The sequence below is a fragment of the Oreochromis aureus genome, linkage group 19 (assembly GCF_013358895.1).
Source record: "Oreochromis aureus strain Israel breed Guangdong linkage group 19, ZZ_aureus, whole genome shotgun sequence".
NCBI classification, from domain to species: Eukaryota; Metazoa; Chordata; class Actinopteri; order Cichliformes; family Cichlidae; genus Oreochromis; species Oreochromis aureus.
Genome location: NC_052960.1, coordinates 10,028,807 through 10,172,148, shown reverse-complemented (window position 1 = coordinate 10,172,148; position 143,342 = coordinate 10,028,807). Strand labels below are relative to the sequence as shown.

General features: G+C 40.3%; 7 protein-coding genes across 12 annotated transcripts in view; 4 read left to right on the top strand and 3 right to left on the bottom strand.

Moving 5' to 3' along the window:
• Positions 1–3,416: 3,416 nt before the first annotated feature.
• On the bottom strand, positions 3,417–10,026 carry tmx1 (thioredoxin-related transmembrane protein 1). Its single transcript, XM_031737023.2, has 8 exons — positions 9,784–10,026; positions 9,335–9,450; positions 9,022–9,067; positions 7,531–7,659; positions 7,123–7,168; positions 5,798–5,899; positions 5,603–5,669; positions 3,417–5,510 (listed from the first exon to the last, which is right to left on the bottom strand). Exons 1-8 carry the CDS (start codon positions 9,945–9,947, stop codon positions 5,278–5,280), a joined length of 903 nt encoding a protein of 300 aa, XP_031592883.1. The 5' UTR covers positions 9,948–10,026; the 3' UTR covers positions 3,417–5,277.
• Positions 10,027–33,275: 23,249 nt separating this feature from the next.
• On the top strand, positions 33,276–81,088 carry trim9 (tripartite motif containing 9). Its single transcript, XM_031737112.2, has 10 exons — positions 33,276–34,249; positions 52,514–52,609; positions 53,500–53,622; positions 65,123–65,233; positions 66,385–66,538; positions 66,636–66,781; positions 69,737–69,875; positions 74,284–74,587; positions 75,943–76,105; positions 76,783–81,088. The coding sequence occupies exons 1-10, from the start codon at positions 33,416–33,418 to the stop codon at positions 76,858–76,860; spliced, it is 2,148 nt and encodes a 715-aa protein (XP_031592972.1). The 5' UTR covers positions 33,276–33,415; the 3' UTR covers positions 76,861–81,088.
• Positions 81,089–82,358: 1,270 nt separating this feature from the next.
• Positions 82,359–94,953, top strand: pygl (phosphorylase, glycogen, liver). The gene is made up of 20 exons (XM_031736958.2): positions 82,359–82,601; positions 83,048–83,149; positions 83,267–83,345; positions 83,706–83,809; positions 85,674–85,805; positions 86,147–86,258; positions 86,586–86,668; positions 86,765–86,902; positions 87,325–87,417; positions 87,657–87,803; positions 87,916–88,079; positions 89,321–89,435; positions 89,616–89,717; positions 91,361–91,508; positions 92,559–92,617; positions 92,701–92,842; positions 92,926–93,133; positions 93,219–93,353; positions 93,464–93,530; positions 94,336–94,953. The coding sequence occupies exons 1-20, from the start codon at positions 82,359–82,361 to the stop codon at positions 94,522–94,524; spliced, it is 2,562 nt and encodes an 853-aa protein (XP_031592818.1). The 3' UTR covers positions 94,525–94,953.
• LOC116318051 (lysophosphatidylserine lipase ABHD12) lies at positions 94,618–100,514 on the bottom strand. The gene is made up of 13 exons (XM_031736959.2): positions 100,468–100,514; positions 99,996–100,214; positions 98,658–98,760; positions 98,315–98,434; positions 98,096–98,126; positions 97,951–97,996; positions 97,112–97,241; positions 96,969–97,006; positions 96,469–96,548; positions 95,650–95,732; positions 95,467–95,545; positions 95,241–95,374; positions 94,618–95,127 (listed from the first exon to the last, which is right to left on the bottom strand). The coding sequence occupies exons 2-13, from the start codon at positions 100,096–100,098 to the stop codon at positions 95,100–95,102; spliced, it is 975 nt and encodes a 324-aa protein (XP_031592819.1). The 5' UTR covers positions 100,099–100,214; positions 100,468–100,514; the 3' UTR covers positions 94,618–95,099.
• Positions 100,515–104,927: 4,413 nt separating this feature from the next.
• nin (ninein (GSK3B interacting protein)) lies at positions 104,928–128,948 on the top strand. Of its 3 annotated transcripts, XM_031737003.2 has the most exons (28): positions 104,929–105,201; positions 107,824–108,036; positions 109,452–109,545; positions 110,183–110,355; positions 112,248–112,293; positions 112,399–112,574; positions 113,743–113,889; positions 114,052–114,219; positions 114,367–114,503; positions 114,725–114,865; positions 115,352–115,526; positions 115,674–115,784; positions 115,950–116,039; positions 116,131–116,266; positions 117,144–117,265; positions 117,512–118,632; positions 121,541–121,639; positions 121,741–121,810; positions 121,935–122,102; positions 122,190–122,306; positions 122,591–122,704; positions 122,902–123,048; positions 123,135–123,314; positions 123,424–123,558; positions 123,646–123,747; positions 123,840–123,932; positions 126,718–126,831; positions 127,634–128,948. In XM_031737003.2, exons 2-28 carry the CDS (start codon positions 107,845–107,847, stop codon positions 127,838–127,840), a joined length of 4,575 nt encoding a protein of 1,524 aa, XP_031592863.2. In that variant the 5' UTR covers positions 104,929–105,201; positions 107,824–107,844; the 3' UTR covers positions 127,841–128,948. The 3 variants fall into 3 exon arrangements, with proteins under 3 accessions (XP_039459421.1, XP_031592863.2, XP_031592864.2); XM_039603487.1 differs by lacking the exon at positions 122,190–122,306 and having other exon boundaries at positions 104,928–105,201; XM_031737004.2 differs by lacking the exons at positions 126,718–126,831; positions 127,634–128,948 and adding an exon at positions 125,429–126,571 and having other exon boundaries at positions 104,930–105,201.
• A 660-nt stretch (positions 128,949–129,608) lies between these two features.
• sav1 (salvador family WW domain containing protein 1) lies at positions 129,609–137,420 on the top strand. The gene is made up of 5 exons (XM_031737013.2): positions 129,609–129,958; positions 130,654–131,145; positions 134,739–135,009; positions 135,123–135,278; positions 135,951–137,420. The coding sequence occupies exons 1-5, from the start codon at positions 129,865–129,867 to the stop codon at positions 136,162–136,164; spliced, it is 1,227 nt and encodes a 408-aa protein (XP_031592873.1). The 5' UTR covers positions 129,609–129,864; the 3' UTR covers positions 136,165–137,420.
• Positions 136,959–143,342, bottom strand: part of atl1 (atlastin GTPase 1) — an 18,510-nt gene continuing 12,126 nt past the window's right edge. For all 4 annotated transcript variants that reach the window (XM_039603384.1, XM_039603385.1, XM_031737059.2 and 1 more), the window contains one exon: positions 136,959–139,551. In XM_039603384.1, coding sequence (XP_039459318.1) covers positions 139,438–139,551 — 114 coding nt within the window. In that variant the 3' untranslated portion in view covers positions 136,959–139,437. The remainder of the gene's footprint in view (positions 139,552–143,342) is intronic.

Genomic DNA, 143,342 nt, shown 5'->3' with positions numbered 1-143,342 from the left:
TCACATTAAAAAAGAGGCTTGAAACCCTGATTCTCTTTGGGAACCTCAAAATAGTCGACCTTGTGTCTGCAGAGGCATCAGTGGGTGTGCTTTATTAAAAAAAGGGGGAGGGAGAAGAAATTGTAATATCCATAAATGCCTCATGTAGCTCCACTTAGGAAAATATTAAGATATGAAAGAATTCAAATTATGAAGAGGAAGACCATGGAGAAGGTTTATGCATGTAGTGAAGGAGGGTTGGTGTGACAGAAGAGGATGCTAGAAGAGGATGATCCACTAGACTGACTGAAACTGCCATCTTACTTTGTTTTCTGGTGGAGACAAAAAGTAAAAGAGGTTCAAATCAACCACAAAGAGATCCAAAACGAGCATAATAAGACAGAAACCAACTACAAAAAGACATAAAAATGAAGGCTTCTTTGAAAGAGGCCTTTCATATGACTAGAGCCAGGGGCAAGTTGTTTCTTAACTGCTATAATATGATGGTTAACATGGTAATAAAGGCTTAATTAAACCTTACATATTATCTATTAGTAATATCAAAGCATTATAACACATGACACTTTAGTGCATATTACTGGATTTAAGAAGCTAAAAACTTCTTTCACCTAAGACCTATAGCTGAAAGCCTTACTGAGAGTTTCTCTAATGAGCTCTAAATAAACCAGCAATTTTAATGTCTATTGGCAATTTTCATCTGCACTGATGATTCACACCCACCACAATGGCAACACAGCAGAGTGAACTCCTTGGCATACACTTCCCCCCTTTGTTTCTCCAATGTAGAGAAGTCAGTGTTTCACCAAAGTCTGCAGGATTCTCTTAACAGGGATCATCAAGGTCTGGAGAACTAATAAACTAATAAAGTGAAAGAGCCTTTGTAGAAATGTCACAGTACAACATAGTGTACAGAATCCAGCTCTCCTGCTGCAGACATGGCACTTAAGAAGAACACTGCTGGTAAAGTTAAAGCAAGGACAATAGAAAACCATATGGACCAAAGCAAGTTAAATGAACAAGAACAGAAACTACTAAACTGCCATCTGCCTTTGCTTTAGGATGCAGAACAGTACGCAGCCTAAACCCCGTTCAGCTTAAAGGGAATCTGTGTATGTGCCCGATAAATCAAACCCAGTATGGCAGCTTCAGTTGAGTGTGCATTCAGCTTTTATCAAGCATATGCTCTGTGTTCTCCATGTGCAGGATGACCCTGCTGCACTGAAGCGCCCGAGGGGGCGTGTAGCAGGCTGGTACAGTACATCAGGGGAATCCCATCAAACACCTTTCGTCTTTCGCTCTCCTTCCAAGAAACATACTACTGCTAAACAGAGCGTGTGCACAAGGGTACTCAAGCTGAAATCACAGCTCTGATTAGAAATACAATACAGAAGTTGTCACTCAAGAAAGGAAATGGGAAGCCTCAGGAGAATAAATTAGGAAAAATGTCAGCTGCAGCTTTTGCATTCAGAATACCACACTTTAACATTCCTGTCACTATTTCCTGAGGTGTACATTTGTCTGACATAATCCTTGCTAGTAGCTCCTGAGGTTAATATTGGCTTTGAAAACAACTCAAAATGTGTGTGAGAGTGTCACCTGCTGGCAGACTTTGGCACTTATTATAAAATATGTTCATTTAAAGTATTTAGATTTAGATTTTAAGATGTTTAAACTGGAGTTCATTTTCACTCATTTATTACATTTATTTGACAGTTACTTGTTACCTTCTAATCTGGGTTTAAGCTGTGATCACTTTTTCATGTATACAAGAATATAGTATATTTTAGTGAGGTTAGGTGAGTTGGTGATTCTAAATTGGCCATAGGTGAGAGAGTGAGTGTGACGGTTGTCTGTCTCTCTGTGTTAGCCCTGCATCAGATTAGTCACGTATCCACGGTGTTCCCGCCCTTCATGCTATGATAGCTGGGATCGTGTCCAGACCACACATGGACCCCTGATAAGGATAACCAGAAGAGGGTGGATGGATGGAGCACATGTGGCAGGCCTTTGGTTTTCATGTCTCTTAAATCAACTTGTTTTGTGATCCTTTATGGGGAGAAACTGCTGCACAACACTAAGAAGAAGATGAAACTCTCTCCAGAGTGAGTACAGTAATCAAATTCAGCTACACACTGATGCATTTCCTTAAACAATGATACGTCATCTACATTTATAGCACGTTTCAAACTTTTCCTCATTCAGCCTTTTACACCATGTACTGTATTTAAGTGGATGTAGCCAATTTAGAGTCAGTTTAGAAGAAAACCACCCAACATCCAGGCACAGTTATTGAACTTCCTTTAATTTTAATGGTCACCAGAACAAACCAGAATGCATACAAAACTGCATACAGTTTAAAAAAAACAACAACAACTTAAAAAGCTTAAAGATTTTTACTTACCCCTTGAGTTTTTCTAAAGATGTTAATTCAGGATTATTTGAGTACTGTGTCTGTCTGACTGTATCACTGCTCCTAATCATTATTCTGACTACACACCAGAAGCTGCCATGCTAAGCACTAGTCAGCCAGTCACATGGCAGAAACTCATTTAGTGCAATTAGGAGTGTAGATATGGTTGAGATGACCTGTTCAAACCAAGCGTCAAAGTGGGAAAGAAAGGTGTTTTAGGTGACTATGGGAATGGGTGTGTGAGACAAGCTGAGAATTTCAGAAACTGCTGATCCTGAGATTTTTCCACACAACCATCTCAAGTTTACAGACAATGATCTGAGAAAGAGAAAATATCCACAGAGTGGCAGTTGGCTGGGAAAATACTTTATTGTTGTTGTTGTTGTTGTTGCTAGAGTGCAGAGAATAGTCAGATTGCTTTGAGCTGATAGAAAAGCAAGGCTCCATCCTGCTGCTGCTGGTGGTGTAATGGTGTAGGAGATATCTTCTTGACATACTTTGAGCCCCTTAGCACCAACTGAGAATCACTGTTAAACACTGAAGCCTACCTCAAGCTTGTTGCTTACCATCTACATACTGATAGTAAGACCTCCTGATGGCTGCTCCCAGCAGGACAGCACACCATGTCTCAAAGCTCAAATCATCTCAAACTGGTTTCATGACTGTGACAGTTAATCTAGTAGAGACCTCTGGGATGTGGTGGAACAGGAGATTTCAATCATGGATGTCCAGCTGACAAATCTGCACCAAGTCTGTGACACCATGAAGTTAACGTCCAGCACCTCGCTGAATCTGAAGTTCAGAGGCAAAAGGGGTCCGATCTGGTAATAACACAGTAATAAAGCATCCAGTGAGTCTTAATAACCCAAGTAACTCTTTACCAAATTATTTGATTTCTTCAAATACTGTCAAATCTACCACTTGACAATTTTCCCGTTTCCTTTTGCATCTTTGTCAAACTGTATATATTTTACAGAATAATATCACACAAAAGCAAAACGACGGCTAAAAGTTAAATGGTTTTTAGAGTTAACCCTTTATTTAAAGAAACAATCAAGCATCACAGGTGACTCACTGTAAAGTGAGAATGCTACAAGTCATATGTACAACCAGTTTCATCCATCACCTAAATGATCAATTGGCTTTTTAAGGAATAAAAATCAGCATAGAAAAAAAAAATCTTAATAAATGCAAGTCATTACAAGCCCCTTCAGAACAAAAAACGTGTAACAAAACACTGGTCGTATACTGGGTCTGTTGTTTGGTTAAAAGGAGGAAAAGTATACAGGAGTTAATGTTCTTTGAGTGTCATCGTTCATAAAGTGTTAACGAGACATCAGTGCACCATGTGTGTCACTCATGCATATAAAAGAAGCTCAGGTGTTTGACATTTTTACAAGTGATGTTGGTGGGGAAAAAAAAGAAAACACGTCAGTTTTATTATTGCTCCACAAAGCGGAGCAGCATTAGTACAGATATGCCACACATCGCTCTGGATACAGGAATTTACCAAGTCTTCACATTGTTCGTCTTCTTAATCGCACCTACACGGTGCTGTAGACCTGGCATCACAAAGGGTTTTGTTTTTTTTTTAGATCAAATATATTTTCATACTTAAAGAATCACAAGTAAAAATATTAGAAACAGATAATAAATCAGACATAACATTAATAGCTTTAGGATAACTTATGGGGAAACTAAAGAATCTACTGAAAAACATTCTCCACGTCTTTAATTTAAACTCAATAACGCATCTGTGCAGGATGGCCTAGTTCTTTGCTAAACAACAGAAACGCAGCCAAGTCAAAGTGAAAGAGTGATGTGATCGTCGCTCTTTCTTTAGCATAGATGCTATTCGAAGGGTTCCTGCCCCACATGTACCTGTCTCAAGAGGATGTCTGTAATACAGGCTGTGTTAACTGCTTAAACTAGTATTCTAAATAGGGTCACAAATACAAATGTAGCCACATTTGTATTTGGTATACTTAAAATATTTGCCACAAAGCTTGTGGCTGAGTTTAAATTAACTTCACATGAATAAAAGAGAGAAAACAAGCATCACTGTTTGCCCCCCTCCATTCCAAGTCTAAACCATAGCTGTAACAGTACTGCTAATACAAACGTAAAGATTCCTGCAGTTGCTTCAATTTAAAAGCCTCCATTTGGTAAGAAGGAGGCTTTTATAGTGAAGCAGCCCCAGAAAAGTCAACGTGAGAAAATATCAAATCACTCTTTTTTTTTTAAATTCTGCAACAAGCAAACTGAAATCTTTATAATAAAAACTAACATTTTAGACGTCCTTTGCCACGTTCTCGCCATCAGACACAGAAAGTGGAAAGGTGTGTGAACATTAGCGTTCAAGTTGCAGATTAAATCAAATTAAATGACGTTATCTCTCCCCATAGATAACCTACAACCCTGTTATAATAATTCAGAGATTAAAAATATAACACACACATTTATTTAAAAAACAATGCATAGCATAAACATCGTTGCAAAACTCCAGCCGCACTGCACGTCATACCTAAACCTCAGCCAGACCGTTTGTTTCCACAAGTAGAAACGGGTGTCTGAAGTGCTGCTTTTCTTTTTCCAGGTGGAGTCTGCTGCTTAGGCTTAGAGAGAGAGCAGAGGCGAAAGTCAAAAGCTCTCCTTTAAAAAAAAATGGGGGAGGGAGAAGAAGAAAAGTGAGGCATTTTTAGGGTCTTGGGGGTGAGGAACAGGACCAGCGGGAAGATATTGGACTCTGCTCTAAAACAAACAAACAAACAAACAAACAAAAAAACAAACACTGCTGCTCAGGAACTTGGCTCCTTCAACTCTACTGTCTCCACGGTACTCGTGTCAAGAGGAGGCTCTCTCTCTCTCTAAGTGTCCTCCTCCTCTTCCTCGCCCCGGTTGCCCACCACCCGCTTCCTCAGGGCGTCGTCAGGGAAAGCCTGCCCCCTGGGTTCAGGGCGGCCCTCGGGAGATCCTCTCCGCTTTCTCCAGACCTCGTCGTGGTCCTCTTCTTCCTCCTCTTCGTCATCTTCCTCGCCGTCAGCCTCAGTGGCATCCTCTTGTTGCTGGATTAATCTTGCCTGATCTATAGTCTGTTTCTCTGCACAGCAGCATTTAGAGCAACAGTTAGTATCTTACTGTATATAACATAAATGTGAATTAGTATTTAGTCTAATCTATTACAAAACTCACTCGGGTAGTAATCGGGAGAAGAAAATCTTCTTGAGGGGAAGACGAAATCTGCAATGAACACCAGTAACTGCAACAGACAAGACAGGATTAATCGTTAAACCACTGGGAATGTGTGCATTTGTGATGAACGATGTAAGAGCTTCAAAACAGAATCATTTCGGTTTCATAATAACGAAGCACGGCAAAATTACTCACCAGACCCAACGCCAGGCCAGAAAACAGAGTGGCCAAGCCAAAGATAACATATGATCCCCACACGGGAATCCCCAGCTTCTCCGTCATGTAGTTATGACAACGCTGGAAATCACAAGAGACGAGATATTTCAACCCACATCAACAAAGCAGGCTGGTTATTCTTTAGATCCTTTTATAACCCATGCTTTTGTTTATATGTAGCTAAAATTCATGTCATCAATAGAAGGGTCCAGTGAACCTCTGGCGCCACCTTCAGGCCACACGCTGAACTGATTATACTGGTACAGCAGGGTAGAGCGCCAGCAACCACTACAATAGAGATTTGAAAGTTGAATCTATTGTTTTTATAGCTTATATATACACAATTTAGTTCTTGTTTTAACAGCTGCAGTTCTGTGCAAAAGTCTTAAACCTCCCCTAATTTCTTTATACCGTATTTGAAAAATGGGAAAAGGGTGCAGAGATTTATTGAACATAGATGGAAATACAGAATAAGAGACAAAAAGTGAGATTCTTATAAGCTTAAGAGTTAATTTTTGGTATGACCACAGCCTTAACGCTTTTAGGCAAGCCTTTTCTATCATTTCTCTTCTTTGACTGCCTTTTGTTCAATATGCAGCCAAATGCAGTCAATGTCAAAAGAAAAACTTTGTAAGACCTTCAGACAGTCTGGAGGACGATTGCTCAAGACTGTTAAAAAATATTCACAAGAAAGTGTGACTCCTTGGAAACAAATGTAAAGAAATGAGGGGTAGCTCAAGACTATTGCACAGTTTTGCATCACAGCTGAACTGAATTAGATTCGGGAATATTAATCAACAGCTAAACAGTAAGATATCACGACACTTAAACTGTCATTTAAAAAGAAGCTGCCAACGGAAATACTCAAAATATATTTGAAACATCAAGTATGTGGTAGAGTTTATTTGTGTCCTGGTGTGTTTATCAATGTGTAAAGCCATTCTTAAGCCATCTGTCATAACTGTCATAACCCCATGCAACTGATGTGTGTCTTAACTCTGCATCCCAATTCAATTAAGCAAAGCAAGGCTTCCCTCAAAATTTCCTGTCTCCACCTATTTGAGTAATGTTTGATTACTCAATTCTCTGTGAGGTCCACTGTAAATATCAACACCACTTACATTTGTTTTTCATTCAGTGTGCCAGCTCTGAAACTCCGTAAAACTGGATTAGAAGTTTACACTTCGCACATGAAAGCAAGTCTAATTTCAACATGTAATTTCACTTTAGGCGTGACATGCACACAAAACAAATGCTTAATATGCATAATAACCTACAGCACTGAGAGAGAAATCCTCACTTACCCGGATAAACATGGAGAGCTTGAACAAAGCAGACATCGAATTCATTCTGTCAACAGAGGAGGGGAGGACAGCGTGTAATTTAACACTGTTTCAATCTCTCACATCACTACAAAGCCAAAAGACAAAAATAACAGGAGCGGCACAGGAGGGTGTGCATTTGTGTCTCACTTCAAAGCATCATGAAGAAAAGAGTAAACACTTCAAGTTATTTCCTGCTTTTTCAAAGGAGTAATGTACAACAGTGACTCATTATTATTAAACTGATCAATAAATGGAGAATGAATCATTTCCCATCACAAATTCTACCTAGAACCTAGAACATAAAGGAAAACTAATTTAACTAATAACCCGGGCTGATAAATCTCTAGCATTAATAGCATAGTGACTTAGCTGAAGATACAAACTCACAAAAAGGAAGACGGTCCAAACCAAGAGGAAACCGGCTCGACTGCTTTCCATTTCTGGTCATGAATGAAGCTGAGGAAGTCATCTTTAGTGCGAGCTCCCTGGTACTTGCGGAAGACGCCGTCCTTAGAGCTGAAACACACACAGATTCACACAGATAGGGACCATCTTATCGACTGATATACTATCAAAAAATGTGTGCATTTAGCAGCTTATAGTGGCTCTGAGCCTGAGAGCTGAAGTCGAGTGACAAGCTGCAGGATAAAGTAGTGAAGTTTGTGATAAAGACAAGATAAAGATTTGAATTTTCTCCACTAAACAAATGAAAAATGATTCTTGGGAAATATTTTACTGCATCAAGGGAAAGTTAATTCATTTGTGCTTCTATGTTTTCATGTCATGATTTCTGCGTTCTTCTGAACCACAGGTCCAATTATATGCCACTGCCAATGTATGAAGAGATAATGTGGCACTTTATATGATGAATTTACTGTTGAGCCTTCCTTCCAAACAAACAAACAAATGCATAGGTGCTGCTGACCTGTTCGCTGGCCGAAGCTGCAGATTTTGTAACTGTTAGAGCTGCAACTGCAATCAGTAATGCCATGGATAGCCATCAGGAGCTGAACTGTAACTCCTTTTTTGTGCTCCTAATATAATAAACCCTGAATTTGAACTGGCAGTGCTTCAGAAGGATAAATTTAGATCTGTTGCTAATAGAGCACAGGAATTCAAGAGCTCAGCCAGCACAAACTTGCCAATTCACTACAAACAAACATACACACACACACCCTGTATATAGCTAGTATTGCACACATAAACTGAGGTGACACAGCCAGAACAGCTAAAGCAGAGCCACTGTTATAATCTGTTTTAGTCAGCCAAATAAACAGTGCAGAGACACAGGTCAATCTTTCAATATGAATCACTGTGAGCTACAGGAAAATAGACAGTAGTTCAGGGGCACCAAAGTAGCCTTAGGTTATTTTTTTTCCACTTAAAATTTGGGTCTGTTGCAATCTGAAAACTTTACCTTCAACTCTGGCAGTTTAGGCTAGGTAATTTTGAAAACTATCTGTGGCATTTTGACTGTACTTCATTGTTACTGGAAACATGAAGGAAATGTGGAGAAAAAGACAGCAGGTTAGACTTGATCACAGGCTCAGAATTTACTAGTTGTTCCTCATACAAGACTAAAGATAATATTAAGACTGAGAAAGGACGGCACATTTCCATCCGAGTCACCAAGACTGTGGAATCGTTTCCTACTGCAGCTACTTTTAGCCGATTCTTTGAACTCTATGACAAAGCAGTTAAAACGTTTTTGTTCCTATCCTATAAATCCTATTTCTGCTACTGTACTTAAGAGTCCCAATGCAAAGTTTTCTGCCGTCCACAGACCAAACCATGATAAAACAAGAGCTTCTTACACAGCTGGGTTAACACATTTAAAAGAGGAAGTAAATAAAACCACAAAAATAACCAAGAACTTACTGGTAAATAGTAGGAAGTGAAGTGATGATGAATCGCCCGCTCAAACCTTAGAAAGGGAGGAGACAAGTACACTAAGTGACAGACATGTTGAAGTAATCTTCAGCTACAGACCAACATTAGTATTAACAACTTACAAAAGGCTGGAAAAACAATGACTGATTGACTGACTCACTGCAGAGTTGCCATATCACTGCCAAATCTGTAACATCATCTTTTCCAACACAGAGAGGTTTTCCTGAACTGCCCTGAAGCTTTGTTTCATGTGTACAAGTCATTGTGTAGTTGGTAAATGGGAGAGGTCATTCAAACCCACCTGGCTGCTCTGTCACATCCACTTTTGCTATGTTGACCCCCATGTCCTCTCCCCAGTCCGCAAACTCCTTCCACGCTGGTTGGAGCTGCTGGCACGCTGGACACCAAGGTGCGTAGCTGATGGAGATAAAGTTTCACAAAGAAAGACGCAAATCAGGAGCACAATCATCACTTTTACCGTGCAGATAACCACTAATCTACGAGCTATTATGAGTCTGTTCTTTAGCAAAGTGAACCCCATGCAACTGATGTAAGCTGGTTAGCTAAAAATAGCAGCTGTTAGCAGAGCTGAACAATTTTAATTTATTCTGACTACATGTCGGAATAAAAGATAACAATTAAATGAAACTAATGACCCGCGCCTGGAGACGGCTGGACTCGTGTTTGTAGGAGTTTAAAAATAAATCTAGCTGACTAGTTGTTAGCACCGGACGTTAGCAAGATACTGACAATTCAATCATCCATTCCCCAGTCAGGATCTCCTCCCAGTTAGCATCCGTTACTTCTTTGAGACTGTCCGGCTTGGCCAATACTGGCGACGATATAAAGCATATTCCCAGCAGTGAAAAGTATATCCATGACTTGTGCTTCGTTTGCAGAATTAAAGAAAACATGTTTGAGCCTCTGTTGCTCTTGGGTGCTACTGCTGCGGCTAGCTAGCAAACATGCCGTGCCTAACTTCCGCTGTGCGCCTAAACGTCACCGGTCAGCTGACGACTCAAATTATTTTAAATTAATTTTATAGCTAGAACCATAATTTTTGTTTTTATTATTTATTACTTTTTTAATCATTTCAATATTTATTTTATATCCTTATCCTTAAGGCAAAGGTTAAAATATCAATACTAAATCAATATACTTTCAGATATATTTGACGCTGGGATAGGCTCCAGCGCCCCCCGCGACCCTGAAAAGGAGAAGCGGAAGCGAATGGATGGATGGATGGATGGATATATTTATTTATAAATGTTTTACATATATATTTGTTTATATATTTGAAAATACATTTAATCTCATCAATTTAGACCTAGAACAGTTAGTAATGAACACATTTAATGCCTGTTAGCTGCAGGTTTTAATGTATTTATTTCTGTATTTTGTTTTATTTCATGAATCCTCCTGGCTTAACTTAGCAAATACACTGGATTTTCTTTTATTATTCCTTTTGTGTTTTAAAAAAGTAGAAGCATTAAAGGGAAGCAGAAATTTGCTTATTTACCTTATATTTTTTCTCGTTACCCATGATCTTATTCTACTACCTCCAGCTGCTTGCTTTTGGGGTTGGCACAGCACATCACAGTCCATCTCACCAGCATCCTCTTCTGTCACACCATTCCTCTGGATGTCCTCCTACGTCCATTTACTTGTCTTCTGCGGTCATCCTCTTTTACTCCTGCCAGCACCTCTCTTCTCCACCACTCTGTTACTTCTCCACCTTCATTCCTTTCACTCCTTTCCATCTTTACTGTTACACCTGTCTCCTTGTCTTTCACATTCATGTATTCTATGTTGTCTCTGCTGACTTTTATTCCTCTCCAGGCTCTTTTACCCTTGCTTCCTACTCTCACTATAGATCACGTCTCTGAACGTCATAGTCCAAGGAGACTTCTGCCTAACTTCATCTGTCAGGCTGTCCATTACCACTCCATACAAGAAGGGCCTCAGAGCGGATCCCTGATGTAATCCCACCCCCTTCTTGAACCAGTCTGTCACTCCTCTTGCACATCTCCACACTGTCCTGCTGTTCTCATAAATGCACCAGCCCTCACATGCTTTTCCGCCACTGCTGACTTCCTCATGCAGTATCACAGTTCCTCTTTTGGCATAATGAAGCTCCTGACCTTATAATTCTGCATCAACACTCTCAAAGCAAACATTGCATAATCTCTCCTTTAAAATATTCGTGTTTTTTTGTTAAGTAAATGCCAACTACCAGCAGGTGGTGCTACTGTTTTGTTTTGTTTTTTTAAAGGGAAAAAAGAAAGAAACTGCAGCTCTTAGTAATGTGTGTTTGGACTTAGTGGATCTAAGTATTACCTAATGATTAAATCCATCCTACTGCCAGACTGGTCGAAAGCACTGCACTAAGTACTAATATCTCAGTACTGACTATTGCTAAAGCAATTTGGTACAAATTACATCACAAGGGGCTTTAAAAAAAATGAAAACAAGATATATGACTGTTTCCCCAGACAAAGCTGATTTGACCTGAAGATAAAAGACACCTTCCTGCCTTCAAATTCATAAATGTCTTATTGAAGCCTTTTAGAGAATTCACGTCAAGAGATTAGGCTCTACATTCAAAACATTCTTGTGTTTAGCTATTTCGTTTAGTGGGTTGTGAGCCAAATACTATTTTATGCTTTGAAATGCTCCAGAAAAGACAGCTTGTGCTTTGCAACCACATAAAGCAAATGTTTCCCACCTATAAACCAGTGTGTGTGCGTCTGAGCCAGTCCTCTTTCCCTTCATGAGAGGATGTCACTCAGAGTAAACCCCAGAATGAGAGCACTTATTATTGTTGGGAACCTGCAGGCAAATTGAAACAGCTTCTAGTCATCACTGCACCTCACGCTCTAAAAATACCCTCCAGATGACATCCTTTTGTGCCCCTACTATTGTCCCCTTTCTCCAGCCATCGGCGCTGCTCCACTTACAAGGTTTAGGATTTCTAAGTCTGCAACAGTATTTAGTTTGGTTCACACTCATGTTTAGGTGAATAGCATTTTGAGTCATTATTTTTTTTATTAGATAAACAAACAATCCAAAAAATGTTGGTTACATTGCAAAGTCGAGCTCTGAGATTTCTTCTGTGTCTCGAGCAACAACAGCACCAGTAATTTTCCTGGATCATGGATTTATTAAGAACACTGAATGCCAGGCAACCTTGCTGCCAGCCTGTCCCATTGGTCATTTACCAGATTACGAGAACTATACATATTTTCGCAGAACACTACAATTATATTGCATCAAATATAATGTTTTTGGAGTTAATGCCTCCATTTGATGATAGGTGAAGCCTGATGGAGCCTGGTTTTTAGCACTGTTTATTTTAGTTAGGCAAAATGACTCCAGGTCAGCCATGGCTGCTTTTCCATAGTGCAAAGTTATGCTGTGTTTCCTTATCTGGAGAGTAAACTTCAATTTTATGCTATCCATCTGTTGCTCCTGAGCAATTATTTCTGCAGAATTTATATTGAAACTCAATCCCATAGAGTCTCTCATTAATCCTCTTCTTTAATGTCGTTTTGTTTCCTGTTACCTTCTCTGTCCTTCAGCGTGATTGAAAGGGAGGGTACGCTCAAACACTACCTGATTTGAAAGCTAACAGCTGCAGTAATATATACAGACTACATGCCGATAATCATGTTGGTTAAATTTAAACGTTTGTAAAACTTGAAAACTTTCACAAAACATTTTACAAAACTTTGTACATGAGGTAAAATGTGAAATGTAAAAAGGCCAGTAAATTGCAGCACTTTGGCACCCTTTCTGCAGCATCCACAAGTGTAGATATTTGTCTTTCTGGCAGCCATAATTTTCTCCTTTTTGCCTTTTACCTGTATGCTCCTGCAGCTCTACTTCTGTGTGGATGTAAAGGGCAACGGTGCTTCGTTGTATGTGCAACTGTGCTGTCATGAAGCTCTCAGACTGTCCACGTGACAGCTAATGGATTCCAGTAATTTCAAGAGTGAGAAGTGGCACAGTGTGGGAGTAAGGAGGAAGAACATCCTCTCAAACCAGCTACGCAACACACATGTGGGACAAGTTTCTTTGGGTTTTCTGTGTTGTTCTCAAATTCCATATTCAACTTTGCTTGTTCCACTTAAATATTGTAATTAAATGTTTCAGTTATCTCTAAAGACAAGCTGACTGGTGATGTGTCCTCGTATTGTTTAGTTTTTTCAGCACTCTTCTTTACAGTTAAGCATCAAGTTTTTCATCTACGTCGCCCACAACTGTGGAGGTATTTTCATTGCATTCAGTGAAAATACCTTTGCTTTTTCTAAGTATTTGTAGCTGCTAACACAACACTCATAAATGCATTAACGTTAGGATTGCTTTGTGTGTATTACAGCGTAGGAAGGTCTGGTTAATACAACTTTTTTTTGTTTGGTTCAGTCATTCAGCCTGAAAAGATATTCTTTTTACCAGTTTTCTTTGATAAACGCAAAGATATCGAGTTAATCTAATAGATATTTTTCTCTCATTCCCGCAATCCTGGGTTGTATAAGCGGAAGAATGAATGAAGGAATGATGGATGGATGGTTATTTATTTCTCTGATTTTTGGAGGAGCCCAAAAAAGAATTTAAAAAAATGATGTTAATGGATTTTTATTCTGTCATTTGTACAACTTCAGATCAGACTGGGAGAATTTCAGACAGTGAAAATGCCTTTAGTCTGCATATTGGTATTTTATTTTGAAAATTGGCCAGATGCTTAGGTTGCATGGTGGTGCAGTAGTTTGCTCTGTCCTTTCACAGTAAGAGGTGGGTTTGAATACACTGGCTGGCTGGAGGATATGCCCTGTGGTGTCTCTCCCACAGTGCATAAGGACATCTCTTTCTTCATTTGTTAAGGGAAAAAAGCTATCTGAGAACTACCTGGTCCTCGTAATTGCCCTCCCACCCCTATCCTCTGTATTAGTATATCTGTTCCTGTAACCCTTCTCCAAGGTGTTCTGTCAGCAAAATCGGAGACAAGGTATTTCCCAGCTGATAGATGAATAGCACAAGACATACTTGCGAGTAGCAAAGCCCACTTTGGCAATTACATCTCAATACCAGCTGGTCCAACATTCCCTTCAACATCTGGAGCCACTGGAGCGCTCCTAATCACTTGTGAGAATTTATATTTTGCCCAGTGTCCTCTCATAAATCTTACTCACTGTCACAGCGAGCTGTGATTCACTCTCCAGGGATTCACTACCACTACCTCAGGCAGCATGACAGCCGTTTACTGAACTGAATTTGATACTGATTATTTAACTTGGTAAGGTAAATCCGAAAGATGCTTATTGCATTTTCATTTTCTGCCATCATTAAAGCAAAGCCAAAACCCCTCCGTCCAAATGTGAACATCTTTTTATAAAATGACACAGTAAAGCCTTCAAATTGTCTTAAAATCACAGTAAAGTCAAAGCTTACATTTTAAATTTTGTTTTATGGCTTTTAGAAACTTCTGTCAGTGAGTGATCAGCTTAATTCGTGTGCCATCAGTGAGTCATGTGTAAAAAGCGAGCTGAGGTGAGATAAAGTAGATTTTTTTTATTACTTTCTACCAATTTTTCTTCCTTTTACATTACACTTTTATGAGTTTTCTTCCTCAGTGTAAAATCCAAACTACAGTAATTGCCTTTGTAACTGAAATAGCACCTCCTGCTCCTCTCACAAGAGCTATAAATCACTTTTCATATCACTCTTCATACCCAAACCACACTAAAAACAGCATAATATCTTTTCTCATTTGCAAACCTCAGTACACAGTCTCTGCAGCCTTCAGGTCAGCAGCCTACAGAAGTGCCAAAGTGTCAAGCTACTGAACTCTCCAGCCAGTGATTAATGAGTTCCATTCCTCCTCAGGTGCCACTAGATTGTCATTTGTTTTCTTCTCTGTGTTCCCTGCAGCTCAATGCTGAATTTAACCTGCGTTCCACATTTGGATGTGTTGCACACTGCATGATAAATGATTTGTTTTTCTGATGGTTTGCATTAATTACACTCCTCAGATAAGCTCTTCAAATTGCAATACTAATTAGCACACAGTTCTCTGAAACCAGCTAAAGGTCATTAACTTTGGAAGAACTTGGTGCATTTTATGCTTTTAAAAATTGCTATTGGAACCCAATTCTGAAAAGTAAAAAGCTGTTCCTAAAAGAAGAACCACGCAAAATAGTGAACGCACCAGAGCGCAACGTGACATCTTGTAAACTAAATTTATGAAACACTGCCAGCCAACCAGGTAGAGACAAGGATGAAGAAACAAAATATTGTTTTACCCACACAAAAACTTGATTTTTACCACAGCCTGTCTACTTTTTAAATTTCAGTCCCTTTATAGACTTAGTTTCATCTCAGTTTATCTCCTCTCTTTGTATTGTGTTTTAGATGCCTGTTTCAGTCCAATATGTCTATTTTTCATGGTAATTTTATTAGTAAATCAGTGAAGGTGTGTGCGTGTGTGTAGAGTGGGGGCCTTTATGTACTGGCTATGCGTGTCCTAGCCCAGTGAGCCTCTGCAGTATGATTCCCTCAATCCCTGCAGTTCTCTGGGGTTTATAGTCTGCAAAGTGGCCATGTCGCAGTGTGGCGTGCAGGGAAATGAAAGGGAGGGGTGATGCATTGAGTGACAAAGGAGGAGGTGCTCTTAAAACTGGATCAGTCGGACACTGGGTCACTGGGCTGGGGAGTACCACTGATTCTACTGAGCTCAGCTTACGTCCCAACGTCCTGACTCACCGCTGACCAGCGCTTTAATCTCGACTGACACTTTATTATTTCTACTGAGGCTGTGAAGAGCATAAATTATTGCTTCAAATGTAATTGAATGTGTCATGGCCTCAAGATTAAGTAACTCGGGGTTTCTCCAGAGTGAAATCATTTTTATTTTATTATGTCTGACCTGCCACCAGAAAGCGTAAATCATGTGCTGAGTTTCAGTTTGTATGTAACTGTTAATGCCAGATAAACTTGTATATTTCCCAGAAGGATACGTTATATATTTAGCGTAGTCCTGAAAATATTTTACAGGAAAACGAGGTCAGAGATGTTAAAATGAGAGAGACTTTATCTGCTGCTCCGTTTGTGTTGCTGTGTTTGGCTGTGTGTAGATTGAAAATAATTGTGCAAGTTTTGCAGTTTATGTTCATTTAATGATAAACAAAGTGCATTCTCCATGTTCTCTTTGGTTATTACAAAGCAGTGGGGACAGGTTCATTGGGATTTCGCGTGCAGTAGATTAGTTTAGGAGCATTCGTGGGTAATGGCGTGCAAATTGGGATGCCTCTTTATGAGGCTATGTAAATGTGTCAGGCAGCAGCAAGGGAAAGCCAGCTCCTCTGGTTCCTCTAATTGGATTTGCACGTGTGGTGGAAGGCCTGGATTCATTTGGAACAAAAGCCTTTATTCTGCTCGTCCTACACAGTCCATCCCATTGTTCTACATTTTCAATTACCTGAGTACAACGCTGGAAAAGATGCAAGGTTGCTTTTAGGAATCAGCTCACAAAACAGAACAAGTTAATTTTAATATTAAAGAGGATTCCACCACTTTTCTTCAATTTAAAATTAATGATTAACAGTCTGTTTTTGAAAGCACTACAGACTGGCGTGAGCTATTAAGAGAGGAAACTACTAGCAGCAGCTCTTCAAGTCCGTTTCTGACATTTCTGACAGCTGTTTGTGGTTCTTTTTAGTCATAATGCCTTAAATATGGTCTGATATTAGCTTTATTGACCAGGGAATGGAAACTATCTGCTATTCTTTTCAGCTTTTGTAAGATACAGTCTCGATCAAAGGTTTAAGACCACTTGATAAATGGCAAAAAATCATATTTTGCATGGTTGGATCTTAACAAGGTTCCAAGTAGAGCTTCAACATGCAACAAGAAGAAATGGGAGTGAGACAAAACATTTTTTGAGCATGCAATTTATTGAAAACAGTGCTTAAACTGAAACAGGCTATTTTACAGCAAATTTAGGACCACATCCCTTTAAAAGTCCAAATCTGTGCAAAAATGTGGATTCATTGTCATTTTCTGTCAGGTATTCACACTGTCATGATGTTCTGTTGGCAAAGGCAAAAAAACTTTCCCTTTTTGAACGTGGTCGGGTTGTTGAACTGCATAAGCAGGGTCTCTCACAGCATGCCATCACTGCTGAGCTGGAACGTAGTAAAACAGCCATTTGGAATTTCTTAAATGATCCTGAGGGTTATGGAACAAAAAAGTAGAAGTGGAAGACCCAAAAAGCTGTCCATCAAGACACTGGACGATCCTCGACTCAGTTTAAAGCAGTTACTGGTGACGACTGCAGCGCCATAACCATCAGACAGCATTTGAGACTGAAGGGCTTCAAAAACAAAAGAATCTTCAAAGGTCGTCTCGTCTCCTTGATCACCACAGGACTGACCGTTTGGACTTTCCAAGACAACATCAAACATGGGACATTGAGAGGTGGAAGAAAGTTTTATTCTCTGAAGAGAAAAAATTTAACCTTGATGGTCCTGATGGTTTCCGACATTGCTGACATGACAAGAAGATCCCACCTGAGATGTTTTCTATGCGCCACAGTAGAAGGAGTGCCATAATGGTCTGGGGTGCTTTTTCCTTCAGCGGAACAATGGAGCTTCAGGTGGTATGTCCAGATGTTGCCCTCATGACTGAGGGCTCTCATCTGTGTGGTAACGACTGGGTTTTTCAACAGGACAACACTACAGTACACAATGCCCGCAGGACAAGGGACGTCTTCCAGGAGAATAACATCACTCTTTTGGACCATCCTGCGTCTTCCCCTGATCCAAATCCAACTGAGAACCTTTGGGGATGGATGGCAAGGGAAGTTTAGTAAATGGACAACAGTTCCAGACAGTAGATGCCCTTCGTGTGGCCGTCTTCACCACTTGGAGAGATGTTCCCACTCATCTTGTGGAAACGCTTGCATCAAGCATGTTGAAACGAATATTTGAAGTGATCAACAATAATGGTGGAGCTACTCATTACTGAGTTTATGTTTGGAACTTCAATTTCTGTTTTGGGGGGTTTTACGAGTTTTTTGGAGGCGTGGTCATAAACTTTTGATCAGCTGTAAAACAGCCTGTTCAGTGTTGTTTTCAATAAATTGCATGTTATGGTCAGATGTCATTGTTTAAATCATTTTATTCATTTTACCCTGCTTTGTGTTTTCTTTTAAAGGTGCATATCTTGTTTAGATCACCTAATAGATGAAACCAGTCAGTGCATCCCTATGCAGTCAAATATATGACTACAGTTACAGATTTGCATTTATTTGGCTCTGTACTACATTAACTTTAGATTTTCTGGTTGCACTTCAGGCAATAAATTGCATTTTGAATGTGTTGTACTCCTCCTGCTTTCCCTACTTTCTCTCTTAATATCAACATAAAAGGCTGTTTTTACCTGAATAGTCTAATCCCCTGAGGTGACAGAACACCGTGTAAACCTCACAATGTTCCCAAACAATCAGTCTGTATTTTAGGCGGTGATTACAATGAAAACTCTTTTCTCACTGTTTTATTTTTGTGATTTTGCATCAGCCAAATTGAACCCAACCCCCCTGCCTCTGGAGCTCTGAGGAAGCCATTAACACCCGCACATATTCTCATTAATGTTGGCACACTGCAGATCTGAAGGTGAAGGCAAGATGCGTTGAACATGTGTGTGATAAAAGCAGTGAAACAAATGGCACACTGTGATTTCCTATTTGCTGGTAATGGTGAGAGCAGGCAAACTCAGCCTCTTAAAAAGTAGGTTTGAAAAATGACGTTTTTGTGTTGCACTCTTTTATGTGCGGATCTGAATTTTCCGGCTTGAAAATGAATATGTGGAAGATATCTTCCTGATAACACAGTTACTCATTCTTCATTTGATGATAAGTCAAAAATAAGCAATGGCAGAAAGCTTTTCTCCCCTTTAAAATATTATTTTCTTAAACAGGAAGTATTAAGACACTGTAATAAATATAATTTTTTTCCATGTCAGACATCCAGCAACAAAAAACAATCCCCATTCCCAGATACTGGAGTTCTGGGCAGAATATAGGACAGGTAAAAGCTTGAATGCAGAGCAGTTGGATACCACCTGGGTATTAGCTGACAGGGCAGATCAGACTGATGCTCTTCAGACTGAGAAAATGCAGGAAAAGGCGATTCTCAGATGTAGAGGGTTTGTGCATGGCATCATGCACACATTGTTGGAGAGCTGTGAACCATATAGCTGGTGATACAACTACCAGTCATTAGGGGAAGTGTGTGTTACCCAACAGGTTGGTGAGTGGGTCCTGGAAGTTGCTGCCTATTACTAAATGGAGTGTGTGGCAAAAAGAGTGGTGCACTGAAAACCTCCTTGTGATTGTAAACAGATTGCCATGGTTGCCTAAACAGTAGTTTGCATTGAAGATGCTGACTTTCAAAAACTTGCAATTACTAGCCAAGTGGTATTAAAAGAGAACCAATGCACTCAAAGGCAAAGCGCAACTTTTACTTTGAAGCCAAAGGATCTCAGATTCCGGTTTGTGTCAAACTTTTCACAGTTTCATCACCACTTGGAGAGTAGTTGGCATCTTCCATGTAAACTACAGACAACTGTGGCAATTTGCTGGAGACCAAAGCAATCCAGAGGAAGTTTTCACCACCTTTTTTCCCTCAGAACCAGTGGTTAACAGATGGACATGAACCAGCCTGTAGCCCGGTGTGAATGGCCTTAAACTGTCACCGCTATTTTCGCACACCCAAAGTGGTGTTAGGTGATAGGACAACATCACATAGTTAGCAGACAAGTGACTGCAAAACCTCAGTTGGTCAGCTAGAAGATCGAGCTGGGAACTGGCAGGTGGTCTGCTGTCAGTCAGTTACAGGAGTGCTCATTTCTGTGTCAAGATGAATCCAAGAAACGTTTAAACAAGATGTAAACAGGCAATAAAAAAACAAGATGTTAATGGGAAGGCTAAAGCCAAAAACAGGAGCGAACCGATGCAGACAAAGTAACTATGTAATCACTGAGATGAGAATAAGAAAAAGACAGCAACTCAAACCAACTCGTGTTTTTAAAAAAAGAAGAAAAAAAACCTTCACATTATTTGTGATAAAAAATTAATTTCACCACCCGCAGCAATAACCTGAGATTCAAAACTTTCTCCATTTTCTCTCAGATCCACATCAAGGTGATGACTGACTTCAGACCGGAAGAATAACAGACGGCTGGACACTTGATCAGATTCTTTAAAACTATGGAAACTGTACTGGTTAACATCCTGCACATGAATCCTGATCAACTGATAAAAATGGTCTTTCACAAACAGTACTCCCTCTGAATCCAAAGACCCCAGTGGTCCCACAATAGTTTGATGACTGTGAAAATAACACAAAGCCTTTGTGAATACTGGTTCTCCACCCAGCTGAACCAACAAGAGATATATCTACAGCATTATTAACTGTAACTCAATTTGGCCTGGTGAGACTTGCTGTATTTCAAACTGCCCCAAATCTCTCTTCTCCATACTGTTTTTTTCATCTATTTTATTTAATAATCCGTTTCAATATTTAATAAGCAGATCCACTTTACTGTGTTCTACTGCAATTCATTGTAATCTGGTGTGGCTAACTCAAATTCTGTCAAAGAAGGCCGACATTATGTTATTTATACTCCATTCAGGCCTGTGCTGCTAATATACCACCAGTCTTTTTTCATGTTTATCCATAAACAGAAAGAGGCAGTTATATAAGTTGGATTTACTTGTTTCTGAAAAAGCTCAGTACCCTTGTAAGTACAGTCATTCATGACTCAGTGACAGATGATGCTCTTGCAGGCCTCTACTGGCGTCTGAGAGGGAGGCTGGGTTGTCGGAAGCAGTGGGTGGACAGGGCAGGCAAGCGCGAGGAAACGAAGCAAGCGGTGGGAGGCGCACAATGGCGTATCATTCACCGACGGACACCCACACAGACACACACTCATGGAAACACGTATAAAATGTATTTATGTAACAGGCTTCCTGCCTAGAGCAAAGTACACGAGTAGATCCTCTTCCAAAATAAAAATAGACACATCTTTTGAAACAGATGCCTCTTAAAGACGTGACGTAAAACATTTCCGTCGCCATACTTCTTATTATATGTTACATCGCGTCACGATGCCAAATGCATTGTGCATAACGCTTGGCATGTATTTAAAGTAACTCACCTGTCGCTGAAGACGTCTCCTGAAAGATGCAGTTTGCGGTGGGTGCAGGGATTGAGAGCACTTCCTCTGCCTGCAAAATCCCCCCTGAATGTATTTCAGCCACTTTGTGTTGGCTTTGTTTAGGACAATTACACAGTTGTTTGTCTCCATAGAACTTTCAGTTTTCAATTTTAACCCTTTCAATAGAGCAAGCCAGCTTCCAAATTAATTGCGTGATCATATTAAAAGATTCTGAAATAATAACAAGCTTGCAGTGCTTCCCATTTCTCTTCCCTGTACAACATACAGAGAAGAGAACTGAAAGCAGTCAAAGACCAACTATAGAGCATGCTATATATACCATAACAGAGAAGGGTCTGTGTAATGGAAATAATCTAAAGTGAGCTATAACAGCTGTGGCCTTAACATGGTTGTGCTATAAGGCCGTTAATTCAATGTTCATTAACAAGGTCTTAGCAGAAAATGGGTTAAGAAGATTCCCATGCTTTGAGCAGCTGTCTCATGAGCTTCTGATGATCTTTTTGGACATTTGCAAATGTAAAAAAATGGAGGTCCTTGAGCCAAACTGGGGAATTTCCATCGAAGCAATAACCTTTAACATAATGATCCTTCAGAATACCAAAAATGAACAGCAAAAGCAGTCTTAAAGATGCATTCAAACAAGTAAAGTTATTTTAGTTTATGTGTTGTCTTTTTAAATGAATCAAAATGCGTTAACTTTTTTATATGAACACATTTCACATGGCAGTAACCCAGCGAACAAAGGAAAGTAGACTACTACCTAAGTTTAAACCAAGCATCAGAATGGAGAAGAAAGACAACTGAATGCCTGAAACTGATGATATACTGGGATTTTCCCACACAATCACTTCTAGGGTTTATGGAGAAAAAGAATGGTCTAAAAGAAAAACCCCGGTCTTGACGCCATTACGACATCTTACAAGTTAAAGTAGGGTCATTCAATTTTCCACGCAGCTTCACCAGTGTAGCTTACCCAGGACAAATTCACAATCCTCAAATGATACAACAACAATCTCCAGCTCTGGTTTAGCCAACGCTAACATGAGGCGGCTGCAGTCTGTCAAAATGTTTTTTTTCTTTTTCTGTTGCAATCTGTTGTAATCGTTCTCCACTGAGACAAGGTGAATAGTTTTTGCTGAACTAGTCTGCTTTTTGATGCTGTCAGTAAGAACAAAAAGCTGAAATACATAAAATATTATTCACACAACTAGCTATCCTTATTTGTGATGCGACACACACACATCTGTTCATACATATACCAATATTTAATCTCAAGAAGATCAGACCTGTAAAGATATTGCATAATAATCTACAGTCGAGGTAAAAAGAAAGTACACTTTTCAGTTCTAACATTTCACATATCAAGACACAATATAAAAAACAATCAGGCCCTGAGGTAACTATAACCTCAGATGAATTACAAAACATCACATATTACACTGTATCATTATTTATTCAGCAGAAATTAAGCAAAAATACAAAAACGTGTGTGAAAAACAAAGTACACCCTTTAAGCTGAGTATGCCGATCTCAAGCATTGAGGTGTATTAACACAGTACAAGTGAGATAAGACATCAGCAATGATCTTTGAAAAGCTCTTGTTGCTCATCAATCTGGGAAGGCCATTTCCAAAAAATGTGAAGCCCATGCAGTGAGAACGCGAAGGTCGGACCATGCAATGCTCAGAAAAAACGCAAAAAACCCAAGAGCTACATCTAAGACTCTACGGGCCTCAGTTAGTATGTTGAAAGTTAGGGCTTACCAGATTTTAATAAGGACCTGACCATTTTTTATCATGTTATGAAATATAAAACTTAGAAGTCACAGAAGGTGTAATTTCTTTTTACCATATCCCTACATGAAGGTCCTTTCTTGAATAAATTTACAGAAGTAAATTCTAAAAATCATCTTTTCTTATTTAATGAATCACCATTTACAAAAATAACTGTAATTTCATCGACATGTCTGAGGCTATATATGTTTAACGAGTCTTCTGTTGTCGCATGCATGTACCACGTAAAAGCACAATGAAAAGACAGACATCCAGTTGACATGTTTTTGTAACTACAAAATAAAAGCATGTCTTTTTGAAGCAGCATGACTTCAAACAGCTTGTTGACATTTCAAAATAACATTGAATTTCCATTCATTATTTAACACTGGCATCACCACACTAGAAACAGCAACGCATTTTACTTTAAAAATGGAGTAATTAATGACTTCAGTGAAGTGCCATGCAGTGGGCTAAACTGGACCCTCGTGGGAGACTGTCTCTGTGCCCCGGTCAGTACGTTTGACGTTTTGTTTTTAGTGTTTTCTTTCAGTACAGTATGAGAGAAGAGCGACTGTGTAAGAACTATTTTGATGCTGATGGGTTGTCATTTGTACTCTATTAAGAAGGAGCTTTCTTACAGCTGCCTCTGGCCCATTTACAGCTGCTATTTTTGAACACACTGCCCCCCAAAGGCTGGGAATAGCACTCTGTACTCGATCTGTTTAGCACAATAACAACTGTCTGGAGACAATGGAATTATTTTTCATATTGAAGAATAATACTGCATTAATGGATTTTGACAAAACTGAACTGTGTGTTACAGAGAAGAATACATTAAAACAGGTTTTAAAGCATTAAGAAAATGGCATGCCACCTAATAAATAAGCACTGAATATACAGCTGATGTTTGTGCCAATAAACAAAATGATTTATGTTTCTCACAGAAAGAGTCAATCATGACCCCCCCCACCTTCCAGGAGTGTTGCTGTTACTGAGATGATGGAGGCATCAGCGAGAGTCCCAGTAGATCAATGGTCACCACACCAATCTCTCCAGTCCGCATCTATTGTGCCTGTGGGAGGTCAGCTGACAGTGGGGGGAAAAGAGACACTTGCAGGGATGTGGACGGCTGTAATTCAAAGAACAAGAGAAGGAAACAAAGAAACGAGGAAAAGGGTGGCTAGACTGAGAGAAAAAAAGTTACACAGTGTATTTATCTGTATTAGTTTGTGTTTTTTATACATATATATATATGTATTTTATTTGAACATTTTTTCGACACACGAATAAGAAAAAGTACAAGACAATAGTTGGGAAAATGTTAAGCAAAGAAATCTATTTGCTGTGGTGATTGGCCTAATATTTTGGGTCTAATGGGCAGTAGACATTTAGGTGGAGACTACATACAATGCAAATTCTTCACACAATAGCTGCAGGTTAACATCAAGTGAACCACTTTCACAGCTTCTGTCCGTTTCTCTCTTTTACCAGAACGTCTTTCATCCATGAATTAGTTCTGCTATATTCAAACAAAATCTCCATTAATTATACAAGTAGCTGCAATAAAACCTTTGACCAATATTCATGAATCACATCAGGGTTTTCATCCTTTCCCCCCCCCCCCACACAACTCTCAGCAGAGTTCCCATGTTTTTTCACTCTCCATCAAACTTTAACTGGGTCACAATATATTTTGGCCATCTCTGATTTTTGCATATTATGTGAAAGTAGAATATAGAACCCTCACCTGTTTTTACTGAATCAGAGGTAAACAAAGGAGTCCTCAAGAAAGCTATATAGCCTGCAGTAATGAGAGCTGGTGCCATTAGAGGGGTCCCTGCTGGATCCTCGGTGGGGGTTGGGAAATGGAGTAAATGTATGGATTGTGGCCTGTGAGGCACATTTCGTCTATGTTGTTGTTGGGGGTGCTGAAACAAAGGAAACGATAACCGAAGACACCACAAGTATTCATTTTGTTGACCCTTCTGTCTTAATGACAGCTTTTAGTCGAGGAGGAAAGAGGTCCAGCAGGTCCAGCATCTCTCTGAACTACACAGCTTTATTATTTACTTTTTTATTCCTTATTCCATGACAGCTCAGAAACATTTTTCTCTTGATTTGACTGACTTCATGTTTAAAGACAGGGAAGAGATCAATATTTCCCTTTCTGTGCTCAGCTCCTCTGGTTTCTTTGGGTTAGGAGAACATCATGTGAGTCCCCGTGCAACAGGAGAGCTGGGTTTAGAAGCAAATCTCCAACCCACTTAGATTTCTTAAAAAATCATTACGCTATTAATTGCAGCACAAATTCCCTGTGGAGCCCGGACAGTTTGCACGGGAGAGGTGCAAAGTGATGGTGCACGTGGAGGCCCCACATCTCTTCAGACAGCCCACACATGCAGTGAAATTGCTCTCCATTAGCGATGCAGTGCACTCTCAATTGCTTGTTTTTGTGGAAATTCACAGTAGCATCAACCTCGGCCTCTCTCACAGGAAGACTGTGTGCAGAAATACAGAGGGGGGAAAAATTCAGCATTTCAGCTGTAGTTACAGCTGCTCCAGCCTGTGTATTTATACCGAGAGCATGGCACAGACCGGCAAAGAGCCAAACCAAATCAGCAGCTAAGAAACACATCATTATAACATTCCTGTTGTCTCATTTATGGCAAACAAAAGCAAACACAGCATTCAAACTTTAAAAGAGTACCTCAAAATTTCTCTTTTCACAGAGTCACCTAAAAGAAATCCACTTTTACTGATCAAATATTACTTGTTTGTTTTGCATTTTGCTTGAAGTGAGTGAGGTCAAACAAAAATGCATGACTCTGCTCTCAAAGCAAAATGTAAAAATCCCCAAAAACATTTTTAGTTCAACCTTTCTTCCAAACTAAGACATATAATATGTCATGGTTTTGCCATGCTCCTTCTTTCTCTCTTCCTCTTTTCACTTTCTTTTCTTTCTCAGGTGGGAGTTGAACCAGGCTCTGGTTTTACCCCTGCCTTCCTTTGGCAGGGTTTCTCCTGCCTCCTGTTCCATCCGGCACACCTGTCTGCATCTACTTGTTACCCTGAGATTGAAAAGGCCAGCTCAAACCTCCACTCTTTGCCAGATCGTTGTTACCTTTGTGGTGGAAGTCAAGGTCTCCAGAAACTTGACTTTACCTTCTCATCGGCTCACTGAGTTCTCCTGCATGTGTGTTTTGGACGGATCAAGACCTGAACATGTAAGGCAAGAAATCTCCAAGTTAAATTAAAATGAAATATTAAGCTTCCTGCCAACTATGTCTGTCACTGTCACCTGGAAACTTCATCTGCCTCCCCCACCTGCAAGTTTACAAGGAAAATGCAATCCTCCAGTGTCCTCCAGCTCGATCTCATGCAATACTTAACAGATTGAAACTTACCTAAATTCTGATTTAATTGTTGCTTGTGCAAATGAAGAGCTAAAATTTGCATTATTCTCCTGGGTCTTGTATTTGAGTCTATTCCTTCTTGTGAATATGACATAATAAGGTGTAATATGTCTGAATGAAGGTAAGTTGGTTGGACAGAACTACCATCTGATCTCTCATGTGATGACTTTGCCCTATGCCCACAGGTGATGTTTTGAAACCTGTTTTGTACTCAGTTGTATGCACAAAGCATCTGGTTTGTTAAGGTGGATTATCTTTGTTGCAATCCATATCCTCTCTGCCATTGCTTCTTCTGTCTTGCTCAGTATCACAATAGTCTTCAGTCACTCTCCAACCCTTCCCTCATCTTTAAGGAAAGGTCGGACTAAAAGTACACTTTAATAATTGCACAAAAGCATCTCAAATATCTGTTTACTTCATGAATCTTTCCCTGAAGGCTTAATTTACAAATACTGCATCAGGAAAATGCATTTATCAGGTCACTGTGAAGGGCACAGATGGTTCTGAATCCATAAACATGAGCTCATTTGAGCTTTGGGAAGGTGCTGCATTGTGCGGAGATGTCAAGCACAGTGATGGTGGGCTTTGGTCACCCAGTGTGTCCTTTCTCCTGCAGAGAATCCTAATAGCAGATGGTAAAATATACAAACTATTGCATAAGGAAACAGTTGGTGAAGGTCGCCATGGGCGGCAGTTGGTCACTGAAGGTTACATAAAAGAGTGACTTGCATACCTTTCAAATTCACTCAAGCAGCTCAATAAGTTTAGGGATAAGTAGAGAGATCTAGGGATATTAATGGTGCTGATGGAGTGTTAGTAAAACAATTAAATGTCAGTGAATATTAATTTCCTGATATCTGCTGACAAATTAAAGAAAGAGAAGGATAAAGTGTCTTATTGTTGGGTCACTATGTGCTGCCTGAACAGCTTCATGCACCGTGGCATCGATTCTACTGCATATTCTGATGTTGGTAGTATATAGAGTGGTCGAACTCATAAGTACAAAATTTCCCATATGTGTTCAAGTGATTCGATGTTTGACGAGTGGGAAGAGCTTAGCATATGAGTCACAGCTTTTTCATACTCATCAAACCATTCAGTGACACTTAGTGGATTGTCATTGTGAAAGAAACGGCTCTGACACAGCTGCTGGCATCTCACAAATACACACAAAGTGTGCTTTAGTGGCTCTTGATGCAACATTAACGCTCACGTGGATGCTCCTAAAGAACCTTTTGGATTTTCATTTAATTGCACTGGGTATGCATGTTTTCAGTTGGTTAATGCTGTGACTGTTTTCCTAAACCTCACTTGTGTTTGGTGCCTAAACATAACCAGATAGCTTTTCACCACTTTCACTGTGTGCAAGGTGTTCCAGGCACCTAAGAAAAACGATTCCTTGTGCATAGCTTTTGAAATATGAGCAGAATTGGATTAAATTGCACACTTTTGACACCCAACCCCACTGAGACTTTATCTTTGGACTTTATCCTCTACACCTCTTACCAGTTGTTCCTTCTGCCCCTGATACTTTACTCAGTTTAATCACATTCCTTCTTCCTGATGTTACTTTTAACCATCTACAGTATAACATGCTCTCTTCTGTTTCATGTGAACCACCACCATGTCTGGTTGGTAAGCCACCAGCTGCTTGTCTGTCTGGGACTTGTAGGCATTCAGATTTGCTGTTCTCAAAATACCTTCAGTGGTGTGTACCATCTGGACCTGGGAACAAATTTGGTTGTGCGTCTCTGTGCACTCTCTCCCAGATTGCATCTCACACTGTGCTACTACACTCACTGACTACTTTATGAGGTACAGCAAATATCTAACCAGCCAATCATGTAATAGCAACTCCTGTAGCCATGATCCAGACAGTCTACTGAAGTTCAAAGTGAGCAACAGAATGAGGAAGAAAGGTGATTTAAATGAGTCTGAATACAGTGTGGTTGTAAGTTCCAGACAGGCTGATCTGAGTATTTCAGAAACAGCTGATCTACTGGGATTTTCCTGCATGCAACCATAATATATCGGATAATAATCAGAAAAATATGCAGGTAAGAGGTGAACATCCAGACTGCTTAAAGCTGATAGGAAGGCAACTGTAACTCATATTGAAGCAGATGACCACATCTGGCCTGATCTTCTGCTGCCACTCCTGCAATTACATGAGTTCAACAAAGCTTTACAATAGAAGGCTTGGAAAAACATTATCTGGTCTAATGAGTCTTGATTTCTGACCCAACATTCAGATAGTTGGGTAAGAATTTGGTCTAAACAACATGAAAGCATGTATATTTCCTGTCTTGAATCAGTGCTTCAGACTGCTGGTGATGGTGTAATGGTGTGGGAGGATATTTTCTTGGCACATTTTAGGCTTCTTGGCACCAGCTGAGAATCATTTAAATGCCACAGCCTACCCTCACTATTGTGATACGGTCTGGGGGCTTTTTGCAGTGTTAGTTTTGCTCTGTTTTGCAGGAGTTTCCTGTTGGATGCAGGGGGTTGCTGGACACCTGGCCATTGTTTTGCAGAGCTTTTTAAAGTCACACCTTTTGAGACTTTGGCCACATCTCTACTCCCTCTACTACTCTGCTCCTCTCCTGTGATAATGCCAAACACTCGCCAACTTAGCCTGTCACTGTCATTATTACGTTTAATAAATCTTTGATAGTCATCATTCAGCTGGTGGTGTGACTCTAATCTTTGCTACAGTCTATAAGCCAGTCATAGCATATTGTTCCTAACCACGTCCACCCCTTTATGACCACAGTATCCTTAACTTCTGATAGCTGCTTCCAGCAGGATAACGCACCATGTCATAAAACTCAAACCAAACTAGAACACAAATCACTCATATTACATCTGCAGTCACCAGATCTCCAGTAGAGCACCTTTGGGATGGATAAATAGAAGATTTGCAACATGAGCGTGCAGCCAACAAATCTGCAGCAACTGGGCGATGCTATCATGTCAATGTGGACCAAATTTCCTTTTCCACAGTCTGCAACTCGGGTCCTGTTGACGGTGATATTCTCCTGCCTCCGTCCTAACAGAGCAGAGGCTGTTTAAGGAGCACATCTGTGCCACTGTTTTAAAATAAATTTTTTATAACTACATATTTGACACCTATTCTAATGAATAGGAATTCTAATCTATTGTACATGGACAGCTGGAAGTTTAAATCTGACTCTTTAAATTTAGCTCAAAACAAAAGGAACTTTGAAGGTGGTTTATAAAGACTCTTTGCGGTGTTGCACAATTTTGGATTCAGTGTAACCATTCATTTTTTTGAATTACAGTACCTTCAATCTTCCAGAAGTTATCAAACCACAATTTCTCTTATGCCAGAGGTCAAGAACAAAAGCACGCGAACCCCTTCCAGTCATATCTTCACAATATCACCACTTCGTCCCATAGAGATTGCTATCTAGGCTGAGCTGTGTACCATAAAGATCCTTCAGTCTGTGCGCTTCTTTACACAGATGGCAGGATGCCTCTGGGGCTGCAAAGGGAGTCTGTGGAGAAACGAGGTAATAGACTCAGAGTAACGCACAAAGGAGACTTCATCCCTTATCGATGGCAGTGCAGACTCCGAGCAGGATGACTGAACTCTGAGCTGAATAGTTTCAACCGACAAAAGGGGCTTTTTATCTCTGTTAATGATCCAGGCATTGAAGGTGAAACGATGAACTGTTGCATTAATGTGCTTTCCAAGAGCATTCAAAAGAGAGCAAAGTTTGGACCCACCTCTTCATGGCATATTAGAGCTAAAGGAAACCAAATTATACACTAACACCTGGATATATGCAGTAAACAAAACAATATGTATGCTTTTTCCGACACATAAACAGATATTTATACAGAAACAGTGTGTGGTGACAATGTGTGGCCCTCACACATACCTTGCCATGCATATGAATATATTTAGAGCCAGTCAAGCCTTTGACATCATTTAATATTATACAACATACATGCAGCAAATCACTTCATCAGAACCTCTGCGTGACTCAACAAAAGTGATGAATATGCATTTGTCTTTTGTATGTCTCGCTGGAATGTGTTTGATCAGCTCCCTGAAGACGGAGCATCTGTTCAGTGCAGCAGTTGCCATTATTGTGTTATTAATGTAGCAATATCTTGTTAACAACACATGCCTCCTCCCACTGTAAGCACTGAATGATGGCTTCCACTGTAAAGCTGCCGTTGCTGGGAAGGTAGGAAACCTGCTTATAAATGTAGCTGTCCAGTTAAAAAAAACACATTACTGTCACATCAGTATAAAATAAATGCTGCTGCAGAATGTTCCCATGCTGGTGAAGTAGTTTCTGAAGTAATGTGCTCCATCTTTCATATGGCAATCAAAGAAATCCAAGTGCACGGGTTCTCCCTGTTTCCCTTCCATAAGAATGGCATCTTGGCTGTCATTCTTCCACTGAGAGCATTCCGGATGTGCCTTCAGTAAACATTTATGAAGGGCCAGATGCATCTCTCAGATCCTGTGTCAGGATTTTTTTTCTTATATTTATCCTTATTATTTTTCAGATATTGTTCGTCGCTGGAAGAAATGCACAATACTGTATGTTTAATAAAGCAATTCAAGTTATGAATAAACTTGGGCTGCCTTTTGTTTTGAAGACAGTTTTAAAAACCCACTGATATGAACTGTAAAGAAAGGTGATTTCAAAGCATTCATTGAAGGTTTATTGGAAATTAGATTTAATTTCTGTTCACTGGAAATCCTGGGCCTGCTGTTTGGGATATTGCTGGGTATTTAAAGAATCAGCAATAAGAGTAATAGGAATTCAAATCTGCAGTTGTTATCTTTAAGCAAAACTCTTCAAAAAAAAAAACCCAAACAATTCTGATCAGCTCATGATTGATAATTAATAATTGTTTTATAATTAGAATTATATTTTCTCATAACTTCACCTTGTGTGTGTGTGTGTGTGTGTGTGTGTGTGTGTGTGTGTGTGTGTGTGTGTGTGTGTGTGTGTGTGTTGGGGGGGGTTTATGGTTTCTTGGTACTGTTGTCTTTTCTCTCCCATGTTGGTACACATGAGGTCACTAAAAACATCAGAATGATCACAGACACAGGAGCATTCTGGGACGTGATCCATGAAAAGTAAAAAGAAATCTGTGAAGATTTCCCGGTGAGAGCTGCCTGGCCTGTGTGTCCTGGCAGAAGGAGAGTGTTGGCAATGAAGAACACAGAAAAAGAAAGAAAGACGAAATAAAGATTTACTCAAACAGGAAGCTGCACTGTAGCCCCCAACTAAGGAGATTACACAGAGAACAATGCCATAAGGCCAGAGGAGACAGCGAGCACAGATCCAAAAATAGCTAATGGACTTGTTACAGACATTTGGTTGAAGTCAACACTGTATTTGGTTTAATCCAGGGATGTATTTGCAGGGATAAACTCACCATTTGTTGTATATTTTCACGAATCTGAGAAGATAATGGGCAGAAACATTGACAGCACAGGAAGCTCTGGCAGAAATTAAACAACTCTTTGATAGTGTTGCAAAAGAGACATTCAAGAACTCCGTTTTCCATTTTCCAGGTGATGCACTGAAAATGCAACCGTGTATGTGATTATGTGGTTGTTCACACTCAAGTTTGACATATTTATCTGGAACTATGACAAACTGATTATGTTTAACAAAAACTTCCTAATTAATGCCATTTCTATTCCCAAACATTCTTAGAAAATATGCTAATATAATCACACTAAGTGGCCTCATGTCGCCCTCTGGGCCTCTTAGAAAAAGTATTCTTTTAAATGGGATTATTCCAATTCATTTCCCTATCAACAGCTTCACTGAAGACTAGCCGCTCACGTTGCCATGGATGTCTCAAAAATGACTGAGGTATTTGGCCAGAGAAATAAAGAGGCTCTGGATACTCAAGGAAAAAAAAACACTTTGGAGTGCAGTGGAGAGCTGCTGCTTTATCTTATCTCACAAGGTGTCAGTTTCCATGTTTTCGCTCAGCTTCAGCAGTGATCTTTGCTCCCTGTGCGGCTGAAAGGAGCTTTTCAAACAGCAAGTTTGCAAGTTTATGTTGTGCAGCAGCTACAGAGAGCTAAATACAGAAAATTAGCAATGATATAAAGGTCAAATATTCTCTGGTTCTAATGTTATATCATACTCCCAAACTGTGTTATATCACTGCAATTTAGCTTTTGTTTCTTTCTATAACCACTGGTTGGACAAATGTTTTTTACAGATGTCACATGTTACCCCAGAGCTGGTGATAAGCATTTTTGACTGTTTTTGTACAAAATAAAATAATCTATTAACCAAAGCTGTAATAATCCCGCATTGTAACCACCATCATCGTTTTACTCAAATACCTTTTGCTGATGAGGACCTGCATGTTTCCATTCTGTATTAAGTAAATACTCTGAATACTTTGAAAGCACATTTGGAGACAAGACTAATCGGCTTATGTGAACTTTTTCTAAGACAATACAAGATATTTTCTTTGGTTTGGTTCTCAAATTAAAGCATATGAAGGAGCAATGTTGAGTTCAAATAGTTTTTAGTAATCATTTTATTCTATTGATTTCCTTTTAAGGCTCTAAACAATTACCCCGTGCATTCACTGATGTCCACACACATTAGTGTCTGCTGTGTATATCGCTCTAAAGCTCGTTAACGGACCTTCACGCCGACAGTTCATTTGTCCAATGGTTGTTTGGAATTCATTGGTTGTCCAATAGCAATCCAGCCTGAGCTGACGTTGTGTGCTTATTGGCGAGTAGTGTTAGTCTGCCTCCTTTTCGTTGATGCCTTTCATTTGGTCAAGGTTGCACTTGCAGTTATAACAGCAGGACGCGACTGGAGCTTCGTTTACGCGCAAACAGAGAGCACCCCGATCAGCCGAGGCTCTGCCGAAACTTCTCCCGTTTCTATTTGCACACCCCGGAGGAATCTCGCACCTCTCAGAAGCAACCATGGATGAAATGGAGGAAGAGTTAAAATGCCCTGTTTGCGGCTCATTTTACCGGGAGCCCATCATACTGCCGTGCTCCCATAACATTTGCTTAGCCTGTGCTCGGAATATTCTTGTGCAGACCCCCGACGCTGAGTCTCCACAGAGCAGCCGAGCCTCCGGGTCCGGGGTCTCCGATTATGATTATCTGGATTTGGATAAAATGAGTTTGTATAGTGAGGCGGACAGTGGCTACGGTTCCTACGGGGGCTTCGTGAGCGCTCCGACCACCCCTTGCCAAAAATCACCGAACGGGGTTCGGGTTTTCCCCCCGACTGTCCCTCAGCCGCAGCAGCAGCACCTTCTACCGCACCACGGCTCCTTAACTCCGATCCCTCGTAACTCTTGCATCACCTGTCCGCAGTGTCACCGCAGCCTCATCCTGGACGACAGGGGACTCCGCGGGTTCCCCAAGAACAGGGTGCTGGAGGGGGTGGTGGACAGGTATCAGCAGAGCAAAGCGGCCGCTCTCAAGTGTCAGCTCTGCGAGAAGAGTCCAAAGGAGGCCACCGTGATGTGCGAGCAGTGCGACGTCTTCTACTGCGACCCGTGCCGCCTGCGCTGCCATCCTCCCCGCGGTCCACTCGCCAAGCATCGCCTGGTGCCGCCGGCGCAGGGGCGGATAAGTCGCCGCGCCAGTCCCCGCAAAATTTCCACTTGCACAGAGCACGAACTGGAGAATCTCAGCATGTACTGTGTACAGTGCAAGATGCCTGTATGTTATCAGTGTTTGGAGGAAGGGAAACATGGCACGCATGAGGTCAAAGCTTTAGGCGCAATGTGGAAACTGCACAAGGTACGTGCGTAAAAATTATCTGGGTGCAAAGATTTGTCTTCGCCCCTTAGAAGTGCGTCTGTTTCCGTCTTTATTTGTGTTTTTGGCCGCTCTGTGCAATGATTCAACATCCTCTGAGCTGAGCAACAAGTCTGTGTTCGAAATAATTTGCGCTGTCGTGTCAGCTCTGCTTAGCATCCGGTAGAGAGCTACAGAGCTGTGGGGTGTTCGTTCTGCCGCTTTGGATTTAAATGAGTGTTCAACAATAGTAAGAGGATGCATTTTATAGCCTGATACACGGTCCACCTTCATGTGATGCTGCCTTTATCCAAACACTGCCAAACAAACCTGAAAGGCAGTGGTTCATTTTAAATTTTACCTCATAAGTGGACAACTAGAAACTGCTGTTTTCCATTTGCATGACAATGTAAATGATGACCATCTGTCTCAAGAGATGCCAACATCAAATTCCTTCAGTGCTTTGACAGCTCACAGGCTCCCTGGAGATCATTAGGCATGGCAAACGCTGAAGCTATGCTTTATTAAGAGTGGGGAGTGAAGCACAGATGCAGGCCTGTGGTGTGAATTGAGAAGCTATTTTGGAAGCTGAGTTGTTGTGGGCAGGAGAGGCAGAGCTGAGATTATCTACGCCTCTGCACCAGCAACCCTCACCTCCACACTCCAGCCTTCAATGAAGAAGGGAAGAATGTGGAGCTAGATATAACTCACACATGCACCCACACACACACACACACACACACACACACACAGGGAGCATGATGTGTAGCGGTGGTGTCTCCTGGTTTCCATGATAAAACCAAAAAAAACAATGAATGTATTGAGTGCTGCTGCACAAGCAACACAAGCACATCATTATCTCCCCGTCCTCTTCATTTATACTCAGCAGTCTGGTTTTATACGTCTCCAGAACAGCAATTTAAAAGCACCCCACTCCGATCATCCCTTGTAGGGAGATAGTGTGTCACTTCAGATGCGATAGACAACTGTAAAATTGCTGGGAATATCAGATGGGGTCGAACATTTCACTCATATCAAATTTCCATTACATGAAAAGTTGCCAATCTGTTCTGCGTAATCATGCTTGGATGTAAAATGGGAAAAAGAGTATTTTTAGAAACTAATCAGTGGTACCAGGCATTTTAGTGCCAATATTCAGCTGGTGGCGCTTTTTTTTTTTTTTGACTGTATCTCACGGCACCTGGTTATTTCTGATCTATCATCTGAAGCTGCCCACGGAGCTGTGACAGATGGCTCAAAGCTCAGAGTTGGCAGAGTTGAACATGGTCATCTTTGGGAGCTTCAGGGTATTCCTCACAATGTTCACTGGAGAAAAAGCTTTTTCACATCTTGATAAATATTTACTGCAAAATGACAAGAATACAAACAAATATTCTATGTAACGATTAAAAATCTCAACCTATTTTAGCTTATTTGCTGATTTTTTTATTTTTTTTTTCCCAAGTATGAAGCAGAGACTGACCAAAACTGGATTTCTGGGGCTAATGCCAAAATGCAGACATAGATTTATCAAACAGTATTGATTGAGTTACATTGCAAAGGGAAAATGATGGATTTGTGCCTTTTTAGGGGTAATTTTTCTTCTTCAGTTACACAAATATTAGAGATGGATCATCTCATAAAGCTTCACATTTAACACACAGTCCTAGCTCTGTGTATTTCCTCCACCCGAGCATCTTTAAAACAGCATGATTGAATCTGGGCCCCTATGGAATCAAATTTTCACTCTCCTTACTGGGCAAGTAGCAGGCTTCACATTTTTCAGCATTATCCCAAAAAGCCTACCTCTGGAAAGACGGGTTAATAAAAATGAACCAAAACAGCACAGTTGCAAACTTCAAGAAAACTATTTGAGCTTCAAGGTTTTTGCTGTAGCCATAGAAAAACCAACCAGTATTCAAAAAGCATGTCCTGCTCACCCATATACTTACACAGCCTTAGAAATGCCCATAAACATCTTGCTTTCCCCTTCATGCTTAAACTGATCAAAGCTTTTGGTTGTTTGATCTGTGCGCTTTTGTGACTGAGCCGCCGCATTTTTCATCTTTGCTGTCTAATGCTGATGCACAAAGTACCACACTAAGGATCTTGATCTCGAATCCACACCTGCAGCATTTACACTTCAGAGCTGGAAATGTGGTGATATCATTTAATAGGATCTGTTCTGTTTTTCAGTTGCATTTTTTGTCTTTTTGAGGGGAAAAACTGTGATTTCTCCATCTTTCTGCAGCATTTCTCTCCTTGCTGTAAACGACTTTAACCACCTGCTGCCATAACAGCCAAATCCCTCTTCCTGAAGTACAAAGCAGCAAAGGTCTCTAAGATACTGGACCCCACGAGGAATCCACCCCACATGCTTTGCACTTCTCCCCTCCTTCTTCTGCTGCATTCTAAAAATGAATGCTGCTTCAGATCATTACTTGCGCTCTACATGTTCCTTTTCTGCATTTGTTCAAACGCATTCTTGGCTCCTCTTCTAGTCTCATAGGCAATAAAACACCCTGATTTATCTCCAAGCTCTCCTTTTGGTCACTCTAAACCACAATGGTCGTCAAGAATGAGCAGAAATGAAAGAGTGACGCGTCCGGCATACGTCTGCCTCTTCAGATTTGTATTGGAAGGTTTTATGTGGTGGCAGGACATTAGTGTTGATCTCTATGAATCACATTAAAAAGAGTAAAGGGGTATCATCAGTGTGTTAAATTGCTACACAGTGAGTGGTCCTCAACTCTTCACGGATGTCATAACAGGTCACTGAATGCAATCCAAGTCACAGTCTGCCACCTCATTATGTTTAGTGGCAATTAAAGGTGATTAATCAAACTGAATGTACTGCGTGTGTGTGTCTGTGTGTGTGTGTGTGTGTGTGCAGAAAATAGGTAACAGATTGCAGCAGATTCTTTTTCCTGCTACAAGAAGGGAGATAAATCAGGAGGTTTGAACCCAGACTCTGAGGGTTTGCACATGTGCTATCTTTTATCTTTACTCCTGTTAAGAAAAAAAGGTCTAACAGAAAGTGACACTAAGTTAACCCAAACTGATGCTCTACAAGCTCTCATTCAAGGTGGCCCCAAAAGCAAGCTAATGAGGACAGACAGAACAGGTCACGTGGCCGGGAAACATTTTAAAGTCTTGTTTCAGCCTTGAAGCTGATGTAATTTCTTGTAATTTCTTGGTAGAAGAAGAAGCTACCTGGAGCTTCTGTTAAACTCAGTGGGAGAGAAGGAAAAGCCTTAAAAATTCACATACAAGAAGCAGGTTATTTGTCCTTTCCCCCTTAACCGCTGTCTTCTGTCAGACTGTCGGGACAGCCACATAAAGAGAAGCAGAAAAACTGTCCATTACTGTATTTAATTAGTAATGAGAACAATGTGTCATGTGTTAATTATTGCACAAATGTTTCTAGTCAAAGGTGTTCTGCATGATGGCTTTGCTCAAAATACGCTTACTGGACACTTTATTAGTTACAGCCTGCTAGTTCTGGGATGCACTTTCTTTCACCTTCAGAACTGCCTTAGCAAAGTGCTGGAAAAATTCCCCCGAGATTCTGGTTCATATCGACATGATAGCATCACATTGTTGCTGCAGATCTGCTGGTTGTTCATCTCCTGTCCCACCAAATCCCAAAGCTGCTCTGCTGGACTGAGATTTAGTGACTATCGAGTCCAGTTGAGTACCACTCGCGGCAGATGGCCCCGCCCCTCCCTGAGCCGGGTTCTGCTGGAGGTTTCTTCCTGTTAAAAGGGAGTTTTTCCTTCCCACTGTTGCCAAAGTGCTTGCTCATAGAGGGTCATATGATTGTTGGGTTTTTCTCTGTGTATTATTGTAGCGCCTTGAGGCAACTGTTGTTGTGATTTGGCGCTATATAAATAAAATTGAATTGAATTGAACTCATTGTCATGTTGAAGAAGCCAGTTTGAGATTATTTGAGCTTTATGGCATGACGTGTTATCCAGTTTAAACCACCAGCAGCCTAAAATGTTGATTAAAAGCAGGATGGCTCCATTTTTATGTTGTTTAAACCAGTCTACCATCCACATGTTGCAGCAGAAATCAAGACTCATAACACCAGGCAAGATTTTTCCAATATTATGTTTTCCAGCTTTGGTGAGACGTGCGAATTGTTGCCTAATTCTCCTGTTCTTGGCTGACAGAAGTGGTCTTCTGCTGCTGTAGCCATCTGTTTCAAAGTTGGATGCACTGCGAATTCAAATAACAAGCGGTTATTTGAATTGCTGTTTCCTTCCTACCAGCTCAAGGCAGCCAACATTCTCCTCTGACCTCTGGCATCAACAAGGCATTTTTGCCTCTCACTGGTCCATTCGGCCCATTCTCTGTAAACCCTGGAGATGATTACGATGATTACCCATTCTGATGCTCGGTTTGAACTTCAACAGGTCATCTTGACCATGTCTGCATACCTAAATCCATTGAGTTGCATTTTGCTGCTTTGAGCTGCCGTGTGATTGGTTGATTAGAAATTTATGTTATGCTAAGCAGTTGAACAGGTGTACCTAATAAAGTGTCTAGTTAGTGTAAGTGCATAAGAACATTGTTCAGCAATAGTCCAACGCCGTGCAGTGATACAGCTCACACTACCCTTAAATATGTCCTTTTTATAAGTAGGGATGGGTATCGAAACCCGGTTCTTGTTGAGAACCGGTTCCCATTGTTTCAATTCCTTGGAATTGTTTGCCATTTTTGCAAACGATTCCCTTATCGATTCCAGTCGCCCCGAAAGAGGTCACCACGTTGCAGAGCGTCATTTACCTGGCAGGGCGCCTAAGCGGCTCAAACGCTCAAAAGTTTGGTTATACTTTACGAGAACGGATGACAACAGGGCAACTTGCAATACTTGCAAAGTAGATATTTCATTTAAAGGAGGAAACACTACGAATATGCAAAAGCATTTGCTCACAAAACACGCGATGACCTTAAATGAATGTCGTGTTTTTAATTCCGCTCTGGACTCATGAATCTCAACCCAGCAGCAGCGGTAACGTTTGCACGTCCTCTCCCGTTAATACGGCAGGTAAATAATCAACTAACAGTGCATATTATGTTAGCGCGATCTGCCTTATTACAAAACCTACCATTACTGTGCGCTGCATTTAGGTGACCATGATGAGACAGACAGAGTCTGGCTGGCAGTTCTCGCTGCATTCTACCGGTAGCATCTCCTTTCAGGCCAGGATAGACGAATGTCACCGAGCAGTGACTAAGTTTGTGGTCAAAGGCTTGCACCCATTTGCCACAGCAGATGCCCCCGATTTTCGGTAAGTGAATGTGTTTAATTGTAGGCAGGGACATTACTGGATATTCTTGTGTAATTGCCACAGAATAATTTATGTTATACTTTGTTATTGCTACAGAAGAATATTTATTTTATTATTTTACATTTACAATTTTTTTTCCTGGGGACCCTGTGACACCCCATTGAAGAGCCATAGGCTGGATCTCTTAAGATCTCACTGTTGGGTTTGTAAGGCCATGTTACAACTAAATTTCTATCTTGTTCAAAGAGAAGATATAAAACAAAGTTCTAAGCTAATCGACCTTAGTGTTCTCCTTTTTTAAAAATAAGAATCGATAAGAGAATCGATAAAGAATCGAATCATTAAACAGAATCGAAAATGGAATCGGAATCGTGAAAATCTTATCAATACCCATCCCTATTTATAAGCAATGTTCCCTCTAATTTTTCACGTGTCTGAGCGAACACACAAACTCCCTGAGCGGTCCCTTGGACCACTGTGAGCGACATCAGACATGTGCACTGTGGTCGCGCCGGCATCTAATCCATCCAAGTTACATAGTTTATTAAAATAATCAAATTATAGCATTTACATTTATGTTAGACTACTTTTAATTAACTGCTTTAGCCCACTTACAATGAAAATGTAAAAAAAATCTAGTCATTGACCTGTGTAGTATGTTAACACTATTGGAAGTAAAAATAACTTGAACTCCAATTTTGAAAACACAACTTTCTTTCTTTTTTAAAAAAGCTCTGACTTGTATTATGAGTCTGAGTCTGTGGTCTGGGAGAGAGTCCTGTAACTCTCTGTCTGCAAAATACAGTATATAATGACCAATGTTGGGCAATTAATTATATAGTTACTTCTTCAAAAAAGTAACTCAGTTTGGCAAACAACAAAGTTTTTTGCAGCTATTTTTTTTTTAAATGCAGCCAAGGCATTTTTAAATAAACATTTCAAAATGTTTACAGAACAATCAGCTGTTCTGCATCAAAGCTGATGCCACACAAATTATTTGTGCCACTCCAAAAAATAATTTCTGTCCCCTATGAGATAAAGGAGAACAACAGCCTGATACCTGCCCACAACAGGAGATGTATCACTCCTGTAACACCTGTAACATTCAGCAGCCGCCTCATTGTTCTGACACACACAACAAAACTATTGACTACACTACACACTAACTACACAAGATTTGCGCTAAACATCGCAAATCTCTCACATATCAAAGCACCGCCGTCACTCCTAAAACTTCCCCCCGTTTCTTAACAACTAGATGCCACGTTGCCATATCATTTTTTGATTGGTCGACATGGTACTTTTTTGGACGAATAGGAAAGGGAGAGGGGGGTGGAGTTTGTTTTTGCTCACAGGCGGAGAGTGCTTTCGAGCCTTTTTTCTTTTAAAACGCCGTTTTTACCGTTTATTCCTGCAGTAAATATAAACAACGATAGTATTCAGGAAGAAAACCAAACATTGCATATTTTTTATCACAACTCTGGTTTTACGTGGCCCATCAACACAATTTAAAAACTGGTATAAAGTCCACACTTTTTCCGTCAATTGTTCCGTCTGTCCTGCTCACATCTCCAATGGTTGTACACGTTGTCATTAACGTGGCTTCACTCCACATCAGCCACGCCGCTTTGCCAGCTAAAAGACCGGTGTCGGCACATAAGGACGCTGTCATAGCCTGTCAACGACGTCGATTGGCTGCGTATATACGAATGTAAATCGCATTATTGGCTGGACTATGGGATAAGGTGGCATCGTTCTAATACAATATGGGAGCAGCCAGTCACTTACTGACTAACACTGCAAAACAGAATTGTTAAAGTATTAATTTTAATTTCAATTCAGGTTAATTTTTTTTGTGCGCAACACAGATTTTCTGTGCGCAGAGACCGTGCGCAATTGCGCACGTGCGCAGCTTAGAGGGAACATTGTTTATAAGTGACTCTGTGCAGATAAAAGACACGGTTGCTCAATTGTTTAAGAAAGCACTAATAAATGAGATGAGCAGAGGGCAAAGTCAGGCCTGAGGTTTTTCAAGAATGAATTTTCACAGTGGGCGTAAGCTTCAGTGTCTTAAAGCCGTTTAGGTTGATGCTGCTCCATTAAAGGCGCTGATATTTACCCCTCAAGCTGCCATGTAAAGAGATTATCTGTGTAAATGTTAATGAAAGAGGGAGATAAGAAAGCAGCAAAATGAGAGCGACAGAATGACCCCAAACACCCCAAAGAGAAGAAGTGAACCAGAGAATGAGCAGGAAGGAGAGGCAGAGCAGCGCTGAAGGTCTCATCAGTGAGGTAAATGAGTCGGGTTTGCACAGAAAACACTGACATATTTTCATATAACTTCTCCGGGTGAGAACACAGACTGTCTGAATATTTTAGCTTGCTCCAGGCATGGAACTGGAGAGAGATAAATGCCTAGAAAATCCACAGTGCCATTTCTCCTTTGTGACCCAACTGGGAAAGGAAGAAAAAAAGAGTTATTCTTTTCAGCTCAAGCAGTCAAATGTTTTAAACGGCATAATTTATTTTGCTCTGCTACATCTGGCTGCTCTGAAACAGTCAGCCCACATTATTAAATAAGGACACCAAAAAAGTGAGCTCAAACTGAGACGTGGGCAGCACAAGTTAAATCGTGCACTGACCTTGTTTTTGTCAGCGTAACTCCCGGATTTATCATCAGCATCATCAACGTCATTGTCCTGACCATAAAGTGGCAAACCTTGAAGTGGCACTGATGTAATTATCATCAATCTGTTCTCAGAGTCTTGTCTAATTAGCTTCAAGTATGGACATAGCCGAACGATTAATTTAATAGGAAGAGTTGCACGGTCCCATTACGAAACAGTGTTCAGGCTTTTCAGTGACATCTGTAGGTTGTTTTTGCTTAAAGGAATGAAATACACATGATGAACTGACCAGGGCCTTCTACCTGGCACAAAATGTTGCTGTGGCTGTGGCTCAGGTGGTAGAGCAGTTCATCTACAAATACTTAGGCGAAATACTCAACCAAATACCCAAATTGGCCCCGATGCATCCATCAGAGTTTGAGTGAGTGTTTAGGCATAAAGCACTTTGGCATAAATAAAAAGATCTGCATGAATGTGTGCGTGACTGAGTGAAAAGTACTCAACTTGAGTATAAAGGTGCAAGTACTAGTTTATCTATCTAATAGAGACTGTCATAGGCATCTTTGTATGCTCAAGACGACAATTCAAAATGCATTAAAAATAAACAATACCAATATTTAGGCATACCCAAGTGGTTGAAGGATTCGTGCATTCGTTTTGCGGATGATGTGGTCCTGTTGGCTTCATCAGGTGGTGGCTTCCCTCTCGCACTGGAGCAGTTCGCAACTGAATGTGAAGTGGCATGTATGAGAATTAGCAGCTCCGAGGCCATGGTCCTCAGCTGGATCAGTGTGGAGTGCCCACTCGCGTCAGAGATGAGTTGCTGTCCCAAGTTGAGAAGTTTAAGTATCTTGGGATCATGGTCACAAGAAATGGAAGGCAGTAACGGGACATCGACAGATGAGTTGGAACCATGGCTGCAGTGATGTGGACGCTGTACCGGTCTGTCATGTTGAAGAGAGAGCTGATCGTGAAAGCGAAGCTCTCGATTTATTGGTTGATCCACGTCTCTACCCTTACCTGCTACGAGCTGTGTGTAGTGACCGAGAGACCGAGATCTCGGATACAAGCTGTGGAAGTGAGTAGGGTGGCTGGGCTCTCCCTTAGATAGGGTGAGAAGTTCGGCCATCCACATGAAAAAGCGTCTTCTGAGGTGGTTTATGCATCTGATTAAGATACTTCGTGGGCGCCTCCTGGGTGAGGTATTCCAGGTATGTCGTACAGCAGGGGTGGGGGAACTGCAGGCCTCAAGGGCCGGTGTCCTGCAGATTTTAGACGTGTCCTTGATCCAAAACAGCTGAGTTAAATGGCTAAATTACCTCCTCAACATGTTGCAGTTCTCCAGAGGCCTGGTAATGAACTAATCATTTGATTCAGGTGTATTGACCCAGGGTGATATCAAAAACTTGCAGGACACCGGCCCTTGAGGCCTGGAGTTCCCCACCCCTGTCTAACAAGAAGGAGGCCCAGGGGTAGACCCAGGACAAGCTGGAGAGATTAAATCTCTTGGCTGCCCAGGAATGCCTTGGTGTTCCCTCAGATAAGCTGGAGGAGGTGGCTAGAGAGAGGAAGGTCTGGGCTTCTCTGCTTAGGCCACTGCCCATAATTCTGCTGCTGCTGGTTAGTTAATGAGCATATATTCCTACTTGTTTAAAACTACTTGGTGGTCCCTCCACTTCCCCTGTGTAGCCAAGCTCACCAGCAATCTGATCATAAAGATTATACCATCCAAGTACTTAGAATGTACACTTGCCACACGTGCACTTGTCAGTAAAGAAATAAATGAATTCCAATCATCAGGTACTTTCTGCCTGATTTTATCCCTTTGACATTTTCAGTTAGACCAGCAGGTAAGCCTCTTGATCATCTGCAGCAGACGCCGGCCTCACTGATAAGAATAGATCACTTCTGCCCCATTTCCTGCGGTGCTGTCCCAAGGGTCCTTCACACAAAGACTCAGTTTGTCACATGGAGAAACTGTGGCAACTTTCAAATCCCCTCCTATAATTATTTTAGTTTTATCTGTCTTTTCGTGTGTGTGTGTGGATAGTTAACGGCTCCTTGTGCATTATTGATGACTTAAGCGATGAATAATGCACCAGCCACTTAGGTTCTCCCTGCAGAAGACAGTGTCGTACGGGATCTTGTTAAACACAGAGGAGACACACAATCTGTGCCGACTCTTAACTCTTCCAACATGTCAGGGCTTAATTTTTTAACAACAAAAGGTTCCCATGATACAAAATATCATCAAGTCGCCGGCTGAATATTGCAAACTGAGTTCTCCAAGGATTGCCTCAGCTCATGTAAACAACCACAACCTTTCATGTTAAAGTCTCCGGTTGCTGTCTCTGTAGAGAAAAGCACAATCAGTAATCAAGCTGTGTAAAATTGCATTAATTTTCACGTTCTTTCATCTGGAAGCTGTGGGGAAAAATGTATTATTTAATTTTGTTTGCTTGTTTTGTGTCTTTGTCATCCAGAAGTTGACCTTCTGTCAGCTTATGTCTGTTTACAGCATGTAGCCAAAATGACTGTGTATTACACGCGGGATTAAGTGTGCATAAAGAGAGTACTTAAAGAAAGTACTTAACACTGAGAGCGGAGCATTTCACAGAGAGGTATCGCCACAATTTTTGAAAGTAGGTTATGGGAACTCAAAATGCTATCTTTGCAGTGACAGGGATGGAAAGTTTTGTGCCTATGTGTGTTTTTAATTAGCACGGAGTTGAGTGCTTTTACTTTTCTACTTCTACAACTTTAAGAGCTTCGCAGTGACATTATACCTTCCTCCTACTGTCCTTGCACTTCCCACTTCCTAGTGGGTGCTTTAATCCAAAATGGCTCTGATGCCTTTCTGACATTCGCGCTTTCCTGTGACAGATTGGCTAGTTCACTCGGCCGCGGAGAGAAAATGAAACATGCAGAATGGCCCCGGAGCTGGTAGTGAATTATTCATGCTATGCACGTGTTCCCACTTGGCTTAATTACTAAGATGATTAGTACTTCCAAATAGCAGGGACATCCTAAGCCCCCCCACCCCACTAACTCAACAACCCCTCGAAGCTCATCCCAAAACATTCCACCATCCTCTTCTCCAGTCTAACGTTGCATGATGCTTTTATTTCCACTATCCCTGAACAAGATGTATTTTATCCCCAGGGCAAGCTTGAAGTTGCATTGCATTAATGTAAGTAGAGGATTCAGCTGAAACTTTTAGAAAGCCCTATTCTCTCTGAGGGTATCAGCCAGAACTAATATCACAGTAGCATGAATCATGCCATGACAGTGAAATATATTCTCTTTTAAAAGCAATGAAAATGCAAATGCAGGAAGATGAGATGTAAATGTCATGCATTTTAAGTTATCGCTAAATGTTCTCATCAATCATCTTAGAAATGATGAAAATCTCATCAAGCTGCATGCAAACCAAAAACACAAGAATAAAAACTGTAACAAATGGATGAAGTAAAATATCTCCTTGGGATATCATCAGCAAGTCTTGCTATACCATACAAGTATTGAAGCACCTACACATTAATCCATAGACATTAATATTGAGTTGGCCCTACATTTGCAAATATAAGTTTCCAAAATTCTAGGAAATATTTCTACACATATCTGTAGAAATTATTTGTCTGTTCATCAAGAAGAGCATTTGTGAGGTCAGATATTGGTGTTGAATGAGAGTGCCTGGCTCGCAGTCTCTGCTCTAATTCATCCCAAAGGTGTTGGATGGGGTTGAGGTCGGGGCTCTGTGCCAGTCGGTCAATTTCCTCCACACCAATCTCATCCAACCATACCTTTATGGACTTTGATTTGTGCACTAGGGTATGGTCATCCTGGAAAAGAAAAAGGCCTTGCCAAAAATGTTCCCACAAAGTTGGAAGCCTAGATTTGCTCAAAATATCTTGGTACAGTAAGCTGAAACATTAAAATTTCCCTTTACTGGAATTAAGAAGCCCAGGCCAACTTTAGAAAAACAACCTGTACAATGCAGTCAGGCAGCATTCTGGTTTTTACCAAACCTACACTAATTCATCAGGTTTCCCCAGCTCCTGAGTACAGTAGCAGTGTGCTTTACACCACTCTATCTAATAGTAAGGCTTGCATGCAGCTGCTCAGCCATCATAACCCATCCTATCATAATATCCCGGCACACAGGTTTTGTGCTGATGTTAATGCCAGATGAGGTTTGGAGCGCTGTAGTTATTGACTCAGCAGAGTGTTGGCAACTTTAGGTGGTCTCCTGCTTCATGAATGAATTGGTGCGGTCCCTAAATGCTTCCACTTTGCAATATTACCTGTTACAGCTGATTGAGGAACATTTAGGAGGGAAGAAATTTCACAGCATCATTTTACAGTATCACACTTGAATTTAGTGAGAATAGTTATTCTTCCACAAATTCTTGTAAAGGTAGCCTGCCTGGCTGTCTTCTTGATTTTATGAGACTGAAAACACCTGAATTCAAAGATGAAGAGGTGTGGCTCAACTAAGACCTGAGTGTTTCTCAGCTAACCTCAGTATGTGTAGCTGACTGACTTAGTACTTACAAACCAAACCTAAACACATGAGATATCAATGGAAAGCCCAGGATATCCTCTATTTATTACATCAGGACTTAGTAGGGTTGCTCAAATACGTCAAAAGATTTAAAGCAAAAACAAATGTCCATTACAGAGGTCATAAATGAATAGGCTGGTTCTCAGGAGGATATAAAGAAAAACATTTCAAATATACTGGAAATAAATGTCAGCATGTTATTTAATCCATTGTTTGATCCATAAATTCATAAACAGTTTTGTAGCTTCCATGTTGTTTCCATCTTCTCATTCTCCTCTATATGCAATATTGGGAAAATGGCTTCCCAGCTTCTGTAGTTGAATCATATGAAGAGCACTTGGATGAAAAAATAATCAAAGCAAATTATATATTTGCCTTAGAGATGTGGTCTCAGTCTTTTTTTTTCCTGCCATGAATAGTTTAGCTGTTACTTAAAAATAAGTCATTAAATGTAAAAAATCTGCGACAGAACTTGAGGTGTGAACGACAAGTTTTCCTCCTACTTGACCTCAGTCTCTTTCTTGATTTGTTGTTAAAGTCTGTCTTCCCATATGCCGACCTGCCGGTCTTGGCACCGTGGACACCGCAGAGCAGGAAGTCGCCGTGAGCTGTGCAAAAATAAACCAGCCTCCACTTTCGTGGCACTTTTTGACCTGGTTTTGAGGACTGAGCTCTGCAGGCTCTCAAACAGACACTGCAGAAAAACGCCCCCGGACAATCGAGTGCTTTTCATTTCATCTGCTCTGTCACCAAACGCAAGCTGACTGTTAACTAGGCGAGGCTCGAGCTCTCACAGTATCCATCACTGTATCAGAGAGCAAAATGAGAGAACTGAGAGTGAAAAGCAGCTCCCAGTTTAGGACAGATGAAAGGGCAGGTGTGAAGGACCGGCTGATCAGTGATGAAGTCACCAGAGTGAGATTGGCAGGATCTTAAAATGATGGTGGCAGCTTAGCGATCCAGAGTGCAGCTGATTGATTTCAGAAACCCAAAAGGGTTGTCCTAAAAAGTGAGTGAGTGAAAAAAAAGAAAGTTTTTCTTTTCTTTTGTGGATTTGAATTCAAATCAGAAGATGTCTTCCTTATCTAAGGGAATGTTTTGACATTTGGTAAATTCTTCTATTTCTGTCATTGCCAAGAGTTTGATTGGTAACGCTGTCATATCTGAGCAGTAGCTATAAAGCTGGAGCCAGGAAAGCTTTGCATAAAGATGACTGAAAACATGGAAATCTGCCCACCAGCACATCTAAAGCTCATTAAATCCTGTTTGTTTATTCTGTACACAAAACAAAGTTTAAAAAAAAAAAAAAAAACTTCTGAAAGGAAGACACTTAGCTCAATCTAGAAACAACCTGGAAGATAAAACTGAAAAAACTGGTAAATTTACTACAGTTGTGAAGAAACACTCTGTTGCGTCAGGAGCCATTCGTTATACTGGATAACAGTTGCTAGGGAAAAATGTGTATTCCCCAACTTGCTGGCGAGTGATTCATGGAGGTTGCTGGCTGTTACTATGTGAAGTCACACGCACAAAGTAACAAAAAGGGTGCTTCACCAAAATCTCTAAATGATCTTGTTAGTCAGTGGCTAATCCAGTAGTAATAAAACTTGGAAAAAATGAAACGTTAATCAAAAATAGAGATCGTTTGCCTCCAAAGTAAAAGTTGTGCCTCAGTGATGCATTTTTTGCCTAGCAACAGGTGGTTTCCAGGTAGACCCTGACATGCTGTAGTTTAGCAATCATTTTCCCTGACACTGCGATCACCCACAGCTCATAGCTGTTCAGGGAATACTCATTTTTCTATCACTGACTGGTCTCTCTGAGGCTAAACTGTAATCATGATTGTCACATGTCTAACATGACAAACAAGTTGTAGACAAGTCGGTATGTTTCATTCAAATTAAGGGCAATATTCTAGTGACTAAAGCTATCACAAGGTTGAGGAATACGCACTTCTCACTAGTGACCAGTGGTTGCCAGGGGACCACTGACCAGTTTCAAGGCCCATGCTGATGGGGCCCTCACCAATCGATTTCCCAACAATTGCCAACCAACGACTCGTCCACAGGTTAGAAAATACACATTCCTCCCGCTTGACCAGTGCCTGCCAGATGGTTTCGGGCCTTTTTCGTTTGACCTTACATTGTCACGCGTCCAAAATAGCAGTTAAGTCGTGGCTAGTGGTCACATGATCTGAAGTGTGTGAGTGGAGTCAATGGAAGCCAAAGAGCTCAGGTTATTTTATAACAGTAAGTAGAATAGAATAGAATAGCCCTGTCATTGTAAATGTACAAGGAAATTATGAAATTCATTAAATTTTACAATAGCAAGAATTCAAATATCTTAAATTCTACCTATAGTCCATTTTTTATCATATATTTATTATCTTTTACTTAAATTTGTAGCATAGTAGCTTGCATGAGTTTTTCTTGGTTTATGTAGTTTATGTCCATCCATCCGCTTCCGTTTATCCTTTTCAGGGTCGCGGGGGGTGCTGGAGCCTATCCCAGCTGTCATAGGGCGAGAGGCGGGGTACACCCTGGACAGGTCGCCAGTCTGTCGCAGGGCTAACAGATAGAGACGCAGACAACCATTTGCGCTCACATTCACTCGCACATTCACACCTATGGGCAGTTTGGATTAATCAATCCCCACAAGCTGCATGTCTTTGGACGGTGGGAGGAAGCCGGAGTACCTGGAAGGAACCCACGCAAACACGGGGAGAACATGCAAACTCCACACAGAAAGACCCCGGCCTGATAGATGAATTGAACTCAGGACCTTCTTGCTGTGTGGCAACAGTGTTAGCCACCGTGCCACCGTGCTGCCCTATGTAGTTTATGTTTTTTTAGTAATTTGTGTGAATTTGCTGCTACTACAATACAATTTTCCTTTGGGGGTTAATAAAGTAAATGATCTCTCTTCTTCTATGCTTAAATGTTGGTAATCAGTAATTTTAGGCATTTAGAGAGCCAAATTGCTGGATTCATTGTTTCATAATATTCAAAATATGCTGCAGTTATGCTATTGCACTGTAAAAGGATTACCTTTTAGTTGATAAGACAGGATTAGCAATTTAAAGACTTCATTTTTTCCTTTTGAGACTTTCTGATTTTACAAGTATTTGCCAAATTTTTAGACTAATGTTTGATAAGTACATACTTATAAGAGGTCAAACAGGTCGTCAGAATTCATAGAAATCTGCTGTTACTTTATTCTTATATGAAAGAAAACTTACACTTCAAGTCTTCTCTTTCATTTCTTTTCTTTGCAGTGTTGAAGTATGCAGCCCTAAATAACACAGAGGACATTTTTTGAAATCCCACACAATTGCAGAAAGTTTACATTTGGATCTTTGCTCAGCTGTTACCAGGTCTTACAGTCCCCCAGTGCAGTAGACTCATGTTAACGGCAGCTGTCATGGTTTCCCAAACACCAAGGTCGAAGGTCAGCTGTCGGCCCCCGCAGACTGATTCCCACTCGTCCGGCCAACGTCAGATTCCACGAGCTGGGCTGACAAAGAGGAGCAGACTGCGCGTGATGAGTTGTTTTCACAGCGTTTTCTACTGTATCAGCTAGTCGCTGGTTTTATTGCTGTCTTCCTGCGTTGAAGTGGAGTTTTTCTTTCTGCTTAGATAAGGCCCAGTGCCCTCGTTTACTCCCAGAAGACAATACACCCACCAGCTTGACGGTTGTTCACTCAAGCGAATGAGGTTCCCACAGGGTTAGGCCAAGTCCTCTCTCCCTGTCACCTCCATGTTCACACAGCCTTTGCTTCACATACATGAATAATCTCAAAAGCGTTTCTGTGTCAGCGCACACGCACAACAATGGCATTTCCCGTCATATGTGCTCCACACACCAGAGTTCCAGCTATAACATTAACAGTGCAAAAGTTAAATGCTTATAAATGTACATATCATCTCAGTTTTAAGCTGCAAATTACATTTTGTGTGATTATTAGGCTGTCAGTGCATTTTGTCTCAGGGGTGAAAGCTCTGACACTTTAAAATGTCAGATTCTCAGCAGCTATCAAAAGCAGCTTTGTCTGTAAGTCGGCCCATGTTGAGTGCCTTTGAGTTAATCATTTTAAAAAAAAGAAAGAAACCCATTCGTTTCAGTGTAAACCCGAGATATTTCACATTTTTCTTTTCATCTTCATTTCATTTGTTAGCATACAACCATTCCACAAGACTTCCTTCAACATGATGTCTACAGGTGATCGTGATCCTGATTTGCTGCAGTCTTTGAGGAGCAAAGATAAGCAGATGAGCTCCAGTTTCTCAAGAAATGCTCGAGAAAATTGTAGAAATATTTAAAAATGGTGTTCCTCAAAGAAATATTTGAAGGAGGAATTTCAGTGCATAAAGAGGAATGGTGGAAGCCTACGCTGAACACTCGTGACCCCAGTCCCTCAGACATCACTGTCATCCATCAACAGCTGATATAACAATATGAGCAAAGGATTTCTGTGGGAAACGTTTATAAAGAACTACAATCACAGTTACACTCACATATGCCACTTTAAATTTTACTGCGTGTTGATCTGTGACGATGAAAACATGTTCTGGCCACACAAATCAGAATCCCAGATCTTTTTTTAGAAGACATGGAAACCGTGTGCTCTGAACCAAAGACAAAAACGCCATCCAGACTTTTGTCAGCAACAAGTCCAACAACATCTATGCACTTTTCAACAAAACAAAATAAAACCACGTTATAAAGGCCCACCTGCAGTCCTGACCCATCCCAAGTAGGAAATATGTGGAGAATTTTTAAATGAAAAATGCAACAAAGATGTGTTTGCAGGAAGAAAGGTACAAAATAACACCTGAAACATTTTGTCGCTTGGTATCCTCAGTGCTAAAAACTGTTTATTGCTTTACTATTCAAATGTTTTTTTGGAATTTGTTGCAAGCCTGAACTGCAGGAATGAAATAAGGTCGATCATATTGTCTGCAATCAAATAAAAGCCAAAGTAAATATGTCAGCGTTTTTTAAAATCAGCATCGTGCATGTCATCCCAACTTTTTCTGATCTGGGGTTGTAGCACATGATGAACTGTCAGGGCTGGAATCTGCATCCAAAATAACTCATGCTGGGCTGCCTCCATGTGTCTTTCCTGTCAGTGTTAAAGGTCTCACGGAATAGTTTTGGGGCCTTAGTTGTTGTGTAAAACAGGATGTCGGGGTTGGAAATATTTAGGTGGGGTTTGAATTGAAAGGTTAAGACAACAAAATCCACTGTTAGCCCCTAATCAGCAAGGATGAAGGACTACAAAAAGGATGGTTGCGTGACGGAGCAGCTGATAGTCCACGAGGCATATTAATTACATGGTTATCTTCAGTTTCCATTAATCTAATTTAATGCAAAAATTGTGTGGGGAAAGGCCCAGATGAATCTTCAAAAGGCCGACCAAGGTGACAAAATCACGTGTGTTTTTTCCAAAAACCCAAAGATGCAATTTGTTTTCAAATGAAATGAAGAAAGCTGCAAATAAACAAAATTGTTACTGAATCTTTTGACCCAGTAAGTGATTAATGGAATAAAAGCTAGAGGTACATGTTCTGTATCACTATGAACTGGCCCAAAATGAGGTTTATATTTCATTAGATCGTTGTAGTCTTTGTGTATGACCCTGGAGTTTTTAAATACTATTATGGCTCTGATTGTTATTTAGATTCAGTTCCTTCTTTAGATTCTGAGGATTCAGCATTTCATCTGTTATTTGAATGTACTGCAAGTCCATGTAATTATACTTTATTGTCTTATTCCAAAGGGTCAACTGTCCCAGGCCCTCAACGGCCTGTCAGATCGAGCCACTGAGGCCAAAGAGTTCCTGGTTCAGCTAAAAAATATGGTCCAGCACATCCAGGTATCCGCACACACACACGCGCACACACGTGTGTTTTGGGGTTTTTTTGCATGCACCCATACTCTGCATGAATATTTTCTTCTACCAAGCTGTAATCCCCCTCTGTGATCCCAGACTGTCCACTGACTGCCGTGAGCAGCAGACACAAAAAGGCTTATTGTATTCATTTGAATTTCACATTTTCTAATCTTTGGCTTGAACTGTGCACAGGGCCAGATGGAAAGATACTATCTTAATAAAACTGTAAAAGATGCTTGTGTCAAAATTGAGCTCAGGATACAAAACAAAGGTGGTTATAAAGATTAACATTTACAGAAACACATGATTATATTAGCATTAATGGGAATTCCCCTTTATTCACATTCATCTACATTATTTTCTTCCATCTAACACATTTACCAGGTCTAAATTTAGATGCTCATGTGGAGACAAAGCTTTGGTCAGCTTATGAGGGCGATTAGAGGAGGAAGGTGGGATTAAAACCCCTCGTGGATAATCGTCACGCAGTGTGAAATGGTGAGGGTGAGGTAAAAGAGTAGAGAGGAGGTGACGAGCAACCAAAAAAACTTATAATGTGTGAAAAAGTGACAGCATGACGCATAATTGTCAAGTTTATTACTCTGCTGATGCATGAATCATGATGATTTTACTCACGCTCCTCGTCTGAGGAGGAGCTATCTCAGCAAACTATCCATCCCATCATTAAACTCTATAAGTTTTGTCATTCCTGTATTTCACTGTTACTCCTGCTATTAAAGTGATGCACACGGCCTTAGAAGTATCTTCCATCTGTTTCTTTTGTTGTTGTTTTGTTTCCAGCTGCAGATTCCTGCATATTTTCTGTCTTCAGATGCTTTGCTTTTCCAGCTTCTTGTAAATTTTTCCCGCAGGAGAACGGCGTGGAGTTTGAGGCTTGCTTGGTGGCGCAGTGCGACGCCCTCATCGACGCGTTGAACCGGCGCAAGGCCCAGCTGCTGTCTCAAGTAAACAAAGAGCACGAACACAAGCTGAAGGTGAGTGAGCATGACAAGATCTGTTCCTGGAAATCACTTGTATGCATCAGAAGGCTGGATGTGTTAAATGGATAATGAGGCGTTAACCCTAATGGGGTATTGATTTATGAGCCACACAAGTGCAAACCGAAACAAAGTTATCTTAAAAATATCCTTGTTTTTCTGTAGAAGTTGCCAGGTTGGGACTTTAAATTTGATCTGCTTCATAGTGGTTGTTTGCTGCTGTATAATCTTGCAGTGTAGGTTTGACAAAATGAGGGCGGTGATTGTGACTGATGGATGAGCTGGCGCTGCGAGTGAAGTTTCATATTGTAGTGGATAAAATACAAAGTCGTGAGGAAAATCTCTTTGCTTTTAAAGAATCTGAAGTTATGTATTTTTCCAGTTGCATTTTTTAGGTTTTGCAGTATCTTAACGATTTTGATAAAGATTAATGAGAAGTCGTACACCATGCCACCGATTTCAGATGCATAAAGAGCTGCATTTTTCTTTAAGCCATCTGCAACACATTGAACGGGGGACATAAGTGAGATGAGAGGATGGAGAGATACATTTGTGCTGTACAGCATCCAATTTCACGCTCGGTTGCTCTGTAGAATTGAGGTTTCACACGTGTAGGTGGTTTGAGGAACATGGCTTGTGCATGGCAACATGTGGGCATACAGGACCAACAACAGACATTTTTTATTTATTTTTTTTAGTCCTGCTTATATGTATATATATATATATTTAAATATATATATATGTTTTAGATGTAAACTTCATGGAAATTACTTTTCCACAGGAGGCACTGTGGCTTTCAGTTACATTCACCAACTCGCAACCTTGATGTGACATTCTTGCCTCCTGTAATCTCCTGAAACTGTAAATAAAAAATGCCACAATAAACACCACATAGTCATACTCTTCTAAGGATCTGCAATAGAAGAGAATAGGGACACTAAACTCTCACCACTGGCTAAACTACGCTAAATTAAAGCACTCTTCTAGTGCTGTTCCTTTTACAGGAGCCTACCCTGCCAGCATTTTGATTGGTTAACTTGTGTAACAACAGTAATTATGTAACTTGCTACCTTTTTATGCTCTCTTTTACCTTTAACTGATGCTCAGCAACTCAGCTATTACAAGTGCCGTCGCTGCTGCAGTATTTTCTTGCCTATAGGAGGCATGATTTTAGTTTTAACGGCAAAGACTTTGCAGTGGTGTGCGGCACGATGCACATGAAAAATCAACTGTGTCCTCTCAGTGGATGAATTTTCAAAGACGGATGGATCTTAAGGGACACTGGACAGATTCACACCTCCAACACAGAGGAATTTTAATGCATGTCAGTGCTGATTTGATCCCGCCTGTCAGCTCGGTGTCTGCATGTGTCGTACGCTGAATCTTAATGTTGGAGAAACACATTTCCCCAACGCAGATGTGAGATTTTTCTTGTGCTTTCCGCGCTGATCTCACATGTGAATGTGCTTCTCGCTTACTCGGGGGTATCTCTTCAATCATAGGAGTTTCCCACAGAGTCAGTGATGCAAGAAAACGAAGTTTCGTGCGTTCTCTTATTTCCTATTGTCCCCTGGAGGGCAGCGTAGCTCACTCGTGTAGATACGAGGCACAGCTAAAAGAGGAGAGAAAGGATCATTTGCGATGAAGCTTGTTTTCTTGAGGTCATCTCCAGGAACTGTGTTAACTCTGGCATGAACATTCATCCTGCAGCTGTGGCTGAATGAGACACAATTCTGTCCTGCTCTTGGTGATGCTGAGGTTTTCGGTGTCTGTGCTTATAAATGCTGATAGCTGCATAAAACATAGTCTCCAGTTGAGCAACTAGTGATATAGCCTGAATAATACAGCTTATTTATGCACACGAGGTTCACAATAAAAGCTGTAAAAAGACCAGAAAACATTAAATCAATTGAATCTGATTTTAAAACGAGGCTGCTGCAGATCACTTGGCATCTCCAGCAGAGCTTCCTGCTGCTCTCCTCTGGTCCTGGCTCCTGACAAGGAAGCCTGGTCGCCATGGTGACTGAGGCACGTTGAGCTTGTTGTTTGAAGCTGTGGAGGCGAGAAGTAGTCCTTCATAGCATGAGTCAGGTTCATTTATTCCAGAACATCAGGAGGACTGACCCATGTGTTTGTGTAGAGAAGCAGCAGAGGCAGAAGGTTTGTCACGTGGAGTGGATACAAAAGGCCCCCCAGATAGGTCTCCTTTAAGCAGACAGTCTGTAAAGATTATCTTTCTAAATGCTGATTCAAACCATCTGTGCACAGCTAAAACACGACATGCTAAATGCCGTGTTGATGTCTCGTAAAAGAATTATTAAATTGGATGAATTATAATCAAAAAATAAGATGAGTCGCCTTTGAAAACCTGCAATCTGTTATAGGTGTCCAACAGCCTAATATAATTTCCTGTTTGACTCATTCACCCTCGGGTTCCTAGACGCAAAACCGGACATGAGCAGGGGAGGCTGCAGCCCTCTCTGTAGCCTGAAGGATTGTGTTGCAGGCTTTGGCTAAAAACCGCATGCTTAATCTTTTAACCTCAAAAGTTTTTCTGACAGATTTTTTGCCCTCCAGGAAGCAATTTTTCTCAGTTTCTGTCAGATGGAAAATCACATGGCCTTTAAACTGGCATAATTGGTAATCTATCACCGTAAGCATTTTATAGTCTTCTTTCTTTTCGTTCTTTCTTTTGCTGTAAATAGTAGGGACTGAGTGTCCAGCAGTTCTGATGTGTGGTTTTCTTGAGTCGACTGCAGAACAAAGTTTTTGTGGATTCTTAAACTACCAGAAAAACATGCATGTAATGTCAGTGTGTAAAAAAGCTCCTGTTCTGCATCAGACTCTGAAACCTCAGAGGCTCAAATTTCCAACAAGCACTTTAATGCACTAACAAGAAAAGTCCTAAAAAAGTGACTTCACATTTTCAGTAATACTTGATTCCTTACAGATCTGTTCATAGCTCACATCTTTTCATTAGATATGAAAACATCGTGGTTTTGAGAAAGGCTCTCAGACTGTATATAAAAGATGGATGATGTCACCTGTTGGTTTGTTGAATCCTGTTTTGAAGCCTCCATTTTAGCATTTGATTGCGTCTATCTTAAAGTTTTGGAGAAATAGTGTCAAAATTTAAACCAAATTGTTGATTCTTAAGTTAGCACGCTTGGCAAAGCCTCGGGCCTAGAGTCCTGCCCACGGAATAATGTGTACTACCTGACTAGTTGCAAGTAGTTGAAGGTTGCTTGCAGTCACTAGCACAAAACTGGTCCCAGAGATGTATGTGACACAGAGAAAGAGTCTGCTTGCCATCAGAGTAAAAGCTGCACCTTTAAAAATGTGATGGTTGCAGTGGTACAGCACAGCTTTTACTTTGAAGGCAAACTTTCTCTGCTTTCTGTTTCCATTGCACTTTTTCAAGTTTCACTACTGCTCTGAGAGTAGATTGCAAGTGTTTGCACAAAAGTTAGCGTCTTCCATGCAACCTACATGCGACCACAGCAGTCTGCTGGTGACCAAAGTAATCAAAAAGATTTTTTGGGTGCAGCACCCTCTTTGTGAACAATTTTACCCAGCAACGAGAGGTTGCCTCTAGGTCTGTGTGGCTAAAGCCTTAGCAAGGTGCGTGAATTGCAGACACAGATACACGCTAATTAGTAATTTACTAATAAAATGATGGAATTCATGAACCAGTGGGAACTCTATACTTCTGGGATGATTCATTAGGCTGCTGGAGGAACTGCAGAACTGGCATTTCCAAGGTGGCTTTGGTTTTCAGCCTTGGATGTTTGTTTCCAAGTCTTTTCTGTCAGTGCGCCCCAGGGTGGCTGTGGCTACAACGTAGCTTGCCATCACCAGTGTGTGAATGTGTGCGTGAATGGGTGGATGACTGGAGGTGTAAAGCGCTTTGGGGTCCTTAGGGACTAGTAAGGCGCTATACAAATACAGGCCATTTACCATTTTTACCATTTTCATGGAAAACAAGCCTTGCAACATCAGAGTAACAACACGGGTCACCTCAGTCTTTTGTGTATATTATCGTCTATATTGATCACTTTTCAACAGCGCCACTTGCTATACTGAGCTAAATGTCTCTTGGCTTTATCGTCAGATATAGTGCATGGGCATGCATCTTTTAACTCCTGGTATGAAAGCCTGGTTTTTCTCAAGATGTCAAACTATTCCTTTGATATAGCTGATGCTTTTAACTGCATACATCTCAGCAAAAATGTTGAATGTAATTAAATTCACTGCGATGGATTTTTTTCTGTAAAGCACATTTCATTTGACGGAAACATAAAAAAAGAAAACATCAGCACGGTCCTCTAATATAATGTGAAGATTGTATTAAATATGATCAAAACGGGGCCCACTTCTTATGCTCTCAGTCTCTTTCACTGGATTCTTCAAGGAACAGATTCAGCAGATGAAGGCTGATTAGAGCAACACAAAGTGAATCAGAAACGAAGTCAGTCTGCATCTTCTCCTGCTTCATGCAAAGTTTGTCACTGGTTGTTAGGTCCCCTGGTCACCCAGCTCGGGTTGGTTAATGAGTACAGCGGCTCTGAGGCTATTTTTATTTCCACTTGCTTTCCCCCTTGTTGAACCGCCTGTGTTACTCCAGGGGAACCCTCCTTCTCGGGGTCCTTCTCACTTTTAACTAGGCATGGGAGGTATTTTGGACCGAATGGATGCTTAGAGATGTGGTAGGAAGTATAAAGAAAAGCGGAGGCAGATTTCAAATGATTCATTTTCTTATAGTGAATGACAGTTTTCATTGCAGCGAGATAGGCAGCAGAGCCTGTTATTCAAGGTTATTCAGTGTGGGAGGATTACTTGTTAATGTTGAGACTGCTAATATTGTATAAGGGTCTTACTCGCCACTACAGTTGTATCTTTTCTGTCAGATCCTGACAATCAATAGAGAACTAATCAAGACAAGAAACTCTAGAGCTAAAGGCTATTTATGTTCAAGATATATGACCGCTTTTTCTATTAAGAGTTTAATTCAGAGATTCCCAACAAGGGCTGTATCTCAAGGGGTACTTCTGCAGTAGACGGGGGGGGGAATGGAAAGATTAGCACAACTAATCTACAACAAAAGCCAGAATTACCATTTAAGAATTGATTGGAACTGAATAAGTTTGAGTAAAAAGTAATGGCTAGGCAGTAGAAAAAGACACTCAGAAGGATTATAATTATAATTATATCAGTGTAAGTAATGAAAAAAATGGTTGTGATAGCTCATTAAAAGTATGGCTGAACAACTGAAATTGTAAGCTATGAACAACCTATTGAAACCATTTGCTAGTATGGACAAATTAATGGAATCAGGGTTAGTGTAAAAGAAGAACAAGCCCTTCAACAGACTGGGGAGATGTCCAGGGTGCGTCTCCCCCCTGGCTTTATGGCAGCTGGAAGAGGCTCCAGCCACCCCACAACCGTAAACCGGATAAGCAAAAGAAAACAGATGGATAATAGATAAACATTTTAAATAGCTAGTTAATATGTATAAAAGGTTGTAGTGGTCGCGGGGACACAGAAACTAGAAAAGGCGAGTACAACAGGCAAGCCAACTCAGACTGCAAGGAAGAAAGTGCTATTCATACACAGAGACGGCTAATTAGGAAGGAGACACAGGAGAATATAATCAAGACAAAGAGACAGGAAGTAAAACTCATATTAATGCTGAAGAGACATAGCCTATCAGAGTAAAACAGGAAATAACGGAGTCAATAAACACACACTGAACATGACATGAGGAACACCGCGGAAACTAGGAAAAATAAACCAAATCACAACAGAAAAACTCAAATAACTAAGTCTATTAATACTAAATGAAAACTAAAAGACTCAAGTACAGTTATATACAGTAAATGAAGCATCCAAGAGCATAGAGACACAAAGAAATCGATCATAGACTAAAGTATGATTTAAAGAAAAAAAAACTCAAACATGAGCCAAAACTAAAAAGAAAAGAACTGTGAACCCTAACAGAACCAACAAAACACAAAGAACTCCAGAAACCTCAAAAACCCTGAGGTATGACTAAAGCTTAGATACAACAACATGCTACAGACCCTCAGCCAGTAATAACTGAGAACATCGAACCATAATGAAAACACAGAAAAACGAATTCCAGACTCACAACCCTTGGTCTGAGATCCAAGACCATGACAGTTACAGCTCTATAAAAGTGATGAAAATAGTCGTATATTCAAGCTACAACTATGAAACTTAGGCAGTAGTTTTGCTTGAAAATTGTTGAAGGTAGTTGCTTATTATTATTCTTCTGATTGACTGATTGGTTTTCCCGGGTAAACATGTTTGGGTTTTTGTCTGTCGTGTGGACTTCTGCAAAAAGAAGAGAAAATAACTGAGATCAGTCGGTAAAGAAAATGCATTTCAAATCTGTTATTTTGACCTATGAATGTATGCATGGGTCGCTTACTGCTGTATTTGCTCTCCGTCCTTCAGTTCTAATAGTAAACGCTAACAGATTCTCACTGACAGCTGATTTTCAGTGGATGTGGCACTTGTCACTTCCTCTGATTGTCACTGCACTGTGCAGCATATCCTCACACACACACACCTTAATGTTTAATGCTTCTAATAACAAACTATTTTTGTGTGTTTCTTTTATATTTGACTCTCATTTAATGATTGTCATACACCCCTTTTGTCAGTCTACAGATATTATCCTGTGTCCTGGAAGGGGACAGTTTCAAAGACTGCAGCCACACAGACACAGACACAAGTGCTGCAGTGGCCTAATAACTACAGCAGATACAAATAGAAAATGGTAGAAGAAGCTTTACCTCCTCAGCAGCTAACAACAGAGAGAAACAGTAGCTGCTGAAGTAACTACAGAACAGTTATTGCATCTTAAGGCATCTGTGGTTTAGCGGGTAGAGCAGTCATACGCCACCCGGAAGGTTAGAGGTTTGTTCCCCAGCTCCTTGGGCAAGATACTGAACCCATAGTTTCCCGCGATGCATCCATCAAAATGTGAGTGTGTGGTTGTTAGGTTAAAAAAGCAGTTGTATGAATAGGTGAATGAGGTTTGTAGTTTACAATGAAAAATCAAGTAGGCTCCAGTGCATTTGCCATGAAAATGTATCTTTAGTGTGTTTTTATGAGGTATTATTTGTGACTGCAAAATGGGCTCATTTATTTAATAAGCACCTGTTCCACTGCAAACACGTTTCTCAGTGTTTCCTACCATGAAGAAATCAAACGTGCTATCAAAAACTGCTGTTTGTTTTAGCTCTGTCACTGTCTTACATTTTCATCATCCCTCGGTTTCCTGTTGTTTTACCATCACTGTGGAGCTTCTGTGACAAAGTGCTTGATCACCCTACCAGCCACATGAGAGGACACAGTTTGTTTCCGCTGTGCAGAGACTGTGGCCCACTTAACGCAGCAGACTCTGCCTTCCTCTACTGCTGTCCTGCACTGTGTTTTCTGGCTCTCAATCCACCATCTCTCACTCTCTTTTTCTGTCTCTCAATTAATTTCTCTCATCAAGATGCTAAATTTGCTCCACTGCCGTCCCACCACAAGCTGCTGCAGCCCCTTCATTCTCGGTTAAATTCAGACGAATGAATCTTCCCTGCGCTGATTATCCGGAGATCATCTGGCAGAGCACTATTGCCGGCGGCAGTTTTTATATCTTATTGGGAAGCTGATTTAAAGCAGATTTCAGGGAGGATGACTAGAATGCTGAGAGAAGCTGTTAGGGAGCATCGAATCTGAGAGAGGAAAGAGGAGGATGACAATAAGGACAGGATGCAATGAAAGCTGGCAGCACTTCTTTTGCACCTTCAAGACAGATATTCTTTATACACTGTACTCTGAATTTAAAACATTTCACGTGCAGACGAGGGACGGCGTAGCGATTGTTAAGCAGGCAGCGACAGCAGTAAGAAGCCTTTTCCTGGAGCTCTGCCAGGCCACTGCGGGGCTGTGGATGTTCCAGCTTGCCACAGCAGGGATGGCTTGGCCTTCAGCCACAGAAATGTAAACCGAACTGTCAGAGGTGAAATGAAATCTTCTCTCACCGGAGAGAGAAAAGTTGATTCATTTCAGAGAGTTGTTTGAAAATGATTCAGTGTGTCCTAGTAAATATTAATTCACCAGGCAAGCGGTCGAGCCTGCTTTTTGTTGTCGTTTGTATGAAAGTCAGAGGTGGAGCCGAATTTTTAAATCTGGTTCATTTAAGTTCACGCCGCCTCAGTAGGAATGGACCAAGGCTTTGTAAGTGTTCGCTGATTTCTGAAGCCCAGCAAAAGGATGAAACACTGCAGATGTTTTGGCAGTTTTACTAGAATCTGTAATGTCACCTGAACAGGGTTGGCCGATCTGAAACTTGCTATATAAACTGCCTAGGGTACCAGGATTATCAATATAAAGCTTTTAGGAATTATTATCTTCTGTGATGCTGTTTGTAAAATTGCTAAATTAATTTCAGTGCAGTGCAGTCCATATCTGTAAATAAGTGTTCATCAAACAGTGATGCCAAAAGTGCCTGTAATTGATTACTTTGTCTTAATGAATATGTAGCGTCCAGAGAAGAACAATAAATACACCTTTTTATTATTATGAACAGCCTTTTTTGACATTTCACTGGCAAAAAGAGTTACATACTGTGATGTAATGGAGATCAAAAGAATAACAGGACAAATTAACATACATGTCTGTGTTTTCATGTATGAGCCAAAAATATTATCCACATGGAAGACAAACTTTATTAAAGACATTATAGTCCATTTTAATAAAAATATAAATGACCAATTATTTCAGCATTTATAAAAGCAGGAGAAAAAACTTGTATCTTGAGCACGATCCTATATGTGTCGTTATAGCCCAACTGAGACGTTTTGATGTCATTTTAACATAATTTATGGACTGGCATATTTGCTTGTCACATGTTAAAGATTCCTGATGAAATGGCCCAAATATTTCACTTTAGTCAGTGCATTCAAAAATTACATTTTCCAAAGAAAATGGGAAAATTTTGCTTCCGATTCTTTTTAGTGATCGAAGTGATCGTTGCTACACTCTTTTCAGAGTTGAATTTCATATCATACTGCAAACCATAGTTTGAGCAGACCCTAAGCAGCTGCTGCAAGCCGGCTCTATAAGGAAACAAAGCAACTAAATCATCAGCATACAAATTATTAATAAAGCTCTCCCCCATCATGCATCCTGTATTCTGCTTGTTTAGTGTTTTAGAAAGATCATCCATATAAAGTTGAAGAGGAAAGGTTGTAGTTCCCCACTGGACGTGCATAGTTTGATATGAATACTAATATTGCAAGATCCTTATCAGTTATGAGGGGACTTAGTTAAGTTAGTAAATAGTTATCTATGATTAACATGGTCAAAACCTTTGGTGCATCGAAGAAGCACATAAATGCACCATGTATACACAGCATATATGCACAAATTAGTGCTTTGATTATTGATTATTTTTTAAAGCAAATTAATTGTCAGTAGTTGTTTTATATTCTCAAAGCCTATCACCAAAGTTTCTTTGTAATATTTTTGACAGTATGCTACCCAGAGAATTTAGCTGTAGTTTTCTAAGGTGGATATTTGACCAGTTTTGTCTTTGACTACAGGCACCAATAGAACAGTTAACATGGAGTCAGGTAGGCTGCCACGCAATAACTATCCAGAAAAGCGAGTATGTGAGTAAAACTGAGATTTTTCTGCAAACTCCTATTCCATCAGGACCACATTTGTTTTTGTTCACTGCTGCTGCAAATTTATGCACAAGACTCATGTGTTTCTGTTTCAGCGAAGGAGGGTTAGAAAGTTTGAACCTTTAAATCCACCCCTTTTGGCTACATCTTCTCATGGTGGCTTTGATTGCACAATCTCTAAATGCTTCATGACATTACTGGGCTTCTGAGACTGTTGCATCAGATGTGTTTCATGTGCGTTCACAATAAGACCCAAATCCGGCACACCAGGGACACAGGTGGGAGGTTGCAAAATATAACCAACTTAAATGAGCTCTCGAAATTAAAGAATAAAGAGTTGAAGTCGCTGCAGGGGAGAAAATATGCAACAAAAATCCAGACTGGAAGATAAATGAACGCAGTGAAGTGCCAAGCCTACAGGAGGTGTGCAAGGTCAGGCAGGAATATGTATAAAGAGAGAGGGAAAGGCACAAGAAGAAATACACAAAGGTAACTGAAAACCTGTGCAAACAATCAGGCAATCAAAAAGCCTAAGACAGGAGGAAATGTAGCACATAGATATTCATTAATATACACTAAAGAACCAAAAGAATAACAGAACCATAAAAATTATTTCCATGTGTCTCAATTCTCAGTTAAAATTTGAAAATTAAAAAAAAAAGAATTAGCATGCCATGTTTGGGATTTACTCTTCACTGTTTGCCTCCATGATGGCATTCAGAGGGCATCCCTTAAGTCATCTCTCATGCTCTGAATGGATTATCATCCTAAAATGGTGCAGTGTTTAAAACAACCACATGTTTACAGTTGGCTTCTTCTGAAATGGTTCCTTAAATAATCACAGTAAAATAAAAACTGATTATATCAGTAAGAGGCAATTTAATTCACATATAATCAGGTGTAATTCTATTGCAGTCACTGTGCACCTATGGTACAGTACTTGCGTATCGGCGTGCACTGACTGCAGTCATCAGTAAATCATCTTCATGCACACTGTTGGTCGGCGAACGGCTTCAGGAAGGATTTTCCTCTCCATTCAGCCTTGGAGCTGTGGCGGTGAAGTTTCTGTTTCCTAGCAACCCCCTGTCCAGCACTTGTGTTTATTTCACACTGTTGCAAAGAAGCTGCGGACATCAGTCTCGGTAAGAAAGAGGGAATCTCTAGACGACATTTTACTCTGGAAGGGTTTCTGTTCCTGTCCCCTCGATTAGGATTAATGAAGCTAATCCAAATTATATTTTTTGTTAAATCAAACGACTAATACAGGGCAGAAAATCTGAAAACTCTGAATGCATCTCAGAGCCGTGTCATCACTCATAAATACATTTTAGGGCGACTTTTTCCTCATCCCTGTCTCTGATGTAACTAGCGATGACTGTTCAGGCTGCCTGGGTGTGAAAACACAGTCACTTTCCTTCCGTTAACGTCAGTTACAGGATCATTTGCTAGTGTCCCGTCAGCGTCATCTTCCTCCCTCAATCTGTGTCTCAAGAGAAAAAGAGTTACTCAATCAATAACTCTGACGATCCTGCTCCTAATCACGTTATTGGTATTCCTCGTGGTCGTCTCATTCAGCTTCACCTCCAACCGTTCATCCGACAGCTCTGTTTAATCTTTTGTCCGAACTTTTTGGCTTTTTCTACCCTCTTTCCTTATTTTCTTTAAGGCATCCTTACGTGCATCCTTCTTTTCATTACTTGTCTTTCTTCTAGGGATGACAATTAGCTTGTGATTATGAACTGTAAGTGTATTTATCCATGTTTACTCTTCTATTCCCCCTGTTTTTCCAGGTGGTGCGGGATCAAATCTCCCACTGTACAGTGAAGTTGCGTCAGACCACAGGCCTGATGGAGTACTGTTTGGAGGTCATCAAGGAAAATGACCCCAGTGGTTTCCTGCAGGTAAGATGACCACAAGACATCCTTTTTATTTTTACAAGCTACAGCTGAAACTTTTATTTACCAGGTTTCAAGCAATGAAGTAGAACTGGATGAAAAATGTCTTAAAACAAGGTGCTACAACAGCTGACATCAAAAAGTAACTTCTCCGGCTATTACTGGAATTAAACTGTTGGAAAACTGATCCATCCAGTGAAAATATTCCTGTTTTTTAGGGGAACAATTTTGCCTTATTAAAATCAAACCTTGCTTGACATCTCTTTAAAGGCAAAAAAAACTTTGTTTCTTTCTAACACTGCTTCTGACTGAAGTTTTTGTTCTGATGAGGTGATGAGCAAATGCTGTGTCACACTTGATGACTGTATGTGGCATCCAGTCAAGCATTGCGCGTTCGGTGACCTTTTTAAATTGATATCTTAATTATTCAGCAAGTAACTTTAACACCATTCAAAATTCTTCATTCTTCATTCTTCATTAGATCAGGATTGACAAACCCATCGTGGGCCACGTATTTGATCTTAAGTGGGCCGAACCAGAGAAACTCTCCTTTCTGTCAGTGTAAAGACATTTAACTACACATTTAATCCGACATTCGAAATGCTGATGATAAAGAAAATGAAATAAAAGAAAGAATAGACTTTTCTGTCACTTAGATGTTTATGTATTATTTAATTATTTTAATGTAGTATTAATAGCAAAGGCATAGGTCTTTATCAGGAGGAAAACCTGTAAACCTTTTCATCTATGCCTTCCTTCGTATGTTCCAAAGCCAGATTGGGGGCCAAATTAGAGCCTTTGCCAGGTCGATTCTGGCCCCGGGGCCTTATGTTTGACACCCCTGAATTAGAAGATATATGGGAGAAAACATAGTTTACCTAATATAACTTTTGAATTCACATAATAACCCACGTTTTTTTTTTCTTTAAATTTTAATGAGAAACTATCCAAGTTTGAAAACATTTTTTGGAATACAACTGGAAACCTTTTAGACACTTGATGGAAAAGAAAAATCCCATTATTGCATGTATGGATCATTGCATCTTTATCTGCATTTCTTCACTTGAACGGAGGCTGAAATGTTCTGGCATACTTATTATTAATTATTAACAGGGAGAGGTTTAGCGGTAGATTAATCTGTACTGTGTGTCTCACAGATCTCTGATGCTTTGATTCGGAGAGTCCACATGACAGAGAGTCAGTGGGGAAAAGGGACCCTAACCCCCAGGATGACCAGTGACTTTGACCTCACTCTGGACAGTGGACCTCTCCTGCAAACAATCCACCAGCTGGACTTTGTACAGATGAAAGGTACACAGACAGAGAGCCTGATACTTCTTTAAGAACCACTGTTTGTCTCTTCATACCTCTGTGGGCTGTAATCTGGCCTCGTTTTTCCCCTTCTTAGTCCCAGCTGCTCCCATGCTCCAGCTGGAGGAATGCTGCACTCAGAACAACAGCGCCACATTGTCATGGAAACAGCCACCACTCTCCACCATCGCCGTGGACGGATACATCCTAGAGCTGGACGATGGAAACGGGGGGCCATTCAGGGTAGGTTTCCTTTTGCAGGTACTCTTTTGTCCCTGCAGGCTGGACTTTATCTGTCTATTTCAATAGACGACAACAGTATTTTTCTTTAAATGAGAACTTTTGTGATATTTACATTTAGATCCCAAAACAAAAAGTGAAAAACAAGACCAGCTAGAGTAATAAATCACCTTTACGTGACACGCTTTCCTTCTGTCTGGGCAAAGACTCCATCATTTGATACCAGGGAGGACACCAGCTCAGCCAGGGGAATGTGGCAGCAGTGTTTTGTAGCTGAAATCACTCAAGTTAATGTGTGACAGTCATACAGAGCACGTCACGTGACGCAGCGTAACAAGGCGCCGAATGACACGGCGTCAGGAGGAAGCAATTGTACCACCGCTAGGATGATCCTGTAGGAAGCGTGATCCGGCATCAAAGCAGTCGTCATACTCTCACAGAGGTTTAGCATGTAATCCATCCTATAAGATACTCCCCAGGCTTCTATTCACTGAGGCCCCTGCTTTGTTACGACAGCAACTTATACCTCCTGAGCCATTCCCTGGGTACAATGGCAAAGCGTATCCGTGTCTGAATTCTAAACCTCCGAATAGTAGGCCTGTTGATTCTCGCAACAATCAATCTGGGAGCCTTCCTAAAAGTGATATTAACATACAGGATGCAGCGCCAAGGCAGGCACTTTATTAGTACTCGCGGAGTTGGAAACAAATGAGTCATGTTACTTGGTTTGCGGAATAAATGTGGTTTTATTTCAACATAGCCCTGAGGCTCACACTTTTAAAAACTTTGTAAGCAGCCAAGAAAGCAATGTTTAATTAAAAAAAGAAGAAGAAGAGAGAGGGGAAAACAAAATCTTCTTCTTTAGTAGTATGAGTCTCCATTTAAAGAGAGCAAATTAAGAGAGATAATCTCTATATATACAATCCCCAATATGTAACCTAGGGAAAAAATGTGCGCTGCTTAATTTTAAAAAAACAAAACAAACAAATTCCTCGATATAAGTCGGTAAAAATTTCCAACTTCAGTATTTCTTCCACCGAACTAGTTTGAGCAGTATATTTGTTTCTAAAAGCGGACTTGTCATTAGAGGTGGGTAACGTAGCCTCGAAACTATATCACGATATTCCAAGCAAATTATATTTCTGATGATAGATGATGAAGTTACTGGTCATGAACCAGCTCGAGGTTCAGACAGTTAATGGTATTTAACAGAATCAAAATATATTTACTTAAATGAAACAAAAATATGCAGTGACTAAATTTTAAAAAGGAAGAGAATTTAACCCAGAACATCAGCGAAACAAACCACAAATGTTAAATATTAAGACAAACGCAGAAAGAGGTGATAAAGCAGTCAGAGTGGGGAGGGGTAATGATGGGCCGCTCTCACTTGCAGACATGTCTGGGCTTGTGTTGTTGATATATCTTTGATGTTGTGACAGGACGCCGATACCATTTAAAAGTTTATACCGGTGTTGACGTGAACTGTGTGATATGGCACAGCCGTTATCTTTACTATTCAGCTTTTGGATAACGAGAGCAGACCAAATGTTTACCACAGTTCTTTTTTTTCTTGGCCCTGTATGATGTCAGTGGGAGCATGTTTCCTAATATGGCTATCCTGGGCACAACACTCTAGCTGTGAGCAGAGAAGCCCCACCCACTTTCAAACCCTCTGTTTCAGACAGAGGCTGATGCCCAGATATAACATCGATAATGACTTTTTAAACTGTGAATCATGCAGAGCTGAGACATATGGAGTCGGAAATGAGTGTAATAGGTCTCCTTTAATAAAAAGAACACAAGCCAATAAAAAGCAGCCTGCAAATCCCCGAAGGCCAACCACACACACACACACACACACACACACATAAACATCTCATCTTCGATATTCTAATCTGCACTTTCTGTCAGCATCCTCTCATTACTCCAAAAAAAGAAGCACTGCATGTCCATTATATTCATTATAGCAGCTGGTGCAGCATAATTAAAGTATTTCGCACACCCCCGGCAGCAGTAACTAGAGCTTTTAACTCAAAAAATATTGGACTTTTTCATCCCTGCCGTGCTGAGATCCCTTGCAGATTCTGACTGTGAAGCTGTTGCTTTGCTCAGTGGTTTGTAAGGAGACTGAAAATGGATAGCAGCTATTTCTTAACGTATCCGGTTTTGTTTTGTTTCTCAAACTTATGAAAAGCAGACACTTACGTCCTAAATGCAGACTGTAAGCTAAAAGCAGCTGGTCGTAGTCGTTCACCCTTCGAGTTCTTTCGTGTTCTGTAATTGTCTGTTTGTTAATTACAAGTGTGGAGTAACATGGTGATCATTCGCATCCAATCTGCCAACCGATTCACAAACTGTATCTGCTAACTGCTAATTGGTAGAGAGCCATTGCCAAATTGTATTACAGCCTGGAGACTTTTTGTGTTAGCGTGTGATCGTCAACACAAACGCACCAAGACGAGAGTCGTGGCGAATGTTTTGCAGCGTCTGTGATGATTTGGTTTTGGGTTTTGTGTGTGTGTGTGTGTGTGTGTGTGTGTGTGTGTGTGTGTGTGTGTGTGTGTGTGTGTGTGTGTGTGTGTTTTTAAATATTAATTTGCCATATGGTCTGTGCGTCTCTATAATATAAACTAAAATCCTTGTATGCCGTACCTGCATCTGATGCAGCACTATGCCAAAAAATTCTGAGGGAAGTTTTCTCTTCCTCCTCTATTCTCTGATTCACTGAGTCACACCTACGCAGCTCCACGCTGAGCCTGGCGAGTTGTGTCCCCATGTCTATTTATACTCAAGTGTGGGCTGCCGTGCCCACGTTCAGTTGTACAAGCGCGCATTCTCTCTTATTACCCTCTCCACCAAATTCAAATGGGACACTCCTCCAGAAGAAATGGACTCTCTTTGGTGTCATAGTTACGCACTTGCCAGCATAACAGGAAGCACTGTGTGTCTTTACAGGAAGTGTACGTGGGGACGGAGACCATCTGCACAGTGGATGGGCTCCACTTCAACAGCACGTACAAGTCCAGGGTGAAGGCCTTCAATGCCAGCGGAGTGGGCCAGTACAGCAAGACACTGATCATGCAGACCTCTGAGAGTACGTTGAGCCTCATCTCCTTCTTCCTCTTGTTTTCACTGTAAATCTAAATCACTGTGAATCTAGAAAGAGCAAAGACTCAAGTATGAATTGGTGTTTTGTTTTTTTTAAGAGTGCTACCTCACTGACAGTTTTGAGCAAAAGGGGAATCAAAATTCAGCCATCGTTTATTTTATATTTGCTACTGAGCAAGCAAACTTTCAGAACACTGTGCTTTTTAAAATAGAGCTACACGTTGGGTTGCTCAGGCCAGCACTGATATTAGTTAATTATCAGTGGCAGTGTATTGTATAGGTCAGACGATAAATAACGAGAAATTGCAACGTCTCCATTTAAACAGTTTGTCCACCAGAGAACATTGGCAATTAGATTTTTATTATACACTATAAATAAAGATGGTCAAACCATCAGCACGTCCTTGCACAGTGGGACACTGAAGCTCTGACATCTTTTATTGGTGATTTTAATTTCCAACCAGGTTGGGTGCAACACTGGTCGAGCAGCCTCTGGCTACAAATGCTCTTACTACTGTTCAGATACTTTTGCATCACTTCCATGAAGATTTCGCCGTTTCCCTTTTATTTTAAGTCTGTCATTACCACGCTGTAAAATGTCCTGCTCAATTTGTAGATTGATCTTTAAAATAAACATCAAGAGTGCTTGCTAGGCAAAATATCATTATCAAAGTTTTGAACTAAAAAAAAATCAATATCATAAATATCCATGTTGCAGGTAACGGGCTCGTATGCTGCCAGCTCAAAATGAGCTATACCAGCAGGTGGCAAGAGCAAAGAAACAAAGCAAGGAAAGCAAATGGAGCTGGGCAGGCGTGCAAAGGTGTCTGTAAGGCAGTAACAGGCAGGAGCCAAAAGCCAGTCGGTATATCTACAAGGGGAGCTAATTAGGGGCATAATGAGCAGATGTGTGTTGGCACTTAAAGAGGTGAGAAGCACGGCTGACAGAAACAATACTGCTGATGTTCTTAATGATATAAGAACTGGTACCTCCCATGACAAGTGGGGGAAATGAATGAGAGAAGGTTTATACTACAGCATAATAACATTTTTTAAAAGGCACACAGTTTGCTTTTTTATCCCAAGATGGAAAGCTGGAAATGATGATGCTCTACGGACCACCAAGATTCATTCTTAGAGGCGAATATTTTCAGCGTTTTAACACCCACATGTTTGTCTTCATGTTTTTGTTCCTCAGGTGCAGCTGACATCTTCCCAAATATGCTGACACTTTTTTTGCATGATCTTATCCTGTTGGCTGTATTTCCATTGATATTATGATAAGCTGAAATGTTACAGTGAATTATTTTCAAAGTGTTTTATGTGAACATAAAAAAAAGGGTAGCTACCGCTGTGGTTGTAGTTAATGTAATGTTATGCAATGAAGAAGATCTGTGTGCTAGCAAACAGCTGGCAGGTGTTTCCAACAACATTTGTAATATAATGTAATGGCTTACTTACTTTTTTTTTGTACTGATTATCACAGTTCAGTTACATTTCTTTCTACATTTGGGAGTTTACACCAGAGAAATCTTGATTTAACTCCAGAGAATCTAAAGAAATCATAACCTGCTGCTTCTTGGCTAAACCCTTATATTTTGATTATTATGCTGTATTTATATTATATTATATATTAAGTCTGCAGAGAAAATCTGCTTTCTTTGATATTCTTCAGACTCAAGCAGTGCTTTTTGAGTTAGTTAGTTTCAAAGGGATTTGAAAGATCCCGAAACAGCCTCTGTCTGTTTTATATTCCAAGCAGCACAATAAATGATCACAGTAAAGGCTTCCAAAACACAAGATTTTCATCCAGTGGGCAGCAGCAGGATGTGAATTCTGTTCGAGGGTGTGTTTTGCGCCTTTTAGCCCAGGGGCCTCGAGGAGCAGCTGGATTGTGTATAATCCACCCATGTGCCGGCTTTCCCATTAGTTAAATGATGATCTGCATAGACGGGGAAGCTTGTCATCCATCAGTGGACCTGAAAGGCCCAGACAGCCTCCCTACCTGACACAGAAAGCACTCAGCAGCTGTTGGAGGCGTACAAAGTGATCTAACCACTCAGACGTTTTCAGTGTTGTTGCAGCCTTCTTCCAGATCAGATTGTCCTTTTCTTATTTTTCTTATTCAGAACAATTGCTTTGTTTTCATTGTTGTTCCTTCTAAGTCTGCAGTGGTTTGTTTCTAGGAGCTCTTTTGTTTTCGTTTTGGGGATCTCCTCTGGTCTTATGGCCACTGAGCTGAACCAGGATCCCTGATCAAATCTGCTTTTCACCCTCTCCACCGCCCTTCCCACCCCTCTACACTGCTTCACTGCTTCGCTTTGCTCTCCTCCTCTTCCTCTTTTCTTTTCCCTCTTTTCTCCTTCACTCTCCCCACCATTTCACATTTTAGCTGGACTCCCTCCATGTGATATTCAGTCTATAGGCACAGGTATGGATGACTCTCCTTGCACACTGTTTCCGCTCTGATCCCCTTCAGGCCATTGCTTGTTTCATCAATGAGGTCTTCACACTCAACCCAGCAGGTGGGCAGTTTGCTCCTCTGTGGGCTGCACTTATTAAACGTGCAATACAAGCCTCTAATAAATGTCTTTGCTTTATTTCCTTTGGGAAATAAAGCAGTGTAATGGAACGTCACTGCACATGGTGACACCAGTAAAAGCAGGTCCAGTGGAGCCCATAAAAACTGCAAAAGCCCGCCTGTTTACCTTCCTGTATAGAGATCTGTTACTGTGTCTTTCAGCAGTGAGTCAAGCAGTATTGCAAATTTATCATTAGCATGTGGTTTAAGAAGTTTAAAAACAATGTGTTTTAATAGAGAAAAGGAGCAGTTCACCTAAATACAATAAAATATATTATTAACTAGCTCTGCCAACAATCTTTGCTGATAGTTTGGTTTTTATTTGCTGAGATTTTAAGAGCAAACATTACAGACATGTGAATACATTTATAGCAATCAGTTATTGCATTGTCTGCAATGATTGCCAGCACACCAATGATAAGACTGCTGAGAGCAGTGTCAATGTAAGAGCAGGTGGACTGGAGGCTCAACACACTTTCTTCTTTCATTTAAAGGAAAAAGGACATTAATTCATGTAAACACCTTATGTGAAACCACATCATGAAGCCATGTGTGATAACCATAGCGCTTAGCAAATTTGTGATCATGCTTCACTAGCTGACGATGACCGTTTTCAGTTCTAAAGAGACACCTATATATAAAAGGTCACGGTGAAACTTCCTTTCAGGCAAATAGCTATTAAACATTTTAATTATCAAATTATATTGTCTTAATTTTGCTAATAGTTGAAAAAGTATGACAATACAATTCAGCTGAGGGAGCACAGTGACCCTTCTGGGTCCATAAAGCCAACAAACGGAGAGGTGAGACCAAAAACACTGAGCTAAAAAATGTAAAGACCCTGCAGAGCTGAGGAGAACTCCAAAAGTCCACTTACACATACTATGTAGTTCTGTCTCTGTGAATCTCATCTTTCAATTGTTCAAAGTCCTTTAACTGAAAAACAGCGCTGATTTATAATTAAATTAAAAGCTAACATAGCCAAAAGTCCAAAAGCAATGCACAGATACTTTCTTAGCTCCTCTTACACTTTTTTGGGGGAAAGTAATTAGCTCATCTAGCTATAGTTACCTTAGAGCCTCAGCAAATACTGAGAAGTAAGAAGTGTTTATTGTTAATGGAAAAACTTTACATAAGCTGTGTTTGTTTGGTTTTTTTTTTGCAGCGTTCTAAATTGCATCTTAGAAGTGTCATTAACTGTAACTAATCTCTCATGGTAACTGCCCAAATTTAACTTATGTAGACCAACACAGCAGAGTCTGCTCTGATGGTGGAGGCGGCTTGTGTTCACAGTCTAAATCAACATCCACACAGAGTATTTTACTTTTCATGTTTACTTTCTTTTCTTGTTTGGGTGAACTGACCTCTTAGTATAATAACTATTAGAAGTTTCTAGTTATGTATTTTAAAGTTAAGTTTTATTTTATTAACAATTCCCTTACCCATAATTATCAAACTAATCTGCTTTTCCGTGCAGGACCCGGTTAAGATTTGCAGACAGTTTGACACAAGTTTGATTATCTAAAAGTGGTTAAGCTTATTAAGTTATGGATTAAGTTATGTAGTATAAGGATATAGTTTAGGTATTATTAATCATGTTTGATCATAACAATGATAGTAAGTCTTCTTCTTGTCTTTCATATTATTACTGTTCCCTCCATTTAGATATTTTTACAGTGTAACTTCACCTCATCTAACCTTTACCTTCTGGTTTTATGTGGTGTTTGTAAAATCATGATCATCGCCTCTCATCTTGCAGTCGTTGATATTATTAACACTAAAAACCTAATGGTACACATTTCCCTTTGTGCAGTTGCTTGGTTCACCTTTGACCCGGCGTCCGCTCACCCTGACATCATCTTCTCCAACGACAACCTGACGGTGTCGTGCAACAGCTATGATGACCGAGTTGTCTTGGGGAACACTGCTTTCTCTCGAGGTGTTCATTACTGGGAAATGACCGTTGACCGCTATGACAACCACCCTGACCCAGCCTTCGGCATCGCTCGGAGTGACGTCCTGAAGGATGTGATGCTAGGGAAGGATGACAAAGCCTGGGCCATGTATGTGGACAATAACCGCTCCTGGTTCATGCACAACAACTCGCACACCAATAGGTAATAAAGAAAGTGACAAGTGATTCTCCATGCACTAATGCAGATATCATTTCTTCGATCACAAATGGAAGTCTTCTGCTTTTAGATGTACAGTATAATAGTGTTTAGAAAAGGGACACCGGTCTTACTTATTAAGCTTGCTGCAGAGGCCTGGGTTTAAATCTGCCCCAAGCTTCCCTGTCAATTCTCAACTGTCCTGTCATAACACAGGATAAAAGGCCACTAAGTGAAATCTTACTTGGGTAAAAGCAAAGTTTACTTCTAGCATAAGATAACTGTAGGTGCAGGAAAATGCTTCACAAGAATTCCTTGTTGCAAGATGCTGGAAACATTGTCGAGAGATTCTGGACAATATTGGCATGATAGCGTCACACTGTGTCTGCAGATTTGTCCCAAAGATGATTATTGGATTGAGATCTGGTGACTCTGAAGACTGTTTAAGTATGGTGAACTCTTTGCCATGTTCAGATTGAGATGATTTGACGTTCCATGTTAACTTGCCAGAAGCAGCCATCATTAGATGGGTATACTTTGGCCATAAAAGGATGAACATGGGCTGTAACGATGCTTGCGTAGGCTGTGCCATTTAATTGATGCTCAGTTTGTACTTTGGGGCCTAAAGTGTGCCAACTAAACATACCAAACACTAATATAACACAACCAGACTGACCAAACCATGCTTTCATGTTGTTTAAGCCAAATTCTGATCCTAGCAACCCAAATGTTGCAGCAAAAATCAAGACTCATCAAACAAGGCAACTTTTCAGCCTTCTGTTGTTCAGGTGAGCTCATGAATTGTAGCCTCAGTTTCTTGTTCATAGTTGAGAGGGATGGCAGCAGAAGACCACATCTGATATGGTCTTCTGCTGCTGTTCCTAATCTGCTTCAAGGTTTCAAGGTGTTGTGTGTTCAGAGATGCTCTTCTGCATATCTTAATTATTGCCAGTGGTTATTAGAGATCTCAGCAGATCAGCAGTTTCTAAAATACCCAAATCACCCTGTCACCAACAACAGCTGTACCACGTTCAAATCTGTCTGTGTTTAAATAGCTTTTAAATGTGGTCAATGTGATCATGGTGTAGTTACTTTTAGTAGTAGTAGTAGTAGTAGTAATGTTACAGGCTACATGATAAATATGAGGACTGATAATATGATTAACAGGAAAGAATCCAGTCTCTAAAGTGACAAAGACTTAAAACAAGTCACAAGGTGAAGTAGGCGAGACGCACGGTTCAGATTTTTTTTTTTTTATCATGTTTTGATGGAAAATCTTGTGAGCTAAGCTCAGAACTGGAGGTTTACCACAGTAAATTAATAATACAGTTATTCTTTGTTTTTTTTCTGTGCCCATGCAGGACAGACGGTGGCATCACTAAAGGAGCTACAATAGGAGTGCTGCTGGACTTTACACGTGGGATTCTCATCTTCCTCGTGAACGATGAGCAGCAGGGCCCAGTGGCATTCGAAGGCTTGGAGGGCGCTTACTACCCCGCTATCAGCCTCAACCGAAACGTCCAGGTAGAAAATTTCAGTCCATCCATGCACCAAAGTAACTGTGATCATTTCAACTGTTTCCAACTGAATTTACTCCCTAACCTTAAACTTCAGTTCATACCGAGGCATAAAGGCGAAAAATAAAGTAAAATCTGATATATTTTTTATATCCAAATACTCCAGAGACTAAATAATGAACTGACTCTGCACGGTATTGCAGAAAACAAGTTTATATTTTTCCTTTCGATTTTAATTTTCTTCTTTCAGTCTTAAATTTGTTCTCATGCTGGGGAGCCGCTCTGGGGGATGGTGTTTAATTTGCTAATTCTGTCTTTTGCCTGAGCGCCACAACAAACAGAAAGTGAGGATTCTGCTTGTGAATTAATAAAGCATCACATGAGTTCAGTTATTATTCATTACAGCTATCTAACTTTTACAAATATGTCCTCGGGAGATTAAATCTTAACAGAGAAAAAGCTTCAAAGAGTCAACATCAGTGAGAAGCTTTGAATTTCTTTTTTGCTCCCAGTCAGTTTTCTCATTTGTAGTGCTGTGTCCAGGAAGCAAAATGCCTCCCTAAGGGAAAAAAATAGTCTTCAGGCTTTGAGGCAATAGTTCCACAGCTCCCCCTGGAGGAGGAAAAATGTATTGAATAGATTTAGTTTAGTAACCCACTTGTGTGTAAATGTGTTTTTCTTTAGGTCACACTGCACACTGGTCTACCCATCCCTGACTTCTACACTCCTGGGGAGGCTGATCCAACTGGCTCAGTGTGCTGAAAACTCAACACCATCCGATTTAAGGAAACCTCCCCAGCTTTCCCGAGGTTCCTCCTGCCAGTCAGAAACTCTGAAAAAACCCTCGCCAACTCCCTCTTCCCTTCTCCTTCTCTTTCGTTCCTGACCAACTGACCCCAAGCAATCTGGAAGAGGTCCCATCCAGCGCTGAGCCATGCCTTTATCATGCCTAAACCCCGGACTCACGGTCTGTCCTTAGGACACTGTCAGTATGGAGGGTGCTTTGCCGTCTGTACCCTGTATTTTGATATTATGATGTGTTCCAGTTGGTTGAAGAAGAAAATTTCCCAGCTGATGGACTTGGAATGTTTTTAGAAAAGTGTTTATAATGTGGGCTTCAATTAATAGTTTGACATTTTGGGGAAATACACTCATTTGTTTTGCTTTTGTTTTTCCAAGACTTGGATTTGGATTATGGAGCCCATCTTGGCATAGCTTATCATAAAGACTGAAAACAATGGGGAGAAACCTAGCACGTGTGCCAACTTTCAACCTTTTTTTAAATATTTTGATTTAAATATACATATTTAAATAGAGTCTGGGTGCCCATTTCCCCTTTTTCCTGTCTTTATGCAAAGCTAAACTAAGGGACCTCTGGCTGTAGCTTCATATTTAGTGGATAGCCAAGAAAGTGGTGTTGTTTTGTAAATGAGTTTATAAGAAAAAAAAGAGCCCCCATCATACCATCTACATACAGTTCAATATATCCTATTTTTCATGCTCATCCCTCTCTTTTCTTTTTCAAAAACACATCTTTTCCTCCTCATGAACACACTTACACGGAGGGAGAATGAGAGGTCATGTGTATGAAAGCGTATGAGGATTGGTTGAGATGGGTCAGCAGCCGTAACGATCCGAGGACGAGAGCAATAGCCTGACTCTCAGCCGTGTCACTGTCATATCCTCGTTCATATAAATGAAACGCTTTTCTTAGTGGCTTAGCTTGTGTGAACCTTCTGTATCGTTTGTATAAAGAAAAAGGAAAATTACAGTATCAGCCTGAAATGCTCCTGGAAGCGAGGCCTTCATGCACCCTTTCTCTGCAGTGCAGCTCTCAAAACAGGAAAGAGGGGGTTTTGGATAAATGTATCATATAGAAGTGAGTTTGAATAAGGTGCTACAGCAGCTCGCTTAGTTCTGGCTTTTTTAAATGTAGGTGACTGAGTACTGGTAGTTTTTTATTATTGTTATTCAAATGATCTATTGCAAAGAGGTGTATAGCTAAATAAGTTATTGATGTTCAGAGTTTTTCAATGAAAGTTCTTCACGTTTCCTTCAGTTGATACATAGCTGTTACAGAAAGAAAGAAACATTTTGTCGCCTTTAAAATGTACTTCAGAGTTTGTTTTCGTGCTGAGGAAGCTTCTCAGTTGAATTTCATTAGAGAGCAACAGGAGAGGAAAGCGACGCTGGGCTGGTTTTGTGGCATCACATCTGGCTTCCTCAGTGAGCCACAATGTCAGACCAGCAGTTTGATTTATTTAAGATTAACCCATGCCAAGTGCTAATGTTACCATGACATTATGACAAAGGAAATGCCAACATGCTGTGTTTAGCAGGGATAATGTTTACTTTGTTTAGCTCAAAAGTGTGAACACTTGCTAACAAGCTCTAAAAAAGCACACGAGGTTGAGGTGAGTGACATTAGTTTGCATTTGTTTAGTGAAAAAGTTATATTAGCACCAAATTTTATTAGAAGCTAGCTACAATTACTAATACATTAAATCATGGTTAGTTTCAACTGGTTTAGGGGCCCCTGGGGAAAAAACAGCTGTGCATTCTCTCTTATTCCCTCAAAATATGAACCCTGCTGCCTCCAAGTTCCCTTAAATTATGATTAAATTAAATAAGTTTGTTTTGGAAAATGCATACCATGACTCAGATGTACAGTACTATGCAAAACTCTTGAGCCACCCCTGCATTTCTTCACATTTTCCTTCCAATGGACCAGATGTTGAAAGTGGTCTTTAGCAATAGTTCTCCAGACTTTCTCAAGGCTTTGCTGCTTTTTCACTCATTTTCAGCCGAGCCCTTGTACTTGACCATTTTGAGAAAAATGTTTTTGTTTGTTAAGCTTCTCAACACTGACCTATCACTAAAACATTTAAAAGACATCTAACTTAAGTGATGAAACAATGCTGTGTCTACACAAAGAACCACTTTTAGGCTCTTTGTTACTAGCTGCCTGTCACAAAGCGCATCATTTGTTCCAATTTCTTTAGTTAAATCTATGAAATATTTCAAACATAACACAGTTTGGCAGATGAAAAATAGTATTTTTGCACCAGGAAGTTGATTCCCAAAGAGCTATTAGCTGAAAACTTGACATATCTTGGCATGGTGTGCAGTGTGTCCTTAAACCATTTGAGGAAATTGGACAAATGGAGAAGAAAAGAAGAAATGGGAGGCCTAAAAACCTCTCTACAGTTGGATACCAACAGATTTTGATCCATCATGCAATACCATCTAGAAAGCATCTGACTAGCAACAAATCAATCACACATCATCAGGAAAATTATCGGTCATGGACTGACCTCCCCGGAGCCCAAACCAAGCAAGATAAAAAGAAATGAGGGGTAGCTCAAGACTTTTGCACAATTTAAATGATCCTAAAACTAGATTTTTACACTGAGCCCCTCAACAACATAGGACTGGATTGATGGCAGTTCTGTTCAGAGCTCCTATGTTAGTCTGATTTAATTTTCGGTCAGTGTGCCTGATAACTCAGACCAGAAGGTAAATCAACCTGAGAGGAACATGAATGTATCTGAGCTACAGAGTTCGACCAACTGCAGGACGCTGCCAGTCAATGCTCAAGTCAAAATGTAGAATGGAACTGCTGCCCCTTCAGGTTGCTTGTAAAGTTTCCTGGAGCATCGTAGCCCTGAGACATACATCACGTATCTAGCATACACAGAAGGTGCTATCCTGTGTTTGAGCTTCATGGGTGTGCCTTTTCCCCCTCTTCAGTACCCAAAAGATTTATGAAACTTTGCTTCGAACTAGATTCGTTGCTTCAGCAGAGTCATCTGTAACATCCGCGATGCCTGAATTCACCTGCTGCTACATATTTTTATATTGTGAAAGGGCAAAATGAAACAATGGTTATGTTTGCCACTGATACAACCACAGCATTGGGGAGAAAAATCACAGTCAGGTTTATTTTTTGTTCTTTTCCTGTCCCATGTAATTACAGTGATTGTAATTCATGTGGCACTGCTAAAATGGCTGCACAAAGAAAATATAACGTACAGTATGACAGAGTACGTGCATGTGTACTGACTGCAGCATTCAGCAAGCTGCACAGCCTTCGCTCCAAGGCTGAATTCAAGCTTTGATTTATGCAACATTTAACTGGCTGCTTTTCAAGGTAAGCCCTTTGTTCAGCCATAATTATGATAGCGGAAAATAACGCATTCAGCAGTGGGTCACTGAGCGACGAGAGCTTCTTTTCAATCATACGCAGACAAGTGCATCCATTATCAAAGCATTACACAACCTCAGAATCCGGGACACGTGAACAATGTGGCTTTAACTCAGCAAAATAGTTCATTGGAGACATTTTCCATATGTCTAATGTGAGATTGCGCACACTTGTGTAATATTCTGTGAGAATATTTTAACTTCTTTGATTTAAAAAGATGACCTGAATCTGTGTTTCTGAACTGAACACTTGGGGTGCTGACATTCAAAAGTGTGTGATTGTAACATTTATTGTTTCTAAACCAGCCATATATACTTATAGAACATTAAATAGATTAACCCGGGGATGATTTATGTCTACTGTAAAGCCTCGCCAAATACGGAAACTATTTCTTAAAAGGACTGCACTCAGTCGCTGGGCGACACTGGGTGTTATATCTCCAAATGTACATACATACAGTCTATGTGTGTATGTGTGTGCGCGTGCGCCTGTGAATGTGTGTGTGTATTACCTTCATTATGACCTCATTTCAACTCCAAAGTGATTCCTTTTTTTTGCCCCATTTGATCCAAAGTGGAATGTCATCGCTTATTATTATTTCCGGTGAACCTGAAATATCTCTGTGGAGAATTTTATCAATGTATTACTATGATTTTATCAAAGTATAATTACTATGATTGTTCCAGTGTCTATCATTACCATATTACTGCTATTATTCTGATGATTTGAAGTATAATATGAGCCTCTGTGTTTTCTGTATGTGTGAATATTCAATAAATAGGTGTCAACAAGGTGTTATTGTTATATGTAGTCAATATGAGAACCTAAATGAAGGATTCGGGGGGCAAGACAGATTCAGTGCAGGCTGAAAAGGCTGGATAGAAGATGTGCACATCAGGAAAGCAAAAAGACAACAAAGGGAGCAGCAGCAGGTGGATGAAGATATGTTGGGTAAATGGGTAGTTAAAGGCTGAGATGTGGAGTTGCAGAGAAATGAGTAACAGGTGGAGCCAATGAGGACGGGACAGACAATTACAAATGAGAGGGAAAAAGACAAAGACAGGAAGTAAAACCAACCAAGAGATAAGTCTACCAAATGACTAACCCCATCAGTTAATCAGACATAAGGTTTTAATTTGAATGAATAATTTTTATGGATAGTTTTGAGGCACTTGCACTTTACACAAGTGTCCCATTTTATTCTGCTTTATATATCTTTATTTTATTTACTTTATTTTTAATTTAAACACCATAATACAAAAATTACATTGAAAACAATCCAAGAGATACACACTGTAGTGTAGCCCGAGCTATGAACAAACCATAAACGTTAATGGTTGTTGTTAAATCCTGTTCAGATAACAATATATGGATACATACATAAATAACGGAAAACGGTTTCCAAATTCTCTTACATGTAACAGAAGAGCCACAAGTTTTAGCTGTTGCATTACCCCCTTCAGCCACTAGGTGGCTCAGAATTCAGTTTTATATTTTACTCCAATACATGAGGTGCGCAGAACAGCAAATTAGTGATTTTCTAACTCCTCAGTAATTATCTGAAGAATAAAAAAGTTAAGTTTTCGATTGGGATAAAATTATTAATTTGTCCTCTGGTGTGTCTCTAGGGACATACTGGAGGGGCCAGACAGAGTTTGGAAGCTACCCAAAATGACAGCGTGCAAAAAATCTATATTATATTTAAAACATATTTTATATATTTATTATATGCTTGTATACATATTTGCATGTATTGTTACGTTACATATAAAAGCACTCACGGCAGTCAGCACTTCCTCACCTTTACATAACATCAAATCATACCAAAAAAACTGCAGATAAAGAGCCATTCATTCTTTATCTGTGGTGTTTCTGCTTCCTGCTGTGTTTCAGGTCAGCAGAGGCACCACAGGGCAACACCCTCCCCCTGCACTCACCAATGACAACCAGCATGAGGAGGAGACTAGTGCATGAAAACGGCAACTCTCTTCCCATTTAACTTCACTTTCAGTCCAGGACAGGCACTGTTTCTCAGGCCCGAAACTGCGCACCCACCATGGCGACACCTCTCACCGACCAGGAGAAGCGCAAGCAGATCAGTATCAGGGGGATCGTGGGAGTGGAGAACGTGGCAGAGCTGAAGAAGGGCTTTAATCGACACCTGCACTTCACTTTGGTGAAAGACAGAAACATTGCAACGCCAAGGGATTATTACTTTGCCCTGGCCCACACCGTGAGAGATCACCTGGTGGGAAGATGGATCAGAACACAGCAGTTTTACTATGAGGTGGACCCAAAGGTAAAAACAAGAAGTTTTAGTGGCAAAGTTAAACTCCACCACAAACGCGCACACTGCTGTAGTGCAGCCAACCTATTCTGCAGTGTCAAACTGACAGATTAAAAATATCTCTACATGTAAACTGTTTCTTCAGGGAATGCATTTCCTGAAATTTAAAACGAGAGAACAAAAAAACTACAACTTTATGCGCTTTAGTGTTTCCCTTTTTATGGGAGGTACTTTAACGCTGCATTAAACTTTCCCTGTTACAATGAGTCACTGTTCTTTTTTTTTTATGCAGAAAAAATGGCTGTCTATTGCACTTACTGCTTCATTTCTGAAACTGCAACAAAAGCCACAGTCACACAAAGACTTTATCAGTGTTTTGGGGTAGTTGAAGACTGATAGGTGAAAAAGATGTAGCAGGTGCAAATATTTAGTGTTTCTGTTTCTTTCCACATGACCAGCGAGTGTACTATCTGTCTCTGGAGTTCTACATGGGCAGAACACTCCAAAACACAATGATCAACCTCGGGCTGCAGAACGCCTGCGATGAAGCCATCTATCAGGTCTGGTTTATTGCAGCAATTTCTGCAACATCCACAGCCGCACAAGCTGACCTCACATAATGACAATGCTGATTTTTTTTTTCTGTTTTTGTTTTGTTTTTTAATGCTTCGCTGTAGCTTGGCCTGGACATGGAAGAGCTGGAGGAGATGGAGGAGGATGCAGGGCTGGGGAATGGAGGTCTGGGCCGACTGGCAGGTAAAATAATGCAAGTGTTTAAAAGGAGGCTGAGAGAAAGGGCGGAAAAGGTTTTCACTGCCCACCCTCTCCTCTGGGAGTCCTAACTAACAGGAAAAGCTGGAAAACAGAAAATAAAATTTAGTGTGCCGCAACTCTGCAAAAGGGTTAAAGATGAGTCATTTTGCAGGCAAACTCCGTATCTCCTTATCTCCACTACAGCAATACGTGATTACTATTTCCAGGTTATTTTGATAGTCCTCTATCAAATATCTCTATGTGCCTATTCTATTAACTTCCTGCTATTAAAATAAATTCAATTCCAATTTCACTAAAGGGGTTTTATGTTTCTGATTTCATGTCTAATTCTTCTGCACACAGCATGTTTCCTGGACTCAATGGCCACCTTGGGACTTGCAGCGTACGGTTATGGCATTCGATATGAGTATGGGATCTTTAACCAGAAGATAAGAGATGGCTGGCAGGTACCTGCACCTTATTTTCAAAGCTTTACATTAATTACCCTTTTTTGTGGACTCTTGCAGTTAAACTACAATGAAACTGATTAAACTCAACCACATATTCTCAATTTTCTACAGCTCTTGGTTTCTTTGTCTTCTCAAGGCTGATTTGGGCCAAAGTAGAAATTATTAGGTCAGAATACTCTTCAAGCTAATCATTAATAAAAACCTGTGTTCAGCTCTGTTTAGCACTGCTCGAGTGATGCAAGAAGCTGGTTGGTTGATTGTATAGGAACAAAACATTGTGTATCTTGTGATAAAGCAAAAGGCTTCTGCCCTTTGGATTTTTTTTTTTTTTTTTTTTTTGCTGCTTATTTGAAGTTCAAACTCTCAGTGCAAACATGGACTTCTGAACAGCAACCTATAAACCTGAAGAGTGTGAATGAACCTGCATGTATCAATCCCTGTTGCTGGTAAACAGTGTAAACTCAAAATCTACTTGAGGAAGCTGTTTTAACCAGCAACTCCGAGTTTGTGAACCCTGAGATGAGTTAACGTCAACTGTGAGTCAATCACGGGGGTAACGGACTCTGTAAACTTCTCCTGATCACTGGGAGGTTTTCTTCACCAAACTCTGACTCCTCCCCTCCTGCAGCACACAAGCCAGCTGACTGACGCTCAGTTTCGTTTCCTCATACATAAAGTTGCTATCAAAGATCCCAGTTGGATAGCAGGTCACTATTTTATTATGTTTAAGACGAGCACTTTCATGATCGTTCAGTCACCAATGTATGAGAACAGAGGCGGTGATTACGTTCCAGACTCGTTATCAGCTCAGAGTAAAATCTGTAGCCTACCTCTTTGTAACCCTGTGACTCTGTGGACACTAATGCAGCTGTCAGACTGTCAGCTAGTTGGTCCCCACTGGAAACATTTACTCTACAATACTGTAGCAATCACTGTTTAAATAACTTCTCTGTGCAAAGTCTGCTACACTGTTTGGAGTAAAGATGAGGCTGAAATGACCTTAAAACTGAATGAAAATTTATTTTGAAAGTGAATTTTTAAAAAGTAGCCTGCAGACAACCTGCTTGTAATCTGATTACTTTTGTAAAAGTTTGTATATTTCACTCAAAATCACCCAATTCAGTCTAAGTGGGTCAGACTGCAGTGACTCCACATAACAGATCTGCAACCCGTGTCCAGGTCAGAGCCCACTTTCACAGCAGGATGGATCCAAAAAGGATCACTGATTAAGGCAAGATCTACCTTAGATCTACTTTAACTCTTTCTCAGCTCATCCTGTCCTAAACCATTTATGTTCCCTTTATTTTATTATTTATTTATTTTGTCCCAGCATTTACTGATCATTGAATGTTTGTCCCAAGATGACCTATATTCCTGACATTTTTAACTTCTGCAAAAACAGCTTTTGTTTAATGAAAAACTGACTTGAGGGCAGGTCCATCCCACTGTTATGGTGACCGAGTGGACCAAGCAAATTAACATAACTCCTTTGTTTTCTCCTGTCTTTTATAGTAAAATATCATAATCAGCACTGAGACATGTTCTGGGTTTTTTTGTTTTGTTTTGTTTTGTTTTTTATTAAAATAGAGCTTCTGCTCTGATGAATCGTGATGATTTTCTTTTGTCTACTCATGCACGTGCTTTACTCAAGGTCAATATACTCGGAGTTGATTGAACTAATTCTCAACTCCAGTCTGAGATGATCGATTCAGAGTTAATTATTTAACTTGGTTTGTTGAGCATGCCACTTGGAATAGGGCCCTGATTGGACCTCGTGCTCTAAGTGGAGTTTTTGTGTCACGTTCAGTAACTCTTATCCTGGAGCTCTAACTTCTCCTTGCCCTGCTGTGACCTACTGTAGGTGGAAGAGGCAGATGACTGGCTGAGACATGGAAACCCCTGGGAGAAGGCTCGCCCCGAGTACATGCTGCCCGTGCACTTCTATGGACGAGTGGAGGAAACGAGAGATGGCCCAAAATGGGTTGACACTCAGGTACTGATACAGAATTATCGATGAAGTAAGAAATAGGTTTTATAGGTTATTTCAGCAATGCATGAATATGGAAGTCTTTATTAGTCGCAGCTGATGAGAATCAGCAAGATGGAGCAGAACCTCCAAGAAACTTGGATTAAAAACAGACAAACATCCATAAATGGACGCACACCAGCTCTTCAACATAGTATCCTACTATAAGAATATTGTTAAGAAGGCATAAAAAAAATGTTAATTTATGGTGTGTTTTTGGTTATTGGGGGAGTCCGGGAAACGGGAAAGTACATCACAGTACTCTATAAATGTGTTTTAGGGGTTTTTGTGTGTGTTTTAACTTGCAGGTGGTTCTCGCAATGCCTTATGACACACCCATCCCTGGCTATATGAACAACACTGTGAACACCATGAGGCTGTGGTCTGCCCGCGCCCCCAATGATTTCAACTTGAAAGACTGTAAGTGCTGAATTTTTACTGTCCATTTAAATTTCTCTGTGTGAGACGGCTGCTTCAATATTTTTACCAGCGGTGGCTCCAACTACTTTTTGTCATTGCAAGAACAAACTCGGAAATTACACCTAGCAAATGCATAGTTGCTTAAAATCACATTTCCTTTTTTTAGTATTCAACTGACAAATTTTGCACAACTGCTGCAAGACTGGAAACGTGCAACAAGATTTATGCATTGCCAAATCCCTCAAACGCTGCATCCCCCCCCCCCCCGCACATCTTTGTTCTTTTACTTTAAATTTAAAGCATTGAATTTGTAATATTTGTCTGTAGTTAATGTGGGAGATTACATCCAAGCCGTTCTGGACAGAAACCTGGCAGAGAACATCTCCCGTGTACTCTACCCAAATGACAATGTAAGTTTATAGGTAGTCAATTTCAATATCGTCACTCTCTTGCATTAAGTGCAAAAGAGGTCCTTTCTCCTCCACTTGTAACACTTGTTGTTGCAGTTTTTCGAAGGAAAAGAACTTCGTCTGAAGCAGGAATACTTTGTCGTGGCAGCCACACTCCAAGACATCATCCGTCGCTTCAAGACCACTAAGAAAGGCGTACCCGGTCGCACGTCATTCAAGAGCTTCCCAGACAAAGTAACCATCAGAGTTTTCTAATAATAATAATAATGATAATAAAGGCAAAATGGTAGCATCTGTTTCAGTGGATTTGCAGTGCATTACTTCATTGTATTTTGTAACTTTGACCATCCTGTTGTAGCAAGGAGCAGTTAATTTGCTGTTTCCAAACAGTGGCAGCACCAGTCAGTTTTTCTCAAAGATACTTCTTCACTTGCACAATAAAGTTCTGTCTTCATAGCAGAACAGCGATCTACTAGAAAGATGAGGGAAAGACATTGACCATGCATATTAAATTTATGCACGACCTGTAGTGCTTATCTGATTTGGAGCAAAAATTAAGCAATGTGTGCGTTTAATTCAAAGAGATTATAGCAACAATTATAGGAGGTCAACAGGAAGGAAACCAACATCTAAATACAGGATGCTGTGTTTTCCAGGTCGCCATCCAGCTAAATGACACCCATCCGGCCATGGCCATCCCCGAGTTGATGAGAATCTTTCTGGACATTGAGAAAATCGACTGGGACACGGTTAGTAGAAATTGACCGACTTAAAACAAGCTTTAATTAGGAAATCATGAACAACTATGGGCAAGTAAGGTAGCACAAGAAACAGACGCTTCAGTATTGCATAGGCAAAGCAGAAGAAGTTGACTGCTATGTTAAGAAGTAAAATGCAGGCAGTTGGAGGCTTTTAATCAACTGGGAGAAGAGATGACTTGAATGTATGTAAATGACTGCAAAAGAATAAACTTTATCTTAATTTTCAGGCCTGGGACCTCACAAGGCGCACCTTTGCCTACACTAACCACACAGTCCTCCCCGAGGCTCTGGAGCGCTGGCCTGTGCAGTTGATGGAAAAACTCCTACCCAGACACCTGCAAATCATCTACCAGATCAATCAGGCCCACCTTGATGTACGTAGACTGGACTTTTTCAGTTCTTTAGTTTTGCATTAAGAGTGTCTATAATGACAAACTGCATTGATGATTCATGGGATGGACATGTCACCATCTATTCTTTCTGCAGAAAATTGCAGCTCTCTATCCAAACGACATGGACAAGCTGAGGAAAATGTCTCTGATTGAAGAGGATGGATGCAAGAGGGTGAACATGGCGCACCTGTGCATCGTGGGATCGCACGCAGTCAACGGAGTCGCTGAGATACACTCCAACATCATAAAGACCCAAGTGTAAGCCCTGTGCTGCTGGATGCAGTAAAAAAGTCAATCGAATATCAGACTAAAGACCAAACGAGCGCTGCAGCTGCCATTAAATTGAGTGATTTTAAAATGGAAATCTTTAAATGTCGTTATAACAGATGCTTTTAAAAGAGAAAGTTTGCACCACTTGTTGCTAAATGAGCATGGCTTCATATGTTACGACAGGACTGAATCTTTACCTCTTTTATTCACCATTACATCAACTGCATGTTGCAACTCTTAAAGGCAAAATCCCTCAGTACCCGTCTGGTACTGTAATGCTGAAGGACATTTTCAGATGGCTGCTTGTTGATGTGTAATTTTTTTCTAAAACGGGAGCTAAATGGGTAACGCTTATGTTTGCTCGTTTCCAAAGACGCAAACACAACATAAATTTTTATGGTCGTTTTGTTTTAATGTAGAGAGACAAAATATCAACCAAAAATCCAGAACAAAACATGAAAGTTATCGACTGATTTGCATATCACTGAGTGAATAAGTGATCCCCAATCAAAAAATGGCTTTGATGGAGAAACCCTTACTGAAAGCATAGCAGTAAGATGATAGTTGGTCACCAGGATTGCACACACCTCAGGAAGGATTTTGGCAAACTCTTTTTCTTTAGAGAAACACTAAACCCTTTAAATTTCTTCGCTGCCACTTGGTAGCTTGAAGTTTCAGCTCCCAGATTGTCTATAGAACTGAAATCTGGAGACTGGTTAGGCTACTCCAGGACCTTAATGTGCTCCTTTAGCCACTCCTCTGTTACTTTTGTGGTATGATGGTGGTCTTATACCCAGGTGTGCTTTATACACGAAGAGCTGACATTATAAATCAATTACAGATATTCCTAATCAGTGTGCCCATGTGGCCCAGAATCCATGGAGGCCAGAATTCTGGGTGTGTTGTAAGAGATCAAATCTGTATTTCACTCAATGACATGTAAATCAATTTGTAACTTTTAAGTAATGGGGTTTGGGTTTTGTTTTTTTCTGAATTTTGGATATTCTGTGTCTCTCTCTATTAAAATGAAACTACCATTAAAAATTAGACTGTTTCTTTGTTGGTGAGCAAACTTACAAATTCAGCAGGAGATAATAATTACTCATTTTTCTGTATATGAATGCTATGTGGTTATGGAGACCATTACAGATGCTGTAGTATTGCTGCTGGTTTTAAAAGCTTTACTATAAAAGCTATCCTTCTGAACATTTCTCTCTTTCCTCCTTTAGGTTTCGTAATTTCAGTGAACTAGAACCAAACAAGTTTCAGAACAAAACCAATGGCATCACTCCCAGACGCTGGCTGCTCCTCTGTAACCCTGGACTGGCGGAGCTTATAGCCGAGGTCTGTTTCAGCTGCAGTAATGATGCCAAGAGACCGCTTAAGACCTCTAAATCTTTAGAGATGTATCAAGCGGCTGTGTTCTTGGCAGAGCATTTACTTGCTGTTTTACAAACAGTCTGCTGAAGTGTAAATTGTCGATGTGTGTTTGCATATTTTAGCCTGACCTTAACTGTCTTTCAGGCCATCGGGGAGGACTATGTGAGGGACCTCGGTGAGCTGCGGACGCTGAATGACCTTGTTAATGATGCTACCTTCATCCGCGATGTCTCTAAAGTGAAACAGGTAATATGGAAGGTGTCACTGCAAAGTACCTGAGTAGATTTATTCAATTACTGTGCTTTTAAGAGTAAAATTTTAAAAAGTGGGCATTTATACTTCATTGGGAGTGGCTTCCAGATGTAGTGTCTTACATGCAGAAGATCCCTGATTTGAAACTGGGAGGACATGGGTTTGAAGTCCCAGCAATGGTATGAAGCCTGGATAAATGGGAAGGGCATCAGGAAATAAGGGAGCAGTCAAAAGCACTCTAATGCTCAAACACTTGAAAGACGATATTGAGCTACATTCATCTGGCAGACATAGTTGATTCATTTTACTAAGGGCGATCGTGGCTCAAGACTTGGGTGTTCGTTTTGTAATCGGAAGGTTGCCAGTTCGAGCCCCGGCTCGGACAGTCTCGGTCGTTGTGTCCTTGGGCAAGACACTTCACCTACCGCCTACTGGTGTTGGTCAGAGGGGCCGATGGCACGATATGGCAGCCTCGCCTCTGTCAGTCTGCCCCAGGGCAGCCGTGGCTACAACTGTAGCTTGCCTTCACCGGTGTGTGAATGTGAGAGTGAATGAATAGTGGTATTGTAAAGTGCTTTGAGGGGTCCCGAAAAGCGCTATATAAATGCAATCCATTATTATTATTATTATTATTATTATTATTATTATTATTATTATTATTATTATTATTATTATTATTATTATTATTATTATTATTATTACTTTACAGAAATAAAAGAATAGTCGTGGAATATTTAAAAATCCCTTTTTCTTTTCTGTCTTGCGATCCCTTGCAGTAAAGCAGGTGTTGGTCTGCAAAATCTTTTTTTTGCTCAGTGATTTAACAACCATCTGACACTGGACTGGTTCTGGTTTACACACTGTTGCATCACTGTTGTTTGTACTGAAATCATATCTGTTAATACCAGTCGTAGCATTGTTCTGCAGTCTTTCAGTAAATACTCCTTGCACCACCATCCAGACAGAAAATGCTGTAACGGCACTGGACTGAAGAATGCCTCAGAATTGAGGCTTACAATTTGATTTATTGGTGTCTTCTGATATTTAAAAAAAAAAAAAAAAAAAAAAAGTTTCACTAGCTGGGACCACATCCTGTTAGACTGGACAATGGCAGATGGGCAATCGTGAATTGATGCTGCAGTTTGGGGAAGGCCTCAGAGGGGGGACTTGCAGCGGCTCCCAGGCTGGGCAGGTACCCATGTGTTAATGAAAAGTGAATGACCTTTATTTTTTTTTAAATGGGAACAACAGGTTGTAGTGCTGGAGGCATAGGTAGACATACACTCCTTTTCCGGTCGTATCAGGTGTGATCCCGCTCCTGAATTTCAAATAAATGATCTCCTCTTACATGAATTGATTCTAAACATTAGTCCTTATGCTCATGTAGCTTATGATTGCATGGTAGTGTTTGTTCTGCTGCACCATGAAACTGTAAATTTGGTCCTCAGTGGAAAATTACATCTCACTTTTTAAATGCCTGTGCACGTCATTGCAGGCTGAAACGATCTTATTGTGTTTTGCAAGATTGCAGTTTGTGGTTTTCAAACCTGGTACGTGTCCAGGCGGCACTCGTCAGTTATTCAGGAATTTCACATCAGCAACTTCCTGCCAATCACGCATTTCTCCTTTTCTCACAGGACAACAAGGTGAAATTTGCCCAGTATCTGGAGAAGGAGTACCCAGTGAAAATCAACCCAGCCTCCATGTTTGACGTCCATGTGAAGAGGATCCACGAATACAAGCGCCAGCTCCTTAACTGCCTGCACATAATCACCATGTACAATCGTACGTGCAGCACGTGCAGTTTGATTGCTCAGTGCCAAAAGCTTTAATAATGGCTGATTTTCTGAGTGATAATTTACATGACACAATCTGACATGTCTCGATGTGGCAGATTCCCCACCCAGCTGTGCATGTTAAAGCAAACATGAAGAATGTGGCCGTCTGAATCAGCTGTGGGAATTTTCCATGCAGCCCTGAGGTTGTAATAAACAGGACATCAGTTTCATCAGCACTTTTCTTCTGTGCAGAATGATGCTGACTATACCTGCACTCAAAGTCCTTTCCTTTTTTGGAAATGTTCTGCACACACATGCCATATATGTCATGCAATGTGGCAATCCTGGCAGCTTCACTGTGAGCTTCAAGCCAATGAGTTGCATAAGATTACATTTTGGCTTTATGTAGATGTGCTCAGCTCAGGAGTTCTCACGTTTTCTGCTGACCATGTGTCAGTTTTTTGGCAATAAAAACATCAGAGCTGAATTTTAATGAGGCACTTGTTGTTCCCTGCATAACTAATTCTTTCAATCTATATTTTTCATGTTTGTTCACCTGCAGTGGCTCAGTGCTCCCCTCAGTTTGAGAACTGTATGTACAGCTGGAGCAGGCAGCAGCTTAGCAGATCTGCACTGTTGGGCCCAATTTTTTTTTTATTTTTTAAGCTGTTTCTGCTCTTTATGCTAAGGGATATTGACTGGTAGCATTTTTTTTTTTTTTTTTTGTTCTCATCAAAAGAAAGCAGAAAATATTTCCCAAATGTTTTTCTTCTCAAATTTCACAAACAAGCCAGCAGGAAATTGATGGATCTGTAAAACACGAAGTAAAAATGCAAATCCCCAAAATTTAAAACACTGAAAATAACTTAAAATGACTGAGTGTGTAAAATGCTGCTTTTTGTGTGCTTTGCTCCATGCCCTAAATGTGTGAGCAGGTTTTTAATTCATTACTTTTGACTAAATCAACAACTTACTGAAAATGAATTGAGTCCAGATGGTTTTTGTTTAAATCACTAATATTGAGTTTCTTTATTTTATTTTTTATTTTGCTTCATAGGCATCAAAATGAACCCTACCGCACCTTTTGTACCACGAACTGTGATCATCGGTGGAAAGGTAGCAGTTCAGCCAAATCAAACACTCTGGTGCGATGAACAGACTGGGAAGGGTAATGATTGTGATTGTTTGATGCTCTGCAGGCTGCACCAGGGTATCACATGGCAAAGCTGATCATCAAGCTGATCACCTCAGTGGCTGATGTGGTGAACAACGACCCTGTGGTGGGCAGCAAGCTGAAGGTCATCTTTCTTGAGAACTACAGAGTGTCTCTTGCAGAGAAAGGTACCATTCACTTCAAAATGCCACTCAGATAAAGTGAGAAAGATATTTTGCAAGTAATTAAATTTTCATGTGCTCTTCCTCAGTGATTCCTGCTACGGATTTGTCAGAGCAGATCTCCACTGCAGGCACAGAGGCTTCAGGAACGGGCAACATGAAGTTCATGCTGAATGGAGCCCTAACCATCGGCACCATGGATGGAGCCAACGTGGAGATGGCCGAGGAGGCCGGAGAGGAGAACCTTTTCATTTTTGGCATGAGGGTAGAGGATGTAGCTGAAATGGACAAAAAGGGGTAAGGAAGTCTCTCACAGACTTTGATCTTTTATAAGTAACTTAATGCTGCAAAAAACCCACCTTTCTTACTTGTTCTTTGTTAGATATGACGCTATGGCATACTACAACAAGATTCCTGAGCTGAAGCAAGTGATGGATCAGATCACAAGTGGATTCTTTAGCCCCAAAAATCCAGAGCTGTTCAAAGATCTCACCGAGATGCTTTTCAAACATGACCGGTGAGTAATTTCAAGTTGCATGATCAGCTCAGCCTGTCTTCAACAATTGAATGTCTTAAAAATCTGACGCTTGTTGGGTTTGTTTTGTTGTTTTGGGGTTTTTTTTTCAGTTTCAAGGTATTTGCAGACTTTGAAGCCTACGTGAAATGCCAAGAAAAAGTCAGCAAGCTCTACAAGGTGATATTTACTTTGCAACACCTTTGCAAAGTTTTCATTCCCCATTTAGCATCTGTATAGTATCAAATTCTTTAATGTAGCACATGCAGCTCTAATTACAGTTTTACTTCTCTACACTGTTATTTTGCACCATTTCTAATCATTTCCCACAGGAAGAGGTTCTCACTGTTTACAAATACAAAAACTTTAGAACATCTTGCATGGACTTGGAATATACCAGCTGACTTTTGCTGATAAACCAAAGCATGAGTAGCTTTTAAACCCTTAATCACAGGATTCCAGTTATTAACAAAATCTGTTCAGACAGATGTGCAGTGTTTGGCATATAAAAGATGGGCACTTGACGGCAGACATTGTTTTAAAGAAACTGATGGTTCTGACACTCATACAGTACCAGCTTATCAACCACACGGTCACCACGCCCCAAACCATATCCTGTTTTCTCATTTATCTTTAATTCTAAAGTGGGCCATCATTTACCAAATTAATATCATGCTGTATTGAATAACACCTGACACTAGCAACTGAGTCCAAAAACTCACTAAAATATGTTCACTGAGGTCACAAAGCAGTAGGAATTCTTTTGGAAACTGAGAAAGCCCCGTGCTGGTTAATTAAAAATAATGGAGGTTTAAAGGACTTTACACATGCATACACAAACCTGCAAAATTAACTGGCTAGTGTGAGTCTCATGATGCATGCACTTGCACACTCATTCACAAAAAGTATTTGCTACCATCACACTTTTAGAAGACTAACTATAAAACCTAAAATGATAAATTATATTTTTGTTTTTCTCTAAAAGAATCCAGTGGAGTGGACGAAGATGGTGATCAAGAACATCGCTGCAACGGGAAAGTTCTCCAGCGACAGAACCATCAAAGAGTACGCCACAGAGGTGTGGGGCGTGGAGCCGACCAACCTCAAAATCCCACCACCAAGCGAGCCCAGAGAAGCCATCGAAGAAACTGTCAAAGCTCTTAAGAAAATGTGAGGCAGCCTTTTTGTTTACAGCATATCAACCGTTCCTGTTTGGTTTAAGCCTTCAATTTGCATATCACTGAACTGTTTGAGGACTTGGAGTTCTTTTTTTTTCTTTCCTCCTTCTTTATTGTCAAAGCACTGTTACACTTCTTTAGCACAATGCACGTAGTAGGCTTAAACTGTGAGTCACTGTGCTGAGCAAGCTTCAGTATTTCCAAATAACTTGCTCATATTTAACATTATGGGGGTGGGTGGAGGTTTCAGGAATCCAGTAGGATCACAGTCGGCTGACTGTTCTCACATTTGTTACATTTCTGTAAAAACTCAGAACAATTTCAAGGATTTAAAGGCATTTGTAACTTAGTTAAGTATGCAAACTTACATTTCTGATCAACAGTTGTTCATCTCAGTGTTGAAATAAAAACAGAGTGTAATGACATACAGTACTGTGCTTTTATTGACATCTTTGTAAGATATAGAAGCTTTTGTGCAAGAAGTTGGCCAGTGTGTTGGACTTTTTTTCACAAAATCTACAAAGCGATGAGGGAAATGAGGAACTGTGAGCCCGGAGGAGGGAACGCCACTCTAGTGTCTCAGGTTTTCTAGAAATTTCCTGCAACCAAAACAGAAAAAGCTTTCATTTTAGGGGTTAAGGGGACCTAAAAATGAACATAATAGACCGCCTTCAATGGAAAAGCAATTAATCAATTTTAGCTATTACCTTACCTAACCACATCTGGTAAATTGGGATCCAAGTAGATGCTGCTGTGGGAGAATCCAAGACTTGTACTGTAGGAGATCATGTCAACGTGTGCATCTGTGTTGAATTTTCTCTGAGTCTGGAGTGATATCTCGTACAGCTGGAGACAACAAATACAGCGTATTCAGCAAGAAAGCAGCAAAGTCCACTAGAGGAAATTGTCCAGATGGAGAGGAAGAGTACCAGCTGTACCTCCAGGCCCATGTGATAAGGAACAAGATTATCATCCTCTGCATGCAGAATAAGAAGTGGACTGATCAGCGACTTCAAGCTGCAAAGATGTTGGAGTAAAAACATGTGAGTGAGAGAGATCTAATGTGAAAACGCAGAACACTTCTTTGGCATTTCTTTCGGAGTAAAAGACGCCACACTTGCTTTTTATCATTAGCAAATACTATGCTGGTCCTTTTCATTATGTTCCACAGCAAGCTCTCAAATCCTGGAAGGAACCCGTACATCTGGAAGAAAAAATGGAAAAAGTTTTGCACAAATATGTTGCAATATCCTGTGCACTGTAACAGCATACAAAAACACTGGCAGAACAGAAGGTTCTGTGAGAGACTCCAGTCTACTTTATAAATGTGTCCCAGGTGGAGTAAATATTAGCAATTCACACAAAACTACAACGTATTAGATCAGTTGTATTAATATCATCCCTCTTTGCAGCATCGGTCATCTCAAAGCACCTTATACTTTATGGTAAAGATCCTCCAACATTAGAGAATCCCAGTGATGCACTATAAGGAAATATTTGGTGATGCTGGTGAGAGAATGCCAACAAAGCTAGACTGAGTTTGGGGCAGCTAACTGTCACAATTGTTGTTGCGATTGAGGGGCTTTAACAATACAATTATTCTTATGTAACTGTTGCTTTATTGGTATAGATTAAACAGGAAATAAACTGGGCTTGAGAAGTAAAACCAAAAGCTGTGGTGCCTCTATAGTCTCGTCTTTTGCAACTCACCCCTGACTTACTTATTCTGAAGTGGCTCTTTTTTTTTCTTTTTCTTTTTTTAAATCACACAAACTTTTGCCAGAGCTCTAATGAAGTGATTAATCTCTTAACAATCACTTCATTAGGGCATGACATTTTTTCTGAACAAAACAAAAGTAAACAGAGCTGTGTTTTGCTGAATATTTAAATACCCCCAAGGGCTGCAGCTGCAGATAAATAAATGTGCAATGAGTCCACACCTTAGTGAACCAATGGTTGACTACGACTTCTCCGACGCTTGTGTATGGAGCTTCAAGGATCAAAGCATCAACAGCAGACCCTGATTAAAGACATTTAAGTGCAATTGATTAAAACAGAAAATAAAATGAATGATTGGAGTTTAAAAACTACATTTATAGACTTGAATAGTCTGTTTTCTTGCTAATGAAACAGCATGCTGCATTGTTTAGTGATTAACTGCAAAATGCACATTAAGCCAAAGGGGTTTGTAACAGTGAGGCACTTTGAACCGAGGTAGTTCAACCTTATTCATAGATAATTGTTACTACTTCTAGTGTAATCTATAAAACTTTCTCCTGTGGAAAAGAAGTGTAACGGTGACTTCGTGAACAAATAAATGATTCAGGATAGGTGGAAAAATGGCAGTCACAGGCTGTACATGCACACACAGCCGTAAGTAACCCTAAAAGTCATATTTCCCATGGTAGAGTGGGCATTTAAAGTAAGCTTAAATATCTACCTTGCTCCTGTATTTTCACTGCTGCATTGGTTGCCACCCTATAAAAAAAAACAATTATGTTTTAAACTCCTTTCTTACTAAAGCTTTCATCGAGCTTTGCATCATGAGTGGTGGACATGGCTGACATGACATGAGAAACTGACCCAGAGCCAAGCGAGTGTCCCCACAGACAGATGAGATTCCCCCTGCTGTGTTTCTTTACCCAGTGGTACAGGTAGAGGGCGTCATTGGTCAATCCAGCTTCACTGGGGTCCCCAGTGGAATCTCCAAAACCTTGTTAAAAGATATTGATTATGCAGTATACTCACTGACAGTAACAGACTTATGATGACTTTTTTAAACAGATTCTCCTTTGTTATATATTTTCTAAAGGTCAGACCATGCACTTCTCGTAAAAACTGCAAAAAACCCACGCCACATCTCAGACTCTAAAGGCCTCAAGTTAGAAACTTAAAGTGCATGACCGTATGATTAGAAAAAGAGTGAATAATTATGGCTTGTTTGAAAGGGTTGGCAGGAGAAAGCCTCTTCTCTCCATAAACAACACTTTGCAAAGTTGCATCTGAACAAATGACAAGGCTCATCGAACAATGTCCTTTGGATAGATGAGCCCAAAGAGATGTTTCACCATAATGCACAGCACAGTGGTGGAGGGGTGATGATTCGGGCTCGTTTTGCAGCATTAAGTCAACCATGAACTACTCTGCACACCAAAGTATTTTACAGTCAGTCACAAGGCCGTCTGTCTGTTTAATATGTCATGTGTTGTATTTAAATGATTTAAAGACCTGCTAAGGACCAGGTGAATTCTTTATTATGTCCTGATATATATGCAGTTATTACTGACAGAGGAAAGAAATGTATTTTATAAGTGTTTATTCTGAGCTTTTATATATAGCTCCAAACCTCCAGGACAACAAACAGAAGATCTGGTTTGTGTGTAGCAGAAAAATGATCCTTTAATGAGCAACAATCATCTTACCTCTGTAGTCTAAAGATAAGACATGGTACCCCGCAGCACTTAAGAGCTACAAAAGAAAAACATCTGAATATCATCTTAAAGCTTAGAGTCAAAAGCATTTTACCAGAATTTAAAAAATAAACATGCTTCAGATTATGAATTTTACCTTCACCAGTTGTACTCTGTGATTTATTGCCCTGCAGAAGCAAAATAAGAGCAATGAATACAAGTAATCAAGTGGCTTTCAGTCTCATTTACTCTGACCCACAAACCCCTGTGCGCTTTGTTCCTGTGGATAAAACCAGGGGCCTGAGCAGTCCTGTAATACCCACTAGACTCCATTAGGATCAGTTCAAGGATCTCTATCCTACTGCTCTTATCCCACCTGGTCCCTACGTTGCCATGGAGATAGATAATAACAGGAGTGCCGTCTCCCAGAGTCTCCCGGTACCACTCAGGGCTTCTCCTGGCGGATTTCTCCCATTGGCTGGCAGGGAGCGTATGCCTATGAGACACAAAGCCGGAGAGGGACAAAAGGGAAAGAGTGAACAATACAAACAAATCCACTTACATTTCAAGATACGCAGGCGGCTTTTGAGTGGGTCTTGTCCAGCTAAATGATTACACCGTTGCTGTATTCAGTCTGGAGCCACCTGTACTCAATATGCAAGTGGTATTTTCGGGTGATTCACATAAATGGACAAAACAGGATCCCAAAAATGACCTACCACACTCCGACTGAGATTCCATCCTCTGTGTTGAGGTAGAAATTGCATGTGTGGTTTAGGACATCTTCAGGTCTGCTGAGATCCACAAAGAATGGAAACCTCACTGCAGGAAACAAAAGCACACAAGGTCAGCATGTTTTTGTATGTCGTGTTGTGATTTATTAGATTATATCAGATTATGCTGCAGTGTACTGTATGCCATGAGATATGGAACTACATTAAACTGTAACATATCAAATTGTACAGTACAGTGAACACCTGGGAACCAAGGAGACCAGTTGCTGGATTTTTGGGAGAGGAAAGTTGCCCTGTTCTTGTCTGATATGGGATTCTAGCTGCACAGCAGTCTTATTTGTCTAGCACCTGGACTCTTCTACTATGAACCAGGCTGTTATAATAGAAAACTCAAAACTCTGTGCTGTTTGTGCTCTTTGTCAGTTCCACAGAATTTATAGATTGCTAAATGTCTCCTATCATGCTTTCTCTCTATCATCCCTCTCTCTTCTTCCTATTTCTATCTTCTTCTTCTATCTCAAGGATGTCAAACAAAGTTTAACTACACACTTAATCACTGGTGTTAGGGGGGGAAACGTGCAATTTAAAAAGCACACCTCAGTTTTTTGGCATAACAGAAAAATTGTGCTCTGGTAAATGAAAGAAATCAGACTCTTTGGGCTTAAATTGTAAGAAATAAATGTGTAAAACTGCAGAAAGATGGCATGTCATTGGCCAGGCTGTCCTGTAATACTAATTATTATTGTAAAGAAGAAACAACCTTTTGTTATCAAGCTATGTAAATCCCTTCAAATAGAAGTTGTTTGAATCCAATTTTAATAGCATCTTAAAGACAATTAAAAACCTTTTGTTATTGTGGTGGTTGCAGTCGATTGCCACTAGCATTTGGTATTAACTCATTTTGTATTGTTCTATGAACCCAGACTCCTAGGAAATCTCAAGTGTTTACTCTGATATTTAATACACAATAAGTATCACACCAATCTCAGAGGACTCCTTGATTGAATTCTTTTTGACAGCAGAGTAACATATCAAATGAAATGGGTAAATCTTCTATTGATAATGCCTTAAATATCTAAATATTAATATAATGAACTTAACAGGATAATGGCACTGATGTTCAGTAACATAATCTTGATCAAAAGGTTGATTAACTTGTTAACAGTGGTGGTTTCAGCATTAGTATTTCCCATGAGAACATTTGTCATAAACATTACACAACACTGCGTATGGCGATTTGGCGATAAATGATAGATCTGCTCTATCCGACATGTAATAACTTGACTCTGAATAAACACCCAGGCCTTGAGACACATTACTTACACAAGTGAGCAAATATGACTTGGCCCAGTATCCAAGGGAACAGGTATAAAATGACAGGCACCGAGACATAGACAGTTATCAGAAACGAAATAGCTCTCTTCATTTCTGCCACGGGTGAAATTATTTCCACTCCACAGCAACACAATCTGCCCCGCTGTCCAGATCAGGGTATGCGAATTTTCCTCTTTCCAGTGAACTGAATCCGGCAGGGATCTTGTCCTGACAACAAGAGTGTTGTGAAATAAAGTGAAAAGAGGTCAACGTTCTTCTCAGACTAATCATCTCCTCTGCCGCTCTGCTATTGGTTAATATTTCATGCAGCAAGTCAGTCATGTAGAAATAAAGTCGATCAAAGTGCAGTGCTCTCCAAAGAAGGCAAAAACTCAATGCCTGTGGACATCTTCCTTTAACCTAAAAAAAAGAAAAGCAAAAAACATGCATAAGGAATATTTAGGGACACAAACTCCCTTACCGCCGATGTAATCAACAAAACAGGAACAAACCCGGCTGATAAGTGGCCGCAAGGAATTGTGGGTATTAAAGTTCTTTGAAATCTACACGTTAGACGCATAAGTTATTACGTTTCCTTTCAGTGTAAAACATATTAACACAACTATATATCATTAAAATTCTTAAAACAGAAGAAAAATTAAAGGCAAATTTAAAAATTTATTTCATTAAAATATTTATTGCTCAAAAATAATTGCATGAATTAAGAATGTAAAAAAATTCATGCTACATGTGTTTAAGGGATGATGTTTTCTTTTAGTGTAAACATATTAAAAATATTAAAACCACTATAAATTTAAAACAATTTCACATTTGTTTAGTTAACTACACCATTTAAGTATATGCATCTTTATTCCACAGTTGTAGCTAGCTCAATATTTAAAATAATTTTAAACCAAGATGAAGCCAATATTGTATTACATAATGCAATAAATCCACTCCTCCACCTGGACTGAAAGAAAGCTGAGGGTAAAAGTAGATATAAATATGAAAATAATTTTGTTTTCAGGAGTTTAGCAACTGATGCTGATGCTTTCAGGGTTTATGTGAGTAATGTGATCAATACTGGACATTGATTGGCTTTATATGGTAAGAACTAGAAAAACCCTCAAAACTGAATGTAAGAGCATTGTGATAGGTAATTATTCATCCCTTCATACTAACAACTAACAATCTGTATCTAAGAAAGCAGGAAGATAAGACAGTTAACGCAATTATTCGATCCCCTGGGATTTTTGTAGGAGGGGAAGCGTTTGTACAAGCGGCAGAAATGAGCTTCCTCCGAAGGGTGGCTGGCCTCTCCCTTAGAGATAGGGTAAGAAGTTCGGCCATCCGGGAGGGGCTCAGAGTAGAGCCGCTGCTCCTCCACATCGAAAGGAGCCAGTTGAGGTGGTTCGGGCATCTGACAAGGATGCCCCCTGGGCGCCTCCTGGGTGAGGTGTTCCGGGCATGTCCCACCGGGAGGAGGCCCCGGGGCAGACCCAGGACGCGCTGGAGAGATTATATCTCTCGGCTGGCCTGGGAACGCCTTGGTGTTCCCCCGGATGAGCTGGAGGAGGTGGCTGGGGAGAGGGAGGTCTGGGCTTCTCTGCTTAGGCTGCTGCCCCCGCGACCCGACCTTGGATAAAGCGGATGAGGATGGATGGGAAGCGTTTGTCTGGTCATTGCTGGTTGAGCTAATATTCAGTGTCCCACACTTTTTTTTAAATTGCTAGCAAATAAATTAAAAGCCAACAAAGTATCAGAAAACTACTGTTTTCTTGTTTTTCCAATAAACTTAGTTTCACTCCTGGTCATCCATGAACCGATGCTATAAACAGTAGAAATCAGTACAGAGCAGTTGTAGTGAAACTGTTCACATTTATCCTGTGGTTGTGGACTACAGCATTTCACTGACACACTTATATTGAGGAATGATTCGTGTTCTTGTTTTTGAAACTGCTCTTTGGTAAGATGAAGACCTACTTGGGAGCCATTCTTCTTATGATTGTAGCTTGTAGCCTATGGCTTATGCAGTACAGTGCAAATGTATTGAGAGGCCCCTCATTTCTTTATATTTTGCTAAGTAGTAGTGACTTATTTGCAAACATCCATGAAAACAGAGTATATAAAGCAAAAACTGAGTTTGTACAACAAGCTTGAAAGTCAATATTTGGTATGAGCACCTTTATTCTGCAACATAGGCTTTCTAAGTTCTTTAAAGGGTCTTCGGGAATAGTTTTCCAGGCTTCTTGAAGGACATTAATTTGTTTTTCTTTGGAAGCTGTCTGGGTTTTGTTCCAATCTCTGCCAAGATGATCCCACACTGCTTCAGTAATGTTGAGGTGCAGGCTCCATGGAGGCCAATCCTGATAGTCTTCCATTGTATATTTTTATTTATAGGTACGTTTTTACTCCACTGAAAGTGTGTTTGGGATCATTGTACAGTACAGTAGATGGATCAACTGAAGGGTGGCTGCATCTCTCAGGTCCTGTTTTAGGTCTTTGCTGGATTGATTCCTGTTTCTTACACACAGGAATAAAATATGTTGATTTGTTGCAGATAGTTTTTTTAAGGTCCACCAGTTTTTTTGTCCTCCACTTGTCCAGTTTCCACAAAATCTTTAAAGTCACACAGTACAGCACGATGAGATATGGCAAGTTTTCAAGTTTGTAATTCACCATACTGGCGCAAAAATATTTTATTCCTATCAATCAGTGTCATCATTAGCATTTTTCATAGATTAAACCAAAGGAATTGTGAAGAAAATGATGAGTTTTTGGACTTGCTGCTAGTAGTAAAGTACAACTGGTTCATTTCTTGAGCTAGATGCCCTTTGTGTGTTTGAATGATTCATGGGTAAGTGTTAAGAGGCATAATAAACAAACAAAAAAAACACTCATCTGAAAATGAAAATGGTCAGGTACAAGGACTGGACAAAAATAAGTGAAAAAGCAGCCAATGAAGGAAGAAACACTCTGAAATCCCTTCAGAGAGCAAAGTCTCACTTCCTGGAGGCTAAATATAAACAAATATAGGCCAAACACTCTGAAGTATTTTAAGTAAAGGGTAGAGAATATTTAGATTCGTATTGTTGATTGTGGTGAGTGTGCACATTCAACAAAGCCAGCATAATGTCTTGTGCAACTTTAATCTAATAGGGGTTGTTTGATCCAAAGATGGTTGCATCCAGTTTTGAACTTTGGCTGCTGAGGAAAATCCCCCCCTCTGTGCTTGAATATTGCCTAAAAGATAGCATTGCAACCAATGTTCCCTCTAAGCTGCGCACGTGCGCAATTGCGCATTGCTGGCACGGTCTCTGCGCACAGAAAATCTGCGTTGCGCACAGAAAAATCTAACCTGAATTGAAATTAAAATTAATACTTTAACAATTCTGTTTTGCAGTGTTAGTAAGTAAGTGACTGGCTGCTCCCGTATGGGATTAGAACGATGCCACCTTATCCCATAGTCCAGCCAATAATGCCATTCACATTCGTATATACGCAGCTAATCAACATCGTCGACAGGCTATGACAGCGTCCTTATGTGCCGACACCGGTCTTTTAGCTGGCAAAGCGGCGTGGCTGATGTGCAGTGAAGCCACATTAATGACAACGTGTACAACCATTGGAGATGTGAGCAGGACAGACAGAACAATTGACGGAAAAAGTGTGGACTTTATAACAGTTTTTAAATTGTGTTGATAGGCCACGTAAAACCAGAGTTATGATAAAAAAATATATGCAATGTTTGGTTTTCTTCCTGCATACTGTCGTTGTTTATATTTACTGCGGGAATAAATGGTAAAAACGGCGTTTTATAAGGAAAAAAGCTCGAAAGCGCTGTGAGCAAAAACAAACTCCACCCCCCTCTCCCTTTCCTATTTGTCCAAAAAAGTACCATGCCGACCAATCAAAAAAATGATATGGTACCGTGGCATCTAGTTGTTAAGAAACGGGGGGAAGTTTTAGGAGTGACGGCGATGCTTTGAGATGTGAGAGATTTGAGACGTTTAGCGCAAATCTTGTGTAGTTAGTGTGTAGTGTAGTTTTGTTGTGTGTGCCAGAACAATGAGGCGACTGCTGAATGTTACAGGTGTTACAGGAGTGATACATCTCCTGTTGTCAGGCCTGCAGGTATCAGGCTGCTGTTCTCCTTTATCTCATAGTGGGCAGAAATAATTTTTTGGAGTGGCACAAATAATTTGTGTGGCATCAGATTTGATGCAGAACAGCTGATTGTTCTGTAAACATTTTGAAATGTTTATTTTTTTTAAAAAACGCCTTGGCTGCATTTAAAAAAAAAATAGCTGCAAAAACCTTTGTTGTTTGCCAAACTCAATTACTTTTTTGAAGAAGTAACTATATAATTAATTGCCCAGCATTGGTCATTATATACTGTATTTTGCAGACAGAGAGTTACAGGACTCTCTCCCAGACCACAGACTCATACTCATAATACAAGTCAGAGCTTTATTAAAAGAAAAGAAAGTTGTGTTTTCAAAATTGGAGTTCAAGTTATTTTTACTTCCAATAGTGTTAACATACTACACAGGTCAATGACTAGATTTTTTTTACATTTTCATTGTAAGTGGGCTAAAGCAGTTAATTAAAAGTAGTCTAACATAAATATAAATGCTGTCATTTGATTATTTTTAATAAACCATGTAACTTGGATGGATTAGATGCTGGCGTGACCACAGTGCACACGTCTGCTGTCGCTCACAGTGGTCCAAGGGATCGCTCAGGGAGTTTGTGTGTTCGCTCAGACACGTGAAAAATTAGAGGGAACATTGATTGTAACACACATTATTCAAAACAAGACACAGCTATCAGTTTAAAAGACTGTAGTGATTTCGGAGCTGTTTTAGTTTGGTCCACTGGGGGCTGCAGGACTGCGTTGCAGCTTCTTGGTCGGTCACCGCCCCTTCCTCTTACAACCGCTTTTCAAAACCCGCTACAAGCCGGAGGAGGATGATACAGCCGCGGACACAAAGCAGCCAGCAGCAAAACCCTGACAGCTACTTTTTCTGTAATGTTAGGGAACAAAATGCTGCTATCGACAAATTAGCTGCTCGTCAAACTTGCCGGAGCGGAAGGATTACCTGCACTGTAGCGGGAGAAATGTTGTAGTTTAAAGTTTTTTTTTAGGGGTGTGTTTAATCAGCAAATTTCACTCGAGGAAGGAGCCAGCTGTCCGCAAAGTTTCGACACTTTGGTGAGTTTATTTTTTCTCAGACATTTCTTTCTTTCTCTTCTCCAACTAGGTACTTAACTTCTTTCATCCTAAAAAAAAGTGTTCCCTCACGTTCCCAAATGAACTAGCGCGGTTAGCATAGCCCATCACTTTCCTTATGACTGGTGAAGCTAGCTAAACTACATTACAGTTAGTTTGTTCTTACAAGTGACTTTAAATCTTTATTTAGATGAAATCAGGGAAAAGTTAGTGAAGCAAAACACACACGGACAGCAGCTGACTGCTAACTTTTTTCCATTTTGATTTTAAATGGCGTTAAGTAAGCGCGCTAATGGAAATAAAATGCAGTTTTGCAGTTTGCATCACCAACAATTGGCCTCACATTTCACCCAAAGTTGTTTAAATGTGACTGAGATGGGTTGTTTGCAGGTTTTCAAAGTTATTCTTTTTCTAAACTTTCTCACATAGGTCTACAGAAAATGAGAACATGGGAATTATCTTTATGTAGTTTCTTTGCACAGAAGGTTTGTATATAGAGAGAATATCAAGTCCTCAGAGAAAACAGATTAAAATGTAGTCCCGTCATCTCTAGTTCAATCCTCAAGTTTTTAAGTTTTTTCTTTACTGGCTAAAATCTTTTAGTGACACTATGACCAGTGAATGCTGGGATGGTTCTAGGATTAACCTATTTTTTTCCCTCCTAATATGAACTGGTTTTATTCTTAAGCTACAGCAGCTGTCGACCTACAGCAGCTGTCGACCCACAGCCACCTTGAGCCTCTGTGGCCAAGCTTGAGGTGAAGGGCTGCTTGGACAATTGGCTCAGAAATTTGTTTGCAGAAACCTGAATAAGTTCAACAATGCCAGCAAGATGTGCAAAGAGATTTTTGTTTAGTAAGAATCTGTTCAGGAGACATGCATGTAAAATACAGCGGTCCTAAGCAGTTTCCCAATGCTTGTTTTTGCTTTCTGTTTGTCGCCCTGTTGCTCTGCAAGTTTACCAAACATTAGTTTTCCGTAAGCTGCCATACTGCTGAACCATTATTTTTCTGCATGCCATAAGCTGCTCAAATGTGCAGATGTAGAATAGTGACTTGGCCTTTGTGGACAGCCTATTGTGCGCAGTGAAAGGGCACCCCGAGTCTTGATTGTGGGGGGGACACCTGGCCGAGCACTTGTTGATTTCAGTGAGAGCAGCTGGAAGAGCAAAGGGTCAGGCAGCATATCTATTGTATAGATGAGCTCTGAAAGGGGAGTTTCAACTCGTTAGACATACTGGTATGTTCTTTATGTTGAATTTGTCTTATGCACAGATAAGATAAGATAAGATGACCTTTATTAGTCCCACAGGTGGGAAATTTGTTTTGTTACAGCAAAGTGCAAAGTTATGTAGCAGAAATTAGAAAACACTGGAAAGCAATAAAATAAAATAAAATACCATATACAATAGAATAAAATAGAATAGAATAATATATACAATAGAATAAAATGGAAATACAAATACTATATACAACTGAGTATATGTTAGGACAAACTGAAGTAAGGTGATCAAAATATATAAAATATTAGAACACACAGACACCTAAGGAGGGTGGAAAAATGTGGTATTTTTGAAATTCAAGAAAAAAGTAGACCGTACAAACTAAATAATGCAACAAACAGACAAATCTTATTAGAGTTTATGTAAATAAAAATAGAAAGATGTATTTAACTCTGCTCAGCCCAATTTAAGCTTCACCTTTGGTAAGCTTCATGCGGCTGATCTCAGCTGTTGTGTCTGGAAGTTATGTCATTGCTTAGTAAGACTCTGTCTTTTTGCTTTGGACCAATGTCAGCTTCTCCTCTTACTTCAATCCCACATTAAAATATTAGCCTTGTAGATAATTCGCCAAGGTTGATTGTCTGCATTGCTATCATTGCTTCAAGGAAACGTGGCTTACAGCTGACTTGAACTCCAGACTTGTGTTTTGAGGCGCCGCTCTCTGTCCATTTGCTTCTGTTGTTTTTCAATTAGAGAAATGATGCAACCCAATTGACAGAACAAAAACTTGGTCCATGTGTAACTGAATGTGCCAGTCTGGAAATGCTGGCACACTGCTCTGGTCTAACTTTCTCAATTAGTCCCTGGCTGCTCTGTCCACTTGGCTTGGTGCCACTGTGTATTCATTGTTTTCTTGATTAGCTGTTTCAATAGCATATAATCTAAATACTTATAGATATTAAAAAATAAATTATTTGGTGATCAAAGTGCAATGAATTAAGATTCATTTTTATTTATTTAATGAATTAAAAGAAAGTCATGGTTGTTGCTGGATATCTTCGTGTCTATCAGTTTACCCGTTTGTCTAATCACTGTAATTGGATTACCTAAAGCCTCCACTGCAAATGAGGCTGGAGCAGTGCGTTGAAAGCTCAGTTGCAGGGCAGTGCTCTCAGATGAAGTTGTTGGTAAGAACAGATACTGCTGAGATTGATGAAGCCATCCTGTTTGTGAGTATCTGTTAGCACTGTGACTGAATATGTTAATCCTGTCAAGGTACTTTAATGTCTTGCCTTTATCTTGTCTGCTATTCTCTGGCATATCATCCTTGAGAGGCCCAATAGTTGTAATGGAAAGTATGACATCTTTCACTCTTTCTTTAGGGCAGGGTGCTGTCCTGTGGGATGGATGACGGGCAAGAGCAGGACCAGTACGAGGAGCGGCTGAAAGAAGTTTTTAACACCTTTGACACTAGCGGCTGTGGCTCTCTGTGCACAGAGGAGCTCTCCGACCTCTGTCAGTCGCTGCACCTTAATGATACCGCACCAGCTCTTCTCCAGACTCTGCTCCAGAACCAGGACCGCCTCACTGCCAGGGTGAGTTTATTCCACTGCCGCTAAGCAGCCATTTCATCATAAACAATTGTCATACTGCTAATGTGAAGTCTGAAATTATACATTACCTGCTTGGAAATGAGAGACACACACCCTTGTTAAAAAGCTGTTATTTATGCAGCAATATTCATTACTAGTGTTGAATACATGCTACAATCCTAGTTTCATGCTGTGTAATGATTTTTGGCCTGTCCCATGTGCACAGAGATTTTTTTTTTCAGATTCTCTGAGTCTTTTGAGTTTTTTTATGATACTACATGCTGTAGATTATGAGGTATTCAAAGTTTTCCCAATTTTGGATTTGGGAACAATATTATAAAAATTTTGTAGATGCAGCTTTTTTGTGTATTGGTAAACCTCTGCCCAGCTTTACTTCTGAAAAACTCTGCCTCTCCCTCTAAGATGCTCTTGTTTTTATATGTTATGTTATGTGACCTGTTACCAAATAACCTAATTAGTTTCTCCAGCTATTTATTTTTCGTAACGCTTCCTTTGTCAGCCTTTGGCAACTTTTTTTTCAGAGACATGTAGCTGATTTTGAAATTTAAAAGCCAGTATTTGTCATTAAATAATATTAATATTTCAGTATGTTCTGTTGTGACTAAAATATGGATTTATAAGATTAGTAAAACGTAAGTGTTTTCTATCTACCATTTACACACATTCATTGGAGAGCAACTTGGAGTTAGTATCTTGCCCAAGGATATTTGGTTCCACCTCCTGAGCTACAGCCAAGAGGTAGAACAGGTATTAGTTGTGCCCCTTTTCTTGTGCACGCCAGGATTTTTCATATTTATTTGCCATTTCATTGTTTGCTTAAGATACCAACCCCTGGTCAGCTCCGACCCAGGTGTCAAGACAACAAACTATGTGCTGATCGCACACACTTTTATTTGAGAGAGGGGCCATTTGGAAATGTATTAAAAAAAAAAAAAGGACAGTGGTTCTGATAGTTCAACACATAAATAAAGATGAGATGTATCCAAACAGCTTAACTCCACACGCTGGCATGAATGTTTGTTTGTACGTAAGCGTGTAGACAGACGGGTGGCTGTTGTCTGGCATGTGTGGGTGTTAGTGGGCGGGGTAAATGTTAGCAGAGGGGCCACTGAAATGATTGCTTACTCACGGCATCCAACAATAAAGTCAAAAAGCCCAAAGTATCCCCCTCCCCTCCAACACCATCTAAACCCGGGAGCCGTCAGCCTCCGGAGCACAAAGAAAATCACCATATTCAGGGTTGGCAGCTGCTGATTCTTAAAATGTGACCTTGCTGCTCCTGCTCAAACCCTCCTCCACACAGACACCCAGACTGCACCTCACCTACAGAAAATAGCACCCATTGTAAGGAATTTCATGAACTTTCTGTAAGATGTATTTCTTTAATTCTTTTGCAGGTTGACTTTGAACAGTTCAAGGATGCTCTTATTCTGGTTTTGTCATCATCCATCGAGCCACCTCAGGAAGAACAGGAAGTCCTGCCAAAACCAGGTAAAGTCTTGATGGTTGTGCACAATGTTTTGAAGAAACTTGCCTGCAGCATCGCCTTGAAGGCACAGAGCATGACGTTGTGCCCTTAACTTGAGTTGAAATTAGTTTATCATTCACCTAGTTGTCTGTGTGTATAAGTGGAAAAGCCCCTATGCACAGCCACAGGACCCAAAGCAAGTCTTTGAAATGACTTGTTATGTTATTACCATGCTACTTATTGTGTAGATGATGACAGATGAGGTTGGATGTAAGTTCAGTTTCTTTACAGATCTGTCATCATTACATTGTGTAAGATCCTTGTTATATATCAACACAAAGAATGGATCTCATCAAAGCAAATACTACATTGTCAATATTTATGCCTGTCAGTGACGCATGATGTATATTGAACCTATGTGGTTCCTGTTAATTTCGCTAAAGGTTGACATTTAGTTCATGGCTGTTTTGCTGAAACAGATGCGGCTTTGAAAAGATCCCAAAGTTACAAGATTTAGAGAAGTTATTTGGAGAAGTACATACTGGAGGCTTTGCTAAATACTAGTCATCACATTTTTTTTCCTGTTTTTGTTGTGATAAACTTCTATGCAAATTATTTACTCTGTGCATGATTTGACACTTCCTTGTTATTTTTCCTCAGAGTCTCCTGAGATCAAACCAAAGTTTGTGAAGGGCGGTAAACGTTATGGCCGCCGTTCCACACCAGAGTTAATAGAGCCTATTTCAGACTTGACTGAAACCACACACGTAAAACCAGCCGACGAGGAGGATTTGGAGGACAACTATGACTCGGCTGTTCCCAGGAAACGTGAGGTAAAAGGCTGAGACCGATCAGGTTTTCATCTCGAGTGCCATCCTTATCGCTTCCTGTCCTTGCGTGTTTCCCAGCAGCCACGGGCCAGCATTCAGGCGTTATTCTTAGCTAATCAGCTTAGTGGCATGCAGGGCAGATCCTGAAGTGTAATATAAGCGTTCCAACACAAGATTCACAAGGTCCTATTAGTTGCATAACAAATTAGTACTGTCTGTAAATAACATTGTGAGGATAATTGGTGTTTGATAAGCCTCGAGTAATTAACACCTAACCACAGTGTTTGTGTAACGTCAGACTTCATCAGGCGATTTCTGTGCTGAACGCTGGTCAGTGTGGATTTAGACTTGGCCTTATGTGCTGGCGGCTATGCAGAGGTTTAAGAATAGGTTTTAAAAATGTACATCCTGTGTTTTTGGCACATACTGAAAAGGAAAGGGACATGAGACTTGTCACAGAGTTTATAGTATCAGGTCATTTATGGCCGTGAACAGTTGAACAGTGTGGGTGTGTGGTTCCTCTGATCTTCTAGATCTGTTACTTGGTTAATCAGACTCACTTCTGACATGTTTCCACACACAGTCCTTTCTCATAAATAGCATACAGCAGAGATTCTCAGATGGTCTCAGTTATTAGTAGCTTACTTTAAATCTGCTCCAAATGATGATACATAGTCTGTTAGCAGGTTGATTAACCCTGTAAAGCCTGAACTATGAAATAATTGCCAGAAAATTCACATTTCTGAGTGTTTATTGAACCTTCTGAAAAATGTTTGTGAAAATAATGCCTTTAGTATTCAGTTACTTGTGCAGAACTTTGCAAAGCTGGGCTGAAGTAAAAGAAACGCTTCCAAGTGTTCACCAAAACAGTGCAATGGTGTTAAGTTTAAGCTTGGATGGAGATGTTAGTACTCTGTGTATTGTCTCTGACTCCACCCAGAGATGCCTAGCAGCGCAAAAGCAAACACTAGTGGAGATGCTGAACTGAAGCGCGTCTTGGCATTGAATAATCTAGCTGTAACAATGCTGAAAGTGTCCGGCGTGGGGACCAGCAGATGGGGCTGGGTCAGGGGGCTCTGCCTCAGAGACTGCAGGGCCGCTGCTTGGGGAGGAGGTTGTAGGCCTGTGTCAGGGAAACAATGAGCTCCACTACCCCTTCCCTCCCCTCCTGGATGCCCACACTTCATGTATCAAAACGCCACTTGCAGAATCCCATCTGCTCTTCATTCCCTCACTGCTGGCTTCCCAAACAATAGGTGGGAATTCTGGGGCTGGGTTAGAGCTCGGCAATTAAGTTCTTCACAAGGAAATAATTTTTTTATTTTTTCAAATTGAAAATCATTTATAACCTTTTTTGTAAACCTAGTTGTCAGCAATAACCCCCAATAATTTTAATAATTTTGAGTAAATACTTTCACGAAATTGCAGATGGTTGAGGTTATTTGATTTATTTGCTTGATTTCTATGTCATTCTATTCTTCTATTCTATTTTGTTCTTCATTATTTGTCTATAATAGAAAATAAAGAGAGGTTTGTGCACAACACATTTTCTTTGGTGCCAAAATCAGTGCTCCAGACGTCCCCCGTCAGGGCCCGTGCTATTACAAAAGGTCCTGTGTGTGTGTGTGTGTGTGTGTGTGTGTGTGTGTGTGTGTGTGTGTGTGTGTGTGTTTTGCAGCCCCCCCTGCATTCAGACTCAAACTTGTCTGATTTAAAACCATGCTTGAACACACACAAACACACTCTCAGCTGATTGTCTCATGAGAAAATCGGAGGGGGTGTTGGGACAATTGTTCTGAGTAGATATTTTAATGGTTAACTGATTCCAAACGGAACTCATTATAGTTTATTGGCTTTTTACATGACATTATATCTTTTAAATGTTTTTGTTTCAGCGCTGGAATGCTCACGAAACAAGCACAGAGGAATATGAGGCAGAAGGTACATCAGATTCAGATTAATTTTAGACATTTTACTTCATACGGGACATAGCTTTGTTTTGGTTTGTTGTTTTGATGCATGATCTAACTTTTGTCTTGTGTGCAGGTCAGATGCATCTCTGGAACCCGGATGAGCCGAACACACCTCGGGGATCCATTGTTCCCCTATCAACTCATTTAGAGGAGAGGCTGCGTGAAGCCTGTGAGGAGATGGCGATACAATGGGACGGATGTGCTGGTCACAGTGAACTGCTTGCTCTCTGTGAGCATTTGGGTCTGGAGGTATGTTAAAGGGAAAAATGCAGAGATTTGAAATTACCCATGATTTAAAATAACCATGTCTGCCTTTGTCTTTTTTCTTTATTCTTTGTTTTTTGTTTTTCTTTTCCCCCCCTTTTCTGAGGGCTCTTATAATGGTTGTCGTTTAAAAAAAACCAAAAAAAAACCCAACCTTTTTCTAACTTCCACAGACTTTTACTTTTTTATTTTTACTGATATGAAAAGGTCCTTCAAAACTTCTAAATAACTTAAGAGCCTTTGATGATAATGTTTTTTTTCCCAGTGAAAGGCATGATATTGTCTGCTGATTTGATAGCCTTGATACACGGAAAAGATCCCCAGAATTTAGATAGTCCCTCATCTAAGCAACCTCTGGCACTGTACTTAATCATGTTCCCAGCAGTAAATCTGTAAAGTTTAAAGGGAATCTGATCAACAGATACAAATTTCATGATTTATTAGAGATTAATACTTTATCATCTAAAGTTGTTAGCAAATTTTCTGTCTTTTCATTAACTATGGATCAGAAGATAGGTAAACTCTGGTCAAAAAGTTATGGACATGGTGAGCAAGAATACTCTGTGGTGTTTAAATAATGATTAGTTGGTGCTAAGAGGCTTGGTGTGTGCAAAGATAATCTCTCCCATTACACCACCACCAGCCTGAAAGGTTCATGCAAGGCAGGACGGATCCATGCTCTAAAGCTGCTTGTGCCACATTTTGATTCTACCATCCAACCATGTTTTTCCAGTCTTCCACTGTCCAATTTTTGTGAGCCCATGTGAACAGTAGCTTCAGTTTCCTGACCTTAGCTAACGGTAGTGGCACCAGGTGTGGTCATGTGCTTCAAGGTTTGACGTGTTTTATTCAGAGATGCTCTTCTGCATACCCTGGTTGTAATGAGTGAGTTACTGTTGCCTTCCTATGAGTTTAAAGCGGTCTGGCCATTCTCCTCTGAGCTCTGCCATCAACAAGTTATTTCTACCCAGAAAATTGTGACTCGCTGGATACGTCTTCTTTTTCAGACCATTCTCGGATAACCTAAAGATGGTTGCATTTTATTTGGTTTTACTCAAGTAAAATGCAGTATAAAGGTATTAATAAAAAATCTTGCATTTTCTATTTTTTTTTTTTTTTTTTTTTTTAATATATATATATATATATATATCAGGTGAATGGAGATGTGCTCCTGAGCCTATCTGCTGATGGAATGATGACTGTTCAGGAGTTTGTATCCAGGGTTGCAAACCACAACAAACCCCCCACGCCATCGGCCTCAACACCCTACAGACAGCTTAAACGGCATCACTCCACTCAGGTATGCTGTTTGTTGTTTGAGCTTCACCAGGTTAGGAGATTTGGGGCTAATTTCAGGGTTGTTTTTAATGCTTTTTGAAATTCAGCAAAGGCTCAATCTCTGTAGTATTTTGTATTTTCTCTGCTATAATGTTTAAAAGAAAAGGTTTTCTTCTACCTACAGCCTTTTGATGAGGGAGGACGGAGGATAGCTACGCCCTCTTCTTTAACCAGCACCATTGGCATGCGTCTGTTCTCCTCTCTTGATGATGGCACCGGTTACACTCCTGTGGAGTACATCCTGGATGCCTGGATAGAAGACGGAATAGAAAACAGCACTGAGATCCTGCAGGTACATTATTGAAGTTACACTTCTTACGCTTCTTAGTTCATTTATGGTGAAACAGACAGTGTGTCACGAAGTTGTTGACTCTGAATTCTTCAAAATATAATTGGAATATATTTAAAATGGGATTCTAATTGGAAAACTTTTTTGCAGGCTTTGAACTTTGAGCTGGATGGAAAACTGAGTCTTGGTGATCTCACCATGGCACTTGAAAATGAGCTACTCGTTACTAAGAATGGGATTCACCAAGCGGCACTGGCGAGCTTCAAAGCTGAGATCAGATATCTCCTGTGAGTATGAGTCGTCATCATAATACAGCTCATACAGATCTTAATACGATTTGTTGATCCATGATTAACTGGATTGTGAACTACTTAAAGCTGATAGTGTTGAAATTGAAAATAAATCTTTTTAAAAAAAACAGCAGGATTGTTTTTGTTTATTGTGCCGTGTAAGTCCTGTACAGTTATTGTTCCTGTTGTTTGTTTGGTTTTTTTTTTCTTTATCTCAGAGAGCGTGTAGACAGAGAGCTCAGAGAGAAAGAGAAAATCCGATCTGATCTGGAAAAAGCAGAGAAGCAGAAAACGCAGCTTGCCACTGAGGTGGATGAGCATCACTCTGCAATTGAGCACATGAATAACCTCAATCTCAGGTAATTTATCATTCCAGTTGCACCACACGTCTTTTGAGATGCTTTTTGTTAAATTTTATAAAGTCCAGTGACTAAACGGAAGGTTTGGAAACACATTTGTCATGTTTAACTTTAAGATGCCAAATTTACTTGCTTTCCTTAACAGAAAAATCCTATTTAATGGTTCTGCTTGATTAATATCTGATTTCTCAAAGATTGGTGTGCCAGTTCAAATTTGAGCTTAAAAATGTGAATTCAGTTAGAATTCAGTGACTTACATTTTTTTGTTTTAAACAAGTTTTGTTGTTGGTGGTGTTTTTTTTTTTTTTGTTGTTGTTGTTTTGTTTTGTTTGTTTGTTTGTTTTGACAGATTTCGAAAATATTTGTGCTTTCTTGCTTTTTTTTTTTTTGCTTTTTTTTTTTTTTATGACAGGTGATCCAATAAATTTGTTAAGCAATGTATATTAAGTGTTGAGTTTGTGTCTGCTGTGGATGATCCATCTGCAGGAAGCTTGAGCAGGACCACAAAGAGAAGCTAGCAGCAGTAAAATCTGAGCTGTTGAGGGAGATGGAGCAGATTCAGCAGCAGGCTTGCCTGCAGCGTGACGAGCTGGAGGCAGAGATCGAGAAAATCAGGGAGGATGAATCTTTCCTCCGAGACCACCTCTCCATCTCAGTGAAGGTAACTGAATGGTGTGGTGGTGTGCAAGTATATTTGTGTTTTATTTTGTTATGCCTGGAACATGTCAGTGTTTCTAATGCACACTATGTTCATTATCCAAAACAAATAATTTGAAAATAGAAGAATCATGATGTTGTTCATTCTCAGGAGAACAGACGTCTGGAGATGGAGTTACTGGACAGCAATGAAAAACTAGTTGACGCTCAAAACCAAATTACCAAACTCCAGACAAGTTTGGACAACATTATGAAAGATAAGGTGCAGAAACATTTTGAGATGCTATATAATGGATTTTCATAATATTGACTTTTGCTTGCAATTTGAATTTCATGTTTTTTTGTTTTTTTGTTTTTTTGTTTTTTTAAATTATCTGTGTCTGTGCTAGCCTGATGTTAATTAGTATATGATCTTTTCTTATTTTAGTTTGGTGATCTGGACCCTAACGGCGCAGACTTCCTCCTCCAAGAGGAGCGTATTAAACAGCTACGCAGTGGCTACGAAGCTCAGTGCAGGGTAACTGCAAGAGACTGTTCTTTCACACAGGAGCATGTAAAATGTGCTGACATTACACAGATGTTTAACTTTAAGTACTCTTATTCGGTAGGAATTACAGGATCGTATTGATGAGCTGCAGTCGGAGCTGCAGGAGTTCCACAGCCTCGGCCGAACTCATCAGTCTTGTCAGAAACCTCTCTCCGAGGAGCTGGAGAGTAAAAGCCCAGGAATGGAGTCTGACCCAGGTAGGCCTATAGTGTAACAGTGCAGTAAAATAGTGCTCAGAATCATTAAAGAGGACTAACTGTATACATGACCTATCGTGCAACCGTATTATTAAATTCACTGATGACACAATTGCTGTTGGCCTGATATCAGGTGAAGATGAGTCAGCATGCAGAGGTGAGTTACAGCAACTGTCAGTAAACAAACTGGCTTTGAACACTACTTAAACCAAAGAGCTAATAATGGACTACAGGAAAAGGCATGACTCAGTCTCATTCTGCATTAGTAGGAAGTGTGTAGCGTGTATAAGGTCCTTTGAATTCCTTGGGTTTCCCCCTATCAGGGAACCTCTCCTGGTCAGACAACACTACTGGTACAGGGAAAAAGGCACATCAGAGACTACTTAGGAAAAACAACATTGAGCAGCAACTAAACACACATAGGTGTGGGATGCTGGCTGCTCTGTAGCAGTCAAAAAGGTGCTGCAAGGAGCGGTACAGACAGCAAAGAATTAAAAAAACACTGGTTGCCAGCTGCCATCCCTGGAGGACATTGCACGCTACTTTAAAAGAACACAAAACATCAGGGACTGCTTTCACCACGGTCACAGTTTGTTTGGACTGTTGCCCTCAGGCACACGATACAGATCACTCAAAGTACACACCTATAGCCTCAGAGACTATTTCTTTCTAAAGACTAACTGGGTCCTGAACACTTAAATGCACTGATAAATTAATGCACTGAAAGCTGACTCATGCTACTATGCTGCAACTCTGTTTGCACTGGTTATTTAGAGGTTATTTATTGGTGTTTTATTATTAGTGTTGTCCTGTGCTTTGTTTTTTAACCTGTGTCAAATATCAACCAACCCCTCACTTCTAACTTGACTTCTCACAGGTCTCGGTTCAGAGGAGGTTCAGCCTTTCAGTATGAGCCTAGAAGCAGAGATGATGCTGGAGCAGCTGAAGGAGCAGCACCTGTGTGAAATCGAGGAATTGCGAAACCAGCTGGAAATCAAGGTTAGTCTGCTACCACCACCAGTTTTTAATGCGTAAATCTGCTGAAGAAAATGAGAAGTTTTAGAATTGGAAAGAAATGAGGAGGTGAGACCTCTGCAGAGTCCTCTGCATCTGCACTCCCAAGTGCTTTAATAAATAAATAAAAATGATTATTATATATAAAATATGGGGAAAGGGAATATTTGACTATTATTCAGAAATTCATTACAAGGTTTATATAAATAATTAACTCTTTTATCCATACAGATGAATGAATTTAACAACATGGTGGAAAAACAGAGGGTGAACCATGAAGACCAGAAAGCTGCCTTGGCGAACCTCCACCAGCAGGAGGTTCAGGCTTTAAGAGATGAGATGGTCAACATTCAGAGCCATGCACAGCAGCTGCAGAGTCAGCTGGAGGAGGTAGAGCTGGAGAGGAGTTTACTGGAGGAGAAACAGACAGAGGAAAGGGAAGAGCTTAAGAATCTGCAAGAAGAGGAGTTGGTAAAACTAAGAAACCAGCTCCTGGAGGCCCAGACTCTCATTGCAGACCTGAAAGAGCAGCTGAAGACCCTAAGAGTTCAACAGACAGAGACCGATGAAAGTCTTCAGACTGAGATTGAGAAGCTGAGGACTCAACATGGCACAGAGCTTAAGAAACTAAAGGATGAGCATGCAGAGCTGTTTGAAACCAGACTAGCAGAGGAGAGAAAGGAATTACAAGAGGAAAAGGCTGATTTGGAGAAGAGATTATTAGATGATTGGGAAAGCAAGAAGAAATCATTGCTAGAAAGCCATGAGGAGAAGCTAAGTGATAAACTAGAGGAGGTAAAATTGAAATTTGAGGAGGAGCGTGAGGAATTGGCGAAAACGCTGACAGAGGAGTGGCAGAAAGAGAGGGCTCAGCTCGATCAGCAGAATGGCGAGTCTTTACAGATGCTGCTTGAGGAAGAGATGTTGAGACTTGTCAAGGAGCAAGAAGAGAAGGAGAGCAGTCTGAGGGAGCAGTGGGAGAGGGAACGAGCTCGGCTTCAGGAGCATCACGAGGCGGCGCTGCTCGAAAAAATACTCGAGGAGAGGTCGCAGCTACAGGAGAAGTTTGAGCAGAGGGAGAAAAAGCTGAAGGAGGAGTGGGAGAGGGAGAGACTCCAACTGGAGGAGGATTATGAAGGGATGATCCAGGATAGGATAAATGAGGAGAGGGAGAAGTTTGAGATGGAGAGGGAGGAGGTGGAGAAAAGACTGGAAAGTTTGACAGAGGAGAAGGCGCGTCTGGAGGAGAGCCATCGAGAAGCCTTGAAGGAGCTGAGTGTCAAGCACATAGAGGAAAGGGACACACTCGGCGCCATGTTAGACAAACTGCGAGATGACATCGCCCAAGAGAGGTAAGAAACAACATTTTACCTAATTAAATTTACCAAAATTTATTCTTCAGCCTTAATCTCAAGCTAACATCACATGAAAGTAGTGTTAATCCTCTAATGTAACACCAAACAATCAAACAAGATTTTGCTAAGTGATAAGGTGTCTAAGCTATTTTTAAAACAGCCTCCTTTGAGGATTGTCAGCAATTATAGTGTAATACTTTCCAAACTGCTGCTGTAACCGCCCTTGAATAACCATGTGCAGGAAGGACATCGAGATCAGTTTCAACCTGAGAATCAAAGAAGTGGAAGATCGTTTCTCGTGTGATCAGGAATCTGTTGCACAGCGTTTTCAGGCTGATGTTTTGAAACTTGAACAGCACTACCAAAGAGAGTTGGAGGCTCTTTCTGAAAGCCACGCCAAGCAGAAGCTTGAATGGGAAGCAGAGATGCAGAAGGCTCTGGAGAGAGCAGAGGAACAAAGACAAATGATGGAGGAGGCAGCGGAGGGGGAAAGACAGAGATTAAATCAGGAGTGGACAAAAGAAAGGGGGGAGCTAGAAAGTGTTCACGAAGAGCAAATGGAAGCACTAATGAATGAGAGAAAGCAGCTGCAAAATGAGCTCGATGACTTGATTAGCAAGGCTCAGACCAAAGAAATAGAGCTCAGTAAGCAGCTGAATGATCTCCATAACAGGCTTCAGGAAAGCCTGAAAACCAAACATGAGCTTCTTGTTCAGACTGAGCTCCTGTTGAACCAAACAGTCGATGATTTTAAACAGGAGAGGGAAGAACTTCTGAGTAGTAATTCAGAACTTGAGTCAAAGTACAATGAGATGCTTTCTATTTCAGAAAGGCAGACAGCAGAGAGGATTGAACTTTTAAATGAGCGCGATGATTTAAAGATGAAGATCGAAGAGCTGGAGATGCTTCTTAAGCAGGCCGCAGTGGACTTTGAGCTTGACAGACGTGAGCTACAGGAAAGTGTATCGATCCTTGAGCAAAAGTTAAAAGATCCAGTTGAGATTAAGGCAGAAGAGTTTAAAGCAGAGAGAGATGCGCTTAAAGTAAGAGTTAAAGAGCTGGAGATGGAAGTCCAAAAGCTTTCGTCTTCTGTGGAAAAAGTGGAAGACAAGGAGATGAAGGAATTGAAGGGGATGAACACATTTATGGAGGAGATGCTACACAACAGAGAATGTGTTTCTTTATTTGGTGAAGAAACGCCCGAATTTCTGGATGAACAAGATAGCGATGAAGAGACTCTAACAGGGACTCTGTATGCAGGAGATGAAGCCACTGAAAACGTGGAGGTTTTTGGCGCAAACAATGAAGATGGCTCTGCTACCAGTGACATTCGGGGAGACGGGGAGTTAATGGGTGCTAGTGAAAACCAAGAACACCAACAAAATATCGTGCAAGAAGATATGAAAGAGACTCATGAATTGTGGCCTGCAAATGCTGATGGGTTTCAGGGATGTGGTGATGATATTGATGTTACCGATTTCCCCGAGCAAGTTGAACTTTATCACACAGGCTGCGAGTTGGCACCTTCTGAGCACCCCGAGTCCGAATCCACAGAAAACAAAAATGAAGCCGTTTTCCCAGAGATGAAATGTGGGCCCGTCTCATCACTTGAGGCCTTTGAGGATGGTGAGAACAAAGCAACTCTTGAATTATGTAAAGAGAACAATCCTCAAGAGGTAGCAGCAGTGGGGTTTGAAAGCTGTTCCCAGGAAGATGAGCAACATCATGAGACTGTGGTTGTGCCCTCAACACTGGAGGAGACAGGTGACCCTGGCGAACCGTGTCTGGAGGATGCTGAGGTTAACTGTTTACTGAATAGCTCCCCAGATTCTGACTGTGAACATTTACTCACAGAAATAAAGGGGGAAAACGTTAAATGTGGACATGAATGTGTGGATCAAGACTATGATTGTGAGCAGCAGGAGCACTCTTTGCTGAAACTACAGGCTTTCTATAATACGACCACAGAGGAGAACATTCTCCTGCATGAGAAGATTTCTTTGCTTCAGCAGAAGACTGAAATACTAGAGAACCTGCTGGCTCATAACAATGAAAAGATCAAGGCTGGGCACCAGGTGTTAGAGGAAAACTACAGCCTCAAAGTTAGAATGTTGCTGTTAATGGAGCATGTCAAAGAGCTGGAGATGAAGGCCTTGAAAATGACAGATCTTCAGATTAGGTATGAAGATTGCATGTGTGAAAATACCAAACTGAAGGAGCAAAATGGTGAACTTGAGAAAAGGGTGTGGAGCCTCGAGAGCAGGATCAATATTTTCCACAGTTTCAAAGAGCAGCAAATTTCACTTGTGGATGAGATCAGCAGGATGAGAGAAGAAAACGCTAAACTGTCTGAGCTGTTCAGCGAATTAGAAAGGCAGGATGGGATTCTTTCAGCCTTTGGCCTAGATGCTGAACGACTGGAGAGCCCCTCAGTGGAGGCTTTTCTGGATTTAGATGGGGAGCTGGAGGTGAATGTCGATGCAGTGACTGATCTTGAAGACTGCTGTAAGAAATTGGAGAAGCAGAACACGCAACTTCACCGAACCATCACAGAGCTACAAGACAAGTCACAGACATTAAACGAAGTGACGCAGGCTCATAGGTAACATGGAGAAAACTAGGATCCCTTTGTCTTCTGTGGCTGGTGTTACCCCCATCCTTTAGTGCTGTGAAGTTGAAGCTGCGACTGAGCTTCTAAACCCTCTGTAGCAGATCCTGACAGTTGTTGTCCCCGTAGGTCATCAGGGGAAAAGCAAGAAGTCGTTTAGTGTGTGTAAACTGTAGAGTTGCTTATAATCGGTGTGTTGCAATCCGTTTGGTGATTCACATATGTACTAAACGTGCATCGTGTGTGATGGATTCCTGCAGTTTCACTGAATTTATTTTTCTGACTTTTTGTCTCTAGATCTGAAGCCAGTCGTCTTGCTGAAGAAAACGTCATCCTCAGGCAAAAGATCGCTGCATTGAAAGAAGAGGACTTAAAGGAAGTCCAGCAAGAGTTGACGTAAGAAGCACCAAATATAGTTTGTGGCTAACAACTACAGTAGGGTTTTTTGTTAGTTTGTTTTATGCATAATCACATTTTCTTCTCACGCTTAATTACAGACAAACATGGGAGCACCTGAAGAAAGAGAAGCTAGCAGCTCAAAAAGCATCAGAGAATTTCCAGAAACAGGTGATGTCATGCAAAAATAAATACAAAAAAGTTTTAAATATACAAAAGAAACCAATTTGTCCTCACACACTGGATTCGGTTTATTTGGACCCAGATATTTACTTAAAAACATGAATCTCCACAGATTGCAGAGCTGCGTTTGCAGAGTCAGCAGATGGAGGATGCGAATGGGATGCTGTCAGAGAAAAATGCCCAAAATACTGTCGGTATGGAGAGTCTACGACAGCAGCTGGCAGAACTGATAAAGGAAAACGAGAGGAGGGAAGCTGCTTCTGCTGAAGAGAAAAACAAGGTAAACTGAGTTTAATGACCAGCTGATAGTCGTCACGGTGTGGTGGCGGTGGTAGCGGGTAGTTAATTGGTGGCTGTTTTGTGTTAGCTGGCAGCTTGTGTGTCTGCTCTGGAGGCAGAGTTGACCAAAGCTCTGGAGGACACTGCACAGCTGGAGGAGAGGAATATCCAGCTGTCACAGAAGCTCTCTGACCTCAGAGAGAAGGTGAGCATTAGATTATTGGCACCGAAACACTTCACATCCAACTCCACCATAATATAACACAGACACAATATTAAGAACTTCCTAACACCACCCCTTAGAATTAAAGCTCATCCCTATGTCTGAATACCTGCAATGATTAAGATGCAGGAAAAAATCAAAACTAAGTTGTTTCTAGCCTTAAGCCAGCTGTGATCTGCTGAGATCTATGGGTGTTATCTGCCCTTACCATTAAAGTTATGCAAAAGATTGCTTCCTTTCACATGTAGGTGTCTTTTGGTTGTCAGGCAATCATGGCGGGCACAATGGAGAGTCACCTCAGCCACCTCGTAGAGGAGCGGAAGAGTGTGGATAAGGAGACTGTAGGGCTGCGCAACCAGCTAGCCAAAGCTCAAGAGAAGGTAAGGTTGCTGTAGCCTAAAGGATCTCACTCGGTCGCCAGATAAATGACAAATCGTTTGGTAATTTTTCAATAGTTGGGGTATAGTGGGCTTATTTCACAGCATTTTAATAGAATTTATAGAGATTTCTAGCGAAGCACACAATGGACTCTAACTTGGTGCATTAATAAGCACTAATATGCTTCTTTCCACTCAAGGTCAAGACTATGGAAGAAACTCTTCAGACTGTCAACCATCAAAGTGCTCGTCTGAAGTCGGACCTTCATGTCTCGCAACAAGAGAGGGATTCTCTAAAACATGAAGTTGCATTGCTACACAAACAGCTGCAGAATGCTATAGATAAAGTGAGGTTTTTGTTTCTCTATAGTAAGGTAAAAGACACAAGCTGAGGGCAGAACAGACTGTGACCTTTTGCCCTTGTTAATCTCAGAACCGTGTTTTGGAGATTGCCCTGCACTCGAGCGGTCTGCAGAATCACAGCAAGAAGCTGTACAGAGATGAGATGTCTCGGCTGATGGAGCAGGAGCAGCAGCTACTGAGGCAAGAAAACGAGAGACTTCAAGCTGAAGTGTGCAGCATCAAAGGAGACCTCCTCCAGTCCAGAGAAAAAGTGAGCTGAGCGCCACAGAAAAATGGCAGGCTTTTAAAAGCTGATTTTTTTTTTATTTTATTTTTTTTTCCTCTGTTAGTTATGTGAGTGGTCTTTTCTGTGTTTGCAGGTCCGTCAGCTGGATGCTACCATACTGTCCCTGAAGCAGCACAAACATCAGAGTCAGTCCTCCCTGATGAAGGCCTTGGAACAGGAAAACTTCTCTCTTAAAAAGGAGCTTGAAGCACAAAGGGAGCTTACCATGGTGTGCATTGATGCTGCTGACTATAACCAAAGAATGTTCCGATTATATAAAGTCCTCAAATTCTTATTGCATGTGCTTTTCATTCAGGGCTGTGAAGGTGGACAAAGACGCACTGAGCTGGAGAGCCTTCAGCAAGAAAACGAGGCGCTCAAGGCTCAGCTGGCTCGACTAACAGCACAGCTGTTTGAGGTACTCCAGCTTTTTTCTTTAAAGCTTTCTTTGGATAGACCAGTTTAACAAGAAAGCACAATAATTTAAACAATATTTGTTCCTATTTACAGACTTTTCAGGCACAATTCATGGGACTCCTGCCTCCATCACCTCACAGGATGCCCAGAGGACAGCACCGTGGTGAAGATCCAGACAACATGCAGGTACAGTGCAATTCAGAACTTCCACAATGGCAAACCTGACCAAATATATAACCGTTTCCCTCTTAAGTAAGCTTGAATATAATAAATAAGTACTGCATTAGTACATTTATAGATTGCCGTTCTTTTCTCACACTTATTTTGTTCGATCACATTGCACTTTTTTCCCTCTTTTGTTCTTAATATTAAATTAATCTTTGAAGCCTGTGCACCACTTCTCATGCTGGTTCACTTTATAATGGGAGTTGATACATAGACCTTTGACACAGCAGCTTCAGTTTGCCATGAAATCGTAGTTAAACGCAGGTTTTTCTAATTAATGTAGGTTCTGTTCTGTGTATTGAGTGTCTTCATTAATGTGGTTAGAAGCACCTGTGTTTACCACCTCCTTATTTCCCTGACTGCTGTTACTTGCTCAGATATTAAATAATGTACAGCATTTTCATATTGTACTTGTGGCTGTAAATGTCAGTGAAAAACTGGACATCACTAACATTTTCAACATCATAGCAAAAAAAAGTGTAACCTGAGCTGTGTCCTCCATTCCTCGTCTGAGTTTTCCGCTCCTTTCTTTTTCTTTTATTTATTAAAGCTGGGTTTGCTGTGTTTTTGTTTTGTTTTTTTGTTTTTATACCTGTCATAGATCCATTTGTGCACCCATCTGTCTTCATCTCCTTTTGTCATATCTGTAGAGTTTACCTTCATGGGTCTGGTGTTTTAGCTTGTGGCACCTATATTTTTTTGTTTTGTTTTGTTTTGTTTTGTTTTGTTTTGTTTCTGAATTCATTGTCTTTTATTTTCAACCTTGAATGCTGGTTGAAATAGGCTGAAGTAGTTGCCATGGTGTGATCATCTGGGTGTGGTGGCTGATTTATTTATTATTTTTTTCCTTTTTTCACGTTTTCTCCCACACTCTGCATAAATCTTCATTTCCCGACAAATACAAGTTGTCCTTTTATAGTTATCATATGTGTAAGTGGCATCTTCCACCTTCATCTATCATCACCAGGTTGCCATTAACACAGTGGACTTTGTTAGCAACAAAAACATTATGCACAACATCTGCAGAAAACTCCATTGCTAGTTTACTTGCAGATTAAGTTTTTCTTCTTTTTAGTAATTGCTGACTTAGTCCTAGTTTGCCCACATCTTTGTTCAGCACTTCATCAGTGAGGATCAGTTAATAATTGACGTTTGAGATCCCTGTATGTATGATTAGTCCTGCTGTTCATGCTGGCTTATACAACTGTCCAAATCCACAGTGCTTAAACAGTGGACTCTAAATTTGAAAACGAAAAACTAGAGAGATGTTTTCTTGGCCAGTATGAACAGGAGGAATGCTGACATCCTGCAGATTGATTAATCTGCATTCATATTAGGATTTCTAGTTTGTCTATCTTCATTTATTCAATAGTCTACACACATCTCAGGCATAAAAAGCCCATCTTTAGAATTAGAGGGTAGAGCCCTGGTGAAGTGTACCTGCCTTTTCTCTCCAGGGGGCGATGCCGGAGCAGCGGGCGGCACACGCAGACAGCTGCCGGCGGATCGGTGGATTGTAACGCCAGCGTCATTTCCTGCTCTTCGCTTTAAAGACTGCTTACATTCTGCTCTCCCTCTGTATCCGGAGTAAAAATCTGAATGTGGCACATGAAGCCCCACATTTGTGGTGCCAGAGATAAATGGCATGACGTTGTAGTTGTATTTCATTGCTGCTAGGTGGCAGGAAAACACAGAAAAGGCTCCTGGCTTGTTTTCCCAATGGGATTTTGATCACATTAATACTTGCATTGACAGTTGATAGACTGTATGTTTTCTAAAAAGAATAAATAAATAAAAATGTAACATCACTGAGCTTATATAGACTGGAAAGAGGTAGGACCAGACCTTTGGTGGATTCATTATACATCCTGGTCACAGTGAATCTTTTCGATGCAGGGTTTACTTTCTGGGAATGACTGTTATGCACTTGTCTTTTTAAAACTTTAAAGGGTTTATGACAGGGTATGTATCCTCGGAGGAAAAATCCTGTCATCAAGGGCCAAGGTTAGTGCCTGACAGCCTTTTGAGTCTTTTTCTAACAATCAAACCATTCCCACCTGTTGTTGCCAGGTGATGCTACCTGATGCTATTTGTGTGCAGTCAGGGTTCATGGAGATTGTTCAATGAAGATACCAAGTTTTTAGTCCTCTACTGTCCTCTACTGTATATTTGTGTTCTGGGCCTCTTTTGTTGCTGCTGAGCACCCAAAGTGAATCACATCTTTTTGTTTTTCTTAAGCAAGGACTGATCAAACATGTTTGGTAATTAATTTTCAATGTTTGGCTGGTATTTATTAAATCTTTGTGAGGTTGGTAGTTTGTCTTTAGTACAGCGTGTCATTATGTCCGTGTTTTGGGTTTTTTAATCATTTAGTGCATTTTTGTTGTTCTTCCTATGATGCACATCTGTTTTATTTATTTTATTTATTTTTTCATGTTTAGAGTTTGTTTTATTTATTCATTAATTAATATTTTTTTGTAGCTATATCTGGAATATAAGTCATAATTTTATACTTGTATTTATTTTTCTAGTGAATCATCCTCTTTAGAAATGTAACAGAAATCCATTAATAAAGAATAAAGCAACTAGCTCACAAGAAATGGTGTCTGACTCATCTCACGCTCACATTTGCAATTGTTTTGTTTTTATTATATTTTTTTTCACCCACTCAGAAGCTAAACTCATTTTATATGGTAGTCTTGCATCAGCAGCAGTTTGACAATGTCCTTGACTGTCTTCTCCCCAGGATGAAAGGGAGACGAAGATGAAGCGCATGGAGGAACGAATGAAGGAAATAGAGTTGTCTCTGCATAATGTCAAGCTGCTGCTCAAAGAGAAAGTTGCTCAACTCAAAGACCAGGTCAGTTCAGTTTCAGTTCAATGGCTTCCACTAATTTTTTTTTTTTTTTTTTTTTTTTTTTTGTAAGGTGTTGTACAAAACTGGACTGCCATTTCAACAAAAATCTACTATACATTAGCTAATTTGGTAACAATGACAACGCAACACAACCTGTGGGAGAAGACAGACAAAATTTAATATTATTCAATAATGAAACATACTTGGTGCATAATGGGAGGTTCCCCAGCAGTCTGAGCCTGTATCAACATGGGATGGTTCAGGGTCATCTGCAAACTATAAGCTCAATCAAAAATTAACTATTTTTAAAGTAGAGAAGGGCATCTGTCACCTGTAACTTGGAACTCTTTCCACAGGAGAAGAGGCCTGATGAGATCTGATGGGGTCTCATTGTTAGTTTATATGTTAGAGGAACATTTAGTACAGCTTGATAGTGATTGCAGGAGTCCAGCCAAGAATTAACGAATGTATGAATTCATTTTTCCACATCACTCCGAGATGCTTGGCAATTCCACAGAGATAAAATAAAAAAAACTCAGAATTTATCATTAGAAAGGTTGTTATGTTGTTAATTTAAACTATACCCCTATTGTGTTTTCTGTCGTAGACAACTACATTTAGTCTTCATAGCAATGGAAATGTATCCAGTAAAAATACTACCTAAGGGAAATGGTATGGGTCCTGGTACAAAACCTTGTGGAACTCCATAACTAAAACCCCTTTTTTTCGAACAATTTGAAATTATTCAAAACATTGCCGTGTAATGTAACCCATTACAATCAATTATCTACTTTGACTTTTCTAGCTGCACAAGAATGGCAAAGCGGACGTACTAATCAAAGATCTGTATGTGGAGAATGCCCAGCTGCTGAAGGCTCTGGAGATAACTGAGCAACGTCAGAAAATCGCGGAGAAGAAGAACTACCTGCTGGAGGAGAAGATCTCCAGCCTCAATAAGATAGTGTGTGACCTAAACCCGTCACATCTTCCGCTGCCGTACCATTATAAATGATCACAAGGGATTAACTTGAAATGTGTGTCAAAGTCAATATTTGCACTGTATCTTTACTAAATACTTTTATTTTATTATATTTATCACTGCTGCAAACTTTAGGCAGCAGATTCTGCCAATTCACGAGAACTGGTGGTTTTATGTTAAATATGCAGTATTTTTGTCCATTTAATTCTAACCAGTAATTAATGGGACCCATAAATAATTAAATATGAGGTCAAACTGCAAAGAAGACATGACTTTTTACAGTTATTTATATTTTTAAAGCACTATTACCTATTATTAGTAAATATCTTACCTTTAAACTTGCTCTCTGTCCAAAGAGAGGAAAAACAATTATGAAGTGTACTTTTTATACAAGTGTTCTGTGTTTGAACTGTCCAAAAGTTGTTTCTCTAGCCCTATTGTAAAAGAATAAATAGAAACCTGTCGTTCGGTAGTAAAATCATGCAAACTGAGAAGTCAAATCATGCTTTACCTAACACTACTTGAAATTGAAAAGACTTTAAATGTCTGTCAAGTGGCAATATTTTACATGTCATTTTACTTTTAAAGGAAATCGTATGATCTGTTGCAATATGTAAAGGTGTACAGGCTATGTGATTATGGTTGTTCTGGCTTGAAAGAAAGTACCTTGTTATTGTAATTAATTGTAATCTGCATTTATTGCAGAGTAAGCATTAGAGTTAAGACAGGGTAATGGCTGTGCTACAGATATAAATCAAATGAATGGATTGTGTTTGGTGGTTTGTAAGTTACGGCTTTTTTTCATTTGACATACACATGATAACAATAAATGTGATTCAAGCAAAATCAATATATTTAAAATTCATGCCAACCATCCATGGCAGGAATGTCAAACTTATTTTACATTGTGGTCCAACATCCAGCTAAAGCTGTGGCCTAATAACATGTTAGAAGATGCCTCTTAATTATTCCCCTTTCTTTCAGTGTAAAAAAGTTCAGATAAATATTAAACAACTGAGATGTCTTAACAAAAAAAAATTGTATTTTCAACAGTACGTCTCACTCTTTGCTGACAAATTTCTTTATAATGTATATTCTTTAGGTTTATGTCTGAGTAAATGATTAAAGCTACAGAAAAAAACACTGGCATCCCACACTTTATACTGTAAATAAAATTGTTGGGGGGTTTTTAACCTGTGGCTCCGATACAAAACAAAAATGTAAATAATGAAAGAAAACCATTTCATATCATTTATTCAGTACCTACTTTGGTGTATGAAAGGATAATGTGTTTTTAAGAGAAGCTGTAAAACTGGACAATACAGATTAAAAAAAAAAAAAAAATCTGCAATTTCCACAGTGTTTAAGCCATCTAGTGGGTCAGTATAGACCCTTGAGAAGCCTGTTCCAACCCCTGGGCCATTTAACATCCCTGACATACAGGTGTGACCAGAAATTTAGTCACTTTAGTCTAAACGATCAGTTTACTCTCTACGGCTTTAAAATGCTGCTCATGGTTTGCTGCTTTTGTTTACATCCAAAGTTTGCACAAAACAGACATGCATTAAACAATCTATATGAAAACGTGTATAAGTAAAGGCAACAGAGATTTAGGAAAAATTTAACTGATATTTTCTAACTACAGTACAGTTTTTGAACAATGTAGTATAATAAATTTAAAAGTATAGGCTTAATTATTTATTGATTGCCATCCAACCTTCAAAAGTCTCTCATGTCAGTTTATTTCTAAATCATATTTTCATATGTATCTGTTAATACTGTGTTTATGTCACCGAAGGGCCCCACGGTGGTTTTTGCTCCTCTCTCTCCTCCTTCAGATGGAAGGACTTCCCAGTAGTGGGACTGGATCCGCTGCAGCAGCACTGACGCTCCCTATGGCTTCAGTTAGCTGGCTAACTGCGGCTAGCTAATCCAAAGCTGCGGGGAAAAATGTTGACTTTCCGCGCTTTGCTAACTGGCCGGTATGGTTGCAAAGTCGAAGGATTGTGCCATGACTTTACCTCACCGTGCTGTTGATGTTTTCCGAGCCTTGAGTTATGCTCTCACGAAAGAAAAGTAAGAACGAAGCGTCCAAACCAGCCGAGGTACACGGGAAGTATGTGAAGAAGGAAACGTCGCCGCTCCTGAGAAGTAAGCGCAACAAGTGGTTAGCTTGTCAGCTAGCCCCGAATAGCATCACTCAGCTCGCTAGTTAAAGTTAAACACTGTTAAAGCTTAGTTGGCTAACATTAACAAGTAATGTAAAATTACTCTGTGGGAACATTTATACTTATTTTTAAAGCTCCCACGATTGTAAACAGCAGTTTAATGCTGTACAGTATAACCAAACACAGCTACGATGATAGTTATTGTAGCTAAATGCTACATGAGCGCCAGTTGTAGTGTATAAAGTTATAAGATAATGCTTACAGCTCTAAATGACTCAGCCAAAGGCATATTATACTAGTAGATTAGTTTAGTTAAAAGTATTTTTTTAGTGTCTGTAATGACTTATGATTATTGTGATAGCTGCTGTTAGGTGTTTCTATTAGAGTGTCTATAGAAGTATTATGAATGTTCACTGGAGTGAAAATAGCAGTATTTTGTAGAAATGGGGGTATTACTAAATTACCTTCTCGTGTAAAAGTTTTATTCGAGAGTCAGTAAACATAATTCAGGTATGAAAATTAAAAGTACGCGATTTGGCTCCTATTAGTAAAATATTCTGTTTTTATTATGGTTTTTTTGTTTTGTTTTGTTTTGTTTTTTTCAAGTCATCAGGCATGAGCAGCTCCAAGATATTGTGTTGCTTTTTATTGACATTTGCTCTGCTGACCTGATTGCAGATCTTATGCCCTCCTTCATCCGTCATGGACCCACTATACCCAGACGCACAGAGGTCCCTCTGCCAGAAATGGTGCCTTCTTCCTACCCTTTGGCACCCAGCCGGGAACCTGTGGTGTCCCGTAACAAGAGTGTCCTCCGTACCCATGTGCAGAAGACTCCTCATGAGGTGGCCCGCACAGAGAGCCACCGCTTGTCTGCACCTCCGTACCTGCCTCGCAGTCTGGGAGACATTTCGCATGAGTATGGAGGCTCATCACAGTCCTTCCTTACAGACGTGAGCCCCATGTCTGAGAATGGAGATGCCCGGTATTATTACCCCTCTGAACCTTATTATGAAAACCAGCAACATCAACAGCAGCAGCAGCAGCGCCAGCCAAGGAGAGTCCCAGACCGCTTTCCTGAAGACTATAGATACTACGAGCACAATGAGCACAACTTCCAAAGACATCCCCGACAACATACTCCCCCAGCTCCAAACAGACCCCCTTCAGGTAGATTTTACATTTCTTTGTGAAGCTCCCTTTTAACGCTGTTCATGTCTTTATTTATATATTTTAACGAATTTAAAGAGGTTTTGTGATAAAAGCAAGAAACACCTAGTTTCAGAAAGTTTATGACTGACATCCCATCAGCAACTCTACAACTTCTTAAAATTTCCCCTTGTAGACCTTTTTTTTTTTTTTTTTTTTTCAAACCCTTGTTTCTTTGGTGTATGGCAAGATGTAGTAGTGTCAGTGGCTGTACTAATGTATAATTTCTGTTTTGAGTATTATGGATGGTTGTCCAACCACACAGAGGCCACTCTGAAAGGAATGCAGGCCACTAGTTGTCAAATTGAAAAGAGCAATTTCATTTCAGTCTTTATTTTACTGCTCTGTGTTGTAAACATTACTATGATGTAAGTGTAATTACATTGAGATGGGGGGGGTTGGGGGCACGGGAATGCTTCTTGTCCTCCTCGTACCATAAAGACACTTTTATTTTGTGGCTGGCTTGTCAGCGTCATGTATACAGTTCAGTATTATGTCAGGCCTGCCGATCACGTAGCCTTGTTTGGAGTAAAGTCAAACAAGCATTAGAGGCTCTGCATTTTTCACCTCTGTGTTTGCTGAAACTTTCTGCCAGCAAACTAGTAATTTGCACACTGCCCCCAGTCAAATGTCTCAGCCTCAAACTGCTCGCTATTATGAATCATCCTTGTTACGTATGTGCTGATCTCTTTATGCTTGCATTTAAAACACAGTGAAGTTTGAGAGGGGTCACCCCTCAAACACTGGCAGATGTTTTTTCATTTTGATAACAGCATGTTTTTGTCCCGTAAATAGTACTTTTTAACAAGAAAATAATCAAATCAAAGCAGTTTGAAAATAACTCAGAAGTTAAATGTTGGTGCAGGGATTGACGTTATTTCTGAGTTGCGTGTGTTCAAGTAGTGAAGTCAGAAAAAAACGAGGGAAAGCATGATTTGTTTTGTTCTTTAACAAGGTAAAGTCATTCAAGCATCACTTTGAATATAGTGCAGTCTTTTTTTGTGCTTAAAAACAACGCTGTAGCATGTTTGTGCATGACGCCCAGTCAGTACAATGCCACTATATGTTATTACAGCGTGGCTCTGTGGTGTAGTTGGTCACATTTGCTTTAAACTGAAATTATGGTTCAGTGGGGGTGGCATGCTGGCCCATCTACCTGCAGAGACCGTCTGTTGTTGGACAGTGTCCAAAGTATGTTGTACAACCGGTCTGTGGGCTACTCTTGCTTGTCCTTTTGTTGGTCCATCAGGCAGCCAGGTAGAAGCACAAGCTAGCGCCCAAGCCCAGATAAGGAGGGTTGCATCACACAAGCATCTGCTGGAAAATCTCAGCCAAATCGGGTATGAAGATCTTGTGTGGCAACCCCTTGGGAAATAAAAGAGAGTATATACTGTTTAAGTGGTGTCCTATACTATACTGAAGCCCCACACACCTGCTGTTTAAACCTCGTGTTTGCAAAGGGCAGCCAGTTAAAAGAAAGAGCGGTTAGTTCTGGATGAACTGAGGGGCTTTGTCAAGGCTTAACTCTTAATAGGGCACTCATTGAAATACTTGGAAATTCAAGTCAGGTTGTGCTGTTCTGTGACATGATTCTTTGACACAACAGCATTTTCCCTCTTTCTATAAACGACCTGATCAGACAGCTGCAAAAAAAAAGGACAGAATGTTTTTGAGTCGATAAGTGTAGATTTACTGAAAACAAAAAATATTGACGAATAAATTGTACATATTTACTAAGAAGTGAAAAATAGCATTATATGTACTGATTGTACCACTTTTTTTCTTATATGTAATTAAGTCAAAGATAAATAAAAAAACAAATAGTGAATTATTAAATCAATTTTAGTAGAAAAAGTCTCACAGTAAAAATAAACAACTATATATGACTTTTAAGTATAATATAAAACGGAGGAAATCACATTTCATAATTATAAACTTGAAAATGTGTAGAAGTGTTTTAACCTTCTCAATGGATCACTGTTTAATGTTATACAATGCTGTGGCATTATCCAGTGTACTATCGAACTTAAAGTCCTACATTATAACGTGCTATTTCTTAAAAAAGAAATGGCTTGACATCACTTGCACTAGTTTTAGGTCACAGGGAATATGATCAGGTATGGTGTTGTCACTTTTCATTCCACAAATTTCACTAAATTGTGGAAATCCTACACAAACAACACCTGTCTCAACATGTAGAACAATGTTGCAAACACATAATCTGAGAGTTTCATATATTTACCACTGTTTTGATGTTACGACCACATGTGTAGGAGTAGGTAGGGGTGAAGGTTTGGAAGTTTGAAAAGCTCTGGGCCACTGCAGATTTATCAGATGTCACTGTCTGTCACATAGCTTGATCTTTCCTGATTGGTTGGGAGAAAGTTCCACACCTCACAGACATATGTGGTTTCTCACCTGATAAAAGCGGTTGATATGAGACAATTTAGGCTTATTTTGAACTCGTGCAAAAAGCTGCTGAGCTACTAGAGTCCAGGTGTAAAACAGAAATGGGCATAAGTTGTCTCTCTGCAAACCCTGAAAGGGTGAGCCTGGTATAGTTAATCATATGTTATTTTCTTGTGTGTGATTGATGTTTTCATAAATGATCCCAGTTTCTCTCCCTCTCTCTCTCTCTCTCTCTCTCTCTCTTCTTTCCATGTTTTCAGTGGTGTTTTCCCTAACGTGATGTTATCAGTCTACCCACTTTGTTTCATTCAGCCCAGCCATTAGCTCACAAGCATGATTGTAAAATTTGCTGCTTCTCACTGTAATCTAAGAAATTCCTGTGATGTTTTGAGCTTTAGGTCTGCTGTGAGCATTTTTTTTCTGAAGGAAAGGGCAGACATGATGATCATGATGATGAGATGGGGGTGGTGTAGGAGGAGGAGTGCATTTCTGTGGAGCTCTCACACATTCCTTCCCTTCATTCAGCAGCTGGCAAAGAGCTCCACCTCTGTTGCTGTCACTCTAGCGTAGAATTTATCAGATTGTAGCCGCCATTTCGCTGAGATCCTTTAGCGTTCCCCTGTATTTGGAATTCTTGGTTTCTGCAAGCTCATTTGCTTTGAGTCATGGCACTTCTCGCTCATCCACACAGCTGTCGACTTGACATTCCTCGCTGACGTTATTCTCCAATAAAAGTACAGGACCCGCTGCGTGAACCCTCTCTGCTGTCGGCTCTTACAGCCGTTTGTTCTCGCCCAGTGAAAGGCCCTGTGTGTATGGCTGGCCATGCAGAGCTCTCTGCCTTCCTGTCTAAAAGTATCAACAATCCCATTTCCTACCATTCATCACACAGTGTCACTTAGAATAAGATGCCCCTCTGTCACAACAATCACAGAGTCGAGCAATCTCAGTTTTAAAGTTTAAACGCTGTACTGTCCTCTGCTTTACATGACACTTTCCCACACAGGCGGTTTTTAAGAAATTTCTCCAAATATTTCTTCTTTCCCAGGGGCGCTGTTAGCCAGCAGCTGCTCCTCTGTATGGTTGGTCAGACATCTCTGCCTCTCCCTCAGGGTTTCTAAAAAAGAAATGTTTGTTCTCCTCAGCCATAGGTCGAATACAGGCCAAGTCTCTGGGGAACCTGTCCAGTCTGACAGGGGAGGACCTCCCCCTTCCGGCCGGTTGGACCGTTGACTGGACCATCCGTGGCAGGAAGTACTACATCGACCACAACACTAACACTACACACTGGAGCCACCCTCTCGAGAGGGAGGGGCTCCCTCCAGGCTGGGAGAAGGTGGAGTCCGCTGAGTTTGGGGTCTACTATGTGGATCACATAAACAAGAGGGCACAATACCGTCATCCATGTGCTCCAAGGTATGAAGCATTAAAAAACGCTGCTTTTAGTTCTTTAAGCAACTAAAGTTCTACTATTTCTTTACTTAGTAGAAAACGTACCACAATAGCGATGATGTTTCTTTGTATTCTAGCGTACCTCGCTACGATCAGCCCCCACCACTACCACCTCCCGTGGCCTATCAGCCACGTCCTGCAGAGAGGAACCAGCCAGTCCTTGTGCCAGCTAACCCATACCACACAGCCGAGATCCCAGACTGGCTGCAGGTGTATGCTCGTGCACCACTCAAGTGAGTCTAACTCAGTCTTACCTGACATTTGTCTAGTTAATAGTATTCTGGTCAGTCAATAATCAGTAAATTTACAAACAAAGGGAGGTACTAAAAGGAGGAATCTATGGAAGCTTGTTTATGGAAGCCACTGGGGGGGAAAAATGCCGCCCATAAGTCAAAATTCGGGGTTAGTATCTCAAAATTTCAACTTAATAATTCTAAGTTTCTTATTGTGCTTTTTATTTAATCCTGGACATAATGTTTTTTTGATAGTAACCAAACAGGCGAGTTATTTTCAAGCTCTTACCAAAAGTGTAGAATCAGTATTTTTTGGTAGTTTTGGTCAATTGACCTTATAACTCACAAAAATGGAAAAGCATGATGTTTATACTTAGGTACCTAAATATGTAATGTATTTATTGTATAGTGTTTTTTAATACCTCAAAAAACATGTATGTTTATTTGTGGAAAACTGCACAACCAGCCATGTTCCCTAAAGTTTCTGCCAGGGACTTTCAATATTCCAAATCAGTGTTTATTTCAGAGTTTGTACATATTGAATAGCGAAGCCCTGAAAAAAAATCTTACCAAATAAAAGTATTTTTGTCACAAAGAAGTCACTGATAGATCTTCAAACCAGCCCAAAGGGTAACTTTAAAGGTACAGTGACTCTCCTCTCCTTTACATCAGGTACGACCACATCTTGAAGTGGGAGCTGTTCCAGCTGGCAGACCTGGACACGTACCAGGGCATGCTGAAGCTGCTCTTCATGAAGGAGCTCGAACACATCGTCAAGTCCTACGAGGCGTACCGGCAGGCGCTGCTGTCAGAGGTGGAGGCACGCAAACAGCGGCAACAGTGGTACGCCCAGCAGTCCAACAAGAACTTCATAGGGAACATGTGATGTGTGTGCGTGTGCGTGCAGCAGGGACTTCTCGATGCCACACCTCTCTGAGGTTTCCTCAGTTTGGGAGCGGTCAGAGCTGCCTTTGAAATCATGATTGACTCTTAATTGCCTCTTTACCAAACACATCTGTGCCTTTGCTTGATCCAAATATATCAGCCAGGAGGTCGAGACACATATATGGCCAGGGTGGGGGCCATGTGACACTCTGTTTATGGATGACTGATAGAAACAAAAACAAAACAAAAAAAACACTAGAATGAAGAAATAATGTGTTGCATCATGGGAAACTGCTTGTGGTTCCATTGAAAGCCACCGACCTGGGAAAATTGCTGTTTGAATTCCTTTTTTAAAGACTGAGAAGCACAGAGTGTGAAAAATCAGCTGTGGGTATTTGTTGCAAAAGCATCCTGACATTGTGCCTTTAATAAAACAAAGTGCGGCAGTTTTACGTCTGCTCATATCGTGTATACGCCAGCTACTCCGTCATTTTTTCCTGTGGGAGAAAGCGACAGGCAGCTTTTTCTAATTTGACTTCATGGCTTCTTTCCTTTGCTCTGTTTCTCTCATAAACTGAAACCACACACAGAAAGTGTACATTGTTCCTTTTTTTTATGACGTACTTTTAAGACAATCCACCAAAACCTTAACAGATATTTAATTTTTGTTTTTTGATTGATGAAGCATCAGATTGGATGCGGTGGTTTGAGCGTCTCTCGGCTCTTGGCATTATTGTTCGTCAGGAAAATTCACGTTTTTGTGCATTTAATTAAACACAAATAAGCTACTGGAACTTTTTTAAAGAAGTCACATTCATTTTGCCAAAAACTTTACTTTCCCTTTGTTTCAGTTTTTTCATGCTTTATGTTTATGGCCTGACATCTTGCTTCACTGATATAACAGAAGTCCAGGTTCTTGGACGCATATTCTACTGATCACTAATCAGCTTTTATCTCCTCTTAAGATACTCAGAAATGTTTTCTTACTTTTTTTTTTTTTTGTCTACTGGAGACCAGTGATAATGTGTTATTCTCAGTATATAAAATGTTTAAGGAGTCCTGTGTATCAGAGGAACCTAAACATTTCTGAATGTCCTAAATGGGAGCAGTGGAATAGGTTTGTACAGAACATTGGGCTTCTCTTTGCAATAAGGCCTCTATCACATCTTCTCAGAACAATGTCAACAGTTTGTTCATACCTGATTTTGTGAATTGCAATTACAGGACATAAGCAATAAAGTCTGCAGTGAAGATAAATACACGTATGGATGTACAGTTGTTGCCTCCTGCTGCTTGCCTGTCTTCCCACAGTGTTTTATAATGGCAGAGCCATTTAAAACACTGCCGGTACGCCTCGTAGGACTTGTATTTAAAACATTTCTGATTGTAAGAAAACTCAAGTCTAGATTTCATTAATTTGGTCCATCTTTATTAGGTCTTTTCTTTGCAACTGAATTTTTTTGCAATGCGTGTGCTGAAAACTAAGCAGAGTCAATTTGAAGGAGCTCACAAAAAAAGGTTGATTCATTTGACCTTTCAGTCCACCCACCACTTTGAGAGGTGATGCTTTAGGAATGAAAGAAAAGCTCTGTCTCACAGATGAGATATTCCAACACAGTGTAAACAAATTCTGCTCTTCTGACTTCTTAATGGACACAACACCCAAAAACATAGTCATGAAATAAAAAGGGATTTCAGAACGTCACGAATCTTAAACTGGTCTTGGATGGTTCTTTGTGTGAAGGCCTCGCTGATGTTGATTATACATTGTGGAAGACTCTAGAAGCCACTCTGCTGCAGTGCCTTTAAATTTTCAACCCTTGAGGTCAAACCTCACTATAAACTTGCTAAATATGCATGACAGTGTTCCTGTACGGTTGGTGAGCAGATCTAAATGGGAGGGGGAAAGAAAAAAAAAGACATAGAAAAGTTTTGCTGCAGTTTTGTATGTGATGCAGACATTTTACAGCGCAGTGACTCAAGGAGTTAAAACAGTGACCGCAGTTGTACAAATATACAGTAACAGTCTACTAAGCCGAAGTATTCAAACACCAAAAAAGAGCCATCACCGATACAAGCCTTTTGTTTAAAAATGCAAGCTGTTGTGGAAACACGAAAAGCCTCTTTCACCATGCAGCAGTTTTGCACAGATGATTCGGTTTAAGTGTGAGAAGATGATGAAAGAGATGTGGAATGAGGCTCCGTTTCCAAAGCAGGCCTGTCGCCACGCCTAATAGCATCTAGCTTTGATTCCCCCGGTGGCCACAGAATAGCTACATTCCTCGGATTTGCTCGAACATTCAGTGAAACACAACAATGGCTTCGGCAGCCCCCCCCCCCATTACTACATCACAATGGAAACCTAACCTTGCTCTTTCCTCCCAAACCTCAAACTCCAAATGCACATATAACGATCACTGGGACGATGCGTGATTACAAAACTGCAAGCAGACTATAAAGTGAGATAATGTCGGCTATGTTGTGTAAACTTTTGTCTCTCCCACCAGTGCCGTAGCACACAGATACACCAAGCCCTAAAACTAACTCGTGTGCCATGGAGTGTCTGCATGTAGCCAGGCTGCAGCAGGTGAGACATCTTTTTTTTTTTTTTTGTCTTTTTTTACATGTTATGGCACAATACCAGTTAGCACAACCATTCAGCTATTTTTTTATAAAGTATACCTGCTTTTAGAGCTTAAAGATGACAGACATTAACCACTTACCATGCTGATGATGCTTGTAACGCCTCATTTAATATACAGTACATATTTTGTCTTTCAAACATTGCAGGTCATAGATATTGTTCCTTATAAACAACACTAAAACTTCAAAGAACAGAACAATTGTCACAAATGGGGATTTCACAGATTTGAATATACTTTAAAAATCATTGTCAGTGACGAATGATGGAGAAAAAAAGAAACAAAAAGAAACGATCGATGAGAAATAAACAGCAGTCTCCTCCAGCAGAGTGCCCGCGTATCTGTACAGGTGTGTTTGCTTCACGAACTAAAGGTGAGAGACCATGACACATTGCATCCAATGCTTAGAAGCAGCCACCCACTGAGGAGATGCTCTCGGCATATGCATGAACATTAAACAGTCCGTTATAAGGGTTAAAGAAGTGAACGACTGGTAGTGGCGGGCTGCGGCAGCCAGTACCAGAGTTAAAGAGTGCCTGATGGGTGAGGGCATTCGTCTGCCTTCCTTCTCCTCCGCTTCCTCCCTCGGTCCATCACGAGGAAATCTCTGACGTGTTCTGTCTTTTAACTAATCAGTCCCTCTTCTTGTCCTGCTCCTCAGCCACCTCCTCCACCTGATGCCCGGGGAAGGCGTGGTGATACAGGTGCCTATGATTGGCTGCTACATTATACAGCTTGTAGAGAGCCTATGGAGAGAACATGGAGCTGGTTAGTTATTTATCTTACAGATTACTTTTGCAGGAAACACCTGAGTTACAAATTCACACATACACAAGATCACGACCAAAAAGTCCATTCAGTCATTTACCCATCATGCATGAACATCCTTATAGTATTAGAAATATAAGCTGGTAGAGCAAAAGCTATGCACACATATTTTGTACAATGATCAGTGTATATCAAGTGGTTTATCACTGCATCTGTATACTTTTAGAAACAGAAACTGAAGAGCCATGATTTGGGTTTCTATTTTAATCTAGTCATATGGATTAGAGGCATTTCAACACTGATAATGATTTTTTGACTTCCTTTGTGCATTTGTAGGCCTGAAAACAAATTATCCCTATGTAACTTATTCACTTTGTTTGCTCTCTTTATTTCCACACTGCTGAAACATGCACAGCAGGCTTCCAGTGGCTACTTTTATCAGTTTTCTTCATTCATATTTGATTTGAAACACTGAATCAACTGCTTCATAAATGTTACATCGGCTGATTCTGACAACAAAAAATGGAAAGAGAAAGTGAGCTCTGTTGTGAGAGCTGTTGTAAAGCAGGTTGATTTAAGCCTGATTTAATAAGCTTAACCCTCATAATGTCCTCCCGATTTCCATACAGCTGTTGTCCTCAGGGGTCAAAAATGTCCCCACTTCATTTGAGTGTTTTTTAAAGTATAAAGTATAAATTGTCAATCAATTCAGTGTTACATCTTAGTTTTACTTAAGACCAACACATTAACACAAAATTTACCCAACATTACACATTTTAGGGCCACCAGACCTTGTTTACAAAAAATACACCCTGTTTTTTAAGCGGAAATAAAACAAGAAAATACAATATTTAATTGTTTAGATAATTTTGACTATCTGACTAACTACAGAGTGCTGTATGTTGAACTTTAGTGAAAAATTTGTTTTGAACCATTTAACATTTTTAAATGGCAGCACATAATCACACCTGTGGTCCTCAGGGGTCAAAAATGTCCCCACTTCATTTGACTGTTTTTAAAATATAAATTATAAATTGTCAATCAATTCAGTGTTACACCTTAGTTTTACTTAAGACCAACACATTAACACAAAATTTACCCAACATTTTACATTTTAGGGCCACCAGACCTTGTTTACATAAAGTACACTGTGTTTTTGAGCAAAAATAAAATGAGACAATGTAATATTTAATTTTTAGATAATTTTGACTATCTGACTAACTACAGAGTGCTGTATGTTGAACTTTAGTGAGAAAGTTTTTTTTTTGAAGTGTTTATAATTTTTAAATGGCAGCACATAATCACACCTGTGGTCCTCAGGGGTCAAAAATGTCCCCACTTCATTTGAGTCTTTTTAAAGTATAAATTATAAATTGTCAATCAATTCAGTGTTACACCTTAGTTTTACTTAAGACCAACACATTAACACAAAATTTACCCAATATTACACATTTAAGGGCCACCAGACCTTGTTTACATAAAGTACACTGTGTTTTTGAGCGAAAATAAAATCAGACAATGAAATATTTAATTGTTTAGATAATTTTGACTATCTGACTAACTAAAGAATGCTGTATGTTGAACTTTAGTGAAAAAAAATTTTTGAACCATTTACATTTTTTAATGGCAGCACATAATCACACCTGTGGTCCTCAGGGGTCAAAAATGTCCCCACTTCATTTGACTGTTTTAAAATATAAAGTATACTTTGTCAATCAATCAATCAATGTTACGTCTTAGTTTTACTTAAGACCAACACATTAACACAAAATTTACCCAACATTACACATTTAAGGGCCACCAGACCTTGTTTACATAAAATACACTGTGTTTTCGAGTGGAAACAAAACAAGAAAATAAAATATTTAAAAGTTCAGATAATTTTGACTATCTGACTAACTACAGAGTGCTCTATGTTGAACTTTAGTGAAAAAGTTTTTTGAACCATTTATAATTTTTAAATGGCAGCACATAATCACACCTGTGGTCCTCAGGGGTCAAAAATGTCCCCATCTGGTTTGATTGATACTTAATTACTATGAAGTGGATTTTTCCCCACTTTTAATTAAAACTTAATTCAAACATTCTGACACATTTTTTTATTCCATTTCAAATTTAAGTCTGTTAAAAACCTCATAAAAATGAATTTTTTCTTTGTTTTCGGGTAAAAATAAATCAAATCATCAGTTATTGTGATTATCGTTTCACAACCAGAGTCGGTTGCTTTAGCAGATGATCACAGACGGGTATATGTCAAAGTTAATTTAGAAAGCTGTTTTAAACTACTTCAAGTTTTTACTGGCAGCAAATAATCACATCTGTTGTCCTCTGCGCTCAAAAATGACCCTGTTTGCTTTGACTGTTTATAAAGCCATAAGTATAAAATATCATCCATCTCTGTGTTTCAAGGTTTTATTCAACTTTATTCCAACTCATTACCTGACAGTTTTCTATATTTTGGCATGGTAGGACACCAGGGCATGGGTCTGAGTGAAGGCAAACTTTCATGTCCATATTTGACACAAGTGCAGGAGGAAGCTCAGGTTTATTCCTCTGCACTGGTCCCATCATGGACAGCTTTCTTTTCTGCAGTTGCAGGCAAGGGTCATATACAGTAAACAAGTTGTTACAGGTGATTGTTTTCTTTTGGAAACCTGCAATGTTAGGGACAACTCGCGTGTCCTGACTGCAGGACAGACGTTTGCCATCGGTACACTAGCATGTTCCATGTACAGCTGGACCTGGCATGACATACTGCCATGTTTTTATCTCATAGGTTTACTTGGGATGTTCTGTTGGAATGGACAGAGTCCTCTGAACGGGACTTTGTGCTCATACAGTCACATCAGTATCAGGATCTTACATCACAGCAGGAGAAACACCCACTTGTTCCATACACCTCAAATGGGAGCGCGTTTGTGTCATGAACGACAGGGCTCGCAAAATCGCTAGCCCAACGTCGCGGAGCTAGTGATATCTCCAGTCGGGCGATCATATAGCCCGACGGGCGGGCCCCTACGATGATCATCTATTGTGTCTTTATCAAGAAATTATATCCTTTTTGCGCTTCTATGATTAATCTTGTGTCACCTTTAAAACTGCTCTACCAGACTCAGGATGTCATAAACTGTCCGTAGCGACTCCACCGGATGTAGAATCAACATACCCACATAAGACTACAGCTGCATTCGATCCATTTTTTTCCCCTCTTGTTGTCCCTCCTTGTTCGTCATAGAGTTAGCTGTAGAGCAGCTCATCTGCTAATTGGATGGTTGTTGGTTCAGTCTCTGTGTGCTCTAGTCTGGAGTTCTTACCAAGGTGTCCTTGGGCAAGTTACTGAACCCCAACTTGGTCTCTGATGCATCCATTGGCATGTGAACGTTAAAAGCAGAATACAAGCAGAACACTGTGTATAATGCGTTCAGTGCTCGAGTAGAAAAGCCAATGAAGGAGTATGGGACCTGGCATATGTGCTTGGACTGTGATAGATTATCTTTCTCTGTGGCACATGAGAGAGTCATGCATCGTCTGTCATTGGGATGTTAGAAGACCAGATCAATGTTTCCTCACATTACTGCAAATATTCCTCCGTCTCAGCTGACTCCTCTTTCCTGCTTGATTCTTTGTCTTCATCATAATTGAAATGGATGATGTGCAGTCCTCTGACACATCTTCTATTCCAGTTTCACATTCTGAAAACTCAAGAAACTTCAAGAAGCCCAGTCACTTCTTTCCAAGCTCCTCAGACTACCATGTCCTGGATGCTCAA

Bases quoted from the DNA above. Each gene is read 5' to 3' on its own strand.
- LOC116318051 (XM_031736959.2), bottom strand. From the start codon at position 100,098: ATGAAGAGAGCTATTTCGTTTCTGATAACTGTCTATGTCTCGGTGCCT. The intron at 97,997-98,095 runs GTAAAATTCATA...TTTCTTTTGTAG, and splicing joins ACAGAGTACAACTGGTGAAG to CTCTTAAGTGCTGCGGGGTA. The intron at 96,549-96,968 runs GTAGATATTTAA...GTCTTTAATCAG, and splicing joins AGTGAAAATACAGGAGCAAG to GGTCTGCTGTTGATGCTTTG.
- nin (XM_031737003.2), top strand. From the start codon at position 107,845: ATGGATGACGGGCAAGAGCAGGACCAGTACGAGGAGCGGCTGAAAGAA. The intron at 114,866-115,351 runs GTAATTTATCAT...ATCCATCTGCAG, and splicing joins ATGAATAACCTCAATCTCAG to GAAGCTTGAGCAGGACCACA. The intron at 115,785-115,949 runs GTGCAGAAACAT...TTCTTATTTTAG, and splicing joins ACAACATTATGAAAGATAAG to TTTGGTGATCTGGACCCTAA.
- tmx1 (XM_031737023.2), bottom strand. From the start codon at position 9,947: ATGTTTTCTTTAATTCTGCAAACGAAGCACAAGTCATGGATATACTTT. The intron at 9,068-9,334 runs GTGGGTTTGAAT...TCCCTTTCTAAG, and splicing joins GGATGTGACAGAGCAGCCAG to GTTTGAGCGGGCGATTCATC. The intron at 7,169-7,530 runs GTGAGTTTGTAT...CTCTGTTGACAG, and splicing joins TTTGGACCGTCTTCCTTTTT to AATGAATTCGATGTCTGCTT.
- pygl (XM_031736958.2), top strand. From the start codon at position 82,359: ATGGCGACACCTCTCACCGACCAGGAGAAGCGCAAGCAGATCAGTATC. The intron at 88,080-89,320 runs GTAAGCCCTGTG...TTCCTCCTTTAG, and splicing joins AACATCATAAAGACCCAAGT to GTTTCGTAATTTCAGTGAAC. The intron at 92,843-92,925 runs GTACCATTCACT...GCTCTTCCTCAG, and splicing joins AGTGTCTCTTGCAGAGAAAG to TGATTCCTGCTACGGATTTG.
- trim9 (XM_031737112.2), top strand. From the start codon at position 33,416: ATGGATGAAATGGAGGAAGAGTTAAAATGCCCTGTTTGCGGCTCATTT. The intron at 34,250-52,513 runs GTACGTGCGTAA...CTTATTCCAAAG, and splicing joins CAATGTGGAAACTGCACAAG to GGTCAACTGTCCCAGGCCCT. The intron at 53,623-65,122 runs GTGAGTGAGCAT...CTGTTTTTCCAG, and splicing joins AGCACGAACACAAGCTGAAG to GTGGTGCGGGATCAAATCTC.
- sav1 (XM_031737013.2), top strand. From the start codon at position 129,865: ATGCTCTCACGAAAGAAAAGTAAGAACGAAGCGTCCAAACCAGCCGAG. The intron at 129,959-130,653 runs GTAAGCGCAACA...ACCTGATTGCAG, and splicing joins AACGTCGCCGCTCCTGAGAA to ATCTTATGCCCTCCTTCATC. The intron at 135,279-135,950 runs GTGAGTCTAACT...CCTTTACATCAG, and splicing joins TATGCTCGTGCACCACTCAA to GTACGACCACATCTTGAAGT.